This window comes from Nicotiana tabacum, chromosome 5 (assembly GCF_000715075.1).
Source record: "Nicotiana tabacum cultivar K326 chromosome 5, ASM71507v2, whole genome shotgun sequence".
Taxonomy (NCBI): domain Eukaryota; kingdom Viridiplantae; phylum Streptophyta; class Magnoliopsida; order Solanales; family Solanaceae; genus Nicotiana; species Nicotiana tabacum.
This window is the reverse complement of record NC_134084.1, coordinates 143,952,972-144,097,150: the sequence shown is the minus strand read 5'-3', so window position 1 is coordinate 144,097,150 and position 144,179 is coordinate 143,952,972. Positions and strand designations below refer to the sequence as shown.

Below are 144,179 nucleotides of genomic sequence, written 5' to 3'. Positions count from 1 at the left end.
CTGGTGAGGCTAAGTTATACGGTATAGATTTGGTACAGGATGCCTTGGACACGGTGAAGTTGATCCAGAAGAGGCTTCGCACAGCTCAGTCAAATAAAAGAGTTACAAGGATCAAAAGACGCGTGATGTATCATTCATGGTTGGTGAGAAGGTTCTCTTGAAAGTCTCGCCAATGAAAGGCATTATGAGGTTCGGGAAGAAGGGCAAGTTGAGCCCAAGGTTTATTGGTCCCTTTGAGGTGCTAAGGTGAGTTGGGTAGGTTGCCTATGAGCTTGCTTTACCCCCCAGCCTATCGGGGGTTTACCCAATTTTTCATGTATCGATGCTTCGGAAGTATCATGCCGACTTGTCCCATGTGTCATACTTCAGTACTATTTAGCTGGATGAGAGTTTGGGTAATGAGGAGGAGCCAGTTGCCATTATTGATAGACAGGATCACCAGTTGAGGTCCAAGAGGATTTTTGCGGTGAGGGTCTAGTGGAGGGGCCAACCAGTCGAGAAAGCAACCTGGGAGTACGAGGAGGACATGCGGAGCAGATATCCACATTTATTCAGCAGCTCAAGTACTATTCTATGTCTATTCAAGGACGAACGTTTGTTTAAGAGGTGGAGAATGTAACGACCCGCCCGGTCGTTTTGCCTTTTAGAACCTCGTTCCCTTAAATAAAACTTCCCGTGCTTGCTTTAGCTAATTTTCAACTTACGGGGACGGTTGGTTCGGGATTTGGAAGAGTATGGAGTAAAATATGCCCATTTGATTCCTTAGAATTTTCTTAAAAGACCAAGTTTGACTTTGGTCAACATTTTGAGAAAACTGACCCGAATTCATGATTTGACAGCACCGGAGGGTCCGAGGGAAAATATGGGACCTGGGCATATGTCCGGAATCAAATTACGAGGTCCCTAGCCTGAGTAATGAATTTTTATTAGAAATTGTTAATCTGAAGAGGTAAGAATTTAAAGTAGCTAATTAATGATTGATTACATAGGTATCAGGCTCGTATGTTACTTCCGAAGCCCGGTACATGTCCGAAATATCATTTAAGACTTGGCTGTAAAATTTGGAGTCAATCTGAGTAGTTTAAGGGCGTTTTGGCCCGTTAGAGGAAAATTAAGAACTTGAAGTTCATAAGTTTGATTCATTTGGTTTTAGGGGGTGATTCCTAGATTTAGCGTTGTTTCGGGTGTTTCGAAGGTTCGAGTAGGTCCATCTCATGATTTCAAACTTGTCGGTATGTTCGGGCGGGGCACGGGAGCCCCGAACGTCAATCAGACGAGGCTCGAGTGAAGTGAATTTTTTTGAGAAGAGCTGAAGCTGCTGCTTCTATCATAACCGCACTTGCGGTTGGTGGACTGCAGGTGCGAGATCGTAGAAGCGGTCCTTTCATCGCAGATGCGGCCCACGGCAGGCCAGGCCAGGAAACGTAGATGCGGCCTCAAGACCGCAGAAGCGGTCTCAGCTATTTTAGCCCCTTTCGCAGATGCGGTCCCCAGACCGCAGATACGGAAATCGCTGAGGCAGTGAGGTTCATTTAATACGGGTTCTAAGTCATTTTTATCACTTTTTCACTCTTCCATTGGCGATTTTAGAGCTTTTGAGAGAAGATTTTCACCTAGCATCTTGAGGTAAGTTTTTTTTTACCTATTTCTAGTTTAATGATTTTGTCTTGGGTAGATTAAACACTAGTATTAAGGTGAAATCATAGGGTTAGAGCAAAAACCTAGGGTTTTAGTAAATATTAGATTTAACTACGACATTTGCTATGGAATAAATTAGAAATCATATATTATCGATCCTTAGGTTATAGAGAACAACTTCCTTCAAAAAATTTCGGAATCCAGGCACGTGGGCCCGAGGTCGGATTTTAGGAAATTTATGTTAAAGGTTGGGAAATTGCTTAAATAGCTAGAATTCAATCTTGTGAACCTATATTTACTAGTTCTTACCTCATTTAACTAGTTTGGGATCATTCGGCTCCGAATTGAGGGCTTGGACTCGTTCTTGGCATTGAAAGTGCCTTTTGGGGCGAGGTAAGTCTCCTTTCTAACCTTGTAAGAGGGAATTATCCCCATAGGTGCAATAATTGAGTAATTTGCTACTAAATGCGAGGGCTACATACGCACTAGGTGACGAGAGTTCGTGCGTAGCTACTATTATGTTAATTGTCCGGGTAGTGTAGGACCCATATCATGCTATATAATGAATATCTCTGTGTTTTGTGCTAATGTGCTAGAGACTTGGAAAGGAAAAATGGCGAGCATATATACTTGCTGAACCCTTGCATGATTGTATTTGAATATAAATGCACCTTCGTGTTTTTTTATATTAATTAATATTTGTGGATCGGGCCGATCGCCTCGGTATGAATAGATGCATCTATGATTCGCGCCATTCGACCCTCTGGCAGTACACAGTTTATTTTTCTGTTGGATCAGGCCGTCGACCTCGGCATAATGTGTGCATGATATCTATGTGAAATCTTATCCATGACTTGACCGGCTAAATATTTGAAATGTAAACGGCTAATTGTAAAATTGTTAAGAACATGACATATTGCCTCTTGCTATAAACTGTTGATTATTTGTGACTTCCATGCTTAGTGTAACTCTATATTTATTATTGACCTTAGTAAGTATCAAGTCGACCTCTCATCTCTATATCTTCGAGATTAGACAAGATACTTATGGAGTACATATTGTTTATGTACTCATACTACACTTCTGTACTTAATTGCACAGGATTTGAAGTAGGTATATCTGGCTACCACACTGGTGCGCGCCCCGATTCATAGACCAAGACTTCCACGGTGAGCTTCTCCCTTCCTGCGCCGTTCATTAGCTTGATGGGGTATTTCTTTACTTTTGCTGTCTGTTATATCCCGGACAGTAGGATAGTATTATTCTTTTGTATATTCTACTAGTTGCCCACTACTTGTGACACCAGGTCTTGGCACACACATTAGTAGACAGTTCTTTTGGGTTGTATAATTATTATTATAATATTGCTTATCATCCCCTGTTTTAATTGCAAATTAAGAAATGTTGTAACCGAATTGGATACGTAAAATAAGAATTTACTAATACTTCTGCGTTGGCTTGCCTGACAATGGTGTTGGGTGTCATCACGACCCTTAGTGGATTTTGGGTCGTGATAGATTGTGTATTTTGTATATTTTTTAGTATAATAAGGTCTTCAAAGCCCTACTATTTAAACAAACCTACACTACAATGTTATGTATATATAGCTACAAATTCTTAGCTACATGTATGAAAATCGTGGCTAATAAATAACAATAGCCACAAAATTAAAATTCCGTAGCTATTTACAATTTTATAAAAATATTTAGCTACAAAATAAAATTGGCAAAGCTAATTTATCATTTTTGGTATATTTGCTAACTGTCGTGACAATAATTACATAAATAGCTACAAATTTATTGCTATAATAAAATTTCATAGCTAATCATATTTTTTTGCCACGCATTTGAAGTTACTATAGCAATAGCAGTTATATAGCCACAAAAACTTACTTCTGACAAAGTGTTATAGCTAAATAGATATTTTTGCCTCAAGCAATAAAAGCATGTGGCAATAACTAGATTAATAGTTATAAATTTATTGTTACAACGATATTTTATAGCTAATTGTGAGTTTTTGTCACACGTCTGAAATTACTATAGCAATATTTATCTTTTAGCCACAAAATATTACTAGAGACAGTGTTGTACCTGAATAGGTATTTTTGCTTCAATTATGAAAATTTATGGCAAAAACTAACTTAATAGCTACAAAGTTATTGTGATATAATAAAATGTTGTAGCTAAATATAAACTTTTGTCACGTGTTTGAAGTTACTGCAACTATAACATGTTAGCCACAATAATGATTTGAAATAAATATTGAATATAAAAACTATTTTAAAATTCAAGTTATAAGAAACCGAGAACATCGTTGGCCTAATAGCTACAATTATTTGTTATGATAGATTGATATAACCGCGACAACCAAGATAGCCAATGAAATTCCGTAGTTAGTTAGAGTGTTTATCATGCGCTTGAAGTTACCATATCAATATTATTTACCATAATAAATTAGTTGTTAAAAAAGTTCATAGCTAAAAATCATTTGCTTTGATTATAAAATCGATATAAGAGTTTGTCCAAAAATCAGAGAAGTTTTATGAAAATAAATTTCAAATATAAAAAGTTCGATTTTTACAATGTAGAAAAGTTAGTAAGTGAATATAATTAAATTTTTTATTAATTCTCGAATAACAAAGATTAAAATAAAAAAGAAATAATAGATTATGTGTACACTTACTTATTACATCAATGCGTAACTTCTTGACTTGTTAAGCTCATACTTTATTCAATGTATATTAGGTCCTTTATGTCACGACCCTAACCCCGAACCCGGTCGTGATGACGCCTCTCGTGAAGACAAGACCATCCAACTAAACCCAATTCACTTGTTAAAGCAGTTAAACAATATAAAAGTAGTCTAAAACATGATTTCATGATAATAAGTAGCGAAAATACAACCCGACACAGCCCTAACCGGGGTGTCACAAGTCACGAGCATCTAATAATGAAGAATCCTCAAATGTAACTACAGAGTTTTAAATACTGAACTAAGAACATAAAGGAAATAGATAGGGAGGAGTTCAAGGCTGCGAACGCCAACAGCTACCTAAAGACTCCTCGAAGATCCGCCTGAAGCTGGGATGAATCAGCACTCGGGAGCGGAACCAGCTACGCCTGAATCTGCACACAGGGTATAGGGAGTAAAGTGAGTACTCCAACTCAGTGAGTAACAAATGCAAATAACTACTGAAAGTATGAAAAACATGTAAGGCACAAGGCATTCCATAATAAAGCAGTAAAACCATTTAAAAACAGTAAAACAGTGGAAAGTCAAGTAAAATCCTCTTTCAACGAGTAAAAAAGTAATTGACAGGTAATTAAGGTAAAGTAAACAAATAGAAGTTCGCCCCTCGGGCACAGTATCACCACATCCGCCCGCAACATCTCAAAATAATAACAGCCCCTCGGGCTCAATCTCACATCATAATGGGTACCCGCGCTCACTAGGGGTGTGCAGACTCCTGGAGGGGTCCCTTACGGCCCAAGCGCAATAACAAGCCATCTCGTGGCATCAAACTAGGCCCTCGACCTCATATCAATTAAGCCACCTCGTGGCGTACATATCTTAGTCCCTCGGCCTCAAATCAGTATCAGTGTTTCCTCACAATGTAAGCCCTCGGCCTTACTCAGTCAAAAATCATCACAAGCCTCTCGGGCAATAGTAAAATAGTATTTCTCAGTCCAACATCATTTAAAATATCATTTAAGTCTTAAAACTGAGTAAACATAGCTGAGTAGTAAACCAGTGGAAATTAACATGATTGGGTTCAAATAATAAGTCAAAACAACGAGGAAATAGTAATAAAATTTTCGAAGGATTCAAATAGTTGGCACGAAGCCCAAATATGGCATTCAGCCCAAATCATGATGATAGCAAATATTTTCAGTCAAATACACGGTAAAATCATCAACCGAGATGGACCAAGTCACAATCCCCAATAGTGCACGACCCCATGCCCGTCATCAAGCGTGTGTCTCACCTCAATTATAGCACTACGAAGTCCAATCCGGGGTTTCAAACCCTCAGAACATCATTTACAATCATTACTCACCTCGAATCGGCTAAATCTCTAGCTTGTGATGCCTTTGCCCCTCGAATCGGCCTCCACACACGTCGAATCTATCCAAAATCAGAACGAGGACGTCAAAATATGCTAAGGGAACAAAGCCCAAGCGAAAACAATCAATAAATGGCACAAATCCCGAAATTACCAAAATCCGACCCTCGGGCCCACGTCTCGGAATTTAGAAATTTTCACACCAATAGATTCCTTATCTCCCCACGAGTTCATACATACCAAGAACATCAAAATCCATCCACAAATGACCCTATAAATCCCAAATGTTGGTCTCCAATTTCAAGCCCTAGCTCTTAAAATTTAGGCTTAGATTTCATGATTTTTAGGTGGAATTCACATAATAATCGAGTTTTAAGTCCAAGAATCTTACCTCCCAGCGATTCCCCTTGAATCCCTCTTCAATCTCCTCCAAATATCTCCCAAAAATGACCAACTATGGAGAAAATAAACCCAATCCTCGTGGACAAGACGAGTTTAAAAACATTCTGCCAGGCCTTATTTCCTTCTTCACGAACGCGGTCAAAGCCTCGCATTCACGAAGCACAAAATTTACTTTGACCAATTTTTCTCCTACGCGTTCGCGACCAAGACCTCGCGAATGTGATGCTTTACCCAGACGAAGCTTCGCGAACGCGACCCATCAATCGCGAACGTGATGGGTTAATTTCACTAAAGCTCCGCCTTTAAATTCCTTCTATGCGAACACGACACACGCCCGTGAATGCAATGCACAATCTCACAGCCCTTCGCGAACACATCATTTGCCTCGCGAACACGAAGGCTAAATTTCCACCTCCCTCAGCTGACTCTTCGCGAACACAAGGGTTCTCTCGCGAACACGAATGCCAAAATGTCTGCAACTACTAGCACTCAAAATCTGCAATTTTTCCAACTTCAAAATAACCCGATTGACCACCCAAAACTCACCCGAGGCCCCCGGGACTTCAACCAATGGCACCAACATATCCTAAAACCTTATTCAAACTTGTTCCAATCCACAAAACACCTCAAACATGTCATGACCCCAAAGCGGCCCGGTCATGATGGCGCCTCTCATGAAGACAAGGACAACCGACACAACACTCACCTTAACCCTTTAAGCATTAAGAGTCATTTTTAAGTCTTTAAATTAAAAAATGTTTCATAATAAAATCCTGGAATAACAGTGCGGAATAAAATACCAGCCCGACATCGGGGTGTCACTAGTCATGAGCAACTATCAAGGTCTGAATATAACAAAAGTCTAAAAATGTACTAAATACAGTAACAACAATGAGGGGAAGGAAGCGCTGTTGCGAACGTCATACAACCACCTTGCTAACTCTAATGACTCCGCGGCTGAGCTATCAACACTCGCTACCAGGTTTCGATATACCTGAATCTGCACACGAGGTGCAGGGAGTAATGCGAGTACTCCAACCTAGTAAGTAATAAGAGTAAATAAAGGCTGAGTAGTAGGAAACAATGAATCCACATTCACGTTAGGCTCAATAAACACAACAGGCCTTCATATCATAATACAAGTCAATCTTCCCTTTTAAAATCCAGCTTTTAGTAAAAATCATTTTGAAATACTTTCCAACAGTTTTGGTAGGGGTTCAATACCATTTAGGATAATAATAGAGATTAAAGCCATAATCGGCCCCTCGGGCAAAACATAGTTTGTAAAACAGCCCCTCGGGCAAAACAGTAATCATAAACACTTCATAACTTAAATATCTCAGTAGAAATAACCAGTGCCAAATCAGTGATTAATTTCTGAACATCTCATAAACCCCAGTTTAAATAAAAGTTGTTTTAAAACATTTGTTCAACTTTCCGACAGAGGCTCCATATAAAGATGAGTGAAAATAGTCGATAAATCAACATATTCGATAGAAATTCACTTTAAAGAGGAGTGAAATCAATAAGTCCATAAACAGGCCTCTTAGGCAAAAACATTACTCATATGCATGCATATATCTATCGCCCCTCGGGCTAGCCTCTCTGTCACTCGTGACTCAACTCTTACCAATCAGTACTCGCACTCAGCATTCACGCTCAATTGGTACCATATAGTAACCGCTGCATCGTGCAGCCCGATCCATATATCTCTCACAATAACCGAAATCAAAGTAACCGTTGCAGCGTGCAGCCCGATCCATGCATCGTTGTGGCGCACAGCCCGATCCGTATAAATAGTCGACTGCGCTCATTAGGGGTGTGCAGACTCCAGAGGGGCTCCTACAACCCAAGCACTATGTGCGCAGCCTGATCCATATAAGTATCGATGCGGCATGCAACCCGATCCATATATATATATATATATACATTGTTGCGGCGTGTAGCCCGATCCATAGATATATAATCCTCACAACTAGCTCCTCGGCCTCTCTCAGTCATTAACCTCACCATCAGACTCTCAGTCTATCTCAGTCATCAATCTCACAATCAAACCCTCGGTCTATCTCAGTAAAACAGGGAACTCAGCCCAAAATAATTTCCACATTTTAAGAATATAGTGATAAATCCAGATTTAAGCAGTAAACAGGTAAAACATGACTGAGAATATGCTTTCAAACAAATAGAGTAAGGAAAGATAGTAAAAATGCCCCTAAAGGTCTCAACAAGTCGGCACAAGGCCCCAAACATGGCATACATCCCAAAAATATAATAATGTCAAACAATTAACTATCAAATACACATTAAAATATTCGTTCGGGATGGACTAGGTCACAATCCCCAGCGGTGCTCTACCCCACGCTCGTCATCCAGCGTGCAAGTCACCTCAAAGTAACACAATAACGTATAATCCGGGGTTTCAAACCCTCGGGACAGTATTTACAATCATTACTTACCTCGAACCGACTAATACTCTAGATCGCGATGCCTTTGTCTCTCAAATCGACCTCCGAATGCCTCGAATCTAGCCACAATAATTCGATTCAGTTAATAAAAATTATAGGAATTAATTCTATATGAAATTCTACATTTTTCATTAAAAATTCGAAATTGCACTCAAAATTTGCCCGTGGGGCCCACGTCTCGGAACCCGACAAAAATTACGGAATATGAAACCTTATCCAACCACGAGTCCAAACATACCAATTTTACTAAAATTCGACATCAACTCGACCCTCAAATCTTCAAATTAAACCAAGAGGGTTTTCAAGATTTTCCCAACTAAAATCACCAATTAAATGTCAAAACTAGTAATAGATTCGGGTAATATAACCAAAATTAAGTTAAGAACACTTACCCCGTTGTTTTCTCTGAAAATCTCCCAAAAATAGCCTCTCCCCGAGCTCCAATTTGATAAAAATGGTCCCATTTTCAGAACTTAAGAATCTGCCCAGAAAATGTCGGGGACACTGTTCACGCGTTTGGGTACTGTTCACTACACTATTCATGGGATACTGTACACTGGTACTGTACACGGATGTTGTTCATGGTAATGTACATGGATACTGTTCACGCAGGTGCGGTTACTGTTCATACGTGCGAAAAATGCAGAAACTGCCCAGAAAATTGCAGCAACTTTTCTTTTCATTAAAAAGGCTCTAACTCCATCATACAAACTCGGAATTCGATGATTCTTGTTCTTATGAGTCACAAATAATAATACGAACATAACCCTTCAGTCGAAACTCAATTCGGAGCTCATTTGCTCAGTTCAATACCCATTTCGCTCGTTAAACAATTAACTCATGTTTCGTGTAAAAAACTCAATCGCGACTTGATAAAATTAGACCAAACTTTCCAGATCAGTCCTATAATTCATTATCAAAATTTCGGAAGTTTCAAAATCAAATTTCAATCTCTAGAACTAAAAATGGACCTTTGGATCATTACATGCTTATGCTCAAAACGGCAAAATCTTCCAAAAACTCTTCCAAAACATATCCGAGCCTCATGAGACCCCGACCAAATATGCCAACACACCCCATAACATAATTCAAACTTGTTCCAACCTTCAGAACGCTCAAAATAACATCAAAACATCAAATCACCTTCGGATTCAAGCCTAAGAATTCCATAACTTCCAAAATCCGAATTCGATCAAAAAGCCGACCAAACGACGTCCAAATGACCTGAAATTTTGTACACACATCACAAATGACATAACGAAGCTACATCAACTCTCGGAATTCCATTCCGACCCTCGGATCAAAATCTCACCTTTCAACAGGAATTCGCCAAGATATTAACTTTACCAATTCAAGCCAAATCCTTCCACGGACTTTCAAAATGCATTCTGATCGCGCTCCTAAGTCATAAATCACCCAACGAAGCTATCCAAATCATAAAATTTCCGATCCGAGCTCATATAAAAATAAGTCAACTCTTAGTCAAACCTTTCAAATTTAAAGCTTTCAATTGAGACTGTTCTGTCAAATTCATTCTGATTTTTCCTGAAAACCAAAACCAACAATCTACATTAGTCATAATACGTTACACGCGGCAAGTCATGCCCAGGAACTGGCGATCAAAGTGCAAAAGTTCAAAACGATTGGTCGGGTCGTTACATCCTCCCCTACTTAAACACACATTCATCCTCGAACGTACCCAGTGCTATTCTAAAAGCCCACCAATCGCGAAGTAACCTTACCATACATATAGCCGGGGGTGATCCCACGTCACCCTATCTCATATAGGTCCAATAACACCGTTTAACTAAAATTACACAATCCAATCTAGCCCATAAACCATAGAACCACATTTTCACTTCTGAAACCATCAATACGATCAAAACCTCACACCTATACTTTGAATAGACCCGAACTAGCTGTAATAACCCATGCCTACAACCTCGAGAGCAATCCCATGATATACCATATAACTCTAATGCTTGCAGCAATAACTTCTATTCACAACAGCTGCCCATAACAACCAAATACCGATAGAAAATCTCTTATCAGCTAAAGTCTCATTCCAACACTTTCATATACTGCTAACGATAAATGAAACACGCAATAAACCATAACCATTTCTCAGATCAACCATTCATGAAGCCATTTCTCCTCTGGTAATTACCATAGCAAATTTTTTTTAAACTGAACCTCGATGTTTACCCATCAAACATGCTGAAATCGAATCTGTTTATTTTCATTAATGATCCCAACGATCTCCTCTGACCCAACACACTACCTTGGTGACATGTCACACCAATAGAGGCCTAAGCCACATCTAGCATAATACGCGCACCAATAAGCAACGGTCCGAACATACTCAAATCATGAACATGACTCAAATGAAAGGGTTGTACCTCAAACTCACCCGTACCACCACAACGCAGGGCTAAGAACGCGTCTCACATCATAGAATAGGACACACGAATCTAACCCGCAAAGTCATATCTCCACATAGCTTCGCTATAATGCGCGATCCTATCCAAACACTGCTCCACATGGGACACCTCAAGTCACTATGCTCGAAATTGACAACCACGCACAATTTGACGTCTGGAACCAAAACAAATCATTACACCAACGGTGAAACAAGTAACATATACCACGCAAACCCGATAGGACGTAACCGATACACCATTCACCGAGCAACACCCGATTACTCTTCCCGCTCGACTTACACTATGAACCCCATTAGAACCGCACCATATGTGCCCATAACCAATAAATCATAATGTCACGCAACACAAAAAGGCAACTCATAGATCTTCCCAGATCACTAATAAGCTCAATAACGGTCAAATCAACCTATCCCTCAACAATACAATTCGGGGCCAACCAAGCCGATTCGATCTAGAACACGCATCCACATAGGTCTATCAATGGACCATACATCAAGTTTAGTCACACACAACAGATAAATAATCCTTCAAAGGTTCACAACGACTGAATCATAGCACATACTATCCTCTGACCAACCTTAGATATTTTCTCACAGTCCACAATCGCAATACCTATGATGTATTATTAACTCAACCACATTTCCCTCTTTCTGAAGTGCATACCGTTATCAAGACACACCATTTAGTAATATCATTTACCTAGTCATCTAAAACTGCCTGTGTTGTCTAAGAATTTATGACCTTCCTTTCAAAACTGAATTGCAACCTTACATATGCCAATCCCCGACCTACACAACATACCACATATAACATGCCATCCTATGATAAATATGAGAACTTTAAAATCCCTTTCCGAGCCATAATCAACTACATATTCACTAGTCACGAACCTTCCATTGGTCCCATCTAGAAGGAAAATCACTATACATCCCATGTCCATAGAAAATATACATTCCCAAACCGCGGTAAAACCATCAAGAACTCTCCGAGTTCCCATTGCACAAATCAGACATGTCAGGACTGAATCCTTCTAACTCGATCAAGCTAAGCAAGTCATCAAAACCTAAGAGCATCGCCGCAAAATACCTGAAATAACTTATTACCTCGAACTCACGCACGGAATTAATCATATCCTTACCATACCAATTCGGTCTACTATCAAACTATTCCATCTATCTAAATTTCCTTCTGATTCATTTTCAACTTGATATTCTCTCTTGCTGTAGCACCACAATTTCTCAACCCAGGATTACCACATGAGACCCAAGTATAAAACCACACTGTCTAAGACTCATAAGCCGTTGAATACTCTCATAAATATTCCCAAAAGCACCACATTCGAAATAATTCGCTCCGAAGAACTTCCTGCGGATCTAAATCCGTTACCTCCTAATACTAATACATAGAGTCCCACAATTAATACAGAAAACACCACAAGTCTTGACGTCTTCCAAGGAAAACTTAGTTTCTATCCATAAGTATAACTTGAAAGCCTCCAATTATTGCATGTAAAATTTGGAACACAATAGGACCATTCTCTAGAGGCATCCACTCTACTCAAACTGCAGTTAGATTGACCTCATTTCAATATAACCAAGCAACTTCCTGCCCTATGCATCGAGCATTCCTTACCAACCACAACTCAAGTCATTTCCCGATTCTCGTACACCCATAAAGCATAACATAACCTTTATTGAAATTTCCTTTACTCGAGCCATAACTGATTCACAAATACGCCTCAAACTGGAACCATTAGAGCACATAACCGTGCAATCAACTATTCAATAGCGGACTCCCCCACTTGGCTCGAAGCCATAGATCAACACACGCTCAATAACTCATAACGATTATACTCTATTGATGCCATGATACCATAATGAGATTAAACTCAAATCTTTTATAAGCTTGTGAAAACACAGATCATCTAGAATTTTAACTCTTCTGCAAATCTCGCATTCCACTCTCGCAACAGTTACACTCACTCACTAAGCGACCCAATTTAAGTTGCAACACATATCCTTCACTCGCAAATCTAATAGACACATAAGGATCGTACAACCTCAGAACACTTCGCATGAGATAACCCACCTTCTTCGCCTTAAACTAACATTTATGTATACCTTTCACCGTCATAACCATTACGCAGTCACTTAGTCTTCCTGAGTCTGAACTCATACCGCAACATGCAATTTACTTCACTCCCAACTAGGACACATAAAAAGACTCTTTGTGCACCCATAACTCGGGGCTATACCTCAAATCAAGATGGATACATCTCATAGTACTAACATAATCATCACATAGTTATCCGACCATCACTCCCACTAATAGGGACACTACCGAACATATAAGTTCAAAAATACTTGCTCACACAATCAGCACCTCGGTGCTCAAGCGATAGGTAAATATTCGGCCTCAAGTCCTCCAGACTGGCCCAACATCAAACTCACAAAGATCACATCTCACCCCTCGACTGGGGAATCATAAGTCATCAAGGCACATCTGATACTGAGTGCTCATGCACACATACGAACGCGTGGAAGGAATTCAAAGAGTTACATTTCAAGCTGAATCAAAGGACGCATGATAAGAATTCAAGAATGTGAAGTTTTTCTAAAGGTTCTGCAGCCTCTCGAGGATAAATACAGACGTCTCTGTACCGATCCGCAAGACTCTACTAAACCTGCTCATGACTCGTGAGACCTGTGTAACCTAAGCTCTGATACCAACTTGTCACGACCCCAAACCGGCCCGGTCGTGATGGCGCCTCTCGTGAAGACAAGGCCAGCCGACACAACACTCACCTTAACCCTTTAAGCATTAAGAGTCATTTTTAAGTCTTTAAATTAAACAATGTTTCATAATAAAATCCTGGAATAATAGTGCGGAATAAAATACCAGCCCAACATCAGGGTGTCAATAGTCATGAGCAACTATCAAGGTCTGAATACAACAAAAGTCTAAAAATGTACTAAATACAGTAACAACAATAAGGGAAAGGAAGCGATGCTGCGAACGTCATACAACCACCTTGCTAACTCTAATGACTCCGTGGCTGAGCTATCAACACCCGTTACCGGGTTTCGATATACTTGAATCTGCACACGAGGTGCAGGGAGTAATGTGAGTACTCCAACCCAGTAAGAAATAAGAGTAAATAAAGGCTGAGCAGTAGGAAACAATGAATCCACATTCACGTTAGGCTCAATAAACACAACAGGCCTTTATATCATAATACGAGTCAATCTTCCCTTTTAAAATCCAACTTTTAGTAAAAATCATTTTGAAATACTTTCCAGCAGTTTCGGTAGGGGTTCAATACCATTTAAGATAATAATAGAGATTAAAGCCATAATCGGCCCCTCGGGCAAAACATAGTTTGTAAAACAGCCCCTCGGGCAAAACAGTAATCATTAACACTTCATAACTTAAAAATCTCAGTGGAAATAACCAGTGCCAAATCAGTGATTAATTTCTGAACATCTCATATACCCCAGTTTAAATAAAAGTTGTTTTAAAATATTTGTTCAACTTTCCGACAGAGGCTTAATATAAAGATGAGTGAAAATAATCGATACATCAAAATATTCGATAGAAATTCACTTTAAAGAGGAGTGAAATCAATAAGTCCATAAACAGGCCTCTCAGGAAAAAACATTACTCATATGCATATATATATATATCTATCGCCCCTCGGGCTAGCCTCTCTGTCACTCGTAACTCAACTCTTACCAATCAGTACTCGCACTCAACATTCACGCTCAATTGGTACCATATTGTAACCGCTGCGGCGTGCAGCCCGATCCGTATATCTCTCACAATAACTGAAATCAAATTAACCGCTGCGGCGTGCAGCCCGATTCATGCATCGCTGTGGCGCACAACCCGATCCATATAAATAGTCGACTGTGCTGACTAGGGGTGTGCAGACTCCGGAGGGGCTCCTACAGCCCAAGCGCTATATTGCTGCGGCGCGCAACCCGATCCATATAAGTATCGCTGTGGCATGCAGCCCGATCCAAATACATATATATATATACATTGCTGCGGCATGCAGCCCGATCCATAGATATATAATCCTCACAACTAGGCCCTCAGCCTCTCTCAGTCATTAACCTCACCATCAGACTCTCAGTCTATCTCTGTCATCAATCTCACAATCAGACCCTCGGTCTATCTCAGTAAAACAGGGAACTCAGCCCAAAATAATTTCCACATTTTAAGAATATAGTGATAAAGCTAGATTTGAGCAGTAAACAAGTAAAATATGACTGAGAATATGCTTTCAAACAAATAGAGTGAGGAAAGATAGTAAAAATGCCCCTAAGGGTCTCAACAAGTCAGCACAAGGTCCCAAACATGACATACAACCCAAAAATATAATAATGTCAAACAATTAACTATCAAATACACATTAAAATATTCGTTCGGGATGGACTAGGTCACAATCCCCAGCGGTGCTCTACCCCACGCTCGTCATCCAGCGTACAAGTCACCTCAAAGTAACACAACGACGTATAATCCGGGGTTTCAAACCCCCAGGACAGTATTTACAATCATTACTTACCTCGAACCGGCTAATCCTCTAGCTCGCGATGCCTTTGTCTCTCAAATCGACCTCCGAATGCCTCGAATCTAGCCACAATAATTCGTTTCAGTTAGTAAAAATTATAGGAATTAATTCCATATGAAATTTTACATTTTCCATTAAAAAACCGAAATTGCACTCAAAATTCGCCCTTGGGGCCCACATCTCGGAATCCGACAAAAATTACGGAATATGAAACCTCATCCAACCACGAGTCCAACCATACCAATTTTACTAAAATCCGACATCAACTCGACCCTTAAATCTTTAAATTAAACCAAAGGGGTTTTCAAGATTTTCCCAACTAAAATCACCAATTAAATGCCAAAACTAGTAATAGATTCAGGTAATCTAACCAAAATTAAGTTAATAACATTTACCCCGTTGTTTTCTCTGAAAATCTCCCGAAAATCGCCTCTCCCCGAGCTCCAATTTAATAAAAATGGAAAATGGGACGAGTCCCATTTTCAGAACTTAAGAATCTGCCCAAAAAATGTCGGGGGTACTGTTCACGCGGTACTGTTCACTACACTATTCACGGGGGTACTGTTCATATGTACTGTACACGGATAATGTTCATGTTTACTGTACATGGTACTGTACACGGAACTGTTCACGCAGGTGCGGTTACTGTTCACACGTGCGAAAAATGCAGAAACTGCCTTCAGAAAATTGCAGCAACTTTTTTTTTTCCACTAAAAAGGCTCTAACTCCATCATATGAACTCGGAATTCGATGATTCTTGTTCCTATGAGTCACAAATAATAATACGAACATAGCCCTTCAGTCGAAACTCAATTCGGAGCTCATTTGCTCAGTTCAATACCCATTTCGCTCGTTAAACTATTAACTCATGTTTCGTATCAAAAACCTAATCGCGACATGATGAAATTAGACCAAACTTTCCAGATCAGTCCTATAATTCATTATCAAAATTTCGGAAGTTTCAAAATAAAATTTCAATCTCTAGAAATAATAATGGACATTTGGATCATTACATGCTTATGCGCAAAACGACAAAATCTTCCAAAAACTCTTCCAAAACATATCTGAGCCTAATGGGACCCCGACCAAACATGCCAACACACCCCATAACATAATTCAAACTTGTTCCAACCTTCGGAATGCTTAAAACAACATCAAAACATCAAATCACCCTCGGATTCAAGCCTAAGAATTCCAAAACTTCCGAAATCCGAATTCGATCAAAAAGCCAACCAAACGACATCCAAATGACCTGAAATTTTGCGCACACATCAAAAATGACATAACGAAGCTACATCAACTCTCAAAATTCCATTCCGACCCTCAGATCAAAATCTCACTTATCAACCGGAATTCGCCAAAATATTAACTTTGCCAATTCAAGCCAAATCTTTTCACGGGCTTCCAAAATTCATTCCAATCGTGCTCCTAAGTCATAAATCATTGCTCCTTCAAATTCATTCTGATTTTTCCTGAAAACCAAAACCAATGATCTACATTAGTCATAATACGTTACACGGGGCAAGTCATGCCCGGGAACTGGCGATCAAAGTGCAAAAGTTCAAAATGATCGGTCGGGTCGTTACATCCTCCCCCACTTAAACACACGTTCGTCCTCGAACGTACCCAGAGCTATTCTAAAATCCCACCAATCGCTAAATAACCTTACCATGCATATAGCCGGGGGTGATCCCACATCACCCTATCTTATATAGGTCCAATAACACCGTTTAACTAAAATTACACAATCCAATCTAGCCTATAAACCATAGAACCACATTTTCATTTCTGAAACCATCAATACGATCAAAACCTCACACCTATACTTTGAATAGACCCGAACTAGCTGTAATAACCCATGCCTGCAACCTCGGGAGCAATCCCATGATATACCATATAACCCTAACGCTTGCAGCAATAACTTCTATTCACATCAGCTGCCCATAACAACCAAATACCGATAGAAAACCTCTTATCAGCTAAAGTCTCATTCCAACACTTTCATATACTGCCAACGATAAATGAAACACGCAATAAACCATAATCATTTCTCAGATCAACCATTCATGAAGCCATTTCTTCTCTGGCAATTACCATAGCAATTTTTTTTTAACCGAACCTTGATGTTTACTGATAACGCCAAACTTTGCCTTATACAAAGACACACACGGACGTAGCAAATATAATCTGAGTAATTCTGCCCAGAATCGAACCACAAAGAATTAACCTATCAATTACTTTTGACTGATTTACTAAATTCACAGAATCAATTTTTCCCAAACTTTGTAATTCACAATTGATGATATTTCTAACAACTAAAAGTTTGAAAATAATTAACAGCTGAAAATTAACTATGCTTGATGTGTAAACAGTTGGAATAAGGTCTAAGGTAATGGTTTCCCCCGTTGGTGATTTCCTTGGTTGTACGTTTCTTATAGCGATGTCTTAGTTGTCTCTATCAATCAAGAACTCTCCGGCTATCATAAATCTCTCTCAAGCAATTATGATAATTTATTAGACGCACTCTCTCAAGCTACGCTAGCTAGATTCACATTACCATTCTTTTAGATTGCACCCGAGGTATTGTTATCTCTAATCCAATCTCTAAATCCTCGGTTATGACTCTCGTCTGTACTCCGGAAGTGATGTTGTTCAAACAACTACCTAAATATGCACACTCTCTCAAGAAGATACATAATAAATAGGAACGGATAATTGAGGGCCCTTTCAACTAACCACAATCAAAACGTAGATGAACAAATAGAGATTAACAACCAATTCAAACTATATTAATATAACAACCAAGTCATCCCCAACGGGTTTCACCAAAACCTTAGATTAAAGTATTTAGCTACTCATGACAACGTAAGAATAAACTACGAAAATATTCATAATGGAAAATCGCAAGAAAAATAGAAGAGAATAAGAACTATGATGTTTTGGGTGATCTCTCACACATGTTCTTCTTGCCAAAATAATCTCAAAATAAGCTCTCCCTTCTCTTGGGCGAGTTTCCTACATCTTATAAGGGTTTTACAAAAGTTTTCCCGAATTAACACTTTGGCCCCTTAACTTTCTGGACTGTGAACCTACCGCCGCGGCGTCGACTGCGGCGCTGACCGCGGAGGACACTGACTCCAACCGCGGTGCGGACCGCGGTGGCAACCGTGGTGAGTATGCTAGGCCTTTTTGTCTCCGAGTTCCTTCTCTTTTTGCTCTTTTGTGTTTGGGTACTTCTTGAGTGGGTGTTTTCTTCACGTTATTGCCTCTAAACACTTCATGTTGCTTCCTCGCATCTTATATTCCCTGCGAAACCAAATAGCATTAATTAAAGCATTTTATTGGCAACTTACATTATAAAACAACAACAAAGCATGAGCAATTATGGTGTAAATAACAACTATATAGCCTATTATCAACACCCCACACTTAAATTATTTCTAGTCCTCGAGCAATTTACCAAACTCCATAAAAATCCATTCCCTATGCTTTTCCCTCAACGACTCACGCAATGAACATTTCACAAGAGTTACACCTAGTAGTGAACAACTTTTACCTCAAGAATCAAGTTTTTCGTACCCTTTAACATTTGCACTTACTCAAACCACTCTACACAATAGTCAAGATGCACCTTTCCTTTGTGAATCACATGCCCTTGCATCACACAAGAGAGTAGTTCCATATATATAATGATAGTGACAACAATTAGGAACTCAAATAGACAGAATTCGCTCACTCTCCAAAAAGAATATTCACATGCCACAAAGATGCACCATAGGCTTGCCCCTAGTGTAGTACTCGACTAATCGAGCCCCACTCAGTCTAAGATCAATAAGACTTTATTTGGTTGTAATGTAGGCTAAGGTATGGGTAGGATACATTTGGATATAGTGACTAACCTCCCTAAGCACTTTTAATACAATTACGTTGAATTTAAAAAGCATCATTTTGTAAGCCAACACTCCACCACATTTATTTAACCTCCCTATGCTTTTCTTTTTACGCTTCACATTCTGCACCTTTTCTCTATTTCTATGGTTCCACTTCAAAAACCAAACCACCACCCCACACTTTTGTTTTCACATAATCTCAATACCACTCTAGTGCTTAGTGAGAGGGAGGAAAATTGGTTCAAACAACAGGCTATTCAAACAAGTGGTTAAGGTTCACATTGTGGTTACCAAAGAAACATGCTTATAGGCTCAACGGGGTTAACTAAGATGTAATGCATTCAGGTGGGTTCACTTTATATGTCTGGATCAACAAAGAAATGCATATATCACTTCTGAAACCAAATAAAGCTACTATTTCGCTTTGCAAACACACAGGGCAAGTTCTAGGCATCAAATGTACAACATGGAATACAATGATACTCACACTCACATGGCACATGACTCACTCCAGATTAGTTTATCAAAAAATTCTCTTTTGAGTGTTCACGTTAGGTACAAACATACAATTTTTAAGGCACTTAAACAAGATTCAACCCTTGAAGCTAAGCGCTACACTCTAGCGTCTATCATGTTTGGGTGTAAGAACGCTAAGTGTTTTTTTTCTTCAATTTTAAGCCCGTCACCCATTAATCCTAACCTAGAACAAAAAAAAAATCTACCTATACCCGGTTCAAGCTAAACCCTTGGAAAAGAACCGTGGCCCAAAGAAAAACCAAGGGGGAGTTACTACACTACCTACGAAATAAAAAAAATCTTTTTGGTATTTTCTATAGACTAGCTTCCCTCAAGAAAATTTGTCTAAAGAATCCGTCATTAGGAAGAGTCTTTATATTTCAATTTTTTTTCTCGACTTAGTCCCTCAAGAACCCCGCCGAAAGAGATCCATCGTCGGGACAAGTCGCTTCTATTTTAACTTCCTAAAAAAACTGTTACTCTATTTCTAAAGCAACTAACACAAAACAAAAACAAACAGATAATATTCACAAGTACAACATACAACGAAATTTCCCCCACCTCACACTTAAAATTAAGACATGTCCCCATGGCTTGACAATATAAAAAACAGTGAGGTAAAGAAACTTCCCTGAAGGGTCACTCTTGATCTGAAACTGTGTCTGGGTTCACGTTGCAGGTGCGACCCAGTGCTCTCAACCAACCCATGAATTTCTTTTCCGACTTCACCTGTCGGTCAGCCACAACATCCATTTGGGACCCCAAGTCAGTGACGGAGGTCCGCAAGTCCAGTCATTTCCTGCTCCAGAGCATCCATTTGAGTGCTCCGGCATGGCTGTGATGATCCTGCCTCGTCCCCTCTAGGAGGGGCTGTGATCTCAGTAGCTTCAGCAGCATCAGAATCATCCTCAGACTCAGACTCATCAGACGAGTCATCATTGCGTCGTACTGGCTCTCGTCCCTCTTGCCCAATTTTTCTCGCCTGGAAAGGGGGTTTTATAGGTAATTTCCCATCAACTCGGGAGTTCTCAGGAACATTAGCAAGGCGGCATATATGGGTGACAAGCAAAGGGAAGTAGTGGCCTTTGCTTAGTTCGGGCGATCGGATGAACATTTCTTCAGAGAGGACCCGGGCGACATCAAACCCTTGGTGCGTCATGAAGCAGTAGATTATAGCGGCTCGTGGCCCATTTACATCGGTGGTATTGTTGGATGGTAGCAACCGAGTGGTGATGACAGTGAGCCAACATTTGACCTCCCAAGTAAGAGACTTGGAATGCAAAGTGTTGTGCTACCCATTTGGGCTGTCTACCAGGTATACAGATAACCTCTAGAATTCTGTCCCAGTCAACCATCGGACGACTAGCCAAGATGTAATGATCATCACCCGTGAATGCGGGGAGGCGATACACTCTGCGGATGACCTCTATAGCAGCATTAACAGGGGTGTTGCGCACAGTCACAACCTTGTCCTCGTGTTTTGGCAGGTTTGCATAGAATCCCTCACTAGCTGAATATTTTCTTCCTCGGGAGCCTCAAAGAAGATGTCCAGCTGACACCTTCGTAGCTTATCAAACATATTGGGGCATTCCCTCACCAAAGCCTTCCTGTCGATATGGACCTCATGGAGTAACTTCCTGGAAAGTTTCTGATTGTACCTTGCCTCTGCTTCTGCAGAGACGAACCGAGTGCTATCAAACCGTGGTGCACTGGTTTGGCCCCTAGCTCATGAAGAGCCTCCTGGGCCACTAGCAGAGGACCCGGTGTTTCGTCTCTTACGGGCTGAACTCATAATACCTATCAAAACAGAGAAACGCGTATTAGGATGAGCCTAAAATGTGTGACTATGGGTGGTTACTCAAACTTCACCACAACCATGTCACAACATCTCCTTATATCACCATTGAGGTAATTTCTCAAACACATTATGGGCAAGGCATTTTCTTCATATTCATGGCCCCAAGGGAATCAAGAAAACTTTCCCAATTCAACTATCTACTACACCCACACATTCCACACTTTTTGTTAACCATCACCCACCAACAACACCACTCCAAACATTCAAAACACAACCCCTTCACCAGACATATGCTAAAAATGAAATTACACTAAAAAGAAGAAGAAGAACTAAACAAAATAAAATCCTATTACTAATACTACATTAGAACAACATGAACTAGCATAATGCAACAAAAACAATAGAAGAAAAGGAGAAGGGGGTCGGAAACATACCTTGGGGGGAAGAAGATGAGGGGTGTTGTGAAGGAGGAAGAAGAAGAAGAGAGTATAGAGGGGAGGGTTATGGTTTAGAGAGAGAGAGAGAAGTGGGGATTGTTTATTTTGATATAGGAAAGGGTTTTAAAATTAAAAAGAAGAGTGGGAAAAAAATAAAAAAATTAAAATTCAGCGGACGTCGTCGCGGTCGTTGCCACGGTCGCAGTGAAAAACAGAACGTTCAATGATTTCCGCGGTCGACGCTGCGGTCCGCAGTCCACTCGCGGTCCTGACTGCGGTCGCGGCTGGCAATTTTTTTTTACACGAAGTTACATACTACACTTACAACACATTCGTGGGTTGCCTCCCACGCAGCGCCTGATTTAACGTCGCGGTACGACGCAAGTGGTTGAGCCTTCACTCCTCATTCGCATACTGGGGTTCTTTCAAATTGATTACCATTGTATTCCCTTTTTCTTCAGCTATTCCAAGGTAATGTTTCAACCTTTTCCCATTTAATGAGAACTTGTTTGTCCCATCTTCTGACTCAATCTCGACAGCTCCACTTGCGAACATTTGCACCACTCTAAATGGTCCTGACCATCGGGACTTTAACTTACCCGAAAACAATCTCAGCCTTGAATTATACAATAATACCTTGTTACCGGGTTTGAAATTTCGGTCCACAATGTGCTTATCATGCATCTTCTTTATTCTTTCCTTGTAGAGCCTCATGCTTTCAAAGGCTTGATATCTAAATTCTTCTAGCTCATGCAACTCTGTTAGTTGATTTTGTCCAGCTGCTTCGGGATCCATGTTCAATTGTTTCAGTGCCCACCAAGCTCGATGTTCTAGCTCCACATGCAGGTGACATGCCTTCCCAAATACCAACTTGTATGGTGACATACCTATTGGTGTTTTGAACGCAGTTCTATAGGCCTAGAGTGCGTCATCAAGCTTCTTTGCCCAATCAGTTCGTGTGGCATTCACCGCCTTGGTTAGTACACTTTTTATCTCCCTGTTGGACACTTCAACCTGCCCACTGGTTTGTGGATAGTAAGGGGTAGCCACCTTGTGGCGTACATCATACTTTGCAAGCAATTTCTCAAAGGCTCTGTTACAGAAGTGAGTGCCTCCATCACTGATGATCGCTCTTGGTATCCCAAATCAGGTGAATATATTCTTTTTCACAAAACCTATCACCACTCTTGCATCATTAGTGGGAAACGCTGCAGCTTCCACCCATTTAGACACGTAATCCACAACAACAAGTATGTATTTATTGCCAAATGAGCTAGCGAAGGGGCCCATGATGTCAATCCCTCAAACATCAAACACCTTTACCTCTTGAATCGGGTTCATGGGCATCTCATGGCGACGAGAAATGTTCCCGGTTAGCTGACATTCATCGCAACCCTTCACCCATAGGTGTGCATCTCTAAACACTGTTGGCCAAAAGAACCCGACCTCTAGCACTTTCCCAGCTGTCCTGGCTCCTCCAAAATGTCCTCCATATGCTGATGCGTGACAAGCCTGCAAAACAGAAGATTGTTCTATTTCGGGGACACACCTCCGGATCATATTATCAACACAGATTCTAAACAAATAAGGCTCGTCCCAATAATACATGCGGGAATCACGATAAAACTTTTTCTTTTGGACAGATGAAAGGTCATAGGGAACAATACCGCAGGCCAGGTAGTTTGCAAAATCTGCATACCATGGCGCTTCCTCAAGACTAACTGCAAGCAGCTGCTCCTCTGGAAAGGTTTCTAGGATCTCTTCGACCTCGACTGATTTTTCAGCTCCTTCAAGTCGTGATAGATGATCAACGACTTGATTTTCTGTACCCTTACGATCACGAATTTTGAGGTCAAATTCTTGAAACAGTAGCACCCAACGAATCAGGTGCGGCTTAGACTCCTTTTTCTCAATTAGGTACTTGAGCACTACATGGTCAGTGTATACAATTACCTTAGAACCAATCAGATATGATCGGAACTTGTCAAACGCAAACACCACCGCCAACATCTCCTTCTCCGTTACTGTCTAATTGAGTTATGCACCGCTTAGCATTCTGTTTGCGTAGTAAATCGGGTGCATCAGCTTGTCTTTTCACTGCCCCAAGACTGCTCCTATAGCGTATTCACTGGCATCACACATGAGCTCAAATGGTTGCTCCTAGTTGGGTGCAACAATGATGGGTGCAGTGATCAATCTCTTCTTCAGCTCCTCAAATGCCAACTCACAATCATTAGAAAACATAAAGGGCTAATCCTTTTCAAGGAGTTTACATAATGGGTTAGCAATTTTGGAAAAATCTTTTATGAAACGCCGGTAGAATCCAGCGTGTCCAAGAAAACTTCTCACCGCCTTGACTGAAGTGGGCGTTGGTAACTTCTCAATCATGTCAACCTTAGCATGGTCGACCTCAATTCCTTTACTGGACACTCGATGCCCCAGGACTATACCTTCTTGTACCAAAATGGCACTTCTCCCAGTTTAGCACTAAGTTTGTCTCCACACATCTTTTAAGAACTCTCCTTAAGTTGTGAAGACAGTCTTCGAATGAATCTCCCACCACGGAGAAATCATCCATAAAGACCTCCATAATATCCTCTACCATGTCTGTGAAGATGGCTAATATGCACCGTTGAAAAGTCGCGGGTGCATTGCAAAGCCCAAAAGGCATTCTCCGAAAGGCAATGATGTCATACGGACAAGTGAAGGACGTTTTCTCTCTATCTTCGGGGGCTATTGATATCTGATTGTACCCCAAATATCCATCTAAGAAACAGAAGTGCGACCGCCCAGCCAGCCTGTCCAATATTTGGTCAATGAAAGGTAGGGGAAATGGTCTTTCCGGGTGGATGTGTTCAATTTCCTGTAATCCATGCAGATACGCCACCCTGTGACTGTACGAGTTGAGATCAACACATTGTTCTCATTTTTTACAACAGTCATTCCCCCCTTTTTCGGCACACATTGGACAGGGCTGACCCAATTACTATCAGAGATAGGGAAGATGATTCCCGCATCTAACCATTTGATTATTTCTTTCTTTACAACCTATTTCATGTTTGGGTTCAGCCTTCGCTGGTGTTCCCTGGAAGGTCTGTGCCCCTCTTCCAGGAGAATCTTATGCATACAGAAGGTTGGGCTGATACCCTTTATGTCTGCCATGATCCAGCCAATGTCAGTCTTGTTTTCCTGCAGTACCTGTACGAGCCGTTCTACCTGTACATCTAACAAACCGGATGATATGATAACATGCAAGGTTGAATCAGGGCCTAAGAACACATACCTGAGGTGATCTGGGAGTGGCTTCAGTTCCAACTTGGGTGGTTCCTCTATTGATGGCTTTGCTGGAGGAGTGGCCCTTTTTTCTAGCTCAAGGGACTCGAACTGAGGTTCCCTTGACCAAAATTCTCGGCCTTCTAGTGCCATGACCTATTCAGTTAACCCTTCACCATCTATTTCTTCTAAATTCGTCAGACATGCCTCCAATGGATCTTTTACATTTAGGGTCATATCATCTTCTTGCAGGATTACATCCACTGCTTCCACTAGAGAGCAATTAGCATATTCACTGGGTTTCCTTATAGATTGCTGAACATTGAATATGACTTCTTCATCGTTCAATCTCATTTTTAATTCCCCAGTTTCACAGTCGATCAATGCTCTCCCCATGGCTAAAAATGGTCTCCCTAAAATAAGGGGTGTCTCCTCATCCACCTGACAATCCAAGATAACAAAGTCTGCAGGGAACACGAATTTTTCCACTTGTACCAACACATCATCAAGAATACCAGTGGGCCTCTTCACTGTGCGGTCAGCCAGCTGTAGCAACATCGAAGTTGGCCTAGCTCTACCAATGCCCAGTTTGGTGTACACAGCCAGCGGCATCAGATTTATGCTGGCTCCCAAATCACACAACGCCTTTGCAAAGGCATATCTTCCAATTGTGCATGGAATAGTGAAGCTACCTGGGTCCGACATCTTTTGAGCCATCGGTTTTGCCACCACTGTGCTGCAGGTCTGTGTCAAAGTTACAGTGGATAGATCCTGAAAATCAAACTTCCGTGACATTAGATCTTTCATCATCTTAGCATAACTGGGCATCTCCCTCAAGGCATCCATCAAAGGAATATTCAACTGAATTTGACGTAGCATCTCCATGAACTTCTTATATTGGTCTGCCTTCTTTTGTTTGACCAGTCTCTGAGGGAAGGGTGCATGTATCACCCTTTGTGCATTGCTTGCTGGCTTCTCTCTGTTAGAATTTTAGGCACAAGAGGTTCCACCTGTTCTGCAACTTTCTCATTCATCTTTTCTTTGCCTTTTTCCTCCTGACTCTGCTCAACCACCACTTCAGTAAGTTCTGTTGTTTCCTCTACCTCTAATTGAACTGGAGTGGCTGGTGTAGTGTCATTGCTGGCTTGTACAATTTCCTGCTCTCTGTCTAAATCTCTCCCATTCCGGAGACTTACTGCCATCAGCTGATTCGGGTTTTGGTCCTTGGGGTTTATGTTTGTGTCTGCAGGCAAAGTTCCATGAGGACGGTTGTTCAAAGCCATGGACAGCTGACCCAGCTGTGTTTCAATATTCTTTATGGCTGAATCATGCACTGCCAATTTTTCCTGCACTTTATTATTTGTCCCAATGAGTTGCTGAAGCATACCCCTGATTTCCACCATGTTGTTATCTTGCTGCTGAGGGGGTGGTTGGTATGTCAATTGTTGCTGATTTTGCTGTGGATAGCCCTGTGGTTTCTGATATGGTACTGACACCAATTGGTTTTGAGGGTGCATACCCCCAGGCTGCTGCATATTAGGCCTGTACTACTGATTTTACTGCGGTCTCCACTGCTGTGCTCCTTGCCTCTGACCCCCATAGTTGTTGACATAATTCATATCTTCCCTTGCCCCTTGATTTTCACCTTCTCCGCTCCATGAACACATATAAGACTGATTAATACAAGGTGTACACAGTCCCCCATTTGTTGTATCAATAATGTGCACCTGTTTTGTACCCATCTTATCAATCTTCTTTGTCAATATGCTCATCTGGGTCATGAGTGTGGCCATGTTCTCTGCATGCGAATTATTTGGGTCAAGAGGAATTGAATGCACTATGGGTGCCATTGTTGTACCTCTAGTCATCCACCCCAAATTTTGTGACATCTTATCGAGAAGGATTTTGCACTCAGTGAATGTTTTACTTAAAGATGCACCTCCAGCTGACGCATCAACATTTGCTTTCAAATTGTCAGCTATCCCCATGTAGAATCTCTGGTCGAGCATCTGGTCTGGAATGCCATGGTGAGGACACTTCACTAACATCCCTTTAAATCTTTCCCAAGTTTCTTGAAAGGACTCAGAGGGTTGCTGCCTATACTGCAATATGTCATCAATCTGTTTTGCAGTCTTGTTAGGCAGATAGAACTTGTTCAGGAACTGCTTGACTAATTCCTCCCAGGTGGTAATAGAGTTGATAGGGAGCGAATTTAGCCAAGTCTGAGCTTCCTCGGTTACCGAGAATGGAAACAGTAGCATCTTGATAGCTTCCGAAGTTGCATTTGGCTGCCTTTGGGTCATACAAATTGACAGAAAATTCTTCAAGTGTTGTTGTGGGTCTTCAATGTGTGACCCGGAGAACAGTCCTTTATTCTGCGGCAGACGTAGCATATTGTTTGTAATCTGGAATGTCTTCGCTTGAATTGCGGCACAGTTATGGCAGTGGCCAGATTATCACCTGTGGGCTGTGCCCAGTCATAAAGTGCAGCTTCGAGCACAAGATGTGTCACCCTTCTGACATTTAAGTCCGCTGGCTCATTCCTGACGTTTCCGTTGACGTTATCTACGTCACCCATGTCCAATTCGGGTTGGTGTGATTGTTCAGATTGTTGAAGTATTTTGTTGGCATGATTCAATGCCCTGAATGTTTTCTCGGGGTATGAGAGTCCTTTTAGAAGTTCTCCAGTCCTCGAAGAACTTCTAGGCATACACTTGTTTTCCACAAGAGTTCAAACGTTAGAATTTCAATGAAAAGATTAGGTATAGAGAAAACTGACTACACTTAGAATTTTTGTACTTCTCTCAATTGTAATTGATAATACCGTTAATTCCCCGGCAACGACGCCAAAATTTGATAGCGCCAAATTATGCCTTATACATAGACAAACACGGACGTAGCAAATATAATCTGAGTAATTCTGCCCAGAGTCGAACCACAGAGAATTAACCTATCAATTACTTTTGACTGATTTACTAAATTTACAGAATCAATTTTTCCCAAACTTTGTAGTTCACAATTGATGATATTTCTAACAACTAAAGTCTGAAAATAATTAACAACTGAAAATTATCTATGCTTGATGTGTAAACAGTTGGAATAAGGTCTAAGGTAATGGTTTCCCCCGTTGGTGATTTCCTTGGTTGTACGTTTCTTATAGTGATGCCTTAGTTGTCTCTATCAATCAAGAACTCTCCGGCTATCATAAATCTCTCTCAAGCAATTATGATAATTTACTAGACGCACTCTCTCAAGCTACGCTAGCTAGATTCACATTACTGTTCTTTTAGATTGCACCCGAGGTATCGTTATCTCTAATCCAATCTCTAAACCCTCGGTTATGACTCTCGTCTATACTCCGGGAGTGATGTTGTTCAAACAACTACCTAAATATGCACTCTCTCTCAAGAAGATACATAATAAATAGGAACGAATAATTGAGGGCCTTTCAACTAACCACAATCAAAACGTAGATGAACAAATAAAGATTAACAATCAATTCAATCTATATTAATATAACAACCAAGTCATCCCCAATGGGTTTCACCAAAACCTTAGATTAAAGTATTTAGCTACTAATCCTACGAAAATATTCATAATGGAAAATTGCAAGAAAAATGGAAGAGAATAAGAACTATGATGTTTTGGGTGATCTCTCACACTTGTTCTACTTGACAAAATAAGCTCTCCCTTCTCTTGGGCGAGTTTCCTACATCTTATAAGAGTTTTACAAAAGTTTTCCCGAATTGACACTTTGGCCCCTTAACTTTCTAGACTGTGAACCTGCCGCCGCGGCCGCGGCGCTGACCGCGGAGGACACTGACTTCAACTGCAGCGCGGACCGTGGTGGCAACCGCGGTGAGTATGCTGGGCCTTTTTGTCTCCGCGTTCCTTCTCTTTTTGCTCTTTTATGTTTGGGTACTTCTTGAGTGGGTGTTTTTTTCATGTTATTGCCTCTAAACACTTCATGTTGTTTCCTCGCATCTTATATTCCCTGCGAAACCAAATAGCATTAATTAAAGCATTTTATTGGCAACTTACATTATAAAACAACAACAAAGCATGTGCAATTATGGTGTAAATAACAACTATATAGCCTATTATCATTTACCCATCAAACATGATGAAATCGAATCCGTTTATTTTCATTAATGATCTCAACGAACTCCTCTGACCCAACACACTACCCTGGTGACATGTCATACCAATAGAGGCCTAAGCCACATCTAGCATAATACGCGCACCAATAAGCAACGGTCCAAACATACTCAAATCATGAAAATGACTCAAATAAAAGGGTTGTACCTCAAGCTCACAAGTACCACCGCAATGCAGGGCTGAGAACCCGTCTCACATCATAGAATAGGACACACGAATCTAACCCGCAATGTCATATCTCCACATATCTTCGCTACAATGCGCGATCCTATCCAAACACTGCTCCACATGGGACACCTCAAGTCACTATGCTCGAAATTGACAACCACGCACAATTTGACGTCTGGAACCGAAGCAAATCATTACACCAACGATGAAACAAGTAACATATACCACGCAAACCTGATAGGACGTAACCGATACACCATTCACCGAGCAACACCCGATTACTCTTCCCGCTCGACTTCTACTATGAACCCCATTAGAACCGCACCATATGTGCCTATAACCAATAAATCATAATGTCTCGCAATACAGAAAGGCAACTCATAGATCTCCCCAGATCACTAATAAGCTCAATAACGGTCGAATCAACCTATCCCTCAACAATACAATTCGGGGCCAACCAAGCCGACTCGAGCTAGAGCATGCATCCACATAGGTCTACCAATGGACCATACATCAAGTCTAGTCACACACAACAGATAAATAATCCTCCGAAGGTTCACAACGACTGAATCATAGCACATACTATCCTCTGACCAACCTTAGCTATTTTCTCATAGTCCACAACCGCAATACCTATGATGAATTATTAACTCAACCACATTTCCCTCTTTCTGAAGTGCATACTGTTATCAAGACACACCATTTAGTAATATCATTTACCTAGTCATTTAAAACTGCCTGTGTTGTATAAGAATTTATGACCTACCTTTCAAAACTGAATTGCGACCATACATATGCCAATCCCCGCCCTACACAACATACCACATATAACATGCCATCCTATGATAAATATGAGAACATTAAAATCCCTTTCCGAGCCACAATCAACTACATATTCACTAGTAACGAACCTTCCATTGGTCCCATCTAGAAGGAAAATCACTATACATCCCATGTCCATAGAAAATATACATTCCCAAACTGCGGTAAAACCATCAAGAAATTTCCGAGTTCCCTTTGCACAAATCAGACATGTCAGGACTGAATCCTTCTAACTCGATCAAGCTAAGCAAGTCATCAAAATCTAAGAGCATCGCCGCAAAATACCTGAAAGAACTTATTACCTCGAACACACGCACAAAATTAATCATATCCTTACCAGACCGATTCGGTCTACTATCAAACTATTCCATCTATCTAAATTTCCTTCTGACTCATTTTCAACTTGATATTCTCTCTTGCTATAGCACCACAATTTCTCAAACCAAGATTACCACACAAGACCCAAGCATAAAACCATACTGTCTAAGACTCATAAGCCGTTGAATACTCTCTTAAATATTCCCAAAAGCACCACATTCGAAATACTTCGCTCTAAAGAACTTCCTGCGGATCTAAATCCATTACCTCATAATACTAATACATAGAATCCCACAATTAATATAGAAAGCACCACAAGTCTTGACGTCTTCCAAGGAAAACTCAGTTTCTATCCATAAGTATAACTTGAAAGCCTCCAATTATTTCATGTAAAATTTGGAACACAATAGGACCATTCTCTAGAGGCATCCACTCTACTCAAACCGCAGTTAGATTGATTAAACGAACCGAACAACCTATGCTTCATTTGCACTCCGACACTGCAGAACGTGACCTCATTTCAATATAACCAAGTTACTTCCTGCCTTATGCACCGAGCATTCCTTACCAACCACAACTCAAGTCATTCCCCGATTCTCGTACACCCATAAAGCATAACATAACCTTTATTGAAATTTCCTTTACTCGAGCCATAACCGATTCACAAATACGCCTCAAACTGGAACCATTAGAGCACATAACCGTGCAATCAACTATTCAATAGCGGACTCCCCCACTTGGCTCGAAGCCATAGATCAACACACACTCAATAACTCATAACGATTATACTTTATTGATGCCATGATACCATAATGAGATTAAACTCAAATCTTGTATAAGCTTGTGAAAACACAGGTCATCTAGAATTTTAACTCTTCTGCAAATCTCGCATTCCACTCTCGCAATAGTTACACCCACTCACTAAGTGACCCAATTTAAGTTTCAACACATATCCTTCACTCGCAAATCTAACAGACACATAAGGATCGTACAACATCAGAACACTTTGCATGAGATAACCCACCTTCTTCGCCTTAAACTAACATTTATGTATACCTTTTACCGTCATAACCATTACACAGTCACTTAGTCTTCCTGAGTCTGAACTCATACCGTAACATGAAATTTACTTCATTCCCAACTAGGACACATGAAAAGACTCTTTGCACACCCACAACTTGAGGCTATACCTCAAATCAAGGTGGATACATCTCGCAGTACTAACATACTCATCACATAGTTATCCGGCCATCACTCCCACTAATAGGGACACTACCGAACATATAAGTTCAAAAATACTTGCTCACACAATCAGCACCTCGGTGCTCAAGCCATAGGTAAATATTCGGCGTCAAGTCCTCCAAACTAGCCCAACATCAAACTTACAGAGATCACATCTCGCCCCTTGATCGGGGAATCACAAGCCAAGGCACATCTGATACTGAGCGCTCATGCGTGCATACGAACGCGTGGAAGGAATTAAAAGAGTTACATTTCAAGCTGAATCAAAGGATGCATGATAAGAATTCAAGAATGTGAAGTTTTCCTAAAGGTTCGCAGCCTCTCGAGGATAAATACAGACATCTCCGTATCGATCCGCGAGACTCTACTAAACCTGCTCATGACTTGTGAGACCTATGTAACCTAGGCTCTGATACCAACTTGTCACGACCCCAAACCGGCCCGGTCGTGATGGAGCCTCTCGTGAAGACAAGGCCAACCGACACAACACTCACCTTAACCCTTTAAGCATTAAGAGTCATTTTTAAGTCTTTAAATTAAACAATGTTTCATAATAAAATCCTGGAATAATAGTGCGGAATAAAATACCAGCCCGACATCGAGGTGTCACTAGTCATGAGCAACTATCAAGGTCTGAATACAACAAAAGTCTAAAAATGTACTAAATACAGTAACAACAATGAGGGGAAGGAAGCGGTGCTGCGAACGTCATGCAGCCACCTTGCTAACTCTGATGACTCCGCGGCTGAGCTATTAACACCCGCTACCGGGTTCCGATATACCTGAATCTGCACACGAGGTGCAAGGAGTAATGTGAGTACTCCAACCCAGTAAGTAATAAGAGTAAATAAAGGCTGAGCAGTAGGAAACAATGAATCCACATTCACGTTAGGCTCAATAAACACAACATGCCTTCAAATCATAATACGAGTCAATCTTCCTTTTTAAAATCCAGCTTTTAGTAAAAAATTATTTTGAAATACTTTCCAGCAGTTTCGGTAGGGGTTCAATACCATTTAAGATAATAATAGAGATTAAAGCCATAATCGGCCCCTCGGGCAAAACATAGTTTGTAAATCAGCCCCTTGGGCAAAACAGTAATCATAAACACTTCATAACTTAAAAATCTCAGTGGAAATAACCAATGCCAAATCAGTGATTAATTTCTGAACATATCATAAACCCCAGTTTAAATAAAAGTTGTTTTAAAACATTTGTTCAACTTTCTGACAGAGGCTCAATATAAAGAGTGAAAACAGTCGATAAATCAACATATTCGATAGAAATTCACTTTAAAGAGGAGTGAAATCAATAAGTCCATAAACATGCCTCTCAGGTAAAAACATTACTCATATGCATGTATATATCTATTGGCCCTCGGGCTAGCCTCTCTGTCACTCATAACTCAACTCTTACCAATCAGTACTCGCACTCAGTATTCCCGCTCAATTGGTACCATATCGTAACCGTTGCGGTGTGCAGCCTGATTCGTATATCTCTCACACTAACTGAAATCAAAGTAACCGCTGCGGCGTGTAGCCCGATCCATGCATCGCTGTGGCGCACAGCCCGAACCATATAAATAGTCGACTGCGCTCACTGGGGGTGTGCCGACTCCGGGGGGGCTTCTATTGCCCAAACGCTATATTCCTGCGGCGCGCAGCCCGATCCATATAAGTATTGTTGCGGCGTGCAGCCTGATCCATATACATATATATATATATATATATATATATATATATATATATATATATATATATATATATATATATATATATATATATATATACACACACACACACACAGCGTGCAACCCGATCCATATATATATAATCCTCACAACTAGGCCCTCGGCCTCTCTCAATCATTAACCTTGCCATCAGACTCTCAGTCTATCTCTGTTATCAATCTCACAATTAGACCCTCGGTCTATCTCAGTAAAACAGGGAACTCAGCCCAAAATAATTTCCACATTTTAAGAATATAGTGATAAAGCTAGATTTGAGCAATAAACAGGTAAAACATGACTGAGAATATACTTTCAAACAAATAGAGTGAGGAAAGATAGTAAAAATGCCCCTAAGGGTCTCAACAAGTCGGCACAAGGCCCCAAACATGGCATACATCCCAAAAATATAATAATGTCAAACAATTAACTATCAAATACACATTAAAATATTCGTTCGGGATGGACTAGGTCACAATCCCCCGCGGTGCTCTACCGTACGCTCGTCATCCAGCGTACAAGTCACCTCAAAGTAACACAACGACGTATAATCCGGGGTTTCAAACCCTCAGGGCAGTATTTACAATCATTACTTACCTCGAACCGACTAATCCTCTAGCTCGCGATGCCTTTGTCTCTCAAATCGACCTCCGAATGCCTCGAATCTAGCCACAATAATTCGATTCAGTTAGTAAAAATTATAGGAATTAATTCCATATGAAATTTTACATTTTCCATAAAAAATCCGAAATTGCACTCAAAATTCGTCCGTGGGGCCCACATCTCGGAACCCGACAAAAATTACGGAATATGAAACCTCATCCAACCACGAGTCCAACCATACCAATTTTACTAAAATCCGACATCAACTCGACCCTCAAATCTTTAAATTAAACCAAGAGGGTTTTCAAGATTTTCCCAACTAAAATCACCAATTAAATGTCAAAACTAGTAATAGATTCAGGTAATCTAACCAAAATTAAGTTAATAACACTTACCCCATTGTTTTCTCTGAAAATCTCCCGAAAATCGCCTCTCCCCGAGCTCCAATTTGATAAAAATGGAAAATGGGACGAGTCCCATTTTCAGAACTTAAGAATCTGCACAGAAAATGTCGGGGGCACTGTTCACGGATACTGTTCACGTAGATGCGGTTACTGTTCACACGTGCAAAAAATGCAGAAACTGCCCAGAAAATTGCAACAACTTTTCTTTTCACTAAAAAGGCTCTAACTCCATCATACGAACTTGGAATTCGATGATTCTTATTCCTATAAGTCACAAATAATAATACGAACATAGCCCTTCAGTTGAAACTCAATTCGGAGCTCATTTGCTCAATTCAATACTCATTTCGCTCGTTAAATAATTAACTCATGTTTCGTGTCAAAAACCCAATCGCGACATGATGAAATTAGACCAAAATTTCCAGATCTGTCCTATAATTCGTTATCAAAATTTCGGGAGTTTATAAATCAAATTTGAATCTCTAGAACTAAAAATGGACCTTTGGATCATTACATGCTTATGCTCAAAACGACAAAATCTTCCAAAAACTCTTCCAAAACATATCTGAGCCTCATGAGACCCCGACCAAACATGCCAACACACCCCATAACATAATTTAAACCTGTTCCAACCTTCGGAACGCTCAAAACAACATCAAAACATCAAATCACCCTCGGATTCAAGCCTAAGAATTCCAAAACTTCCGAAATCCGAATTCGATCAAAAAGCCGACCAAACGACGTCCAAATGACCTGAAATTTTGCACACACATCACAAATGACATAAAGAAGCTACAACAACTCTCAAAATTCCATTCCGACCCTCTGATCAAAATCTCACCTAACAACCGGAATTCGCCAAAATATTAACTTTGCCAATTTAAGCCAAATCCTTCCACGGACTTCCAAAATGCATTCCGATCGCGCTCCTAAGTCATAAATCACCCAACGAAGCTATCTAAATCATAAAATATTCGATCCGAGCTCATATACAAATAAGTCAACTCTTAGTCAAACCTTTCAAATTCAAAGGTTTCAACTGAGGCTATTCCTTCAAATTCATTCTGATTTTTCCAGAAAACCAAAACCAACGATCTATATCAGTCATAATACGTTACACGGGGCAAGTCATGTCCGGGAACTGGCGATCAAAGTGCAAAAGTTCAAAATGACCGGTCGGGTCATTACAAAACAACATCAAATCACTCAAAACACATCGGATTCAAGCCAAACTTTCTAAAATCTTCCGAATTACGCTTTTGATAAAAAACCCAACCAAACCACGTCCGAATGACCTAAAATTTTGCACATACATCCCAAATGACACAATGCAACTATTGCAACTCTCGAAATTCCATACCGACCCCTATATCAAAATCCGCCTATCAACCGGAAATCGCTAAAATATCAACTTCGCCAATTCAAGCCTAAATCTACTACGAACCTCCAAAACTCATTCCGATAACACTCCTAAGTCACAAATCACCTCCCGAAGCTAACCTGTGAGCACGTGATTTTTTCCCTATATGAATTACTCCAACAAATTCAAAACAAAATAATTTCTTTCAGTGTTTGCAATTTTGTTAGATTTTGTGGCATTTTCTGTTAATTATTTGCATTTGTATGTGCACGTTTATTTTATTTAATTCATGAAAAATACAAAAAAATATGTTGTGTCTGCATTTAAGATTTAATTTTATATTTTTAGATTAATTAGTAAATTAGTTTGTTTATAAAAAATGAAAATCACAAAAAAATAATTCATTTTGCATTTTTACTTTTTAATTTTGAATTGTATAATTTTTCTTTAAATTTACGATTTAATTAATTATTGTAAATACCATGATGAGTAATTAACCTAATTGGGTAGGTTAATTTAGTTTAAAAATAATTAATTAATTTAGGTTTTATTTTAATTTTAATTTTGAAATTGAAAAAGGAAAAAGAAAGAAATGAAAGAAGACCTAAATCTGGGCCAAAACCAATCCAAATTTCCCTAGCCCAAACGAAAACTACCCAATACCCGGCCCAAACTACCCTAACCCGGTCCGGTTCCCCCCCCCCCACCCAAAACCAAACGACGTCGTTTCATGGGCAATAGATCAGGACCATCGAGGTTTCTTGATCGGACGGTCCTGAAGTCCAGGTCATGTGATATTTAAGTGTCCAAACGTGCCCTACCCCCCATCTCATCTCTTTCACCACTCTCACCATCCTCGTCGGAACCGCCGGCCGGAAATCGTCTCCGCCGGCGGCGGTGCTCCGATCGACCCCAAATTTACACCAAATACCCTCCTCCATCTCCACATCCCATATCAGTACCCTTTTTCCCTCAAATCGAACCCCAACTGTTCGAATCTCAATTCGAAACTTCAAACTCTAACCGCCGCCCTAGAATTCCCAACCCCTGCCCGGCGGCGGAGCTCGAACATCGCCCAAAATCTAGACATGCAACCATCACCATTCCCTTAACCCCAATCTACCACCATTTCTCCCCAAATCCTCACCAAACCAGGTCTAAATCAAATCTGAGAACGAAGAAGGAGACAATCTGGCAAGCTGTCAAGTTTTCTATGAACGATGCGGCTTGAGACTAGTATTATTCATCTGTGCTCAAAGAGAACACGTGGGTAATACCAGTTTTGGGTCAACTCGAAGTCGCCTGAGGTTGCCCAAGTTCTGTCCATGTGATTTCCTAGGTATTTCTATTTTTTCCCTTTCATCTCCATCTTCTGTTTATTCGTATACTCGCACCCTTCTGCTTCTTCTCTTTTCTGTCCGTTTTCTGTTCACCTGTCCCTCTCATTTTCTTCTAGTTTCATTACTTTAATTTTTGAGTTTGAATGGGGTGAATTATTAAATCACTAAATATTGGTTCCTTTGGTAAGCTTTACAATTTTTCTTGCAGAAGTTCTCATGAATTCTGTTACAACTTGTGCATATTGCTTGTTTCAGTTCTGGTTTGTGTTCCTAATCATATATTTGGCTCTGGTTAATTCTAATTATAGCTCGTTGTTTTAATCTAAAAGGAGAGCTTAGTTTATTCAGGTAATTTTGTTCTCCTAATTTCAAAATGAGCTTTTGATATTGTTTGGGCTTTAGGGTCGTTTTTGAATCCTTCATAGGGGCCTGTTAAGTGTTGGGTCAAACTTGATCCATCAACACTTCAAATTGGGTTAATCTAACCCATATAATTTGCTGAAGGTAATTTTAGGGGTTGTGGGGGGTAGTTTAGGAAATTGTCTTAGGGAATCTTTGGTGTAACAGAATAGGAAGCTTCTTAAGAAGCTGGGTTGGGGACTGTTTCGAAATTCTGAGAGTTAACTAAGGTTCCCTAAGCAAAAACAAAAATTAGAAAAGACTAAGGTGCAAAAACTGATTCCTAGGGGCTGTCCTAATGCCTTGCCTATAAAGGCATCTTTACTTGGCATTGAAAAAAAGAAGAGAAAAGAGATAAAAATCTGAAAAACTGAAACGGCTGGGGATTTTACTAAAAATTCTCAAAAACCGAAAATTTCTGATCCTTTTTCATTAGGGAGAACTCCTTAAAAACCTCTGAAAGAGCACAAACTCGGATTCTGGGATTGAAATGGTTATTGTTGCATTGTTTTTTATGAGTTAATTTCACTAGTCAATTGGTTGAATCTGGGGTTGTCCTCTGCTGTTGTTTATTGCTGATTGTTCACCTTTTTTCCTTCTCAATTTCCAGGTACATGCTCGAAAACTTGTATAATGTGAATGCTTGACTTAAAGGGTGAAATGAAAATGGAATTGTGGGGCTTAGCATTAGTTTGTTAATCATAATTTAGTTCCTCTTTTTCCTTTTCTCTAAATCTTCAGTCTCTGAATCTGAAGAAATGTTCTTGTATTTAGTGGAGAGTTTTGTATCACATTTATTTTGATAACCATGTAATATGAAACTTGAAGTTGGATTTTCTAACAATATGCTAGATTTGGACTTTTAGGAGTACATTTGAGTCTAGAGTACTAATCAATTATGTATGTATTAATTATGGACTGGGACTACTAGTTTAACTAATTAAATTTGTTTGGTTTGGATGTATGTTTCATGGTTTTGGCAAATATAAGGATTTGATATTGAATGTGAGAAAACAGAGTGTGCTCTCAGTTTCTTCTATGCTTTTGATCGAGCCCTTTGTGAACTCAACAAGAGTTTTGAATTGGTTTGTTTGTTTATGAGATATTCATTCTTTAAGTATAAAAGCATGGACGCCTCATGAATATGAGTTTAAGTTGTTAACGTTGAAGAAGAGCTAAAATAGGTGGTGAATTAATCTCATTATGCTTTGTCGTGAAAATTTGCAGCATGTTTCCATTAGATATATAGGCTATATTCCCACGAATTGATTAATGTTGTAGTTTTAGATTCTGAATACTATCGTAGTAGGACATGGACACAAGACTAAGGAGAATCAGTGCTTGATAGTGTAATGCAGAATTGGTATTAACCCCGTCTTTTCGCAGTGGTGGCTTCTGCTTAATTTGGTCTAGTTGTTTTCGCTTGTTATGGGCTTGTTCTTGAGCCCAAAGTTTATTGTTGTTGACGTTAACTAATAGAGGTTGTCCAACTTCTGAAAGTCTAACTCCTCTTCCCCCCTTTCTCTAATAGTTGCGTACCTCGGCCATAAACCATGTTGGTTCGATTATCTTTGGTAATTAATTTGAGGTGTGTCGTGCCGAACGAAAATCTTCAAATTCATGGCGCTCGCTTAGTTAATATTTTAATCCTTAGAATTCGAGGCGTGTCATTTAGCGAACTTTCCCTGGCCCTCGTAAAGTTAAGAACGCGTAGTTTCTTTAGGGCGCGTTATTTAATAATTTTACTTTCTTAAACTCGGGTGCGCATTTCATGTGACCTAAATCAAATCTTAAAACGTTGAATAAAATATGTTTAGGATTGCGGGTGCACTTCATGTGGCGCGATCCAAAGACGTGTTTTAAACGACGTTTAATCTTCTTTAAAAATTAATTAAAAGCGGTTAAAAAGTTAATATCGGCACATAGGTTCATAATTGATTAAAATCAGATAATTAAGCCGATTATAATAGTTGAGCGACCGTGCTAGAACCACGGAACTCGGGAATGCCTCACACCTTCTCCTGGGTTAACAGAATTCCTTACTCGAATTTCTGGTTCGCGGACTGTTAAACAGAGTCATACTTTCCCCGATTCGGGATTTTAAACCGGTGACTTGGGACATCCTAAATTATCCCAAGTGGCGACTCTGAATCTTTTAACTATAAATCCCGTTTCGATTGTCCTTTAATTGGAAAAACTCCCTTATATACATTCCTTACGGGGTGTAGGTAAAAGGAGGTGTGACATAACCGAACCATCGAAACTCACATCCGAGCCCTCTAACACATAAGTCAATATCTGGTTGATTTTTCCAACTTAAGCTCCCTCAAAAGAGACTAAGTGTCTCAAACCTTACCAAATTCCTTCCGGATTCGATCCGACCAATCCGATATCACATAACACGGATAAACAAAGCATAAAGAAGCAGAAATGGGAAAAATGGAGCGGTAACTCATGAGAAACACTTATTATATTTAAACACTTATTTTAAAATAAGTACTCATATAGAAGACTTTAATATGGTACTTAATTATTTTAAATAAATACTTAAAGCAATCTCATATATCTAAGCATTTATTTTTGAAATAAGTACTAATATTTATTTTAGAGTTTCAAAAACTAAGTTTTCGATTATATAAATTTAATATTATAACATGGTTAATATTTAAGTCCATAACAAAAATAATTATATTGCAATTCTTACAAAATAAGTATTACTCATAGGTTTGAATTATACTTATAAAGAACGAATTTAATATATCTAATTCATGTGTAAGTAACTAATTATATAGAATTTATACAACTATAAGCTCATATCCATTACATTGTATATAGAATCAAGATGACAAAAAAGTAATATAAATTTGGTCCTACACTAATCTAATAATTTATTAATTATCATAAAACTCATTATCTATCGAAACAAATAAGAGCTTAATATGGTTCTCATACTATATCATGTTTCATCTCTTTTATGACTATAAAGTTTTATTTTAAAAATAAGAATTTAATCTGTTTGATATTAAAGTATATGACTCAACTAACTATTATATTATATTTTATATTAAGTAAATTATTACTTTTAAATTTTAATTTAATTTAACTAACTATGTGATCTACTTAGTTAATTTTAAGTATTTAATTATCTCACATTTAAACAAATATGTTCTTGTATGTAATTATATTGATAACTAATTATATTCAATATAAATAACCATAAAAGCTATTGATGTTGTAATCCATTACAATTTTAATGACTATATATATATATATATATATATATATATATATATATATATATATATATATAGCTATTAAAAATTAACAATTTAATACAATTTAAATAAGAGCATATGACAAAAATAACAATATCATAATGCAATATCAAAAAAGTATTACTACATGTGAGTTATAGTTTAATTATGAAATATAAATAATAAGTAGATATTAATACTAGTTAATTATAATGTTATAGTTTAATTATGATCCGGCCAGTCATCTCATGAGTTACCGCTCTATTTCCCCCATTTCTGCTTCTTTATGCTTCGTTATCCCTGTTTTGTGGTATCAGATTGGTTGGATCGAATCCGAAAAGGATTTGTAAGGGTTTGAGACACTTAGTCTCTTTAGAGTGAGTTTAAGTTGGAAAAGTTAACCAGATGTTGACTTATGTGTTAGAGGGCTCGGATGTGAGTTCTGATGGTTCAGCTAGCTTCGGGAGGTGATTTATGACTTAGGAGCGTGATCGGAATGAGTTTTGGAGGTCCGGAGCAGATTTAGGCTTGAATTGGCAAAGTTGATATTTTGGCAATTTACGGTTGGTAGGCGAGATTTTGATATAGGGGTCGAAATGGAATTATGAGAGTTGCAGTAGTTCAGTTGTATCATTTGGGATGTGTGTACAAAATTTCAGGTCATTAGGACGTGGTTTGGTTGGGTTTTTGATCAAAAGCGAAATTTGGAAGATTTTTCAAAGTTTGGCTTGAATCCGATGTGTTTTGGGTGATTTGATATTGTTTGAGGTGTTTTGATGATTGGAACAAGTTTGAATAAGGTATTAGGATATATTTATGCTTTTGGTTGAGGTCTCGGGGGCCTCGGGGTGATTTAGGATGGTTAACGAAGAAGTTGGATTTTTGTTGCAGCTGCTGAATTTGTTGCTTCTGATATTTTTGCACCTGCAGATTTGGGGACCGCAGGTGCAACGCCGCATGTGCGAGAGAGTGGACGCAGAAGCGGATTATGGGGATTTGTCAGGGACCATAGAAGCGGCTAAGAGGACCGCATCTGCTGAGTCGCAGATGCAGAAAGGATGATCGTAGATACGGATTTGGACCATTAAGTGATTTACACAGAAGCAGAGGAAAGACCGCATATGCGGTACTGCATATGCGGCTATTGTGCCGCAGATGCGGAACAACTCGACAGAACATATAAGTTATTTCGTTTCGTGAATTTGAGCTATTTCACCATTTTTGACTTCGGCCTTGGAGATTTTGGGGCGATTTGAGAGAGGGATTTCAAGAGAACTTCATTGAGGTAAGGAATTTGTACCTAAAACCCATTCCTATGCTATTATTTCATGAATTAGAGCTAGAAATTATGGATATCAAAGGTTGAAATTGGGGAAACTAGGGCTTGGAAATTTAGACCTTTAATTATGGATTTGAAGGACTATTTGGGGCCGGATGTGAGAACTTTTGATATATATAAACTCATGGGGAGATAAGGAATCAATTGATGTAAAAATTATTGAATTTTGAGAAGTGGTCCTGGGGGCCGGGTTTTGGTAATTTCGCGATTTGTGCCCTTTATTGATTGTTTTCGCTTGGGCTTCGTTCCCTTAGCATATTTTGACGTTCTCGTTCTGATTTTGGATAGATTCGATGTGCGTGGAGGCCGATTCGAGGGGCAAAGGCGTCGCGAGTTAAAGAGTTGATCGATTTGAGGTGAGTAATGATTGTAAATGATGTTTTGAGGGTTTGAAACCCCGGATTTGCACATCGTAGTGCTATATTGAGGTGAGACACATGCTTGATGATAAGCGTGGGGTCGTGCATTATTGGGGATTGTGACTTGGTCCATCCCGATTGATGATTTTACCGCGTATTTGATTGAAAACTATTTGTTATCATCATTATTTGGGTTGAATGCCAACTATTTGAACCCTTCGGTGCTTTTATTGATATTTCCTTACTGTTTTGACTTTATCCTTGAACTCAGTCATGTTATTTTCCATTGTTTTCATACTCAGCCATGTTTACTCAATTTTAATACTTAAATGATATTTTAAATGATGTTTGGGGCTGAGAAACACTGTTTTACCATTGCCCGAGTGGCTTGTGAGGATTTTTGACTGAGTAAGGCCGAGAGTCTATGTTTTAGGAAACACTGATCCCAATTTGAGGCCGAGGGCCTGAGATATGTACGCCACAAGGTGGCTTGATTGATATGAGGCCGAGGGCCTAGTGTTGATGCCACGAGATGACTTGTTATTGCGTTTGGGCCATAAGGGGCCCCTCTAGGAGTTTGCACACCCCCAGTGAGCGCGTGTACCCATTGTGATGTGAGATTGAGCCCTAGGGGCTGGTATTGTTCTGAGATTGAGCCCGAGGGGCGGTTTTGTTGATACAGTGCCCGAGGGGCGAACATTTATGTATTTATTTTCCTTAATTGCCTGTCAATTACTTGCCTACTTGTTGAAAAAGGATTTTACGTATCTTTTCACTGGTTCACTGTTTTCAAATGGTTTTATGGCTTCATTATAGAATGCCTTGTGCCTTATGTGTTTTCTTGCTTTCAATCTTTATTTACATTTGTTACTCACTAAGTTGGAGTACTCACTTTACTCCCTGCACCCTGTGTGCAGATTCAGGCATAGCTGGTTCCACTCCGAGTGCTGATCCCTCCATCTTCAGGTGGACATTTGGAGTTCACGAGGTAGTTGTTGGCATCCTCAACCCCGTGTCTCTACTCCTTTATCACTCCTATCACTTTTCAGACAGTTGTACTAGCTTATTGACTTAGCAGATTTGTATTATGACTTATAGATGCTCATGACTAGTGACACCCCGGTTAGGGCTTTGTATGGGTATTCTTCTGCGTATTTATGTTATTATCCGTTGTTTTGGATTTATTTTATCATGTTTAGACTGTTCTTAAATGCTTAATTTTTAAAAATTGGAAAATGGGAAGTGTCGGTTGGCCTTGTCTTCACGAGAGGCGCCATTACGACCGGGTCCGGGTTTGGGTCATGACAAGTTGGTATCAGAGCCTAGGTTACATAGGTCTCATGAGTTATGAGCAGGTCTAGTAGAGTCTCGTGGATCGGTACGGAGACGTCTGTATTTATCCTCGAGAGGCTGCAGAACCTTTAGGAAAAACTTCATATTCTTGAAATTCTTGTCGTGCGAACTTGTTGATCCGAGTACTAAACTTCTTTTGTCCTATTCTCTCACAGATGGTGAGGACACACGCTACAGGTCGGGGTGGACGACCGCTAGTACTACCAGTTGTGGCCACCAAAGGCCGAGGACGCGGTCGTGGTCGTGGTAGGGGGCAGAGCAGCTAGAGCAGCACCTGCAGATCCACCAGCTGCCCCAGTTCAGGATCAGGTCCCAGTTATGGACGCTCCTGCAGAACTAGCTCAGGTACCAGCTATGCCCATTGTGATTCTGAGTCTTCAGGAGGCCTTGGCTCAGATCTTATCAGTTTGCACTAGCCTAGCTCAGGCGGTTTCAGCCACTACAGCCGTAGCTACTTCTCAGGCGGGGGGAGGCAATCAGACTCCCGCTGCTCGCACACCTGAGCAGGTCATGCAATGACTTCAGATGCTGGGGGAACATCCAGCCTAGCCGGTTGCAGCTGCTCAAGACTATGTAGTTCCTGCTATGCCGGAGGATGAGCAGCATAGGTTGGAGATGTTTGGTAGGCTGCAGCCTCCGACCTTCAGTGGTGCAAAGGGCGAGGATGCCCAGGGTTTCTTAAATAAGTGCCAGAGGATGCTTCGTATAGTGGGATTTCTGGAGACCATCGGGGTCGCTTTCACTACTTATCAGTTTTCGGGAGCTGCCTTTACTTGGTGGGAGGATTTTGAGAGGCGTAGGCCTATTGGTGCAGCACCCCTTACCTGGCAGCAATTCTCCGTTCTCTTTCTGGAGAAGTATGTACCGCAGTCCCGCAGAGAGGAGCTGCGTAAAGCGTTTGAGTGGTTACGTCAGGGAGAGATGATTGTGACGTAGTATGAGACGAGGTTCTCCGAGTTAGCTCGTCATTCTATTTGGATGGTTTTGACAGATAGAGAGAGATTAGGAGGTTTGTTGATGGCCTCACTTATCAGCTTCGTATTCTCATGACTAGGGAGAGGGTGATTGGTGCTACTTTCGAGAAGGTTATGGATATTGCCCGTGAGATTGAGTCTGTTCGTTGCCAGAATCGATAGGAGAGGGAGGCCAAGAGGCCTCGAGGATTTGGTAGTTATAGTGGTACTCCTTTGAGAGGACAGTTTTAGCACGGCAGAGGCCGTCCATTCAGGCATGCTCAACCAGCTCGCCCAGGTTATCGTGGGGCATTATCGGGTCATGGTTCTCACAGTTCTCATCAGGGCCTGTCATCACTTAGTGCCCTTCCAGTTTAGAGCTCGTCACGTGCTCCATCGGTTTAGGGCTCTTCTATGCCGAGTGCATCTGCTAGTCACTCTGGTGCGAGAGGTTCCCTTCAGTCCCTTTCTCCAACACTTGGGAGTTGTTATGAGTGTGGTGAGATGGGTCATATATTGAGGCAGTGCCCTCGTTGTCTTGCGAGTTCATCTCAACAAAGGGGTCAGTCATCGGCTTCAGCGCCAGTTACTTCACCACCACCCGCCCAGCCAACTAGGGGTAGAGGTCAGTCAGCTAGGGGTCGCCCCAGAGGGGGAGGTCAATCAAGTGGCGGTCAGGCCCATTTCTATGCACTTCCAGCTAGACCCGATGTTATTGCTTCAGATGTTGTTATTATAGGTATTGTTTCAGTGTGCCACATAGTTGCCTCTATATTATTTGATCCTGGTTCCACCTTTTCTTATGTGTCATCATACTTTGCTCGTTATTTGGGTATGCCCCATGAGTTTTTTGCTTCACCTGTTCATATATCTACCTCGGTGGGTGATATTGTTATTGTAGACCGTGTGTACCGGTCGTGTGTGGTCACTATTGGGGGCTTGGAGACCCGAATGGATCTTTTATTATTGTGTATGGTGAATTTCAATGTCATTTTGGGCATGGATTGGTTATCTCTGTGTCGTGCTATTCTGGACTGTCATGCTAAGACAGTTACATTGGCTATACCGGGTGTGCCACGGATTGAGTGGCGAGGCATGACTGATTATGTTCCCAGTAGAGTGATCTCATTCTTGAAAGCCTAGTGTATGGTTGGGAAGGGTTGTCTTTCATATCTATCCTTCGTGAGGGATGTCGGTGTGGAGACTCCTAGTATTGATTCTGTTCCAATTGTGAGGGATTTTCCCGATGTGTTTCCTACAAACCTGTCGGGCATGCTACCTGACAGGGATATTGATTTTTGTATTGACCTGGTGCCGAGCACTCAGCCCATTTCTATTTCTCCATATCGTATGGCACTAGCAGAGTTGAAGGAATTAAAAGAACAACTTCAAGAACTCCTTGATAAAGGGTTCATTCGGCCTAGTGTGTCACCTTGGGGTGCGCCGGTTCTATTTGTGAAGAAGAAGGATGGCACCATGAGAATGTGCATTGATTATAGGCAATTGAACAAAGTAACAATTAAGAACAAGTATCATTTGCCTCGCATTGATGATTTATTTGACCAACTTCAGGGAGCGAGAGTGTTCTCCAAGATTGATCTTCGTTCAGGGTATCACCAGTTGAAGATCAGGGACTCAGATATTCTTAAGACGGCTTTCAGGACCCGATATGGTCATTATGAGTTCTTGGTGATGTCTTTTGGGCTGACCAATGCCCCAGCAGCGTTCATGCATTTGATGAACAGCGTGTTCCGACCTTATCTCAACTCATTTGTCATAGTCTTCATTAATGATATTCTGGTGTATTCGCGTAGTCAGGAGGAGCACGCGGAGCATTTGAGAGTTGTGTTGCAGAGATTGAAGGAGGAGAAGTTTTATGCAAAATTCTCCAAATGTGAGTTTTGGCTCAGTTCAGTGGCTTTCTTGGGGCACGTGGTATCCAGCGAGGATATTCAGGTTGATCTGAAGAAGATAGAGGCGGTTTAGAGTTGGCCCAGACCGTCCTTAGCCACCGAGATTTGTAGTTTTCTTGGTTTGGTAGGTTATTATCGCCGTTTTGTTCAGGGATTTTCATCTATCGCATCACCCTTGACCAAGTCAACTCAGAAGGGTGCTTCATTTGTATAGTCGGACGAGTGTGAAGAGAGCTTTCAGAAGCTCAAGACAACTTTGACCACAGCTCCAGTGTTGGTTCTGCCATCAGCTTCAGGTTCATATACCGTGTATTGTGATGCTTCGAGAGTTGGGATTGGTTGTGTGTTGATGCAGGAGGGTAGGGTTATTGCTTATGCTTTTCGTCAGTTAAATCCCCATGAGAAGAACTACCCCGTTCATGATTTGGAGTTGGTTGCCATAGTTCACACGTTGAAGATTTGGAGATATTACTTGTATGGTGTGTCTTGTGAGGTGTTTACTGATCATCGTAGCCTCCAACACTTGTTCAAACAAAAGGATCTCAATTTGAGGCAGCAGAGATGGTTGGAGTTGCTTAAAGATTATGATATCACTATATTGTATCATCCGGGAAAGTCCAATATGGTGGCCGATGCTTTGAGCTAAAAAATAGTGAGTATGGGGAGTTTGGAACATATTCCAGTTGGGGAGAGACCTTTTGTAGTTGATGTTCAGGCCTTTGCCAATCGGTTCGTGAGGTTAGACATTTCGGAGCCCAGTTGGGTATTAGCTTGTGTGGTTTCTCGGTCTTTCTTATATGATCGCATCAGAGAGAGCCAGTATGATGATCCACATTTGCTTGTCCTTAAGGACAGAGTTCAGCATGATGATGCCAGAGATGTGACCATTGGTGATGATGGGGTGTTGAGGATGCAGGGCCAGATTTGTATGCCCAATGTAGATGGGCTTCGGGAGTTGATTCTGGAGGAGGCCCATAGCTCGCAGTATTCCATTCATCCGGGTGCTGCAAAAATGTATCAGGATTTGAGGCAGCACCATTGGTAGAGGAGAATAAAGAAAGATATTGTGGGATTTGTGGCTCGGTGTCTCAATTGTCAGCAGGTGAAATATGAGCATCAGAGACTAGGTGGCTTGCTTCAACAGATGGATATTCCAGAGTGGAGGTGGGAGAGGATCACTATGGATTTTGTTGTTGGACTTCCATGGACTTTGAGGAAGTTCGATGCTATTTGGGTGATTGAGGATCGGCTGACCAAGTCCTCGCACTTCATTCTTGTGTGTACTACCTATTATTCAGAGCGGTTGGTAGAGATCTATATCTGGGAGATTGTTCAGTTGCATGGTGTCCCAATTTCCATCATCTCAGATAGGGACACTTAGTTTACATTGTAGTTTTGGAGGTCTGTGCAGCGAGAGTTGGGTACTTAGGTTGAGTTGAGCACAGCTTTTCATCCTCAGACGGACGGGCAGTCCGAGCGTATGATTCAGATATTGGAGGACATGTTACGTGCTTGTGTCATTAATTTTCGAGGGTCATGGGATCAGTTTCTACCGCTTGCAGAGTTTGCTTATAACAACAACTACCAGTCGAGTATTCAGATGGCTCCATATGAGGTTTTGTATGGGAGGCGGTGTAGATCTCCAGCTGGTTGGTTCGATCCCGGTGAGGCTAGGCTATTGGGGATTGACTTGGTACAGGATGCTTTGGAGAAGGTGAAGGTGAAGGTGATTCAGGAGGGGCTTCGTACAGCGCAGTCGAGGCAAAAGAGTTATGCTGATAGGATGGTTCGAGATGTGTCTTGCATGGTTGGCGAGAAGGTTCTGTTGAAGGTTTCACCCATGAAGGGTGTTATGAGATTCGGGAAGAAAGGGAAATTGAGTCGTCGGTTCATTGGACCTTTTAAGGTGCTTCAGAGGATTGGGGAGGTGGCTTACGAGCTTTCCTTGCCACCCAACTTGTCGATCGTGCATCCGTTATTTCATGTTTCTATGCTCCGAAAGTATATTAGGGATCCGTCTCATGTTCTAGATTCAGCACGGTTCAGTTGGAGGATGATTTGACCTATGATGTGGATCCAGTAGATATTTTGGGCCGTCAAGTTCAAAAGTTGAGGTCAAAGGATATAGCTTCAGTGAAAGTGCAGTGGAGAGGTCGGACCGTGGAGGAGGCTACCTGGGAGATCCTAGCAGGAGATGCGAAGCATATATCCTCACATATTTGAGGCTTCGGGTACGTTTCTTGATTCGTTCGTGGATGAATGTTTGTTTAAGTTGGGTAGGATGTGATGACTCGGTCAGTTGTCTCATAAGTTACCACTCTGTTCCCCCCATTTCTACTTCTTTATGCTTCGTTATCCGTGTTTTGTGGTATCGGGTTGGTCGGATCGAATCCGGAAAGGATTTGGCAAGGTTTGAGACACTTAGTCTCTTTAGAGTGAGTTTAAGTTGGAAAAGTCAACTGGATGTTGACTTATGTGTTAGAGGGCTCGGATGTGAGTTCTAATGGTTCGGCTAGCTTCGGGAGGTGATTTATGACTAGGAGAATGATCGGAATGAGATTTGAAGGTCTGGAGTATATTTAGGCTTGAATTGGCGAAGTTGATATTTTGGCCATTTCCGGTTGGTAGGCGAGATTTTGATATATGGGTTGGAATGGAATTCCGAGAGTTGTAGTTGTTCAGTTGTGTCATTTCGGATGTGTGTGCAAAATTTCAGGTCATTCCGACGTGGTTTGGTTGGGTTTTTGTTCAAAAGCGAAATTTGGAAATTTTTTGAAAGTTTGGCTTGAATCCGATGTGTTTTGGGTGATTTGATGTTGTTTGGGGTGTTTTGATGATTGGAACAAGTTTGAATAAGGTATTAGGATATATTTATGCTTTTGGTTGAGGTCCCGAGGGCCTCGGGGTGATTTAGGATGGTTAACGAAGAAGTTGGATTTTTGTTGCAGCTGCTAAATTTGCTGCTTCTGATATTTTTGCACCTGCAGATTTGGGGACCGCAGGTGCGGCGCCGCATGTGCGAGAGAGTGGACACAGAAGCGGATTATGGGGATTTGTCAGGGACCATAGAAGCGGCTAAGAGGACCACATTTGCTGAGTCGCAGATGCAGAAAGGATGATCGCATATACGGATTTGGCCCATTAAGTGATTTACACAGAAGCAGAGGAAAGACCGCATATGCGGTACCGCAGAAGCGGCTATTGTGATGCAGATGCGGAACAACTGGGCAGAACATATAAGTTATTTCATTTCGCGAATTTGAGCTATTTCACCATATTTGACTTTGGCCTTGGAGCTTTTGGGGCGATTTGAGAGAGGGACTTCAAGAGAACTTCATTGAGGCAAGGAATTTGGACCTAAAACCCGTTCCTATGCTATTATTTCATGAATTAGAGCTAGATATTATGGAAATCAAAGGTTGAAATTGGGGAAACTAGGGCTTGGAATCTTAGATCTTTAATTGTGGATTTGAAGGACCATTTGGGGTCGGATTTGAGAACTTTTGATATGTATAAACTCGTGGGGAGATAAGGAATCTATTGATATAAAAGTTATTGAATTCCGAGATGTGGGCCTGGGGGGCGGGTTTTGGTAATTTTGGAATTTGTGCCCTTTATTGATTGTTTTCGCTTGGGCTTCGTTCCCTTAGCATATTTTGACGTTCTTGTTCTGATTTTGGATAATTTGACGCGCGTAGAGGCCGATTCTAGGGGCAAAGGCGTCGCGATTAGAGAGTTGACCGGTTCGAGGTGAGTAATGATTGTAAATGATGTTCTGAGGGTTTGAAACCCCAGATTTGCACATCGTAGTGCTATATTGAGGTGAGACACACGCTTGATGACGAGTGTGAGGTCGTGCACTATTGTGGATTGTGACTTGGTCCATCCGGATTGATGATTTTATCGCTTACTTGATTGAAAACTATTTGTTATCATCATTATTTGGGTTGAATGCCATATTTGGGCTTCGTGCCAACTATTTGAACCCTTCGGGGCTTTTTGATATTTCCTCACTGTTTAGACTTTATATTTGAACTCAGTCATGTTATTTTCCACTGTTTTCATACTCAAAAATATTTACTCAATTTTAATACTTAAATGATATTTTAAGTGATGTTTGGGGCTGAGAAACACTGTTTTACTATTGCCCGAGTGGCTTGTGAGGATTATTGACTGAGTAAGGCCGATTACCTATGATCTGAGGAAACACTGATACCGATTTGAGGCCGAGGGACTGAGATATGTACGCCACGAGGTGGCTTGATTGATATGAGACCAAGGGCTTAGTGTTGATTCCACAAGATGGCTTGTTATTGCGCTTGGGCCGTAAGGGGCCCCTCCAGGAGTTTGCATACCCCCAGTGAGCGCGGAGACCCATTGTGATGTGAGATTGAGCCCGAGGGGCTGGTATTGTTTTGAGATGTTGCCTGAGGGGCAGTTTTGTTGATACAGTGCCCGATGGGCGAACCTTTATGTGTTTATTTTCCTTAATTTCCTATCAATTACCTGCTTACTTGTTGAAAAACGATTTTATGTATCTTTGCACCGGTTCACTGTTTTCAAATGGTTTTATGGCTTCATTATAGAATGTTTTGTGCCTTGCGTGTTTTCTTGCTTTCAGTCTTTATTTACATTTGTTACTCACTGAGTTGGAGTACTCACTTTACTCCCTGCACCCTGTGTACAGATTCAGGCGTAGCTGGTTCCGCTCTCGAGTGCTGATCCCTCCATCTTCAAGCGGACATTCGGAGTTCACGAGGTAGCTATTGGCATCCGCAACCCCGTGTCTCTACTCCTTTATCACTCCTATCTCTTTTCAGACAGTTGTACTAGCTTATTGACTTAGCGGATTTGTATTATGACTTATAGATGCTCATGACTAGTGACAACCCGGTTAGGGCTGTGTATGGGTGTTCTTCCGCATATTTATGTTATTATCCGTTGTTTCGAATTTATTTTATCATGTTTAGACTGTTCTTAAATGCTTAACTGTTAAAAATTGGAAAAATAGAAAGTGTTGGCTGGCCTTGTCTTCATGAGAGGTGCCATCCCGACCGGGTCCGGGTTTGGGTCGTGACAATTGTTGTGTTTTATATATAGTTACATTGAACGTCTATATATATAATAAGTAGATATTGATAGCGACCATAAATTACGTTTACCGTGGTTCCACTAGTCAATTGATATCAATCGTTATATTTGGGATATAATTAGAAATTTAATTATGAATATAAATAATAAGTAGATATTGATACTAGTTAATAACATTGTTGCGCTTTATATATAGCTACATTGAACGTCTATATATATGTGTATAAGGTCATGTGTATATTGCTAGCGGCCATGTAATTACATTTACTATGGTTCCACTAGTCAATTGACACCAATCGTTATATTTTGAGATATAATTAGCAATTTAATTATGAAATATAAATAATAAGTAGATATTGATGCTAGTTAATTACATTGTTGCGCTTTTTATATAGTTACATTTAACGTTTATATATATGTGTATAGTAGCCAATATATAATTTCATTCATTAAGGTCATGTGTATATTGATAGCGATCATATAATTACGTTTACTGTGGTTCCACTAGTCAATTGACACCAATTATTTTGGATATAATTAGCAATCTAATTATGAAATATAAATAATAAGTAGATATTGATGCTAGTCAATTACATTGTTGCGCTTTATATATAGTTACATTGGACGTTTATATATATAATAAGTAGATATTGATAGCGACCATAAATTACGTTTACTATGGTTCCACTAGTCAATTGACACCAATCGTTATATTTTAGGATTTAATTAATAATTTAATTATGAAATATAAATAATAACTAGATATTGACACTAGTTAATTATATTGCTGCGCTTTATATATAGTTACATTGAACGTTTATATATATGTGTATAGTAGCCAACATATAATTTCATTCATTAAGGTCATGCGTATATTGATAGCGACCATATAATTACGTTTACTATGGTTCCACTAGTCAATTGACAACAATCGTTATATTTTGGAATATAATTAGCAATTAATTTTGAAATATAAATAATAAGTAGATATGGATTCATACACCGAATTTTGTTGGTTTGAATCCATTTTTTAGATAGGGTAAAGTGTCCACTTGACTTGGTTTGATATGAAGGAAGTATAATAAATCGTATACCGTACTTGTTTTTAAGAAAGAAAGAAAATACAATAATTTGTATACACACTAAATCGTATAATTTATATAAACATAAAATACACATAAATACAATGGAAATACAAATATAATATACAAGACTCTTCAGTTCCCACCATTTAATTTTTGCATATTTCAAGGCTTGGAATTTAATTTTGTGTTTTGGAGGGAAAAATGTAGGCTAATTAGTTAGGGGGTCATGGATGTCTTTTCACTGATATGGCCAAAGTTGGGTCACACCAGTTGGGTCGTTTAGCATCACCCTAAAACAAATACTGAGAGTTATCATTGTCGGATTAAAAGTAACGTTTCAGCAAAAGTAGTAAATGATAATAGTCAGTTAGTCAATCCTCTAACTCAGGTTTGATGAAGACGTTTGGCTTTTGTGGTGTAGTAATAAACAGGGGCGGATGCACGCTTGTTGAAGTGGTGTGCGACACCGCTTCGTCGGAAAATTTTACTAAATAGATATATTAATACTGTACGGAAATGGATAAATAGAAAAAAAATAATAAGTGTAATGCCTTCTTGGCTACTTAAACTTGTAAGGTTTTTGAAAGCCGATACATAAACTTTGGATTTTCCCATTTGAACACTTCTACTTGATAAAATATCTACTAATAAACACGTTTGACCATTGACTATGCTTATGTGGCAATATTATAACTGATGTGGCCATTTACATGTTAATCACGGGTATTAAGCGCGTGAATATGATACATAATTTTTTTTTAAAAAAAAGATAAATAATTAATTTAAAAAATAGAAAAACAAATTCAGCTTTATTTAACCATCCCCGTATACTTACCCCTACACCTTTCTTTTCTTCACTCATTTTTCGATGTGTTCCGAACATAGCCTAAAAGGGTTCATTGCAGGAGACACAAGTTGTAGAACGGACAAGGACACCCTTATGGATCGAGTTGGAAACAAGCGTCTCCAGTTATGGGAAGCCAGCTCGAAATAGTGAGAACACCGGCCACCGAGATTATCGCCCGGCCGAGAGGAGATTAATCTGTCTCTGTCGGTGTGTTTTACTACATCAAAATACATACTCTCTCCCGTATCTCAGATTGTTGGAAAGTTTAACTCCATGTCAAATTGTTGAAAAGTTTGACTCGAAATACACACTCTCTCAAATTGTTGTAATAAGAAATTGAAAAGCAACAGTGTTCGCAGCTTCTTAATTTGTTGAATTTTTTTGCTGATTTGTTAGAAAAAATCGGGTTAGATTTCAATCATGGTAAAAGGTATTCGCCGCTCACTAACTATTCTATCTGATTTTTAGAGGTGGTGATTTATGTCTCTGAGTTTGTGATTTTTTCTCTATGATTTTTGGTGGTAAAAGGTTGGGCTTGAAGGTTTTACATATGCTTCTTATTTTGTAGGCGAGAAGATGATAAAACAGTAAAAGTGAAAAGTATTAGGTGGGAGAGAAAAAAACAATCGCCGGAGATATTTGACCGGTAACATCCGGAGTTTTTCAGGTCGTTTTCTGGTGGGTTCTGAGGGAGTGGAAGGGTTATTTACAGAAAAAGTTAATTTGACAAAGAAAAAATAAAAAAAATAAAAAAATAAATAAAAGAAGTGGGACCTTGAACATACGTGTCCACAAATGTGAATGAATGGAAGATGTGGCTATACAAAATATTAAATTAATTCCATGTCAGCAGCAATTGAACAACACACACCATAACAAGTGTTTATTAGTAGACATTTTCTCAAGTATAAGTGTTCAAATGGGAAAATCCAAAGTTAATGTATCGGCTTTCAAAAGTCCTACAAGTTTAAGTGGCCAGTAAGTCATTACGCCAAAAATAATATCACTAGACATAAATTATATCTTGGTGTGTTGGTTAGGTGCTTGATTTGCATTTTTCTTTTGCAAATATTTGATAGAGGCTTTGCGGTTAAAAATAGTAATGAAGTAGAATTGAACTCAAGACCTTTTCTAACTTAAGACTCAACAAAGCCAATTGACTAAGGCTATTTTTTGTCTAAAAATATGATAATCAAAGATATATTTTAATTCTTCTATAAATTTCGATAGTGCTTACAAAATTTTCTGCTTACGCCCCTGGTAATAAGGTGAAAAATTAAAATATGAGGTAAAAAAGTAAGGAGAAAAATTCAAAAAAAAAAGGAGAAAAAAACACATGTAATTCTTAGTTTTTGAGTGGTGCCAAGTCATTCTCTCAAAATGTTTAAACTCGAATCTATTTGGATTTGAAAATTACAGAAGATTTAAATACATTTCAATTTTCGAGCATTTAAGAAAAAATATTTTATAAATTCAATAAAAAAAATACCAGCGCGAAGTGCGAATCAATTCACTGGTTACTTAATCAAGACGTACTTCTAATGATTTGAGTTGTACCTATGATGCATAGCTATCGGCCTTCAATACTAAGTCAATTTACAAATTGGCCGAATTAGCTGAAGTAGTCATAGTTATTCTGAGTGTAAAAGCGGCCTATGAGTCTATGACAAATAATGTATAATAATAATACTGTTATTGTTATTAATTCCTCATGCAGTGGCGGCTCAACACATGTGTGGCCTAAAGTCAAATTTAATGTGAGGCCTAAATTTTGAAAATAAAATTATGATGTGTGACTTAAAGCCAAAATTTAATGTGAGGCCTAAATTTCTTTTTTTAAAATTATTAATAATTTTTTATAATCGATTTCCTCTAATAATTCATTTTCAATTGATAATATAGCCAACAAATTAATCTATCTTGAGACATTATTAATCTTAGATAACATTTTATCAATTATAATCTTGAAAACTTCTTTTCTTGGAGACAACTGTTATAAAAAAAACTCTACTTTTTATACGAAAAAAAAAATAAAAAATTAATACCTATAAACCTATAATTTTTTTAAAAAATGGGGCCCCCAAATTTTGGGGGTTTAAGGCAAACATCTTACTTGAAACAACGTTAGAGCCGGCCCTGTGTTCAAGTACCACTAGCTTTACATAAATAATTTTATGTCATTATTGCCAAAATTATGTTTCAATGAGTTCTTGTACTTCTTTTATCTTAAATTTCAAATTGTACTAGCTAGCTTCTACACATCTTTCTTCATGAAGACTTGTTCACTACTAGAAATCCGGAAAAAAATGACCAATACCATCTGAGTTGTGCATGACTAGTTCATATATATTCTTAAATTGTATTATCCCCGGTCCACGTAATTCGAAAAGTTTGATAGATCTATATTTGCAACCTTTGATTGATGAGCTGAAACAATTGTGGTACGATGGTGTTGAAACATATGACATACCAACCAAGCAGAATTTTAATTTGCGTGCTAATTTAATGTGGACAATTAACGATTTTCCTGCGTATGGAATGTTGTCTGGGTGGATGAATGCTGGGAAGCTAGCTTGTCCTTACTGCATGGAAAATAGTAAAGCGTTCACTTTGAAACATGGCCGAAAATAATCATGGTTTGATTGTCATCGTTAATTCTTGCCTCCTGATCATGAGTTTAGAAGGATGAAAAATGCATTCAAAAAGAATAAAATGGAATATGATTCTCCACCTCCGATACTTTCAGGTGAGAAAATTTGGGAGACGGTCCAGAACTTTAGTAAAGTTACTGAAACTCCACCTTATAGATTCTCCGGACACGGTGTTACTCATAATTGGACGAAACAGAGTATATTTTGGGAGTTGCCTAATTGGAAGGATAATCTTCTCCGTCACAACCTTGATGTCATGCATATTGAGAAGAATTATTTTGACAATTTATTCAACACAGTGATGGATGTTAAAGGTAAGACAAAGGATAACCCGAAGGCTAGAATGGACTTACAAGAATATTGCAGGCGGCCTGAATTATACTTGCGGACATCAAACAATGGTAAGATATTCAAGCCAAAAGCAAGTTATACATTCCACTTTGAAGGGAAGACGGCAAATTTGTGATTGGGTAACAAAATTGAAGATGCCTGAGGGTTATGCGTCGAATCTTGGGAAAAAAGTTGATATGGAGGTAGGGAAGTTGAGCCATTTGAGAAGTCATGACTGTCATGTTTTCATGGAGACCTTAGTGTCGATTGCATTTTGTGGTTTGCCTGAAAGAATCTGGAAACCCATCACACTATGTAGGTAAACAATATTTGGAAGTTGTGCTAACTTATGAATTTTTTTAACAATATATAGGTAAATGATCCAAATAATGGTGTAAATCAATTTTTGAAAGATATATCTTGGGGACCTGGGTTTGAGGTCACAACAATGTCTAAGTACGTTGTGAATGGTTATAAGTTTCATACAGAGGATTGCTCTAAAAATAAAAATAGCAACAACAGTGGGTGTGGGTTCAAGGTGGTGATGACAACAAAGATGGAAATATTGATTATTATGGTGTGCTCAAAGAAATAATAGAACTAGAATATACAGATTGGCCATTTAAGAAATTGATACTCTTTACATGCAAGTGGTTTGACCCAAATCCAATAAGAGGTACAAGAGTACACAATCAATACAACATAATTGAGGTTAATCATACGAGGGAGTATGATCGCTATGATCCTTTCATAATTGCACATAATGTTAAGCAAGTGTATTATGCTCCTTATCCATTGCGGTGAAATAAGTCCGATTGGTGGGTTGTAATCAAAACCAAGCCTGTAAGTAGGGTGGAAGTCGAGAATGTGTTAGATGTTGCATATCAAAATGATATCTCCAGTATTCACCAAATAGTGGATGAACTTTTAGAAAATGATTTGGAACATCCTGAACACATATTGGAAGAAGTTGATATAAATGAAGTAAGAATTATAGAAAACGAGGAAGCAGAATCAACTGATGAAGCTCAAACTAGTGAGGAAGAAGAATTCTCTGACGAGGATCAATATGTCGATGAGCTTTAAAAAGTTGGTTTCTTTAATAACTCTCTTTTATATCTAGTTTCTTTATATGCTTCAATCTAAATATGTATTATATTATGCAGATGACAGGCAAGGGTCGATGTAACAATGACCGTACTGGTTCTCGGGGTCGAGAAAAGGCTAGGAAACCAAAGAGGAGGGTAGGAGATAATACTCAATCTTTTCCACCCTCTTCAGAGATGTCTATGCCTATGCCTATGTCTTTGCCTCCACCCCAGGGCTATTCTGAGCTGCCACAGCATCACGAGCCCTACACCTTCATGTAGACACCAGGTCTTTCGTCACAGGGCCATACGACTATACGTCCGACATACAGTCCACCTGCCTCACGACCATGTGGATCGCGGCCATATGCATCGCATGGATCGCATCGATTCATGTCACATCCACATGGATCACAGTCATCAGTGTCACAGCCACTCGGGTCATAACAATCAGTATCACATCCACTTGCGGTCTATCCAGCTATGTCGCAGTCATAGGGATCGCAACCATCTTCATCAGGGATCCATCTATTTCAGGTCTTCGCCTGCGAGATACTAGCTCTGACCCCCCCCCCCCCACACACACACACCCTACACCTTCCACACATGACTCTGATATACATGCTTCGGACGGTGATGCTGATGATAACGAGGAGGTGCATTATGATCAATATGGCAGGATCATCATAGTCCCTGAGGGTGATGGGTAAGAGTTATTTGTTATTTTTACGTTTATTGTTTTGTACAGTTTTTACTAAGATATTAATGTGTTTTTTTATTAAATTGAAGGTTCATCCCGAGTAATATTACTACGAGGATAATCACCAAAGCAACCAGAAAGCTTTATGATGGCCCTTATGCGACTTGGAGTGGATTCCCATTCTCGCTGAAGGAGCAAATTTTCAATCAATTTAAGGTATAAATGTTCTTTTAAGCAGTATAATTATTTATATTTATGATATTTTCATATAATATTTAACTTTTGAAATACATAGCAAGTGTGTATAGGAGAACCGCTATAGCACGAAAGTGGCTGCAAATTTTTATCTCAAAGCTCGCAAGCGGTTGTCGCATAGTTTCTCCAAAGCTAGAAAGTTGAACCAGAAGCCTGACTGGTTGCTTCAGAATTTATGGGAGGATTTGCAAAGGCAATGGCTTACCGCAAAGTTCTTAGAGAAGAGCGAAAAAGGAAAGAAAGCTCGCACATCTGAGAAGGGAGGATCCTTGCACACTGGAGGTGCGATCAGCCTAGGGACAATAAAAAGAAGAATGGTACGTAATTGCTTAATTTATTTTAATTTTCAAAGTATATCTATTCTGTTTATTAACTAAAATTTATGAGTTTTCAAGAAAAGAAGTTGGGGCGTTCGATGAACCAAGATGAGCTATTCAAGGAGACTCATATTGTAAAGAAGAAGAAAGAGACGGATCAAGAAAGGTGGGTCGAGGGCCGAGCCTCGACTGTACATGTAAGTTTTCACTTTTCATTAAGTATTTTGATTTACTTTTATATAAATTTTGAAATACTAATTCAATGTAATTTTTCTTATAGGGTCTCTTCACAACTGAAGTGGAGGAATTCATATGCAATCAGCCACTTAATGAGTCGGGCGAGCCAATCCAATCTTCGGACGAGGATGCTGAAAGAATGTGGACGGAGGCTACTGGTGGTCCAAAATGGGGGAAGGTATACGGGCTTCCTACTAAGAAATTTCATCGCTTTAAGTGTGGAATGCAAGGAATAGGGACTTCCTCGCAAGCCGAGCAACTTGATGGGGAGAGCCTCTCCCCTATGCGGGAGACTATGACAAAGCTCACATCTGAGCTAGAAGCGGCCAAGGAAAGAGAAAAGCTTAGAGATGCTCAGTACATTGGCATGCAAGCTCAGTGCCAGGGCATGCAAGAGCAACTCAAATCTCTCCTAGCTTCTGGAGGTTTTCCGATTCCCCGGTCTCGTGAGTCATCGCCAGAGGCTCGACTTCCCCGTGCTCGTTCATCCCGTCCTCCCCATGCTCGTTCCTCCCGTCCTCCCTGTGATCATTCTTCCTGTCCTTGACAAGTAGACCCTTCTGGATACTGTCTTGGTGATGAAAGTTCATCAGCCGGTGATGATAATGATGTACAAAACACTCCTAGACTTTTATACACTTTGAACTAGACAAATAGAACCAATTTTCGAATGGGCTTGTAATAAGAGTTAACTTAGTTTGGTTAGCTTAATATGTTAGTTCTATTGAACTTTATACTTTGTTGGTTTTAATGTTGTTGTTAATGTTGTTGTTGTGTTGTTGTTGAGTTGTTGTTGGTTTTGTTGTTGGTATTGTTGTTGTTGTTGGTATTGTTGTTGTTGTTGATATTGTTGTTGTTGTTGCTTGTAATAGGGAATTAGGTATGCTGGCAGGTGGTGTAGCTGCCAAAACAGGTAGTTTTTCCCAAAATTATACCCAGAAAAGCGACCAACATTGCTCGCTTTTCTATTTAAAAAATATATTTTATGAGCAATAGCGACCAAGGTTGGTCGCTAATTAACCCAAATTTCTTAAAAAGCGACCAACCTTGGTTGCTATTCTATTAAAACAAAATCTGGAAAATAGCGACCAATTTTGGTCGCTTATATTTAAAAAATAATTAAATTCTTGAAATTAGCGATCAATTTTGGTCGCTTATGTTTAAAAAAATTTAAAAAAAAAGCGACCAACTTTGGTCGCTATTTTCCAGATTTTAAAATATAATATTTGGTTTACAGACCAAAGTTGGTCGCTATATTTTGATTAATAATAAATTTAAAAAACGTAATTTAAATATAGAGACCAATTTGGTCGCTAAATTTATATTATTAAAATATTAAAGTGATCAAAGTTGGTCGGTATATTATTTACCCGGAATATTTGGTCCTCTTACCTTAGAGACTAAAGTTGGTCGAACTTTGGTCCCTAATGTAAAAGGACCACCAAAATAGCGACCAATCTTGTTTGGACGCTTTTTGGTCGCTTTTTGACCTGTAAGCCATCCGCACATAGACCTAACTGAATGTTCCTTGGTTCACTAGCAAAATCTGGATATGTCCTATCAAAGTGCTTCCAAGCTTCTCCATCTGAAGGATGACACATAATACCAGGTGGTCTTTTATTTTCAAAGTGTCATCTCATATGAGGAGCAGGACTCATCGATGCATATAACCTCTTTAACCTAGGTATAAGAGGTAAATAATGCATCGCATTTATAGCGACTATATTCCCGTTGGAAAGCCTCTTGAAACGAGGTTTTTCGCAAAATTTACAATTGCTTAAATTTGCATCATCTTTATAATATAACATGCAACCATCTGCACAACAATCAATTCTAATTGACGAAAGTCCTAACTTAGAAACTAATCTATTTGCCTTACAGAAATCACCAGGTAATTTGATATTAGAGTCAACTAGTTCACTCATAAGGTCAATGAAAGAGTCCATGGCTGTTTGAGAAATATTCCAATCAGATTTGATACTTAGTAATATAACTGCAACTGACAACTCAGAGTGTGGTCTTCTATTTCGTAGTGGACGACTAGTTTCCTCTAATTGTTCATTAAAACGTTTTGCGTCATCATTAGGAGTTTGTTCAACATTTTCATTGGCTCACCCCCTAAGTGCATCCCAGAAGCATTCGCAATCATATCATGAATTCTAGAATCACGATTTGTATTCTCCACCGACCTACTACTTTCACCCACAACCTTGTTATGAAATATCCCATGGCTACCATGGATCTCTCCATGATTAGTCCACACAAAGTAATTTGCTATAAACCTCTTCCTATAAAGATGATACTTAACTTCCGGTTTTCCAAACTTCATACAGTCGCACCTAATACAAGGGCACCTAATTACTCCTTCACTTAGGTATGGTGGAAGTGATATTGCATGTCTAATAAAGTCATCCACCCCTTCTACAAATCCTCCCGCAATCCCTGCCGATTAGGATAATTCTTATTGTACATCCAAGTACGTGGTTCCATCTATACAAATAAAACAAGAACAAATTTATTTAGTTAATTCATATCCTAATCGTTTTTTAGTTAACTAAAAGTCAATTTATATCCTAAAAGTCCAATTCATATCCTAAAAGTTCAATTCATATCCAAAAGTTCAATTCATATCCTAAAAATCCAATTCATATCCTAAAAGTTCAATTCATATCCTAAAAGTCCAATTCATATCCTAAAAGTTCAATTCATATCCTAAAAATTCAATTTATAAACTAAAAGTTCAATTCATATCCTAAAAGTTCAATTCATATCTTAAAAGTTCAATTCATATCCAAAAAGTTCAATTCATAATATATACCTTAAATCAATTTATAAGAACCATAAGATCATAATTTAAGGTAGTTCATAATTTCTACCTTAAGTTCATAATTTATACATTAAATAATTTAAATGCATTAATTTGAGTTCTATACCTTAATTCTAAATCTAATGTAGTTCAAACCAAAACCCTAATACTAAATAGACAAAAACTCTAAAAAATTAAATAAAATTATATAGAAAAAATTAAAAATTAAAAAGCTAATAAGGTAGATTACTAACCTTGAACAACAATGGCAGTGGTGGTGCTGCAAAGGAGGAGAATGATAGCAGCGGCTCCGACGGACAGTGATAGTGGCGGGGAATGTGATAGCAGCGGCTCCGGCGGTGGTGGCGCGGTCACAGTGGTGGCGCGGGAAGAGGGATTGATTTGTGTGAGGGAAATAGAGAAGGGGAGGGGAATATGTTGAGAGGGAGTTTGGGAAGAAAATAAGAGAATGGGAGGGGGAACCCCGTTTTTGACTCTGGATTTACAAAAAGCGACCAATATTGGTCGCTATTTTGGTAGTTAATTAAGTTTTGACTGTTTGACCAAAATAGCGACCAACGTTGATCGCTATTTTTTGATTGTTTGACCAAAATAGCGACCAAAGTTGGTCGCTATTTCTAAAAAAAATAAATAACTTTTTTTTCTATTTTGATTTTTTAAAATATATATAAATATTCGATATTAAATATTGAATGCGAGAATGCCAGACACACACACACACACACACACACACACACACACACACACACACACACATATATATATATATATATATATATATATATATATATATATATATATATATATATATATATATATATATACCTAATACACTTATACTTAGTGCAATGTCAATCTATAAATTAATTACAACTAATACACTTACTAATTACTATAAGCGAAAGTCTTTCGGTATATATAGTGTATTATATATATGTCGATGAATCAATTATAACAGATTAATTGATGAATTAATTATAACAGATTAATTGAGTGCTTCATGTTCTTATATATATATATACATACACACACATACACTTCACTGTAATACTATAACGTATATATAACTTGTTATAGTATATGTTAGTGTGTGTATATATATAACACACACACTTCGTGCTACTTTAACTACATATATAGCATGTTATAGTACATGATACTGTATTCATTATTTGTATTATAACAGAGTTAATGAATTACATTCATTCATCACTAGGTTATAAGTCGATGAATCAATTATAATAGATTAATTGATATAAGTCGAGACGTTTTGTTTTTAATATTCAACGATGCATCTGAGTAGGTTATAAGTCGATGAATCAATTTACACACAGATATATTTGATGAAAAATTATATATATATATATATATAACAAGCTTCGTTGTACTACTTTACCTACATATATAGCATGTTAGAGTATATTTTAGTGTATTCATCCCTTGTATTACAAAAGTGTTAACGGATTACATTTATATTATTTAGATAGTAAATACAAAAGTGATTTTTAATTTTGACCAATGTTGACCTGAAAAGAGACCAACTTTGGTCGCTAATTATCCAGAAATTATAAAAGTGATTTTTAATTTTGACCAATGTTGACCTGAAAAGAGACCAACTTTGGTCGCTAATTATCCAGAAATTAAAATTAGCGACCAAAGTTGGTCGCTAAATTTAAATCAGATTTATTTATATTTTATATAATATTTAAAATAATAATATAATTGTTAAACGTTAGAACTAGGTCCCAGATTAGCGACCAAAGTTGGTCTTTATCTGCTTCCCCTTTTGTAAGCGACCAACTTTGGTCGCTAACTTTGAATTATATTTATTTATATTTTATAATTTTTTTAAATAATAATATAATTATTAAAATTTTATAAGTGGGTCCCACTTTAGCGACCAAAGTTGGTATTTCTTTAACCAAGCAAGTCTAACTAGTCCGATTAATATTTTGACCAAATTATCGACCAAAAAGCGACCAACCTTGGTCGCTAATGTATTTAGAATAATTATTTAATTATTTTCTCCAGTTTAGCGACCAACTTTGGTCGCTTTTCTTGACAGACCAATTTTGATCGCTTTTTTTCGAATTTCTAGTAATTGGTCCCTTAACTTTTGATAAGTCCTCTTTGTTGATATATCGTAAATCAAAAGTTGAGAGCGTTGACCCAACTTGTGTGCATTAAATCGAACCAATAGAAAAAGATAGTCAAAATGTCACATTAAATTTGGGTTTTTGGAAAAAGTCATCCTTAGCTATTTATAGGCACTACATTAGATATATATAATTGATAAAGTCCATTCTTTAGATGTAAACTTTCTAAAAGTAGCTTTATTTATGATGTTGAATAGCTTTATTTTTTATTTTTAGAAAGATGCATAACTTAAATTTCTTACGATTTTGTTAAATTCCACTAAAAGAGGAGATAAGGTCTATTTTTGTCTCCTGGATACATATACAATCAAACATCTCTATAATAGCATCATTGTATAATAACCATTTACTATAAAAATAAGTTTTTCTGGAACTACTTTCCATGTTATGTTATAATATATGTCCTATATAACAAGACTTCGCTATAACAATCAATTTTTTTTGAAACAAATGAGGTTGTTATAGAGAGGTTTGATGTACATACCAGCTTTACTTTTATGTATTGATTTCATAAATTCATTTTTAAATGTCCACTTTTGACTTTGCACTTTCTTTAAGAAAAAATAAATAAAATATATACCTTATAATTTTATCCATAATAGTAACAAATTTCAAAAAGTTTTGGAAAATGAGTAATTATTAATAAGGGTAAAACACATGATTTACTGAAATGGACAACTAAAAGTAAAAATATATTTTTAGCACATTTTCACAAATGAAAATTAGTTGTTAAATTTGTTTTTATACTATTTTCTTACAACCTAAACATGGGAAGAGAGTTGAAAAGTTGGGGAAGCTAATTACAGTGAGTCACGGATACATTGAATGCCCCATATGTCTTTTTGTGTAACAAATTTACTTCCAACAGTCTTCTAATTCTTACTTTCCCATATTTAGTGTCCAATCTCTCAACCCACTTGCCGCTTCTCTTTCTTTAAATTTTGATTTTGATGATGATATATATATATAGAGGTTTTTGGCTTTTCAGTTCACAATACAAGTTAGAGTTCATCTCTTTTCTGTTTTATATATAAACAGAAAAGTTTCTTCTTATTAAATAAGGGAAGATATGTTGAGGCTGGTAACAGGACTAGCAGGGCCAAGTGGATTTGGATCAGCTTCCACCGCTGAGCAGGTTACCGACGGCATCGATGCTAGTCCTCTCACTGCCATTGTTACAGGTTTCTCTCTCTAGACTAGTATTTTCATTCACACCTTGCGGGATGATCATTCCTCTGCTGCCATGCATATATTAGAATTTCTACACAGATATATTACACGTGGTGGAGCTATGGTTTTCACTACAACATGTCTTATATTATATAGCCAAACTTCTCTATGATAGCTTCGTTTGTTTCGATATTTTTTTGGATACTATAGTGAAGTGCTTTTATAATGGACATATATTATAACATAACATAAAATTCGATTCTGAGAAAAACTTGGCTTTTATAGTGAATGTCTGTTATATAAGTATGCTATTATAAAGAAGTGCGATTTTCCGACATCCCTCTGATCAAAAGGTGGGCGGAACTTCTTTCGCCGAAAATTACACTGTGTGTATATAAGGTTAAAAAAAATTCATGTATATATATTAGATGTTAAATCTCCTTAGCTTTTTCACGTGTTTTCTTTCTATTCATTCTTTGAGTCCCCTTGGTGAAAATTGTGCTTCTGCCACTGCGACTCTAGCTCCGCCCCTAATTGATTTTCAGTGATGGTTTATATTTTGAGATTTATTTCTTTGCTTCTGTGAGCGTTTCTGTAACTTTAACTAACTTCTGTGTAAAAGAGAAAACAAGGAGCGTAGGTTTTAATATACTACCATAATATATATGCTTCAAGATTGTCTTAAATTTTTTATATAAGAAAGTATTTTTCCCATTTTCTGTACAAACTGTTCTCTAAAGACCTTTGGTTTTTCTTCAGTTTTGTAAATATAAATTAAAAGTTCTTGATGTTTGGTTGTAAAACAATTTCTGCTTTTTTTCTAAGAACTCTTTTCAAAATTTTCAAGCTAAGAACTGTTTCCTGAGTCAATTACTCAAATGATCACTCAACTATCCCAAATTATTTCTTAAAGTCACTTTTTTTTCGTTTCTAACAACAAAGTCACTAAAACTATGCCTATTGCACTCAGAAGGTCACTCAACTAGATTTTCCAAATTTTGGATCACCAAATACCTATTTTACCTTCTAAATTATAAAAATTTATCTTCTTTTTATTTTTTAAATTTTTTTAATATTATGATTTTTCCCTTTTTAATTTATATTATGGACTTACCTATAGAATAAATAAATATGATTTATAAATAAAAAAAATAAAAAAAGTATTTAAGCATCTATAATGCTGGAACAACAAAATAATGAGCATAGTAAAAAAATTAATTATAATAATTTGTTCGTAATAACAATTTTCGTATTAACATAAAAAATGAAAAAGTTTATTTACACAATTCAGAATAAAAGAAAATAAAGGTTGTAAAATATATATTTCATGCACGTAATATAAAAATAATTATTTAAATAAAGGTATTTTTATAATATACATTATATATTCTTAAAAATTATGCTCAATTATATTATTATATTTCTACCAACTTTCCGACAACACAAAGTTATATCACTGGAAAGCATAAAATTATTATTACGAACAAATTATTCTAACTAATTTTACTATGCTCATTATTTTGTTATTCCAACATTATAGATTATAGATGCTTAAATACTTTTTATTTTTTTAATTTATAAATAATATTTATTTATTCTATAGGTAAGTCCATAATATAAATTAAAAGGAGAAAAATCATAATATTAAAAAAATTTAAAAAAATAAAAAGAAGATAAATTTTAATAATTTAGAGGGTAAAATAAGTATTTGGCAATCCAAACTTGGGAAAATCTAGTTGAGTGACCTTCTAAATGCAATAGGCATAGTTAAGTCACTTTGTTGTTACAAACAAAAGAAAAGTGACTTTATGAGATAATTTGAGATAGTTGAGTGACCATTTGAGTAATTGACTCACTATTTCCTTCATGTTTTTGGGTGTCTGCAATGGCGAAAACAAGTGTTATGTGGTGTTTGAGGAGTTCCAGTTAGGACCAGAGGCGGAACAAAGATTTTAATCTTATGGGTTCTAAATTTTAGAACGACGACTTCAAATACTAATAACTGGGTTCTAAAATTAATATTTATATATATTTAACGAATTCTTTAATACAAATACACTGTTGATGGTTGTTACCAGTTGTATCGTATCGTATTGTTACTTTAAATACAATGTTTGTTTTGATTGTTACTTAAATTTTATTGTATCGTATCGTTAAATCCGTCGTTACGTAACGATGAAATGTGTCACTTTATGTAACGACCGATTTGGTGTGGTCGCGTCGTTTCCTTGTGTTTTTCTCTCAATCTCACCCTTTATTATTATTAAATAATTTTATTTTATCATATAGCCTACCTTTTTATATATCATCTCATAATTTTTCTTTATAATATTGCAAGTTTATTCATCATATTACTGGTGCATGATACCATGAAACGACGGCAAAACGACAGCAATCCATCCAAACATTGTATTCATCAAACGATATAGTACAATACAATACAATACAATACGATACGATATGTAACAACCATCCAAACAAGATGTTAAGCAAAAGCTAGTGACTTCGGTCGAACCCGTATCCGGGCTTCTAGCTCCGTCGTTTGTTAGGACTACGGACTGATAACGTTCTAACTAAACATGTTCAACTAGCCGTAACATAACAGTTTGTGTGAGAATTTAAACCAAACGTACATAGACATATCGGTGGAATAGAACAGAAGGATATATATAAATTAACATTGATAATGTATGCTTATATGCTAATTCATCTCAAATCGACAGGAGGTGCAAGTGGCATTGGTCTGGAGACTGCAAGAGTTTTAGCACTGAGGAAAGCTCATATCATTATTGCAGCAAGAAATATGGAGGCTGCAAATGAAGCAAAGCAAAGCATTTTGAAGGAAAATAAATCTGCTCGCATTGAAATTCTGAAACTCGACCTCAGCTCAATGAAATCGATCAAGGCATTTGCAGATAATTTCCTCGCACTTAACCTTCCTCTCAACATCTTAATGTAAAGAAACTTCTTCTTTCTTCATTGGATTCAGTGATATATCTTTAAAAGAATATTTTTACCATGTTTCTAAAAGAACGTTGCGAAAACCAGAAATAATGCAGGTATCATGTTCTGTCCATTTCAGCTTTCTGAGGATGGAATAGAGATGCAATTTGCCACAAATCATCTTGGTATAACGCGTACCATAATATCCAGATTTTGGACAAATCATATTTCTCAATATATGACTGATTTAGTTCTGACATTTTTTTTCAGGTCATTTCTATTTGACTAATCTTCTTCTAGACAAAATGAAGGAAACAACAAAAGCAACTGGTATTGAGGGTAGGATTGTGAACTTGTCATCAGTAGCTCACATTTGTCCTTACTGGGAAGGAATACAATTTCACAATGTCAATGACAAAAACAGGTAATATTAATTTGCAGTGTTCTATACTGATGGTAATGGAATCAATTACTAGATATTTGTTTTACTTATTGGTAGATTTCTATTACTACATGGTGCTCCTTTCGCTTCGTTTTCTTATTATCTTGCTGTTGTTACTTCTTGTTACTACTGCTTTCTTTTCATCTTTTCTTGAGTCGAGGGTCTATAGGATACAGTATGTCTGTTTTCTAGGTAGGGGTAAAGTCTGCGTACACACTACCCTCTCCAGACCCCACTTTTGAGATTATACTGAGTTTGTTGTTGTTGTTGACTATTCGTTTTACTGTTCAGTTATCAAGACAAACTGGCGTATGGACAATCAAAATTAGCCAACATATTACATGCCAATGAGCTATCCCGCCGCTTGCAGGTAATTAGTTGGCTAAGTTTGTTTAATACTGCAAGCTGTTACCTGGAGGAACAAAAGCTATTCTCCAAATATATCCCTCTGTTAGTCTCATATAGTTCTTTTAGTCAAACAAATAGCTAAGGATTTAATATGCTTTTCGATATGTTGGGAGAGTGGCGGAGCCAGGATTTTCATTAATGGGTATCAAAATATATAAAAGTAAACATACGAAAAAATCAAAGGGAGTCAAGATATAGTATATGGGCAGCTCGGTGCACTAAGCTCCCGCTATTCACGGGGTCCGCGAAGGGCCGGACCACAAGGGTTCTTGTATATATAGTATATATGCATATAATTTTTTTTGCCTACATACATAGTGTATTTTTCCCAAGAAGGTTGGGGGTTAAAACCTTAAAGCCAATGTGTTGCCTATTTCATTAACTCCATTTGACACACAAATTTAGAGTATGACATCTTTTCACCTCGATATGTGACTAAAATGCAGGAAGAGGGAGTAAATATTACTGTTAATTCAGTTCATCCCGGTTTGATAATGACAAATCTGATGAGACATTCAGCACTTCTTATGAGTATGTACACATAACCCTCAAGCAAAAAATTAACTCGAGGAATTAACTACTAGTTATTTAAGAGCTTTAATCGGATTGTTTTTCCTTCTTGGCAGGAATCTTAAGGGTATTCACTTGTTTCCTGTGGAAGAATGTCCCTCAGGTAAACAGAACATCCTTTTCCAATGGTTACCAAAACTTTTCCTGCAATAATCTTTTACTGCGTTGTTGTTGTTTTGCTATAATGTAGAGGTTTAAGTCTTTCCAATTCTAACATTAGTGGTATATAGTTGTCAAGCCTATAGAGAACGTACTAAACCATTGTTCCTCGCATCATCCTAGCAAGAATTTCAGCACTAATCAGCATCTGCATATCAGAGAACATTTTGAAACTATAAGCATTGCACCTCCCACCACCCCAACTAGCCTTTCCTTAGGTGCTGCAAAAGAAACATTCAAGTTACTAGTACACAACGATCACCAAGATCGGGCTGTTGACAGTTTCTCTTAAAATACTGATGGATTTCGAAAACTGATATTTTCCAGGGGGCAGCTACAACTTGTTATGTCGCCCTCCATCCAAGTTTGAAGGGAGTGACTGGAAAGTACTTTGTTGATTGCAATGAGTTCAAGCCAAGCAAGCTTGCACAAGATGAAGTCTTAGCTCGGAATCTTTGGGATTTCAGCAACAATCTGGTCAATGCATCTCAAAAGATTGACAAACAGAACACAGTCCTTGGAAATGCTACAAGTTATTAGCAAATTTCATGTATTGTGACACTGTTGGTGAAGGTAGCTAGGAGGCTTAATTCTGCTTCCAATCTATAGACTCTCTTTGCAGTTTCTTTAAGGCTTGTGTTTAAAAATTTAGGCTTTAGCTCTCTTTCTTTTTGGTTCTCAGTCAATGTAATTAGTCAATGTAATTTTTCTGAAAATGTCTTATTAAATTTTCAATCTGTTTAGTTGTTATGGATTTGCTAGTTTAATCATTTAACTATTGCAGTCAAGCCTATATAAGTGAGGCATCATGACTATGGCTTTGAACGAGAAGCACATACATATTTCTTTATTAATTTGTTATTCCCGGTATTCTTAAAAATAATTTGGCTTTCTTTTTCTTTTCAAAGATGTACAAGAATGAAACATTTAGGATTTTAGTATGAAAGAAAATGTTTTCTTGAATAATAAATGATTTTCTTGCTTATTTTCTTTCGTTAGGTAGCAGAAAATATTTTTTAAAATATATAATTTAGTTAAACACTATATGAATCGAAATGAGTAAAGGCGAGGGAGGATGGTATTGGTAGGCCGAGGTCTTAATATAACTTGTTCGAACTAACATGAAACATGTTAAACCAAAAAAGAGTTCACACGAAAAAACAGTTAAACATGAAAGTAGAAATTATAGTCTCAACCGACATGACAATTGACAAAGGTTGAAAAGTTTAGCATGAACATGATATGACCAACTACGACTCTTATTTCACAACTTTCACCGCTCAACAAAGACCTCAAACTTATTTATTTACAAAAACTCAGGTGACATAATCAAGAAAGCACACTAAGATCAAAAAGGGAGCTCAGCTGGCCTCCGCAACTGGGAAGTGCAATTTCGTGATGGATTTCCTAAGAAAACTACTCCCACAAAATGGATCTGGCCTGCCAATATCAAAATCCACAACGCTAGATTGTACCTCGCCAGACGAATCTGTGATGTTGCCATCATCTAGAGGATGGTAACTTATCTGAGAATTCCCTCCATGTTTCCGAGCTTGCTTCTTGTCTTTACCCTTGCTCCCACGTGAAGATTTGCCATTGTTTTTCTGCTTATTCTTCCCATTCTTCTTTTTCCCACTCTTGTGGCATTGTCCTTTGTTTGGTACATGTGACACTGCTGTTGGGACAGGGTCATACACATCCGGAGCCCATGTTACAGTCAGCTTCCTTGGTAGACTGCCTTGTTTCTCACGGCCACCCTTTATGGCAGATACAAGCTTCAAAGGAGTCTGCAAAAGAACAAAACACAGAAAAAGGAAAAAAACAGGACTGTTAACATCTGCAGTTACAAAATTGCTCAACTGTGAAACAATCGCCATTCAGAGAAAGTCACTCTCTATATCTGAAACAGCAGTTCTATGCTCCAGTGCTGTTTCCACTACAGTGTAACTTCACCTTGTAATTTGTAGACAATTAGGAGCCATGATATAAAAGCGACCAGTCACATGGTTTACAACTCACAAAATATATGTTGGAAAATGAAAGATCCACAAATTAAATCCAAGAAAGCCAAGAAATAATGCTTGCGGTAATCACAAGCAACATACCAGGGAGAGGTTGTCAAAATATAACCAAAAAAGCAAGCAAATATATGTGTCTGAACGAGGGAAGACTGAGCTTCATATGGCTAACTTTCAAACATCCTCCTGTAAGCATTCTGATATGATATAATATGTACACGCACACACACTATTCCTTTCGTGATAACAGACCCAACCCCGCACTGAATCTAACACCACCAACACATACCTTAGAAAAAACTAAAACATTATAAACAAACCATTAAAACTTCCCACAGGTAGTACTCATAATGACTACTAACTCAATGCCAGAGTGTATATGAAAGAGCAGCCAAAAGCGAAAAGCAATTAGCGGCCACAAAGAACTCCAAGCAAAAATAAAATCCAGGAAAGCCAAGAAATTGTGGCTTGCGGCAATAGCATCAACGATGACCCCAAGGAGAACAGCTAAAACCAAAACAAGATACCAAGGATAGGTGGACAAACTGTATCCAAAGAAGGAACATATACAAGGGTATAGTGAGCGAGCTTACGCCAACAATTCAAACAATCCACCTATACAATATTCAGATATAATACATATCGGTTCATGAAAAAGTAAAGGAAAAACCAATCACACTGAAACAAAAACAAAACATAACTTACCATTAACATTTTTTTTGTTTTTGATATATCATACCTTACTATTACCACTTTCTTTTTTAATAAATACATACCTCTCACCATTAACAACTCACAAGCAATATTCGTAATTACCACTAACTCAAGGTCAGAGTATGTCCTGCTAATCAATAAGTAACGTTAAAGAAAAAGATAGATGTAAGCATGTGACTATATTTCTCGGATAACAAATAGAAAACAAGGTCAAGAAGTCCTCCATAATATCAATAGACCAAGAAAAAAAACCTGATGGAGAACATTGTGAGACACAGAAAACTCACTGGCAGGGATACGGAACGTGAGTAAGACAAATCAGGAGATTTAGCATCAGCACCATGTGTCATTACTTCAGCAGTCACGTTTTCCTTTCGCTCCTCCCCACCAATTTCTGCAGGAGGTACGCTCATACCAGAGCATGGAAATGTTGCACATTTGATCGAGTATTTCACAGAAGCAACTTTACCAGAGTCACTTCCATAGGAATCTTTAGTTACATCTTCCTTCACTGTCTCAGAATTGCACTTATTGTTTGAGTCTTCACCACCCTGAATATTGAGATAATCAGTGAAATGGCAGCAAAGATCATTTATGGAAAGACCTTCTATATATCCAAAAGCACAAACTGGCGTCTCCTTTGATGACTCGCAAAAGCCGCCAACATTTTCAGACACTGACTTGTAGTAAGGAGGACAATCGCCCATCAAATACAAAGAGAGCAGCAAAGATCTGCCAAAGTGTGCACAGAAAGTCTGAGCAAAATAATAACAAGAATATCTATTCGTAGAAATAGAATAGAAAGATAAAGCAACTAGATCAGAAACAAGCTTTCACTTCCTTTCCAATCTAATCATTTGACCTCTGAACAATTTAATATTCGAGCCATCTAGCACGAGTTGAAACAGATCTAGACAGAAATGAACCATCAAACCAATTTAAATGCAGTAGTTGCTTCTGTCCAAACCGGACTATTCAATCAAACAAAATATGTGTATTGCAAGCCATTCAGATGCATCCAAAACCCAAAAATCCACCCACAAGGTTTTAAAAAAATGATTAAAGCAAATGCCAGATGCATAGGCAAAAAAATCAGATACAATATGCAACCACCACCATAACAACAGTTGAAGTGCCTAGAAAGTTATTCCAAACTACTTTCTTTTATGACAGTGTGCACTTCAACTTGATACCTGCTACCTACCTGCAGGCAGCAGGTAGGGTTAATTCTGCCCACCACTTAGACAGATAGGAATAAATCACCTAGTATTTTTGGCTCGGCTGGGATTTGAACCTAAGACCTGATGGTTCTCCTCCCAGGTCACTGGCCACTAGGCTACAACCTTGGGTGCAAACTACTGTAGCCAATATTCATGCTTTAGTAATTGTTAAAGAAGAATCAAGTAAGACGTATTTTAGAAGATTAATCAAGTCAAACAGAATCAAGTACTAAGACATATTTTAGAACATTAATCAAGTCAAACAGAGTCAAGTAAGACATATTTTAGATTATTACCTTTGAGTTTGTTGATCGAAATGAACCTTATCAGATCCTCCAAATAAGACGTGCGAAATCCAATCTATTATCAGCACAAACAAATCCGCTAAAAACTGACCAACTATACTAAAAGACTACAGCAAGTATTAAAAGTAAACGTTAACTAAGACTATTATTAGGCCAATCAACTTTTTTCAGACGATGAAAACACAATAAACCATAGAAAAATACAGCGAAGCTGAGATCAAATACAGAAGGCACCGAATGCATTGTTCGATGCTCTTCAATATTAATTTTCCACACAAAACAAAACCCTAATTCCAAAACCCTAGCTCAGGGATCAGCTCTACAGTCAAAACAATGAATCGATATGGACAAAAATTGGTGCGATTTGGAAGGAGAAATTGAATAACTATAGCGTGAAGATTGGCATCGGAATAGAAGTTGGACTGAAGAGACTGAAGAAGTAGAGCTCCTAAATCGGACAGAAACGCCTTATCCGGAAAATATAAAGATAATAGCACCGTACATATATAGTATACGGCGTATAGATACATTTGAAGGTACTATTTTGGAATAAAAAATACAGTAATATCCGAGATTTTGAGGAAAAAAACAATAACCCTTCTCAAATTATAATATGATATTTCCTTTAATAGAATAACAAAAGAATAATATTTAAATTTTATTTTATTTTTTTGATAAAATAATTTTTAGTCACATAAATATCTCTAACTTATTTAGACCATAAAATTTTTAACAAAATTATAGTTTTATTAAAATTTATTTTCGCTCAAATATTGTCATATAAATTATTACTCCTTTCGTTCACTTTTACTTGTCCACTATGAACTTTGAACACCCCTTATGTAATGATAAATGAAGTACTTAATTTATCATGATACTCATATTAAGGATTTGAGAAAATTATTTGAAATAAGTAATTAATATTGCGGGTATAACAAAAAAATTATCTTATCTTAATATACTAAAAGTGATAAATAAAAAAAATATTTTTAAAGTACTAGTCAAGTAAAAGAAATAGAGTGATTACGTACTAACTTGGAAAAGAAATAAAGTAATATGGACTATTTTGGGGAACTAATGTAATGTGTACTGTGGATAAGATCGACAAAATTGTTGGGTAACGAATATGGACTGGGAGGGAATCTGATTAAATAAAGGAAATGAATAAGGAATCCTTCTCCGGAAAAGTTAAAAATGAATATGGATTTATGGACTGAAATTCCGCCAGATTTCTGACTTGGCTAATAAAATAATCACACGTGTGAGATTCTTTTTCCCTGACAATTTTATGACTTCGTGGCATTTGTTTTTTAGAGTTTATTTATAAATTTGAATTTACAAACTTAGTTTTTGAATTTTCTTAAAAAGAAATTGTTTAAATTGTTGTTGCAAACTAAAGTAATTATTTTTGGTTAATGAGGTGTACTCGCACCTCTTTTCCATTTGACTCGCCAAATCTTCTTCCTCCAAGGTACAAAGTCCATGTTAGTTTATTGTGTCTCTCGTAGAAGGAATGATTTTCTTAATTTCGTTGTATAGAGTCCACTCGAGACATTTGATCCCTTTATCAAGATGGTATCAATAAGTATTAGGCGTGACATGATTAGTGTCATTTATTCTGGATCGTCATATTTTATTTATCAATCCTGCCAAAAATATTTTCTTGACAAGTCTTTGATAGCTAGGCCATTTGACTAAATCAGCAAGTCACGGTCTGTCAAAATGGCATTTCTTATCTGTGAGCTATGGGTTCCCGTAATTACATCGCACCGCTTGTCATCCCTATCTATAACATCATGATGACTATGACCTTATGTATCGAGCCTAGGAACCCATAGCTCGGGAATACAATCTGTTCCATGGCGGAATCAATCTTTTTATTTTTTGAAAGTTTCAGCCCAGTAGACTCAGAATTTTCACAAACATAAGGAAAAGCAAATAGAGAAAGGCAAAGTAGAGAAGAAAAGAGGAAAGCTCATATATATTCTACTCTGTCCAACCTGTACCAGCTACAGCAATAGATTAAAGTCATTGGAAAGATCTCATTTTCTTTTGTCAATAAAGTATATGATAAAGAGGAAAAGCTAAGTCACTCTCATGAAGGATTACTACATCAATTTTATAGAGCAAGTAAAAAGTTACTCCACGTATCACAAAAGCAAAGTTATTTCAACACTTTGGAAAGAGTTGTAACAACACAGAAAAAAGGGGAAATCAGGACTTCAAAAGGCATTCGGGCCTATTTGTTTTTTTTTTTCCCACCCGATGTCCGATATTCATATTGGGATCCGACTAAATTCAGATTCACGCCGAAAAGTCTCATATTGGAGGGTAAATCACTCCCTTAACAAAGGCGATTCAATACTCAGGGCTCGAACCCGAGACCTTCGGTTAATGATAAAGAATATTTACCACTCACCACAAACCTTGTTGGTATTCATGCCTATTTGTTGGCCATGGCAAAATTAATTTTTAAGTTGATTAGTTATACAAGGAGATCTATTATTCTTATAAGGATTGATCTGAATTTCATCTGGGCAAAATACCTTACCACCCCCTAAACTTGACACGAATTATTAGTTACAGCCTTAAACTATTCGTAATATTAATTATTGTCACGATCCAAAACTCGTAATCTTAATTACTGTCACGACCCAAAACCATGTGACCGGCACTCGGCACACTACCCGACCCGAACGAACCAAACCATGTGATGCACCCAAATCATATGCATGAAAACCAATTTAACTGCGGAAGCTCCTTGAAAATCTTATACATTTTCAATTTAAATGATAAAATATTTTCCCATTTCAAAATCACACATGACGCCCTTTATAATAATAACAATGAGACTAAGTAAAATATACTTTCATGAATGTCGTGTACAATCCCGCTACTACAACCTTTCATAACTATCTATGGAGTCTCTATACCAAAGAATAGAACCAACGGTTGGAGTAATTCCAACAAAATAAAATAAGAAAGAACATGATAGCTACCACGAAATAAAAGTGGTGCTTCATAATACCTCGGAAAGAGAGTCATCCTGGCCTGACCGCATGCCACGTATCGTTACATCATCCTGAAACATGTAAAGTAAGAAGGGCCCTAGAGGGGGCCCCTTAGGGCTGAGTACACCACAGCGGTACTCAATAAGTGTCATAGACTCTCTCTACTTAAGTTCTTGGGACAAACTTTATAAAAATAATGCACCAATATTTGATATAAAAAGATAAGAAATTTTATCAACTCATGACTCTTGTTATTTTAAATAACAACCAAGTGAATATAACTCACAATATAAACTTTTAAATCATTTACATCAATCCAAGATTTTGGATATATCGTACAAAATCATTTCATATACTTTAAGTCATCGAAATCGCTTTCGGCTCCTTAGGCCTAATCATAAGAAAATCATCCTTACCTTTCACTGGAAGTACCATACCATCACCGACATAAGAAGGTCAACTAGGTTATGTACCTAGCGGCAAGTATCATATACCTTACTTGCTCAGGTCGTCTCATCGTAGTGCCGTACGAATCTACTCAGCCATGCTAATTATAACACAAAATAGTACTCTCTCGAGGGAGAGCACTCTGCCGTAGTCTATACCACAAAGTGGTCATCTACGCCTACACCGATATGTGTAGTTTCATGACAACGAACACCCTATATTCAAAGTCAATCTCGGTGAACACAAGTAACTCCTAAAATATTTGATACTTCAAAAATAGATTCAAAGCATAGTAGCTTCAAAGGATCTATTTTTATCAAATCATAACATTTATATAAAATCTAAATCATTTGAACAAAAATTAAATAAACAACCTTTTACATGCTAAAGCCTTTACCAATTTAACATCAATCTTTAAAACATACCACAAGGGTTGTTCTGCACATCAGTTTCCAAAAGAAGTACTTTCCATGAAAACTTTTCTTTAGCACTCAAACATGTATACTCTTGTCAATACATAAGTTTTGATAAAAACTTATAACATTTACCTTGAGTGTCATTTAGCCAACAAGATTTAAAATAAAATTTTACAAAATGGCATGACACTACATATGCAACATAATATTTTAATACATGGAGATATTTGTACTTGTTTGTCTCCAAAAGTACGAAAGCACATTTGCAAACAACTTAAGTATTAACTTGAAACATGCTTTTAGAGAAAGTCCTTCAAGAAGAGTAAGTTTTAATCAACTTACCTCGTTTTCGCTTTATTAACATTCACAAGCTTTCAATCCTCTTCCTTCATTCCAATATTGATTAAGAAGCTCAACATCACCAACAAGTCGATATTTACAATTAAATATCCTAATTATATTAAAATATGGCCTGGATATTAACCAATATCCATATATGGCTCATAAATTGGCTACAAGCCTCCAACAACTCAAATCGCCAAATACATTTACAAGCTAGACCATTCAACTCCATCCTTATATTTTAATACTCATTCGAAGTCATTAATAATACTACATCAATTGTCCAATGCCACCAAATTACTATTCATCATCTTCCATAATCAAAACTTGCACAATATACAATTCAGATGATTACTTAGTTGATTACTTTCATCTTTTGCTAACAATAATTCCATAGGTTCATTGTATTCAATCAATTTCATCACCAAGATTAATCATTCATCTTCTCTATTATTTTATCAAAAATACTATTCATGCCATGAACTAGAGTTTTATAATCCAATCTTTCAACCAATAAAACTTGTAACAAATACTTCAAATACTTCTAACTACTCATAATAAACGAGTTTGAAGCATTGAAATTACCTTTAGTATATCAATCTTGAAAAATCACAACTTTGGTAATTTTTGTGTTCTTCAGGATTTGATGATGAAATCTAGAATTTGGATGTTAGAATGATGTTAGAACTCATGTATATTGAGTAGGAATCAACCCAAAATATCATTAACAACTTACCTTAGTTGATTGGACTTGATTTGAGCTAAAAATCCCCCATTCACCTCAAGAACCCTAACCCCCAAATACTCAAAATACTCTCCTCCCCCGACCTTGTATTTATAGGCCCAGATTTCTGGGTTTCGGACGTGGACTCAGATGCTTCGCATCCGCAGCTCACTCCTCTTCAAAGGTCAGATGCTGACCTGGACGCTATGGCAGCACTTCACTGTCAACCCCTCTTTTCGGACGCGGCCTCGGATGCTTCGCCTTCGCACACTCCGCCAGCCTTTGGTAATTTGGTCATAACTTCTTGTAGGAAAGTCCAAATGACGAACGGTTTGAAGTTTTAGAAACTATACTCAAATACCTTTCATTTTATAGGTTATACATCATATAAATCCTTATACATATATCGATATGCTTGTCTAAAGTTAGGTCTTGTGCGTACTCATTTGGAACTTTAGTCTACCATATAATTTCCATCTTAATTTGCCCCAAGGGCTCTCCTTATGACCTATATCACTTAAAATACACATCGTGCACTTATTATCATATTCAATTAATATCCATCATATTAATAGTCCTCGTCTGCATATAAATTTGTACAATTAGCACACGTCAACTTTCTTAATAGCGCTTAAGTACTTCGAAATATTTTGGGGTGCTACAATTACCCCCTCAACTTGGCCTTTTGAGAGACAGTACCCCCTTGGACGCTGATGTGGCAAAAAGTGTGGGTGCATTCGCCTGCCACGTGGACTTTTCTGCATATTTGGCATTTTTTTGAAAATAAAATATATTTTTACCTTTTTAAGTATGTTACTTTTTTAAATAATTTTTTTCGAATACAATTTATAATAAACTTTGATAGAACTACATTATTTAGGCTAAATTTTTTTATTTGGCTAAATATAATAAAGTTTTAGTTAATCTTTTTTTGAATTTGACCTGAAAATAAAGATTTATTATACAATTGAAAAGTCAAGGCATCTAAAAAGTTATAAAAATACAAAATTTGAAATTAATTATTTTGGCTATAATTTTTTATATAGCTCTAAATTATGGTACTCTAAAAATATACTTTTTACACATTTTACCTGAAAAAGTAAAAATACACAGTTGAAATAAATAGTCATTGCATCAAAAGAAGAAATAAAAAGATAATTGAAATAAATAGTTATTGCATTAGAAGAAAAAATAAAAAGAGGGTACAATTGCAAGAAATAACTTACTCTATGGATATGCTCTTTTTATTTGGTTCCTATCCAAATTAAGCACGTTCAAAAAAGAAAGAACAAATAAAAAATAACAAATTTAGCTTTCGGAACACAGACGAGAGAAGAAATATAGTGTTGTGTAATCCATTTCATTACCAAGGGAGCAAGCATTTTGAGTAAATTTCAAATCTCACAAACTTGAAGTCACTTAGATCTTCAACTGCAATTCATGATCTTGTACTGTATGGAACTTGCCCTCCCCCTCCCCCTCCCCCCCAACTCCCCCTCCCCCTCCCCCCCCCCAACTCCCCCCAACAGTAAGCAATACAAGTATGTAGTAGAAAGTTATATGTACATGAAACAAGTCCATTTCTCTGTGCAGTACTAGGAAATATTAATAGAACTGTATAGTGGTACTACTATATAGTGAATTAATATGAGCGTCGTGAATCAATCAGTACCAATGACTAGCTCTCCGCTACGTAGGCTGCTTGTATAGAGATTCCTGAAATGAAAAATGAGCACCTGATCTCACTAAATATATGAGTATGGAATGGATGATAATCAAATGACATAACCATCTCTTAATCATGTAACAGAACTCTTCAATATTGCTCATTACTATATGCCTCGACAGATAAAGAACCCGTGCTTAGAGGAAATGTGTTGTAACTTACATGGACTGCTCTACTGCTTTCGCGGCTTCAGAGGCTGGTAGAAAGTCATCAACTTTAACTTCTTTTTTCTCATTTTTCTTGTCTGATCTTTTGTCGAGAACTACAGTCAAACATTACATTACATTCATCATAGTGTATGCATAAACTTCTGAAATTGAAAATCCATGGTTTTTGAGCTTGGAAAAGGATACAGTCCTCAAAGAAGCTGCGGATCTCAGCTAAACGATGGGGTGGAAGATCCTTGATATCAGTGATTAGGCTATATTCAGGATCATCAGCACGGACTGCAATTATCTTGTCATCTTTTGCTCCCTGAATTCAGACTCAAGTTAATATTCCATTTAACTATTGAGATCAAAGTAATTTAGTGTATATATAATATATATTTATAAAATACCTGATCAATCATAGGCATAAGACCAATTGTTCTAGCTCTGAGAAAGCAACCTGGAAGAACAGGTTCCTGTACATTTGCACCATAAAATCAACTGAAGAATAGGCTATTGTTGGCATTTCCATGAACTTAATGGACCAATCATAGAACTAATAGCCACAGCAATATTAAACTTTCCTGTATTAGCAAATTTTATGCATTAAAAAGGCCACAAATAGTAAATTCGTCAAGCTCACGAGATGCATGGACTGTGTCACACCTCCTTTTTGCACGCCCGCCCCGAAGGGTAAAATGCGCGAGGGAGTTTTTCCAATTTAAGTGACAATATTCGAAATGAGATTATTTATTTAATTCAGAGTCGTCACTTGGGAAATGTTTGGCTTTTGGTGTCCCAAGTCACCGGTTTATCTCGAATCCCGAAACGAGGAAAATATTCGACTTTTCCAAATGAAGTCTGCGAACCAGAAATTCTAAGTAAGGAATTCTGTTGACCCGAGGGAAGGTGTTAGGCACCCTCGAATCCCGTGGTTCTATCACGGTCGCTTAAATTGTTATAATGGCTAAATATCTGATTTAAATACATGTTGTGACTTATGTGCTTTTATTAAGTTTAAAACCGCTTTTATTATTATCATTTATTTTTATAGAATTGCAACGTCGCGAAAATGCATCTCGAACCACGTCACAATCAATGCACCCGTAGTTGTTAACACATTTCGACTCCGTTGAGATTTGGATTTTGGGTCACATCAATGTGCACCCGAATTTAAGAATGTAATTTTAATTGAGTTGCGCCTAAAGAGTCTAACACGTTATTATCTTTGGTGAAGGCAGTGAAATTCACTAAACAGTCCATCCCAAATTCTAAGTATTTATTATGATCAATTATTGAGGGCCCCGTAATTTGCATTTTTTATTTGACGAGGCTCGTATCATTATTTTAGAAGGGATATCCTAAAGTGACTACATTTCTACTATGTTCGTCTCTAAAAAAAAAAATGTGTGCTAATTGAATTACATGCTTAGCTAATCCCGGCCTCTTATTAGTTATCTGATTGATTATTGCGAGGAGGAAAAATTTTGTGCTTTATTGGACATGCTTTCAGTTTGATAAAAGAAATTGCATACAAGACAAATATCATGCTAAACTCACCCTAAGCGTCTGTCTCATTTTAATTCAAACCGATCTTTTGAACAGATTAACATCGTTGACTACTATAAGCTACTACCAATGGGATTCAGACGTGATCCTATAAACTGCCTAACGCAACCCAATTTGATAGAGTTAGTTTAAACGATTCAGAATTATGATGAGTCTTTTTGTCGAATTAAAAGCATCCTGCCTTACATGTTAGGGAACAAGAATAGAAGCTGAGATTTAACTGCCAATATACTAAACACACACGCACTCCTCGTCATACAGACAACTTAACAACTATAACCACATAGTGTTAAATAGACTAAACTTCTATTAAGTACATATTGCACAAATGTATATTTAATGAGCTATAAACTGATCTAACAAGTACATCATCTCCCGATACATCTAACCTAACAATAATACTATCTAGTAGTTCACCTCGGTTAGGATGTGTGTTAATTCATACAGAGTAATTGTAGATGGAATGAACTTAAACAAATACAGGCTAACTACCATTCAACCTATTGCTATGTTTTGAGTACAAGTATTGTAAAGTAAACAACATTCATTTCTTTATTTCTACTTCAAACTTCAAGCTTTCAACAACACATGGTTTCAGAAGTGTGTACCTGGAAATGCTTACAATTGAAGAAGAAGAGAAGTCAGTAGAGTAGCAATGGCAACAAAAGCAGCAGCAGTAACAGCGGATAACAACAGGACAAATCCCAGTGCAAGATGCAACTATAGCCGATGGAACAAGCAGTAACAAAATAACAGCAGCAAACAGTGCAGTAGAAACAAAGCTCCAAGACAGACCAAGTCCAGGAGAACAACCAATGCAAACCAACCAATAAACTTAGTTGAGACTTGGAAGAAATTAGAATTGATTGAACAAGTTGAACAAATGAAACCCAAACAACAGTAGGAAGAAACAGTCTGTATGTTTTCTATCTCTTAACCCCTCTATCTATCTGTATATATGCTCTCTCAAAATCAGTCTGAATCCCCCTCTGTCTATATGCCTTTATCTCTCTTTTCTGAATCTATCTCTCTCTGTATCTATGTTTTTCTAAAATCCAGTCCCCCAATAATGGAAGTTCTGCCTCTTTTTATAGCCTAATATCAGGCTATTCACAGCCTGTTAAAACACATCAGAACCCCCCGTGTGGTCTCTTTTCTTTCCACTCAACTACTTAAAATAAAACCCTTCCCATGACATTCCCTAACAGTCCCCTTTATCATTTTATTAAACTAAAAGCAAACATGGGCAGCAAGAATATAATCTGACAACATATGCTGTCAAACTATTTTAATCTTAAAAAAAGGGACTTTATGCACATGTTGTGCACAAGTGCACATGTCACCAATTCAGACCAAAGTTTGAACTGCAACTATAAACAACATCCTCAAAGGTTTCTGAATTGAACAACTGACAAACAACTACACTCAGTTCCTAATTGGATTCAAACACACTTCAACAGGAAATCCACAATATGAATCAGAGTGATATCCTTCAAAGCCAAACTAATTGGCGACGTATATCGACTCGACTATACTAATTGTAGCATATATAATTGAAACCAATGATTGGAATCGAGCAGTATCGAACAAGGGGTTCAGATTGTACTGTCAATACAGAAATGACCCTGGGAACTAATTAAACGAACCATTTCAAATTCGTTTGATTGTACATCTTACACATACACACATTATCAGTAAATGAAAGAAAGACTCGATCAAACAGAGGGGTCCAGGCAAGGTGGACAACAACAGTTGATAAAAATTCAAAGACACAAATTAAACAAAACATTTGGCCATACGAACAGACCTTTAACAACACATGTATTGAATAAAGAAAAAGAAAAACACACTTACCTTAAAGCCCCTGAAAAATCAGAAAGCCTTAGCTCGGATTTGAATAGACCTTTCTTGGGGTTAAACGGACTTTAATCGAAGTGTTCTCAATTGAGAACACTTCGATTAAGGTCCATTAGACCCTAATCACTTGGCTCAAACGGACACAGACCGGGCATGAGGATTCCTAGGGTTCCTAGAGGGCAGATTTGGAATTTGGGTTTCTTTGGTTAGATTCGGACCAAACCAAGCATGGTTTGGTCACAAGGGAGGTCTGGGGACTGTCTGGTGTGAAACTGGGGTAGATCGGTGTAGATGGGAGTTCTGCTCGAATCTTCAAATGAAGATTCGAGAGCCTAGGGACTGATTCGAAGCAAGCGGTTGGTGGATTTGGGTTCAGGATGGTGAGGTGCATCTATGGTCTTAAGGTGGGGGTCACCGGCGTCCATGCCGTCGGGATTAATGGTGAAGGGAAAGGGGGCGGCTAAGGTTCTGAAGGGTTTAGGTCTGTGGAGGGGATGACCTAAAGGCAAGGGTGTTTGGATAGGGGGTGGGGTATGAGAGGGAAGCTTATATATGGGGTGGATGGCTTGATCTCGGCCGTTGGATCAAACAAGATCAACGGCTTGGATCTGAAGGTTTAAATGAAACGATGCCGTTTAGCTTAGTAAGGGTCACGGTTGGTTCGGGTAGAACGGGTCGGATCTGTACGTGGGTACGGGGTATGTGATCTTGGCCGTTGATCATTCTGAGATCAACGACCCAAATCAAGCAAGATCAAGACGACGTCGTTTGGGATACTCCTAGGGCCGAACTGAACTGGACCGGACAATTTGGTTTGGGCTTGTTTTATTTGATATGGACTGGCCCAATCCGAAAATCCCTTTTCCTCTTTAATCTCTTAATTAAATTAAACAACACTAATAAAATATTAAACAACAATTAATCACACAATTAAAAAAAATATCATCACTTTATATTTTTACACACGACACATATTTTTATATTTTGTTTTGATAAAAATACAAAAGGGGAAGATCACAAATAAATACCGAAAATGCCACGTAAAATCTGAAAAATTGTGCAGCAAGACCAAACTACTATTATTTTGTTTCTATTGGAGTGATTGTCGCGAAAACAAAAATCACGTGCTCACAGACTGCACTGACAAGTAGCCTTCAAGCCCGGTTGCTAATTAACAAGCTTGGCTTCTTTGGAAATACCAACCAGTTCGACAAAAAGTTTTGTGAAAATAGCAGAAGGTAGATACAGGTGATTCAGCATCAGAGGAGCTCCAACATTTTGCATTATTTAACTACTTAAAGTGCTGGATGTATTGGGAAAAAACTGAATTTACATTGAAGGTGACGTGGCATGACACGAGGACTGGTCAAATGGTCAAAACATGATGATCAGTTAAGAGGCACGAGTGACAACAGATACGGGGAAAGGAAAGCTAAATAGGCACGAGAGGCAATTCGAATAATACAAGCTTCGTACCTATTTAGGTCATTTAAAGCCAAGAGATCAGAAGGCATTGAAGACATGGATATGATGACGAAAAGGAGTTCAAATTCAATATTAAATACCCAATACGTTAGAGAATTGGTATTAAATAGGAATGATGGTGTAACGTCTTATTTAATATCATTTATTGCTCATAATTGTCTCATTAAGACTAAGGTATTACTCCTTTACTTAGAATCAACTATAAAAGGAGGAGGTCTCGTCATTTGTAAGGGGAGAGGATATCATAAACATTACATTGGAATACAAACTTATTTACTGCTTATTTGTCATTCTCAAAAAGTCTATTATTTCTTTTTCGTCTCCTGATTATCAGTAGCCCGAATTTCTATTTGTCTTTAGCTTTGACCAAAGAATCACATTTTTGGTTAAACAAATTGGTTCCGTTACCGGGAAACTGATAATCTTTTCTTTGAAGCTACGTTTTATTCGTCTTTATCAACATGTCAAACAACAACAACAACAATAACAGTGATAACACATTGGGAAACCATGAAAATCAAATCCATCAAAATCAAGGAGACCTACCGAACATTGACGTGGTTCCCTCCCATCCAGATTCACCACGTCAATCTCGTGAAGGCACTCCTGCTCCTGAATCCCGTGCTAATTAACAAGAACAATCTGAACATTTTGAAGGAGGTGCAAATGAAGCTTTACAAAAGCTAATTGATGCACTGGTCGGCAAAGCTCTTCAGGCTCTAGTTAGTCAATTGCCTGCTGCACCACCCACACCAACTCCTAATAATAATACATTAGAGAATCCTCGTTCTGGTCTTGTTAATTCTGGAAATGGAGGAACCACCAGTGAACCACAGGAAGGGGGACCAGGTAATTCAAATAATTCCTATTTTCAAAATTTAGCACTAACCTTGCAGAAACAGATTAAGGAACAAAATGAGCGTATTGAGCAAATCCCTAGAGTTCCGCCTGTAATAAAAGGAGTAGACATGAACAAATACTCACAACAACCTTGGAAGCCAAGTGCTGCTCCCCTTCCAATTCCGAAAAAGTTCAAAATGCTTGACATCCCGAAATATGATGGTACTACAGACCCACGTGACCACGTGACTGCATTTACAACAGGCGTGAAAGGCAACAACTTGATCAAACAAGAAATTGAATCAGTACTGGTCAAGAAATTTGGAGAAACACCCACCAAGGGTGCATTAACCTGGTATTCTCTTTTATCTGAAAATTCTATAAATTCTTTTGCTGAGCTTGCAGATTCTTTTATTAAAGCACACTCGGGAGCTCAAAAGGTTGAGAAAAGAATGGAAGATATTTTCAAAATCAAACAAGGGGATTCAGAGTTGCTCAGAGACTTTGTTGATAGATTCCAGCGTGAAAGAATGACTCTACCCCGTGTACCTGACAACTGGGCCGCAATAGCTTTTGCAAGTAATTTAAATGACAAAAGTTCTGAAGCCACGAGAAAACTCAAAGAAAGCCTTCGAGAATTCCCTGCAACCACGTGGAATGATGTTTACAACAGGTACAGTACGAAGCTGCGAATTGAAGAAGATACCGTACCTAAGTTTCATCATGAAGAAAGGGGCGGTTCCAGAAGATCAAAAACTGAAAAAGATCAGGTAAAAATAGGTACGATCCATATATGGGACCTGCAGGAAAAGACTCACGGTCAAAACAAGATAGCCAACAATATGATCAAAAATCGAGGAACAGGGAATCTGGTTCTTCATCAAGATTCAGAAATGATCGGAACAGACAAAAGTCACGAGATGATGACAGAAGTTTAAAGGCAAGGTTCGGCGGATATAATTTTAATGTCACTACCTCCGAGCTCGTGGCTATTTTGAGAAGCATGGGAGATAAGGTACGATGGCCAAAAGAGATGCAGTCAAATCCAAATAGACGCAATCCAGATCATTGGTGCGAATTCCACAATGATCACGGGCACAAAACTTCATAATGTAGATTCTTGCAGAGTGAAGTGGATCATCTATTGAAGCAAGGGTACCTCACTGAGTTATTTAGTGAAAAAGGTAAACAAGCCTATATGAAAAATAGGCAAGAGCCTCCAAAGCCTCCTTCATCCAAGAGAACAGTGAATGTGATAAGTGGGGGAGAAGATATTCACGGTATAACCTACACAGCTTCCAACAAGGTTTCTAAAGTAACAATTACACACGGGAAACGGGTACGGCAGGTTTTAGAAAATGAAAGTATTTCATTCGATGATGCAGATACCGAAGGAGTGATAACCCCACATAATGACGCACTGGTAATATCTTTATTTGTACATGATACTAATGTAAAACGAGTTTTGATTGATCCAGGGAGTTCCGTAAATATTATACTACTAAGGGTATTACGTGAAATGCAAGCTGAAGACAAAATGATACCCAAGGCGCATACCTTGTCAGGCTTCGACAATTCAAGTGTGGTAACAAAAGGAGAGGTAATTCTAACAACTTTTGTTGCAGGTGTTGTTAAAGAAACTAAATTTCAGGTAGTTGATATGGAAATGGCCTACAATATGATCATGGGGAGGCCTTGGATCCATGATATGGATGTTGTTCCGTCAACTCTACATCAAGTTATTAAATTTCCATCACCGTGGGGGATTTGTCAAATTCGAGGGGATCAACAAACAGCGAGGAGTATCAACACTATAACAGATACGAGCACCGTAAACAAAGAAAAATAGCAATTACAGGAAACAGTTGAAGGTGTCAGCAATCAAACCTCAACTGAGCGAGAGAAAATAGATTTAGACTCGAGACCTGATACAATTCAAGAACCTGAGGAGAATGAAAATATCAAAACAACCATCGAAGAACTCGAGGCTGTGATATTATTTGAGCAATGGCCTGGACGGAAAGTTTATGTTGGAGCTAATTAAAACTCAAACATGCGAGGTATGTTAATTGAATTTCTAAAATCTAACGTGGACTGTTTTGCTTGGTCCCATGCTGACATGACAGGGATACCACCGGATGTGATGACTCACAAATTAAACGAAGACCCATCCTTTACACCAATAAAGCAAAAGAAAAGAAAGCAAGGGGCTTTCAAAAATCAGGTGATTCAAGATGAGGTCCAAAAGCTATTAAAAATTGGGTCAATCCGCGAGGTAAAGTACCCTAATTGGTTAGCCAACACAGTTGTTGTACCTAAGAAAAATGGTAAGTGGCGAGTCTGTCATACAGATCTTAATAAAGCTTGTCCAAAAAATTCTTTTTCTTTACCACATATAGATCAATTAATTGATGCAACTGCATGACATGAACTTTTAAGTTTTTTAGATGCATATTCAGGGTACAACCAAATTAAAATGGACCCTAGTGATGAAGAAAAAACTTCTTTCATCACAGACAGGGGGACTTACTGTTATAATGTAATGCCCTTTGGTCTCAAAAATGCTGGGGCAACCTATCAAAGGTTGGTCACCAAAATGTTCCACGAACATTTAGGAAAGACAATGGAGGTATATATAGACGATATGCTCGTCAAAACCCAGCAGTATCATGATCATATTTCTCATCTATCTGTTACATTTGAAATTTTGCGAAAATTTAATATGAAACTCAACCCAGAAAAATGTGCATTTGGAGTTGCGTCAGGTAAGTTTTTGGGTTTTCTTGTTTCTAACCGTGGTATTGAGGTAAATCCTTCTCAGATCAAAGCAATAGAAGAAATCCCTGATATCTTTACTAATAAAAAGGAAGTTCAAAGATTAACGGGAAGATTGCAGCTTTGGGGAGATTTATTTCCAAATCTTCATAAAAGTGTTTTAAGTTTTTCTCTGCACTCAAAAAGCAAGATCATTTTGAATGGAATGAAGATTGTCAACAAGCCCTTAGAAATTTGAAAGCTTATTTGTCAAAATCACCGTTATTGGCAAAACCAAAGGTGGGAGAAAAGCTTTTCATCTATCTGGCTGTGTCTGAAGTTGCGGTAAGTGCTGTGTTAGTCCGTGAGGACCAATGTAAACAATCTCCTATTTATTATGTAAGTAAGTCCTTACTAGATGCTGAAACACGATACCCACAGCTAGAAAAGTTAGCATTAGCTTTGATCATGGAATCTAGAAAATTAAGACCTTATTTTTAATGCCATCCCATTGTTGTAGTTACTGCTTTTCCGCTTCGAAACATTTTGCATAAACATGAATTGTCAGGGAGGTTAGCAAAATGGGCTATAGAATTAAGTGAATACGAAATCATTTATCAACCTAGGACTGCTATAAAATCTCAAGTATTAGCCGATTTCGTAGCTGATTTTAGCCAGGGGATGCATTTAGAAGCAGAAAAAGAATTACAAGTTTTTAATGGTGCAAACCCGGGGACTTGGATTTTATTCACTGATGGTTCATCTAATGTAAAAGGAGCAGGTCTGGGTATAGTTCTCATACCACCTACGGGTGAAACTATTAGGCAAGCTATAAAATGTCATTCTATAACTAACAATGAAGCATAGTACGAGGCTGTAATTGCAGGTTTAGAATTGGCAAGAGAACTCGACATAACACAAATTATAATCAAGTGTGATTCTCAACTCGTGGTCAATCAAATCATGGGGACTTATACAGCCAGGGAAACTCGAATGCAAGAATATCTCGAAAAGGTACGGGAACTAATAAAGCAATTCCAAACTTGGAAGGTAATGCAGATCCCAAGAGATGAGAATGTGGAGGCAGATGCTTTAGCTAATCTCCATATGCAGCTGACGTAGCAAATGACGCAAATGCTTCAGTCATACATTTATTTCATTCCGTTCTCGAACCTGATAAGAATGAGGTAAATTTTAATCCTTTAACTTGGGATTGGAGAAACAAAATTATTGCTTTTTTACAGCACGGAACCGTGCCTAATGACAAAGGGAAAGGCTCACGCGCTTCGCAAAAAAGCCGCTCGATATTGTTTATATCAAGGAAATCTTTATCGAAAGATGTTCGGTAGACCACTAGCAAGGTGTCTCGGACCCTCTCAAACAGAATATGTGATGAGGGAAGTGCACAAAGGACATTGTGGAAATCACGCAAGGGGAAGGTCACTGGTAAGAACATTGATTCGAGCAGGATATTATTGGCCTAAGATGGAAGAAGAGGCAAACAATTTCGTGTCCAAATGTGATAAATGTCAAAGATACGGCAATAATATGCACAGACCAGCTGAGTTACTACACCCTGTTATAGCCCCGTGGCCCTTTATGAAATGGGGAATGGATATCGTAGGTCCACTACCACAAGCAAAGGGTCAGGTAAAGTTTCTACTTGTACTCATAGATTATTTCACTAAATGGGTAGAAGCAGGAGCATTTAAACAGGTACGAGAGAAGGAAGTTAAAGACTTTATATGGCGAAATATAATATGCCGCTTTGGAGCACCAAAAGAGATCGTGTGTGACAATGGACCACAATTCATAGGAGCTCAAATCATAGAATTTCTTCAAAGTTGGTAGATTAAAAGGATAACATCTACGTCATACCATCCAGTGGGTAATGGACAAGCGGAATCCACAAACAAAGTCATTATCAACAACTTGAAGAAGAGGTTACATGATTCAAAAGGTAATTGGCCTGAGATATTACCTGGAGTACTATGGGCTTATCGTACAACGACAAAAACAAGCACTGGAGAAACACCATTTTTAATGGTTTATGGTGCGGAAGCCTTAATTCCAGTTGAAATAGGTGAACCGAGCACACGATATGTTCAAGCAATGGAGGAATCTAATGATGAAGAGATGCGGGTCAACCTTGATTTTGCTTGAAGGAAGAAGAGAAGCTGCATTGATAAGAATGGCAGCACAAAAGTAAGTAATTAAACGATATTACAATAGGAAAGCGCGCCTCAGATTTTTCAATATTGGGGACTTCATGCTTAAAAAGGTGTTCCAATCTGCAAAGGCTGCTAATTCAGGAAAGCTAAGTCCAATGTGGGAAAGACCATATAAAGTTCGTGACATTGCGGGAAAAGGAGCATACGAGTTGGAGACAATGGACGGCAAAGTTTTACCCTCACATTGGAATGCCGTCCATTTAAAGAGATATTACTTCTGAGAAAGTACCCACAGTCAGGTATCGCCATTTTAAAATTTTTCTTTTGAATTATTAAAGTTTTACTAACGATTTTAGATGTTAGGCAAAAACCCTAACTCATGCCAAATGATGAGTCACGGCCTGCAAGGCAAAATGGAGTATTCTAAAATTCCCAGCCCAGGGTTACAATTAATCTGATGGAAATACACACGAGTTAGGCAGTCTTCATCTATAATCGCACCTCCGAGTCCCGTATATTTTTCTGTTTCAGGAAAAGGACCAAATTGAAAGAAATAAACAAATGCTCGAGGCTTCATACTTCACCGCTCAAACACTTGGGGGACTACATATTATACACAGATATGTGTAGAAAAACATATACGAATATTGAACAAAAGTCGACCACAAAGAGACAAGTGTTGAGAAAACGTTACGAAGTCTTCAGCATTCATCATCGTGTTCAACAAACACAAGACATTCATCATAATGTTTTTCCCATGAGAACAACAGAGTCATCTCTCAAACTCATAAACGAAGTCACCTCTCAAACCCTTCCTAATATATAAAGATAGGGTCATGACTATGTACTGAAACAGGTTATGAAGAAAAACCTTGTTTATTTTATATTATGTAAAAATCTGTTACAAGAAAAACAGTTACGAGAAAGTTATAGATGTATTTTAATACATGTAATAGTCAAAAAACTTGTTAAAGTTCATGAATAAAAACTTGTCAAAGTTGTTTCATACAAAACATGTGTATTCCTATTTCTTTCATCGTATTATAACACCATTATGAAGTTGAGACGTCTTCTTCATTAAGTGTCGATAAAATAAAAGGGCCCTCTTTTATAAGCCTCATGTTGATAATCCATGAGAAGAATCATAAAGCATTTTCAAAGGATAAAAATGCTAAGCTATTCTATAAGTCCTAGATAAATAGGCAAGAATAGAATATACAGAAGTACCGATAAAACTTCTTAATATAAAAGACTAAGTACAAGCTTAGTCAGCAAAATATTTGTTTTTTACAAATGCCCCATTATGATAACTGGGGACTTCATCAAAAGATCCCTTAAAGTTGCCAAGGGATAACACCACCAATTAATAAAAAAAACAGTAAAGTTTGAAATACATTCAACTAGTCACTGAAGGGGTTTGAACATCAGAAGTTGCAATCTCATTTTCAGGGGCAGTCACAGGCACGGTAACAACTTCTGAGGGAGCAACAATAGGAGCGGTTTCAACTGGGCCTGGAGTGTTAAAATCACCGAGGGAAGCAAGAGTCACGGGAGCTTCAGCTTCCATGGACTATGTCATAGAAGTTTCACCCTCGGGAGCCGGAATTGCAACTCCAATTGCCGTAGTAGCCACTTCTTCATTTAAAAGCTCTTCTGCCCCAGGAGTTCCAAGTGCAGGAGAAGGAGTATCAACTGGTTGTTGGCTTTTTTCAATAGTGTCTAAGACTTTGGCTAATTCAGATTGCAATTCAAAGTTTTCTTGAGTAGCTTCCATCAAAGCATCACGGCGAGATTTTAGAAAAGCCCAACTTACCTCTATGTTGAAGTTCTCCTCAAGAAGTCCATACTCCCTTTCCCACATAGCAAGATCGTTCTTCAATATCTGGTGTTCAGCTAAGTGGGAGTCAAGGGAAGCTTCAAGGGAGGCATGAGAACTCTTCAAAGCACGTATCTCGTCAGAGGAGATCCTTAAGTCAGCCTGAGCTTGAGTCAAGCTTTGCACTAACTCCCCTGCATATTCTTCTTTCTTCTCCACAAGTGCCTTAAGCTCTCTGATTTCTTCACTGGCCTTTGATAATTGTTCTGAAAATGAGCACTCCAAAAGCTCCTTAACTTTTTCAAATTGGCTTGAAGAAGCCTTGGCAATTGCTAGCTCAGAAGTCAAACCACGCTTTTGCTGCTCCAGGTGATTTCTACTTTCTTGCAACTCCTCTATGGTCCCCTGAGCATTCTCAAACTGCTCCTTCCAGTTTGCTGCCTCAAGCTGGGTTTCCTTGGCTATTCTCCTAGCCTCAGAGATAGCCTTCGCAGACTCTCGATCCTTCTTCTCTAGAGTGGAGATTCTTCCCATTAACTCAGTACCAATAAGATTAGCCTACAAGGGAAAGACATCAAATGTGAGAATATAGAGAAATAAAAAAAACTTGTAAGTTAAAAGAGAAGTACCTTCAAGGTAGAATGAACTATGTCATTCATCAAAGTCAAGCAACTGTGGCTCTCCATCTTCTTCTTCTCAATATCTCCGATTAGAGGCTCGAGCCAAACATCAGCTCCACCAGTCTTTCTTAAAAGGCTATGATTGGCAGGAACTTCAAGAGTAACACTTCTCATAGTCATGCCTCTGCTGCTAGAACCCGCCTCTGTATGCTGAACAGAGGGAGGGGGAAAAATGGTAGGAGGAGTAGTAGAAGAGGTAAAAACAATGGGAGCTGTGGGAGTCCAAGCAGGGACAGTAGGAGCATATATGGGAACCAAAACAGGTAAGGAAACAGGAGTCGATAAAATAGGCAAAGAAATACTCGTGGTTGTCAAAGGAATAGAAGGAATAGAAGAAATGAGAATAGAAGAAGAGAGGGGAGTTTCATCAAGAACTGGTCCAAACTCTCCACTCTCAAAACCACTAACAAAGAGACGTTGAATTGATTCATTAGAGCCTCTTGGAGTGGTATCCTCATCAGAAAGGATTTGAACAGGCTCGGAGATAGAGGCTCGAGCAGGAGTATCTTCAACTTCATCCCCATCAATGACGCGTCTCCTGGCTCTTGGCCTAGCTATCAAAGAGGTATTCATTCTCTTCTTCCTCATTCTCAAAACTTTCTTCTACAACTTTTCTTTTTGGTAGCGTGGCCCGAGTCTTTTCCAAATCAAGTGAAGCGGTTGAAGACGCTCGAATGGCAACGGCTACCTCAGCTGTCATACCCCTGATACCAAATCCTGATAAAAAGAGGGATAAAGAATTAAAATAAGAAAGAATTCAATATACGGCAAAGCATAAGGAAATACATACCATGGGTCTTCACTTTCCAACCATTCAAAAGAGAAATTGATTTCCAAGTTCTCGCCTCCATAGGCGCAATTTTCAAAATTGAATCTACCCAACCACGAAAGTTAGGAACGTGTTCCACATCTCTCATGGTTGCTACAAAAAGCCAAAAAGAGACGAGATTAGAAAAGAAATCAAAATTCTTAAAAAATAGATACGGTAAGAAAAAGAAAAACTTACGTGCAAAATTCCACTTCTCAGGGAAGGGAATGTTTGTTTCACCCAACAAATCCACCGTACGTACAGCAACGTAACGACAATACCACCCTCGATCCTTGTCATCTTCGGGGTTTACCAAAACCTTCTTGCTTCTTGCAGTCAAGGTAAAAACTCCATGGCGGAATAATTTGGGGTGGTATAGGTGAATAAGATGGGAAAAGGTAAAATTAACATTGGTTTTGGTAGACAAATACCTTAAACAAGCCACAGCTCTCCAAACAAGAGGACTTACTTGTGCTAAGCAAATTTTGAAAAAGCGGCAAAATTCAAATATAACTGGGTCAATGGCAGGATTAAATCCCAAAGTAAAGGGATAAGTATAAACGAAAGAGAATCCAATTCTGAAAGAAAAAATTCTCTGGTTTGGGGCAGGAATCATCATACGAAGATCCAATTACAATCTTTCCTAACAGTGGGAATCACAAGTTCAGTTATTAAAGAAGGATAGGTGTCAGCTTTTTCTAAATTTTTAACTTGTTCTTGGAGAGATCTTCTATCATTCCCAAAAGATAAATTATTGGGTACGATTTCTTCAACTAAAGATTCTCGAGTAGATTCAGAAAGTTCTTTACCTTTAGAAGAGGGGGTCTTTGGGATAGAACTCCTAATACTAGAAGAAGAAGAAGCAGAACCAGATGAACCACCACGAGTGGATCCTAGGCTCAAGCTCTGAAGCCTACCTCCTCTGCCTCTCCTATGTCTTACGGGGGCATTGGGGAAGTGATCTAGAATTGGAACTTTTCTAGGGTTAGGGTTTGGAGATGACATTGTTGAAGAAGGATGAACTAAAGGGGAGAAAAAGCAAAAGTGAATAATAAATTGCTTGTTGAAGATCTATGAAGAAGAAGACAAAAGAAAGAGGGTTAAATATGTTTATAATGACAACCGTCAAACTTAGAAGTGTAATGATGGAAAGCCTATAATAAAGGCAACTATCACTTCGTGAATAGTGGGAATGAAGAAGCCTTGAAAAAAGGGCGCAGAATTGCAGAACCAATCAAAAAGTAACACGTGTGTAGAGCATTAAATAAAAGGTGACACGTATGCAAAGCATTAATTAGAAGGGACAATTGAAGCGTTAGTACTGTCATAGTATTAATTACGGCAAAAATTCCCTTTTTATGAAGATCCACTTCCCAGATATTTAATTGATAAATAAATAGAAAGTGGGGGACTATCTGTATTGGGAAAAAACTGAATTTACATTGAAGGTGACGTGACATGACACGAGGACTGGTCAAATGGTCAAAACATGATGATCAGTTAAGAGGCACGAGTGATAACAGATACGGGGAAAGGAAAGCTAAATAGGCACGAGAGGCAATTCGAATAATACAAGCTTCGTACCTATTTAGGTCATTTAAAGCCAAGAGATCAGAAGGCATTGAAGACATGGATATGATGACGAAAAGGAGTCCAAATTCAATATTAAATACCCAATACGTTAGAGAATTGGTATTAAATAGGAATGATTGTGTAACGTCTTATTTAATGTCATTTATTGCTCATAATTGTCTCATTAAGACTAAGGTATTACTCCTTTACTTAGAATCAACTATAAAAGGAGGGGGTCTCGTCATTTGTAAGGAGGGAGGATATCAAAAACATTACATTGGAATACAAACCTATTTACTGCTTATTTGTCATTCTCAAAAAGTCTATTATTTCTTTTTCGTCTCCTGATTATCAGTAGCCCGAATTTCTATTTGTCTTTAGTTTTGACCAAAGAATCACATTTTTTGTTAAACACTGGATTTGTTCAAAGTCAAAATCTGATCTAAAGAGTATCTGAAGGGAAAACAAAACACTGATCATATGACGATACTGGGACTATTACTAGACAAGATCAGCTTGTCCGTCTCCATGTGTTTTATAAGTCATAAAGAAATTTCACAACCCCTTAGTGTCAAGTCTAAGACTAGCTGTAATATATCAAAGAATGATGCAATCAAGAAGCAGCTTCTTCTAGAAAATAATAAGGAGGAGGTTACTGTGATATATGCTGTTACTTCTCGGGATGAGGGATGCTTACCTGCATGATGACCAATACATCCATAGGGTCCTGGTCCTCACAAATTGTACGAGGGATAAAGCCATAGTTATGAGGGTATACTACTGATGAGTAAAGAACACGATCAACCTACAGACGACAGAATTGTTTCATGTAACTCAGCAAAAAAATTCCATAATTTTACTTTTTCAAAATGATAAACTGACCCCTTAATACCTTGATTAATCCAGTTTTCTTATCAAGTTCATACTTCACCTTGCTCCCCTTGCTGATCTCAATCACCTGCAAAGATCAAACAATTGATCAGCTTAACCATATCGCTTGCCTCGCCAAAATATTTAGGGGAAAAGTAAATAAAACCCCATCTTTGTTGAGCAGCCAAGTTTTAGAAGTTTCAAATAGAGAAGTCTATTACATTCTAAATTGACATTATTGAATTTGATGCATAAGCTTCAGAGAGATGAAAATAACAGTTATTAGTTGATTCAGACGGAGTTAGTTGGTCTAAACAATGTAAAAGCAGAGTATTGGCTGATAAAATGATCATCTTGTTTGTTACATATCTACTTTAAAGGTAAACAGTCTATTTGTACTCCCTTAGTTCCATTTTATATATGATGGTATTTGACTAAACATGAAGTTTAAGATGTTAAATTGACTTATATATATCATATCAATGATAGTTGGAGAAAGTACTATTAAGGTAATGGTTGAAAAGTTTATTCGAAATAGAAGACATCACGTCAAAGTTTAAAATTCATAGAGCTTAACGAATGTGAATTCGTGAAGTATGTGAGTTGTAAAGAAATGGATGGTGGAAAACGTTTGGGACATCTCAAAATTGAAAGAGTGACATAAATTGAAAAGGAGGGAGCAATTAAAATGCATATAAACGAAATATTATTCAACTCCTATCAAGGCATGAATTCCATACTTGCATAACAGACATATTTAGGTGAAAGAACATAAGATTTGAATTTTGACAGTTTGACCCAATATAAAGCATCCTTACCACATTAAAAACCTTAGCACTGCACTATCCTCGTATGGAATTTTATTAGGAACAAATTAAATAAGATAAAGATGCATGGCATAATATGATCTTTCATACAGAACTTAAAATTTGCAAAATGGGACTTGTTTAGTATTGAATTGGAACTTTCGCCATGATTTCAAGAAAAAGACATATATGGTTCAAGACACAGATTTAGCGCTCTCTCTCTCTCTATATATATATATATCTGCATATATATATGCAATTCTGAATTCATTATTGACATTTTTTCTCAGCGCGCAGACAATCAAGCCGAAGTTACAAGTACAGGCTTCTGAAGAAGTCAGTTACCAGTTTCCAAGGGAAATATACAGAGCAATAATCACCAAGTTTATTCCAGTCAATTACACACAGCAAAATTTACTGAATTTTCCGTTAGCATTAAATTTAAACATCGACTTTTAGAAAAGACTTGAAAATACTTATGTTCATGAAATCAAATACGTAAAGAACCATATAATAAGAATATGAAGCCGATAGAAGAAAAACTCCAATATAGCACGAAATTAAACTCCGAATACAACACGATACAAAAGAATTCGTGTGTATTTTTACAAAAGAAAATTCTAATACTATTAGGCTTACACGAGGAAACAGATGCCTGAACTAAGAAAAGGAAAAAATGGCTTCAACAAATAGTGGTGCCGCAAAACACAAAATCACGAACAGAGACACTAATATAAAATCGAAAAACACAAAGAAATTGAAATGAAACTAAAGAAAATGCAGCGAAGAAGATGATCGTTACCTGAAGGAATTAAGAGAGAGAAAATCCTAGAAAGAGAAAGAGAATGAGCAGTTGAGTAAAGGAGCTTTCTCTCTCCACTTGCCTGCTTGTACTCTCGTTCCCGCTAATATATTCAGCTGACTGCAGGAGAAAAAGAAACAGAAAGTTCACCCGCGGGGAAAACAGAATTCAGTTGGGAGTTCCAACACGTGTCAATCTGATATTGGATTATTGTGGGGAACGGGTTCGGGCCAAACGGGAAAAGTTTTAACTTGTACTCACTTTTTAAACAACTTCAGCCCCCTTTTCTCCTCCTCCTTCTCCTCCGTCATTTTCTTCTTCTTGTTCTTCTTTCTTCTGCTGCTGTTGGTGCTGCTATGAAACTTAAGTTCATGGTATGATTGTCAAAAGTATGTTTATCAGATTATTTAAAAATAAATTATAAATAATTACGTAAGTTAGTAGACAATAATTTGTGAATATTTCTACGTATGAAAAGTTTAAGGTCGCACTTAGTGATTCTTTTTATGATAATTCTGTTCTTTTCACGTTTATTGTTTCCAAAATTTATGATTTAGATACTGTTGGCAATTTGATTATTTATCTAGTATGTTAGAAAGCTTTTTCAAAAACTTCAGCTTATATAGTGCTGAAGTTTTTACAAATGAACTAAATGACTTCAACATCTTCTGCTGAAGTTTTTGAAAAAGCTTTATGACAAAACTAATGAATCAAGGACAAAAAACTTCAGCTTATTTAGTGCTGAAGTTTTTACAAATGAACTAAATAACTTCAACATCTTCTGCTGAAGTTTTTGAAAAAAGTTTATCCACGACAAAAAAAACTTCAGCTTATTTAGTGCTGAAATTTTTATAAATGAACTAAATAACTTCAGTATCTTCTGCTGAAGTTTTTGAAAAAGCTTAATGACAAAATTAATGAATCCAAGACAAAAAAACTTCAGCTTACTTAGTGCAATTACAAACAAAAACTTCAGCAAATAGAGAACAAAACTTCAGCTACTATGCGCTTAAGTTCAACAATTACAAACAAAAACTTCAACAAATAGAGAATAAAACTTCAGCTACCATGCTTAAGTTCAGCAATTACAAACAAAAACTTTAGCAAATAGAGAATAAAACTTCAGTTACTATGCTTAAGTTCAGCAATTACAAACAAAAACTTCAGCACACTTGCTACTTCAGGCCCGTCTACTAGAATGCTGAAGTTTTGCATGATTGACTTTGCTACTTCAGCCATGTATGCTGAAGTTACGCGAAAAAGTGGATACACTTGCAATTTTTTTTTTTGCAAAATGAGCACAAGTTAAAACGTGACCCAAAAAGTGGGTATAAATGCAAATGCCCCGTGACTCGTATGGTTCGTTCAAGGCCCATTAGTGGAAGCCTAAGCCAAGCCAATTGAGAGCGCACCAACATTTGGGAGCAAATTGAAGGTGAATTGATAGAGGTTTGGTCGTGCTTTTAAAATTAGTTTGTTTTGTAAAAAAAATAATTTGATGAGAAACCATTTGTGTGGGCGAAATTCAAAAATAGCCAGATTTATAAGTGGTAATTGAAAATAGCCGCAGTTTTAAAAGTAATTAAAATTTAGTCACTTTTCATGTAAAGATAAATCTGAACAAAAACACTGTTTAAAATCCGGAAAGTACCCAGCATAATATATTGGAATTCGAATTTTTTACATGTGAACTTTCAGCATAATATACTGGAGTGCTCCAATCTCCAGTATATTATGCTGGAACTTTCCTTGTTGCAGCAAAACAGTGGCTATTTTTTAATGACTTTGTAAATGCTGGCTATTTTTCAATTACCAGTCCAAAAACTGGGTAGCCCGTACTATTTTCACTATTTGTGTTCGATTAATCAATTTGAAATATACAACAATTAATATTTGACCAAATTTTTAAAAAGTATTTCTAAGTGTATTATTTTCAAAAGTATTTTTGGGAAGAAACTATTTTTTTCTACTTCTTAAAAACTGTTTCTGCTTCTACTCAAAAATAATTTTTTTCCTTTTAAAATTTTGGCCAGGAAAAAAAACTTTTGGAATGAATTTTTTTTTTTTTATCAAAAAGAAGCACAACCAAACAAGCTATAAGCTAAAGTGAATTTTACCAAGCGGTGGCCAAGCTTGTTTGGATGGTTGTTACATATTGTATTATATCGTATTATTACTTTAAATACGATGTTTGTTTTGGTTATTATTTAAATTTTATTGTATCGTATCGTTAAGTGCGTCGTTACGTAACGACGGATATGCCACTTTATGTAACGACTGATTTGGTGTGGTTGCATCATTATCTTGTCTTTTTCTCATCTCACTCTTTATTATTATTAAATAATTTTATTTTTTCATTTACCCGACCTTTTTATATAATAAATTTACCCCATATCATAATTTTTCTTTATAATATTGCCAGTTTATTTTTCATATTGCTTGTACGTGATATAATGAAACAACAACAAACGATACGATGTATCCAAACATTGTATTTATCAAATAATAAAGTACAAATATAATATAATACGATACATTATGAAACGATGTGTAACCATTCAAACAAGAAGATTCTATTGTGATTTAAATTATGATTTTTTGCTAAGTACTTTTTTTCTATTTTTTTTGTGATATTGGTTTTTTTAGTTGATGCACAAAAAAAATGTGCCTTATTTTTTATTTTATTTTAGGAATATATTTTTATAATCACAAAATATCATAATTCATAACTTATTTCATACAATATTTAATAACTTTCTTTCTTTTTTAAATTTGGTGCCAAATAAAATCAGTCCTTAAAAGTCAATAAGGAAAACGAAATTCCAGTGGCCGACGGGTGCTAAATTTTATATTTTATTTCCCCCATTTTAACTGTCTCCCTTTATTAGATCTCCCACGTATTCCCAACCTCTCTCTTCACTTTTTCTCCGATCCGGTACGTATTTGTATGTATATGCATATATCTATCTCTGTACATACGCATGAATCAAATTAATTACTCATATAAATTTATTTTTGTTCAAATGTTCAAACTTTGATTTATCTAGGGTTTTTAATTCCTCTTCATCAGTTCCTGCCTTCCTGGATTCGTGAGGAAATCAAATGGCTGCTCCACCTGCTAGAGCTCGTGCCGACTACGATTACCTCATCAAACTTCTATTGATCGGCGACAGCGGTAACGTTTTGTTTTCTATGTTTATTTTCCTTTCTAATTCTTTTTTTAGTATATCCTTCTTTACATTCCATTATTTTGTATTTGTTTCGTTGATTAATTCAAATATTCAGGTGGTCTTGCAATTGAAATGGAGTTAAGTAGTTGTGTAGCTTGTTGTTTCGTTAGTTCACTTGATTCTATTATCAATGAGCATTTACAGTCATTTACTTGCTGCATCATGGTCTAAATACTAAGTCAGAGCAGCTAGGACAACTTAACAACTCTGTGTATTATCCTAGAATTTACAGGAGCTATGGAGCGACAAATACCGTGATATTCCATTACTGTATAGCACATAACTGCTCATACATTGTACGTACAGCATATTATGCTATGCATGTGTTGTTTGTATAAGAGGCACAGAAGGTGTGAACTTACCAAATGACTACTTCTTGATCCTTCATGTGTTAATGCTCCACTTCATAAAACAACAACCTTTTCCTCAAGAGTTGAGTGATGAAAACCTTGTCGGTGAATTATGGAAGTTCTCCAGGTTCTTCGCCTTCCCTTTATTCTCTAAGAAAGGTGAGATTCACATTCGGTTGTGAATTCCAATGTGGCAGGCATATATCTACACAAAACCAATCTCTTTTATCCTAGTCAGAGGAGAAGTTACCAAACTTTTAGCATTGCTTACACTTTGCACGAATGGAGTTTTTATTTGGGTAATTGGAACGCGTAAAATGTGCTTTTATGACTCACTGGGCTGCCAACATCCTATTGTGGTTTTGTAGTGGAAAAGATAAGAAGCCTGCAACACTCATTGGAATCCTTCCAAGCCTCAAGTGGTTTGCATCATACTACCATTGGTTACTCTGATTGATTGAGGTGCGACCTAGAAATTTTGCAGACAATATGATGGACGAGTTTTAGATAATAAATAGAGAATATTCTTGATTAGATATTATAAATAGATGGAAACTGCATTTTAGGAGAAACTTCCAATTCTAGAAGAATGCACCTAAACGTGGACCATCAGCAGTTGTTTAATCTGAAGGTAGAGAAAGATGGTTCCTTTTCTGTTAAATCCAGATCCAGCCTTTTGGGTAAGAAGTGGCAGGAAATGACACTGGCCATGGAAAGGTTTGCGGAACAACAAAGCTCCCCTAGAAGTGATGTGTCATACTTGGCTAGCAGTGTGCAAAGCTTGTCTCAGACAGAAGCAAACTTCAGAGGAGATGATATACTCCCTGCTGGAGATGCTATTTGTGTTTAATGGCAGAGGAAGATTCAGTTGTGCAAAGCTTGTCTCAGACAAAAGCTTGTTTCAGACACCTTTTTATGCACTGCCCATATTCCTGGAAAATCTGAAACATTTTTCTAAGGCTAATGGGAATCAGTTGGGTGATGCCAGGAAGCATGAAGGAGATAATGAGTTTCTAAGAGTACCAAAACAACTGAAGAATTTGTGACATAGGAGTACTATTTTCTTATCAGTAGGATATGTGGAATACTGTACCGCTGTGCATCATATGGCAAATTTGGAAAGAAAGGAATGCTAGATGTATTGAAGGAAAGGCTACCGCACTACATTATATAAATTTCATTTGCTTACGACTTTTTTTTTCTTTTTGGGTGTTGTATGGAAGATTTAAATCATTTTGATGCACTGTTGGACTTTATAGACTCCTTGTATCTTGGATAGGAGTTAACACACCTCTTGTACTGTTTCACCACTTGCTTATTCTTGACTTTTTGTAAATAAAATTCTCCTTATCAAAAAAGAATGTTGAGGACTGGCTTATGCTGTTGAGAGTAGGGTGATGAGTGTTTTAATACATACTGGAGTTAAAAGTGCACTGGTTCGTGATGAATCTGAACTTGAATTTTGATACCAAATTGATGGAGCATTGGACGGAAGAAGAGAGAAAGGGGAGAAAATTGAGAGAAATGGAAGAAATAAAGAACAATCAATTCTTAAAGTCATATTCCTTAAGTCAAGTATTTAACAAAATAGAAAAAGGCACTTATGTTGTAGAATGCGGAACCCTTGACAAGTCAAAACTCTTAGAACAATTAGGACTCGATCCCAAACTAAAAGATAAAGACTACCACAAATTGATAGATTTAAGATAATCATAGTATCTTTTTTTCTTTCCTTGATCCATCATTTGCATTGGAGAATTTTCAAAGTTCTTGGTTGAGGATAAAGGTCGACAAATTGTGAGCATGTCAAGATGAGCTTCCTCTGTAGTCCCCTCCCCCCTACAGTTCTTTTGTTGTTTCTTTGAGCAAATGACTCAGTCGACGAGAATGTTAAAAAATCTCCTTAAGAAAAAGCATAATTGTACTCATTTGGAACAAGTTAAGGAACCACATTGCCACCGAGGTCAATCTTCAAACTCTGTTAGCACATTGTCTTCTATTCAATTTTTTCTGTGTCAGCATTTCTACAATTTTCCATTTGAAGATTGACTGCTGAGTAGAAACTGGGAATAGATCAACTGCTATTCTCAATCTTGGTCGATCAACTGTTTTTTTTGAGATGATGAACACTTTGTGATTATTACTTATTTGGTTTTTCTGAATTTAATCAAGTACAACTTATATTTGAATTTTCAGGTGTGGGTAAGAGTTGCCTCCTTTTACGTTTCTCAGATGGCTCCTTCACCACCAGTTTTATCACCACTATTGGGTAGTCATCCTCTCATTTCTTTCTTGACATTCTATGGTTTTTAATTTCATATCTTGGTATTTTTCTTAAACTGCTTGTGTTTCAAACATAAAGAAACATATAGAGATGTAATTGATTAGAAGTGAAACTTCACAATGAGATAGGATTTCTCATTGAATAGCAGCAGAGAACCTCTTAAACTTAAATGTAAACCATGAAAATATTTAGTAACATGGTATTCAGCAAGATTAAGAGTATTAATGGCCTCTACTAAGTATATATGAGTGTTGGTATTTAAATGTTTTCTCTTTCTTTTTCTTTTTCTGCCAATTGATTCCAATGCAAAAACTTTCTTTCACAGTATTGATTTCAAGATAAGGACCATAGAACTTGATGGCAAACGAATCAAACTGCAAATTTGGGATACTGCTGGCCAGGAGCGGTTCCGAACAATTACAACAGGTATACATGTAGGTTATTGTAGTTAATGATTTGCCTGAAACATAGACCATGCCAGTCCTCTATATGCTGCCTTTAACTTGAGCATGCATTCTTCATGAATACTCAGCTTTCTCTTCTGTAATATAGGTTTCTGCAGTTAATTGAGAGAAACATATACCTTTGAATGACTAATGTTAATGCTATGTAAAAGAGAACTATCACTTGTCCTGAACTCAACTGAAGTTTACATCAAGAAGAGACCATTCCTAACTTTTATTTATGAATTATTGTCTGATAAATATGTGGAAATTCCATAAAAGAATGTTTTATTTTTCTAAGACTTCGGTTTTATCCATCATGTAGAATATAAGCTAGAGAGAACACCAAAGGGTTGATAATGCATGATTGCACACCTGTATACCTTGTGTAATTATATTGTATTTCACCTATTAGATGGTATTGCTAATTAAGCAGTTGCCTAATTTATGTTGCAGCTAATAAGTTGTCTTCCACTAATTAAGTAGTTATCTAATTATAAATCTCTTGATTACAGAGGTCTCCTAGTCCTAGTCATATTCATGTTTTATCCACACTAAATAATGTATACAATATGCTAAAGCTCCTACCCTATTTGCCCCGTTAGATGATCTGCTTTAGGCAATGTCTTGTCCTTGGACGTCAGAGTGCCTTGATGAACGTATCAGTCAACTGGTTGCGCTTAAAATAAAGTCAAGATGAATCAACTCCCTTAGCCACACTTTTAGCCCCATGAGCAAGGATGATAGCATGGACAACAGGATGTGGTTCCTCTTGGTTGCCAGGAACTCATTATAATCAGTATCTACAATAAGGATGGACTGCACCTTCTGGCTCGCACAATCTTCACACCCATAAACTGAAGCTATGTGAAATTTTCCCATGATGAATAATAGCAGGGTCTCAACAGTTCCTTTGGTGTAATTGTTGCGTATTAGGTAGCACTGGAATAAACATCATATCAGGTGTTCGTCCTATCACATCATCTCGGTAATATCACAAACCTAGATTTACAAGCTGGCTTTGAAATCAAGCAGTTTGAACTTGGGAGTATTTGCTCCATGGATGGTAACACAACTTCGACTATGCACTTGCTCAAACCCCACAAGATAGCTTGCTTATGGTACTTTGGCAATTTCCTTTGTTCGAATATTAAGAATCTAGGAACATAAGATGAGTGTTAGCCTGTCAATAATTGGGAGCAGCAAACCAGATTAAATTGCAACATTAGTAAGAATTGTGATGTAGTAAACTGCAATGAATGTCAGTCTCATTGAGATTTGTAGAAGGGCATACTGGAATAAATGTTGAACTGATGAGAAACTTTCTGTTTTTTAATATCACGTTTAAGTAGGGTTAATCTCCCGTAACTCTGGGAAGGTTATGGAGCTACTTATGCTCTTAATAGATACATACGAGTTAGCAATGTTTGCAGGGCAGCTATGCTGTCTGTTCCTTGATAATTGCCTTTCCTTTTGGTGACCTGTCAATTTGCTAATAAACCTGCTTATATTTTTAGTACTTTACTTCTCATGCAGCTTACTACCGTGGAGCCATGGGTATCTTGCTGGTATATGATGTGACTGACGAGTCATCGTTTAACAGTAAGTTCCACTAGTTTTACAAATAAAGTGCTTGGAGTAGGATTTTTAATTTGGAGTTGGATTTGTTCCCTTTTTTTGTAGATGAATTTATTGTCTTGAAAACCCAGGGTTGGGTTAATGGTGAGGGTTTAGCCATACACTTTGATCTTGGGCTAGGAATACCTCCAACCTCTTGCCAAGCTTCCATTCTCTGAAAATATATTTGTTTGCCTTGTATGATTTGCAGTCTGTCTCTCCTCCTCCCTCTTCTTCTTGTTAGGTGAACTTCCTTAAGATAAATTTGATTAACATTTTCGTTGGTTCATTTAGACATCAGGAATTGGATACGAAACATTGAACAACACGCTTCTGACAATGTCAATAAAATACTCGTGGGAAACAAGGCAGATATGGATGAAAGCAAACGGGTATTCTGTCTATCTCCTCTATCCATCCATTCACTATTTATTTGTTGATATGTGTGTATATTGCCTTCCTTTTCTTTTGTTCTCTCACTTGATATGATCCTTCTCTAGGCTGTTCCTACATCCAAGGGTCAAGCGCTAGCTGATGAATATGGCATTAAATTCTTTGAGACAGTAAGTGGAACTGGTTTTCAGCATTGGAATTATTTTCCGGCAGCACTCATACTCAGATCCTAGCTATATTTCATGCAGAGTGCCAAGACAAATATGAATGTTGAGGAGGTTTTCTTTTCAATAGCTCGGGATATAAAGCAAAGACTTGCTGAATCTGACAATAGAGCTGAGGTATGAGTTCCAAACTTCAGATTCAACCCCCTTCCCTTTTTGGTTTATTGATTAGGAAGAAAATGTATTGTAATTCGTCTTCTGGAATGCTGACTATGGATGTCTTTTTGTGATTCAACAAAGGGCAAAATCTTTGACTGAAAATTGAAAACTCTTCCATTATTTCCTTTCCATTTTTCTCCGTCTTAGTGAATCTTCAAATTCTTGTTTTGGCTGACTATAGTAGAACTAGTGCGTGCTTGGACTGAAATATTTTTATGGAAATGAAAGCAAAATGAGAGAATGCATGCCTTTGTTTGATCACATTGACAAGGAAAGTAGAAATAGGAAAATGGAATGTTCTTAACTCAAAAGATTCTTAAATAAGTGGCAAGTAAAGAGACTGCTAATCAATATCTGGCCTTCAGTTTCCGCCAAGATGCACTTTTTAACATCTTGGTCCACACTTGTTGAGTGTATTTATTCATGCTTTCCTGGACGTTGCAGCCTCAGACCATCAGGATTAATCAAGCCGACCAGGGAGCAGGAGGTGCTCAAACTGCCCAAAAATCAGCTTGCTGTGGTTCATAAGAAATTGGCAGTAACGAAGATAGGATGATGAGGGAGGAGGAATTAATCTTTTCCATGACGTTAATGTTTCTTCACAATCTATTTACTTTCTCGAAGCTCCTACTATGTCTAAAAGTATAATCTAAGTCTTGCTTATTATTTCTGGCTTATAAGAGATCTGGAGGAGCTGTGTACTCCTTTTTGTTCTACCTTTTTTTTGGGTGGTGTTTGTAGCCATTTTACTCTTTATCATTTTTTGGTGCTCGAGCGTTTGTGGACTGGACAAAAACGAAAACAGAATAAAAAAGGAAAAATAGAGAGAATAGGTAACGAAGATGGAAGAAAGGGGTCGAAAATTGAAATTAGGTGAATATCTGACACAGTAAACTTGAAGAAGGGTAAATATATTTCTTTTTCCATATTTTTTCCTGAATCTTTCTCTTGCTTCATAGAGCTTCTCTCTTTTCTTCCATGATTTTAAAACGGCAAGGGCGAATTATTTGTTGGACGGCCCTGTGGAGCTTTTAGAAAAAGGCAGTCTTCGACGCAATAGTTAGTTCAGTTCTCATTACTATCCTTTTTCAATTTCCCTATCCCTTCCTTTATCTAATTTATTAAAAAAAAAAAACATGGCTCATATGATTCAATATTTTGCATACGGGTCGAAACCGGTGCAGGGGTATAATAGAGCAGAACCTAAAAGTTGATAAATATTCTTGAAAGAAAAGAGGAAAAGGATGATGCAACAACAGCATCACACAACTTACAAAATCCGACTTTGGCTATACTCATCAGTAGATGAGTGCAAGTAATTAATTCCTCGAGGTGGCAATTCTCTAATCTACTGCCAAATCAATTGACATCTGCAAATGGAGTTCTATTTGGAGATGCTCCTGTACATTGTTGCAATTGCCGCTGATTCTTTCCCTCAGCACCACTCCACTTTGGTTCATTTTCCAGACTAACTTTAGATATCACTGTTCTCATATCTTCAATGGATGCTAGGCTGGGAATTTGTATCGGTCGCTTCATCGGTGTCTGATCAGTGTACATGTCAACCTGTTTATAAGATTATTGTTCAATAAATTAGAATGCTACAACAGCAAGATTACTTTATATCATATAACTAAAATTTAGCTTAGATCCTTGACAGTTCGTTGCGGCCGTGGATCAAAGGAAGCTTAGAAAGTATCCTGTGAAAATATAAGCAAATGAAACATAGTAAGCCAGTATATACCATGTAGTCTTTTTGGAGGCATTGTTCTTTTGTACATTGGATATCTGATATACATTCACCATGGTTCTGTTGCATAGAGTTCAGCTGATTCAGACAGATGCTACTTATTGACTCAATTCTATTCTTGTGTTCCATGTCCAACGTCAAAGAATCTGCAAACACATGACAACTTTGTTTAATAAAAGCATCTCAGTTTGAGGGGGAGAGGGTCATAATCTGTATCCAGAAGATTTCAGATACCATTAAAAGAAGTCAGCAAATCGTGACAATGGGCTTCAACTTTCTCGTCCACAGATGAGGAAGTGGAGAGAAATTCATCATATGCACCACCAATTCTGATAGAGCATTCCCTGTCAATGGGGAGATAAAAAGAATTAGAATTGAAATTAACAAATAACAGAAACCTGAAAATGGTTGCAAGTGAGAACTTACCGTGAAATGTGTTCTAACTCTTCAAGATTGTTTGTAAGGATTTGATGGACTCCTGATTGAGTTTCTCCCAACTGTTCATTCAAGTTATCCACCTTGTTTGTGCTAAACAAGAAGAAGAAAAATAATGAATGAAAGATCCAAAAACTTCTTCTGAGAGCACCGAGTCTTTCCAACCAAACCCAGCTAATAGTCTCTTCTTTTCTTTCATAGTAGGGAATTTGTATATGCATTCAAATGCTTCGGTAAGATATTCATGCTTTTGGAACAGTTATTTTGCAAATTTCAAGTGTGTTTCTGTTGTTTTGTTCATATATAGCAGTATTATAGCATCACCAGGATGTCGACACCTATCTATCTTCTAAATATCCTTATCGCAAATCCTACGCCACCTTGTGTTCCTTCAATGCCATAAAAAAAACGGATATCTTACCACTCTTGCAGGCGATTTTCCAAAGTCATTCTGCTTGCTGTGTACGTGAATGTGTCTTCCAAGAAATTTTGCTTCACCTCATTAATGTATCCATTCAATTTTTGCTTTGCACTAGTTGAAACCTGCTGGACACCTGATATTTCTTGCAACAGCTGCTTATTTTCTGTTGCACTAGAATCCTGGAAGTTTCTTGACGCTTCTGACACCTGACATTAAATATTTTGCGATGAATAAATCTCTTATTGAATGTCATGCATGATAAGAGATGTAGTATCAACAGACTCACCATAGCTGCTTTCTTAGTTGTCAGAGTTGCCAATATTGCAGCAATTTTGTCAAGAGCCAAATTTTCTTCTCTAAGTGCCTCTTCCTGCCATGAAGAGAAAAAGAGAGATTTTAGCTTCCTGATAGGCACTTAGATATAGATTGATTAAAGATAGTTGGGTCACTCTCTGCTTCTTAACCTTGAATGTCTTCTCAAATTTTTGTAGTTGGTCAACTTTATTGATGTTGCTTTTATCAAGAAGTTTCATCACTTCAGAAGCGCGTTGATGGAGATCATCAAAGAAGTTTACAGTCGCCTGAGAAATTAATTGTGCTGAAACAAGACTTCGACGAAGTGCCTGTGGCATCCAAGGTTTGTTCAGTTCTATGTTTCAGTAGCTAGAATACATAAAAAATCTGTATAGAGTTTACAGTCGCCTGAGAAATTAGTTGTGCTGAAACAAGACTTCGACGAAGTGCCTGTGGCATCCAAGGTTTGTTCAGTTCTATGTTTCAGTAGCTAGAATACATAAAAAATCTGTATAGAGAGTAGAAGATAAAGCTAGCACTAATAAATACCTGCATAGGCTGTAAAAATGATTCTTGTGAAAATATATAAGGGCAAAAATTGACTGACCTCTTCTTGTTGTTTAGCAGAGAAATCTAGTATTTCTCTTTGTTCGTCCAGAGAATTCTTGATATCACAAACGAAATCTTTGGCCTCCAAAGATGCAGCTCTAAGAAACTGTATTGAAAAGATCCCCGCTTAATTTAATATAACCTAATCAGCACTGCACATCAGAAACACAGAGACTTCTTACTTTTTCAACTGTGGTAGCTTGAGATGATATTTTAGAATTGATCTGGTCCAGATCAGTAGAAGCTTCCAACTGCAATACATCAACAAGCTCCTTCAAGCATGCCATGCCAGAAGTGTATGTCTGAGTCATTTTGTTGATCTTTGATTCCATGACCTTAGTAACCTAGTGGTGGTTATTAAAATGGTATTGAGTTCCTCAACCAATAAACTTAGCATACTAAAGGTCAGTAGAAAGCTCAGAATTTAATATCTTACATAACATTTGCTGGCAAGAAATGAGCTGACATGCTCCTCCATGCCTCTTAATTGATGCTGTTGCTGGGAATTCAACCCGTGAATGATTTTGTGCAGGTCATTTAAACTTTTATCAAGCCGTGAACCAAATGTATGCAGCAGATTTTGATTATCTGCTTCCAGCTTGTCTTTGTGATCTGCGTAAATTGGAACCTTTACGAGTGTATACCTTGCTTATATATATTAAAGAAATGGCATGTTCAGTTTGCTTCAAAACATGAGAAAAAGGTTGCAGCTTGGAGTCCTAGTCAAAGAATAGAGAGATCATTTTACTTCTTTAGCACTGCCTTAGACATAAGAGTGTAATTCATGCTAATATATAGAACCAAAAGGCTGCTGAAAATTTTATTCCTGAAGAGTCGACAGCTTATCATCAGGAGAATACAGATGCAAAATATAATGCCAGCAAGATGAACCAATAAAGCAAACAAAATTCAAGAGTTACCTATTCTTGAAAAAAGTGAAGTTATATCCTCTGATGCATTCTGCAAATTTTTCCGCAAGTCCTTCGCACAATCGATCAGACAATTTTCTGTTTGCAAGTTACAGAATCACATAATCATGGAAGAGTTAAGCTCATACAGAGAAAAATTTACTTGGGAGAGATTCAAATACCTGAATGTATTTGTTTTGAAATAATGAACTCTTTTTCCTTCAGTGTTGAAATAGCAATCCTGTGATTCTCTTGAAGCTCATGTAATGCCTTTTTACTATTTTCTAGATTTGCCTAGGCAATAGTTGGAAGATGTGAATTATTTACAGAAGAAGAAGCACTATGCATGATTTATAAACAACTTTGTTAACATTACCTGGCACTCTTTGAGTTCAGCTTTCAGGTTCAGTTTTTCTTCCTGCTCCCTAAGATAGAGCTCACGGAATTTATTAATTTGCTGTCACAAGTCAAGGGGGAAATATCCAGTAAGTGCATACATTTAATGATTTAGGATCTTAATAAACATTAACAATAAAGTAAAGAAAGGGAAACAATGCCAAAATTACCTTTTCACTAATGTTTAGATCAATCTCCAACTGCTCCATTTTCTCATTCTTTGCCTATAAGATACGACAACGACATTTCAAAATTAATTAAAACACAAAGTGCCAGGAAAGTCCTACACGGTGAATGTCTCATCATGCACAATGTTGTTCTAAATAACATATAACCAATATATTGGGGTCAGAACTTATTGACTATTTAAAGTGGTTTAAAGCTAGATTGTAGTCACTGGGTTAAAGGCCAAATTGCGTTTTTGGAATAATCAGGTTAAACTTCACCAACTCGAAAGAAATCTTTTAAGATCTACTCAAGAGGGAAGTCATACAGTTGTTAGATAATTTCATTCATAGACGAACCATCTCTGCAAATTATTAGAAGTTGCTAGCCAAATCTAAGAACATATACCTTTTTTTCTGCTTCATCCTGCAAAAATCTTTCATGAGGAATGTAAACTCCATTCTTTTCTCTTGCTGCTCGGATATCTGGTAAGATCATGAAAGCAAATGACGTAATTGGTAAAGAAGTATCCTAGCATGGAAACAAAGAGATCACACACCACAAAAAAAAGGTGTTAATATACCTTGTTTCATCCTTTCAAATTCTAAGTACAGATCCTTGAGCAGCACTGCCTTGGACATTCTCTGGTTAGCCTGAAATCCATTAACTTTATCCAGCTCAAACTACAGACAACACCTAAAGAATAATATAAGCAAGAGAATCACAGTGTCAACCTCTGGTTTGTTTTTGATGTTTTTAGCACGGTGTGCATAATCCAGTGTGCTTAAAGTTTCTTCAAGACAATGTGCAGAGGGAGATATTGTTGCAATAATACAAGTTTTTGTCTTTCCTCCTAATGAATCTCGGAGGAGTCTTGTTAACTTACTATCCCTGTGTAATAATAAGAAGAGTTTAAAAGGAGAAGCATAGGAAGAACTCCAGAGAAGTGCTTTTTTGACACAAACCTGTAAGGTATGTGAATAGAGTGTTCAACCAAAGCTGTTATAACACGACCAAGAGTAAGCAAACTCTTATTGATTTCCCCCGCTTCTCTTGCACGAGCCTGAATTCAAACAGATATAGTTGTTGTAAGTTGGATTCGCTTTATCAGGGTTAATCCATACAAGACTTGTTTCCACCATTCCAGAAGATGCATATAACCGACCGCAGCTTTTTGGGATTGAAGCATAGTTGTTATCATGTTCTTTTTTGTTTTTTTCCAGTGCTAATTTGTCATAGTTAACATTTATTTGAATAACCGAGTATAAGAGAAACGTAAAAGCTTTCCAATTTTGCTTTAAAGCACAAATCTGTGATGCTAATATCATACCTCTCGTGCACCTGATCGAGAAATATTTTCTGATCCTGCTAAATCAACAAGATTGAGCTTGCCACACTTAATGAGCTCCTCATCTCCAACAGTCATTTCTTTGACATGAATAGTTATGCTAAAAACAGAGTGAGAACGGCTGCAGAAGAAGAGTATCATTAACTTGTCGCTTAACATTTACTTTTTAAATCGATTAAAGCTAACAGGTCCTACCTGCTGCGTTTGTTCAATAGAGTGTCTGCTGTGCGCCTCCTGGCTGCTCCTCGCTCCAGGAGGTTATAAATGTCGTTTGCACTGTACACAGCTTCTTCCTCAAGACCCCTCACTACAACACAACCTTTTCCATCCTCCATGAGAGATACAGGCTTCTTTTGTCTCTCTTCTGAAGACTTTGAGGGCTCTTCTGAAGCTAGCAAGTCAGTGATTTCTTCGTTGTATAGTTCCCAAAAAGTCACTTTCATGCTATAATCTGCATTTTGACCTTCAAGCGTATCGAAAATTTGGCGAACTGCCCTTGGAATAATACCTGCTTCAGCTGGTAATTCACCAGCCTATAACATAAGGAAAGAACAAGTCTTATGGACAAGAGTAGATCAATGTGAAAGATGATATGGTGTATAGTGTGAACCAGTTAATACCTTATTCCTCATTCCTCCTTCCATTGTGTATGTTTTACCTGTACCAGTTTGCCCATATGCAAATACAGTGCAATTAAATCCGTCAAGAACTTCCTTAACAATGGGCGAAATGGCTTGATCATATATCGATCTCTGTTGTGCTTTTGGGCCAAAAACCTGGTAAATAGCATATCTTTAAGACAGCTCCTAATGCTAACATTCTTAACATGCCATCCATCCATTTAATGAACAAAATGCTACTATAAAACAAAGAATTATACCTTGTCAAAAGTGAATACTTTGTCTACTTGCTTGTTAGCTACATTTTGTAAAACAGAAACTTCTCTTTTACTTTCATTACATGTTATGGCCTTTGGAACATTTATCCTTTGCTCATCATCATTCAATGGCCTGAAACAACAACAACAACACTAAGATTTGTAAGATTTGTCAAATGAAATTTGTAGCATTTGTTTTTCTTGAAGCCAATGTGTAAGAACATCAATCAGCAATAATGCATCCAATCCTAAGCCATTGATGTCCATATTGAGGTGTGTTTTTCCACATTCAATTTTATAAGCACATAACGATAATAAAAAAAGGCAGGTTTACAGCATATAAATCATGTCCTGAAATATGATTTCAACCAAAAGAATAGAGTAAAGGCAAAAGTTGACGCCGTGGAAACAACCTCCTGTAGAAATGCAAGGTAAAGCTTCGTACATAAGGCGCAATGTGGTCTGGCCCTTTCCCAGGCCTCGCACATAACAAGAGCTTAATGCACCAAGCTGCTTTTTTTTAACAAAGTTTAGGCAACGAGGAAATGTTCATCTTGGTTAAATTTCAGGTACTGGAGGATATAGTAATCATATACTAACTGATACTGTGAATCAAAGCTTACACTTTTTGTAGCAACCCGAGGATCGTAAAGCAAAGAAAAACAGAAGCATCAAATTTGTTAGCAGAAGTTCATAAAAGCCAAAATAAACTACACAAATTACATTTAGGCACATAGGTATGGAATCTTACACTAAACAACATAAATTAACACAGTATCAGTTCATAAAAACTTTTTAGAAATGATGTACACACAAATACAGACAAACAAACACAACACACACACACACAAAAACACAAACACATACTAAAAAGAGTGAGTAGAAGCACTCAGAAAATCTAGAGGAAAGGCGCACCTGCATCTAACCAGAACTTGAACATTGACCTCTTTATCCTTGTCCAGCCGATTGGAATTGTAGTCAATCCCCCTCGGTTCCGTTGCCCTCCGCCGTTCCGGTCTAGGTGTAAAAAACGGTGACGGAGACGGTGCCATTCCCACCCCTACTTTCCTACTTAAATCCGGTGTCAACGACATGATATCTGTAATCCCCCCAAAATCTGCTGCTAAATCAAATCAAACAACACAAATCAGTTATCTAATTCAAAAAATAGCTGGAGTCAATTTAATTAATAAGTGTATGTATTATTCTGAACCAAAAATTACTATCTGAGCACAATCATAGATGCAAAAAAAAAAAAAAAAAAAAAAATCTTACCAGGCTGCTAATCAAAAGAAGAAGAAAAATCTGGAGTAAGCAAAGTTGAGAATTGAAATCGAAGGATTGTTTCAGTCTTTGGCTTTGCTTGTTTCAGCTCCACTTGAATTAACCTAGAATTTGATTTGTGTCGGATTTTGGAAAATGTAGACTTTTTAACGGCTACTTTTTGAATAAAATGGTAGGGATGGAGCCCACTTAAGAGAAATTCAAAATGAGGCGCCTTGATTTTCTTTCCATATTACCTTTACGGATCGCTGGGAAGAAAGGAAACATTTAGAAGTGGACAGAAAAAGGAAAATAGTAAGAGCATTTTTTAAATTCATAAATGCTTTTAGATTTTATTTTTGCCTTTTAAGTAAATAAAATGAATTCAAAAATCTAATTAGACACCTCACAGTGAAACAGTTTTGAGCTCACGATGTTGTTTAAATACTGAAAATCTTTAAAAGGATTATTTTTACGATAAAGAATATGTGGAGTAACGTGAGAATGCTATATCGAAATATGAAAATACACTTATAGTTATAAATGAAATTTAATAAATGGATGTGAAATAAAAATTGTTATTTTTGTTTGTGTTGTCCGCAAAATGGGTGTGATTCACTTTATTTTGCTTGAATTATTGATAGAATAACTTTATATATATATATATATCTTGATAGAGAAAACTTATATATATATATATATATATATATATATATATATATATATATATATATATGTATGTATGTATGTATGTATGTATGTATGTATGTATGTATGTATAGCTGTTGTTAGAGAGTATAAATTGACTTATCTATTTTGACTACCAAACCAAGGATATTGATCTAACTTATTCCAAAATTCACTGAAAATTGAACTGATTACTCACAAGGCCGATCGAATCATTGAATACGCACCTCCGCTTTGGCTTCATGTTCAGTATTAAGAAAATGGTGCACCAGCCGCCTTTAAATCTTAAATTTGCCTATGTATATGGTCATACTAAAAATGGATGAGGAAAGAAACAATCAATCGGCGTTACACTAAAGAGTCTCTCTCTTCTTGCTTTCTTTTGATCATGTAGTATGTCTGAAAAGTTTCAGAATTTAATACCAAGTGTAATCCCACGAGTGAATTCTAAGAAAAAAGTTTCAGAAGTTCTCATAAAATGCTAAGCAAGATTAGCTACAACGAATCAGACAGAGTAAAAGAAGAAGCCATATTTTGTGATTGACTGTGAGTATATATGTGCCGATGGCTGCAATTCTCTTCAATGACAGGCAGGAATTTAAAAGGCATAAAATAGCCGTTTCCAATTTATAAGGCGTAAATAATGCAGTTAAGCTCATATCCTGTGGTATCTTGACTGAAGGCTAAAAATCTGCTTTGAAGGGATTAATTAATTAATTAATTATGATGTTTCGAAAGCTTCTCAAGAAATTGTGATATGAAGATTTCAAGTAACATCTATAGTACTAATAATTAGAGTGAGACGAGAAAAAAAAATCTAATCATCTTCTAATTCTTTCACTTCAAAGCTAAGGGACTTTTCCATAGTATATAGATAACAAAAAATGTAATAAATGGAGGATGACATAATGTTTGCTTTCATATCCTATGCGAGAAATGAGATGCCAATTACTTTACCGAAAGAAATTACAGTAGATAGAACGCAAATATGATGAAAATTCAACGCAAGGAGTCATCTCGCCCCATGTACAAGAATCTACTATGCACAAAAAAATTGTGTAAAGCTTGGAGGGAACTTAAGTAAAAATCCTAAGGTCTAAGCATTTTAAAATCGTACCTCTTTATTTGGTTTGCATGAAAATTTCATTGTTTAAACACAGAATGGTGAAGTGATACCTATTAGGGGATTAAGACAAGGTGATCCTTTGTCACCATATTTGTTCTTGATATGTGCCGAAGGTTTTTCTAGACTATTAAATCATGCGGAATGCCAAGGGGATATTCATGGTCTAAGTTTAGTTAGAGGGGAACCTACTGTAAATCATCTTTTCTTCGCGGATGATTTTTTTTATCTTTTGTTCTACTAATATCCAAAATGCAACTAATATCTCTAAAATTTTAAAAATTTATGAAGAATATTCTGGACCGAAGGTGAACTTGGATAAATCATCGATAATTTTTAGTAAAAATACTCTTGAAATTGATAAGATGGTATTTTTGTAGAGCTAGGCCAGCTACACAGGAATAACTTAGGCTTTTATCTGGATTTACCTGCAGTAGTCGGAAGATCTAAGAAGAAAATGTTGGAATTTATTAAGGATAGAATGAGAACAAAAATTAAGGGTTGGAAAAATAATTTTTTAAGTCCAGCCGGAAAAGTGGTGATGCTTAAATCTGTCCTATCCGCGATTCTGGCTTATGCTTTATCTTGCATTCAATTTTCAGATAGCCTATGCAAAAAGATTACTACTATTTTTTCTTATTTCTGGTGGAGGCGAAATGAGGATAGGAGGAAAATGCATTTTGAAAAATGGGAGAATCTTTGTTTAGCAAAATCAAAAGGTGGTATTGGCTTTAGAGATTTAAAATCTTTTAACCAAGCTTTGTTAGCTAAACTTGCTTGAAGAATTTTAACTCAACAAGATTCATTACTCTGTAAAATTCCCAAAGTAAGTACTTTCAAAATAGTTCTTTCCTTAAAGCTACAATTTCATTATCTAGTTCTTGGATTAAGAAAAGTATTATTGAGGGAAGAGAACTATTGCAAAAAGGGATTCGATGGAGCGTAGGAACATGTGAAATATTAAGGTATGGATTGATCCTTGGATTCCTAATTCTAGTGGATTTAGACCACAATATTATCAAACACAAGTGAATACAGAGTTGCAAGTTAATGCCCTTATTGATCAACAGACGCATACTTGAAAGTTGCACGATCTTCAAAATTTGTTTTGTATTGATGATATTCGTGCGATTTTATCTGTCCCCATCTCTACTACGGGCTCTTTGGATAGAATTATTTGGCATCACTCTAATCAAGTAATTATGAGGTTAAATCGGGTTATCATTTAGCTAAAGAAATTGCAAGATGTAGGGAGGTTAACAATGCTAGACCACAATCTAGTCATCACTCTTTTTCAAAAGCTTTTTGGGAGTTCTTATGGTCTTTGAACATTAAGAACAAATATAAACATTTTATTAGGAAATATATTTTGAATGTGCTACCTGTTAATTGTACTATTTCTAAACGTTTAAGTCATGTATGTAAGGTTTGTGGATTAGAAAATGAAACTATTGATCATATGCTCTTTAGATGTTATAAAGCTCGGATAGTTTGGAAATTAAGTCCTATTAATTGGCCTAACTTAGAAAATACTTTAGATTTTGTTGCGTGGTGGTATGATGTCTTCATTAATGCTTATAAATATCCTGAATCTATTGAAATTGTTACACTAAGTATTTCAATTATGCGGCAAATTTGGAAGGCTAGAAATTTGTTGAATTTTAATGAGGATATATGTGAACCTAGTGAAATTGTAAACAAAGCACTTTTTGATTTTCATGAATATGAAAATTCTATGTTTACTATCTCTTCTCCTTCCCACATATCTGACTGTTCTGATAATAAAAATATTACAGTGGCACAAAATGGTGTTGTTATATTTGCGGATGCTGGTTACAACTGGAAAAGAAAATGGCAAGCATTGGAGTGGTGGTTATGGATAGTTGTGGTCATTTGCTTCAAGCCTTTGGCACCCCAATTCAATTTGTTGGAAAAGCCATTACTGCTGAAGCACTAGCAATTCATGAATCTTTGGAAAAAGTTAGAGAAAATGGATGGTCAAAGGTGCATATACTATGTGGTGGATGCGAAAAATGTGGTGGATATGATAAGAAAAAGGAAAGTGGTCTCATGGGAGATAGAGACTACTTGTGAAGATATCTGAAAGATAATGAATTCCTTTGAAGATATAAATATTGCATCTATTCCTAGATCTTGGAATATCTTAGCACATAATTTAGCCAAGTTCTCTATCTCGCTATTACATAGAATTAATTGGGTTTTTACTTTTCCTAGTTTAATTGTAAACGATGATGTTGTATCCTTTGACTCTTTGAAAGCTATTATTATCTAATATATTAAAGCTGTTTGTTGAAAAAAAACAGAATGGTGTAACTCAATGGTCGATAAAGTGGGAAAAGATCATGTTAAATCATATTTAAATCCTAGTAAAATAAACAAATTTGGTCTCTTTTTTTTCCATTAGTCGAAACTAGGAGTGGCAAACGGTCGGGTTGGATATGGTTCGAGTCGAAAATGGGTAATGAAAAAACAAACAAATTATCCAACCCAACTTATATTTAATATGGATAAAAAATGGGTTAACTGACGGATAATATGGGTAATTATATTATCCATTACTTCTTCAATATGATCACTTCTGAGAAAATTCCTAGTCTCCCAAATTTGAAGAACCCCCAATTTGAGGCTTTAGCTTTACAAATGTAAAAACTAACCTCATTGGTTATCCATTGATTACCCATTAGTTATCAATTTTCTAAATGGATAATATGGTTCTTATCCATATTTGACCCGTTTTTAAAAAATTCATTATCCAACACATATTTAGTGGATAATATGGGTGGTTAAGTATTTTTTTTAACCATTTTGCCACCGCTAATCGAAACGCATATAAGTTGACAAAACGTTAATGATAAGGTTCACTGTTATGAAGCGATGAGAGGATGCTTTCTTGCATAACTTGTGTGATTTCACTTGTTTTACTTTGAGAATTTCTGAGGGAGCAGAAAATTCAAAGAAAAGAAAACGAAGATACGTGTGCTCATTATGCAATAATTCAGTGCAGAACTAAGCGAGCCAGATGTTGATTGTGAACTATCTCCACTCTTAGGAGTTTAAAAGCTTCTAAAACTAAGCTTAAAATAAACTTAACAGAAACACAAGCTTGCCTGACTTGTGGAAAAAATAAACACCTCCGAAACTCAAATATTCAATATGAATCACCCAAGGCACTTCCTGTTCAAAGTTTCTAAAGAACTCATATCCAAAATTTCAGGTTTGACATAAAAATTCAAAACTAGGTAATCAACTTAGATGATTCCAATTTTGTTAGCCACATCCAAAGCATCATAGTCAGGTGTCAGCCTCACATAAGCCTTCTTTGTTCCATCGGGCCTGGACAAGGTAGAGAAAGTAGCTTAGCAAAGGCAGGGTGCTATTTGTACATCATGCCCCTTTACAATTTTGAATTTAAAAATGACCTTTTTAGAAGTGTAAAAGAGAGATCTCTTACATCTCATGTGTAAAAAAAGAGGTAGGGTCATAAAACTAAAAACAAGTTTACAAAAAGCCAAAAAACCAATTGACCAAAAGTTACTAAGCATGAAAATTTGTACCGAAAATAGTAAAAGAAACAGTCAAGCTTAAGCTTCATAAGCATTCTAAAAAATGACTTAACTCATTGTGCTAGGAATGTGAATAACTAAACTATTTGTATTCTTGTTACTTTTCACAAGTCGTTTACTTTATTTTTAAAACAAGGAAGAAATCATTCACTTTCTCGTCGTTGAGCAGATTTGATGGAGGGGGATAAAGGTCTAACTGGTCCTTGGACAAAAACATCTCGCCATTCTAGTTAAATACAGGGAACTGTCAGCATGCAAATGTAATCCTGTATGCCAGGTAAATGAACCACAACTAACTGACATGTCATGGTCAATCATGCCAGGTAGTTATAACGAGCAACCATACAAATTTATCAGGAAGAAAAATGCAAGATATTACCTGATCAAGGTATTGACTTTCTTTGTCTGGATGTCATACATTTTCTTCACTGCATCCTTTATCTTTTTCTTGTCAGCTTTGATATCAACGATGAAGACAAGGGTATTGTTGTCCTCAATCTTCTTCATTGCAGACTCAGTGGTAAGAGGATATTTTAGGATCCCGTATTGATCGAGTTTGTTCCTTCCGGGTGCACTAATGCGGGGGTACTTAGGATTCCTATCCTTCTTCAATGTCTTAGGTCGATGGAAAGTAACTTTTGTCCTTATCTTTGTTGACTTCTTCTTAAATGTGGATCCTGACTTAACAGCCTTAGCAGCCTTGACAGCTTGGGCTTTGGGGTCTTTCTTTTTGGCCAAATCAACTGCATATGGAATTTCACAATTACATTAACAGAATCTATGCTAGTTCACCAAGAGCTGCAACAAAACCAACTCCAATTTTCGAACTAAAAGTCTTAAACTAACAAGTCGTAACACAGTTTTAGCTCGTGGGTATTACTAATTAGAAGCATGTCCAAGATACAATGAAGTCTTTCTTCTGGTCTATGTTGCGCGGACTCATCAAAATGTTGTCGCACCTGTGTCGGATCTTCCAAAAAAAACACTACTTTGGAGGATCCAACACGCACCCGGCAACATGTTCGGAGAGTCCGAGCAACGTAGCTTCTGGTAACCTATTCATCATGCATCTTAAGACAATTAAATCTCCTGTTCCGATAGACATTAGACACAATTATCAGAACGGCTAATCTGTTGAGATAAACACCAAAAACTAGTTTACAAGAGCCTCTATTCCCAAAAACCACTACCGTCTATGCCCCATCCCCTCAGTATATAAAGATTCTCAAAGTTCTAAAGTCCAGGTTATACATTCTTTGTCAACAAAAAGAAAGGCGATAACTATTGGTAGTCTACTGGATCAGGAAATGCAGCAAAAACTCAATAATACCAGCCACTATTCAACAAAATCAACCTTCATATAATCATACCCTAACCTTAACCAAGACATTATACCCTCCCTTCCCCCATCCCATTCCCACCTTTCTACCAGCTTCAATCTAGCAACCGAATGACCGATTAATGTACCTTACCAATAACAACAGATTCAGCTATGCATCAATTACAAACTAGTTGCAATCATTTATATAAGAAAATCAATATCTACTATGCTCTAATTAGTTCTGTTTCATTTCTTTTAAGACAAAATAGGACTACAAATTCTCTAAATCTCACACTTATCCCTACTTATTAAGCAATAAAGTCATAACCAATAGATCAGATTAGAAGAAAGTACAAAGAGTTAGATATCTTCTATAATTAGTAAAACGCTAAGAGAAACGTCAAATGCTAGACAATATTTGTCACATTTCAGATAACACAAGCAGATTCATAACAGAAAATAAGATATGAAGATGTAACGGTAGAGCCAAAGAAAGTATACCTTTAGCTGGAGCCATAGCTGAGGACAGTGCTAAAAACCCAATACGATGGCTTACCTGAGAGAAGCTGCTTAGCTCTGTGGTTTAGGGTTTTGGCTGAGTTGATGAAGATGCTATATTTGTATTTGGGGCTGACCTTCCCGCAATTGTTACTTAGGCCCGTTACTATTAGGCCCAATGTTAACTTAACTCCATCAATTCGTAGAAATGGGGGTTTTTGCATCTATACCCGATTTTAGGGTCACAATTGAACATATACCTACTTTATAAAAAAGTTTGCAAGCCTACCCATTTTACGATCAATTTCAGACTTATCGGGTCTGAAGTTAAAAAAAATTAGTCTGAATTAAAAAAATTGCACTTTAGATGCACTTAAGGCCAAATAGGTCTAAAAGGCAACCAATGGTTTCATGCACTTAAAGACAATAAGTCTGAAGTGAAAAATTGTACTTCAGATGCACTTAAGGCCAAAAGGTCTGAAGTGCAATAAATATTTTCCTACACTTAAGGCCAATAAGTCTGAAGTGAAAAATTGCACTTCAGATGCACTTAAGGCCAAATAGGCCTGAAGTGTAACCAATGGCTTCATGCACTTAAGGCAATAAGTCTGAAGTGAAAAATTGCACTTTAAATACACTTAAGACCAAAAGGTCTGAAGTGCAACAAACGTTTTCCTACACTTAAGGCCAATAAATCTGAAGTGAAAAATTGCAATTTAGATGCACTTAAGGCCAAAAGGTCTAAAGTGCAACCAAAGTTTTCACGCACTTAAGGCCATATAGGCCTGAAGTGCAAATTGCCCAAAAACAGAAATTTATTCTTCGAATTTTAACAACTCAATATATAATTTAATACCTAAATCTATTCCGAATTAGCTCAAATTTGAAACATAACCTCCAAATTTCATCAAGAACAAACCCAATCATCAATTTGTCAAAATAACAATAAATCTAAGGACCCCCTTTTGTAATTAAGAAAAAGAAGAAGAAGAAAAAGAAAAAACCCTAAGCAATAGTAAAAAATAAAGCGCCACAACGGCTCACCACTTTAAAACATCATAAACTACCTAAAAATATGTTCACAAACACCATATAAAATCATTGTCACCAGAAGAAGAAAAGAAGAAAAAGAATAAGAAGGAGAAGGAGGAGGAGGAGGAGACGAAAAGGGCTTGAAGTTGTTTAAAAAGTGGGTACAAGTTAAAAATAAATAAAAAGTGGGTATATGTTAAATGGGGGCGACCAATTAGGGCTCCAATGCAATTTTTACGTAAGAAATGACACCAGATAGCTACTCTAAAGGGTTATTATTTAGAAATTAGTCAATATGTCCTTAATTTCAATTTTTCAGTTTAATTTTTCAAGACAAAAATTTTATGAATTATCCTGAAGTTAAAATTTTAAGTTTAAAATTTCAGGATAAAATAAATAATGCCAATCTCAAAATAACATCCCTAAGAATGACTATTTGTGCATTTGCCATTAATTATGTGGAAGTCCATTACAGTTAAAAAGTTAAAATTTAGTGAATAGTTTATACTGAAATTATAATGTGGGGAATATAATATGAAAATTGGTCACAAATGACGACATGAACTTGTATGCGTCGTCAAATTGTAATTTCGACCTCGTTTGTCCGGTTTTGATTGTCGAAACCCTTCTTAATCACCTAAGTGACCAGTTTTGCATAAACTCATTCGGAACCTTTGGAAACTAATCTGACCAGCCCCAATAAGTCATAAATGACGGCTCGAACCTACGGGTTTGGTCATATTACCATTTTTCGATATATTTTTATTGATAAATAATAATTAATTAGATTAAAATAAGATATATAAAGTGTCATATAAAATATATCTTTGATATTACACAACTAGACAATCATTATTTTGTTATTTTTTATCCTGAGATTATCCATTTGTGTTTGTTACTCCACATAAAATGTGATATAAAAATAATATCACAATCATGGAACAAACATTTTCGAGATTATTTATATTGAAATTAAAAGAAATCAACGAAATGCAAAAATAAAATATAGAATATTCATTCCACAATAAAAAAAAACTTTAATCAAATGCAAGATAAAATTATATTTTATCCCAAAATTATTATTTCTTATTCTTAAAACCAAACGCTCCCTATGATTTGACTCCTTTTTTTTAAACATAGTTAATATGAAGTAAAAAAAGGCTCATGTATCGATAGTAGATGACCCATAACTATTGAGATTCAAATTCGTGCCTTGTTTTTTAGAGTTCCATCCAAAGACCTCTCTTTATTATTGATCTAAACCTCAAGATTATGGACCTTAGACAGACGAATGGTTGGGATTTTTCCAAGTTAAGCTTTGATCTCCCTAATTTATATTGCTCATAATATCATAACTAGTAAGTTCGCTAAGCGACGCAGCATAGACTATTGGTGATAGACGTTGGTATTAGGTTAAAGAGGAGGAAATGGACTGCTCGGAGAACACCGAGAATCAGGTGGGGAGCCTTGACTAAGGATAAAGCCCAAGAGTTGGAGTGGCGGCTGTCGGCTATAGGTGCTTGGAGGAGCAGTGGGAACGTAAACACTATGTGGTCAGCAACAGTAGACTGTATAAGGGCGTCTGCGAGAGAGGTATTAGGGGTCTCGACCGGTGTCTCTGGTGGGCATAAAGGAGACTGGTGGTGGAATGAAGTGGTCCAAGGTAAAGTGGAAGCGAAGAAGGCAATATACATGAAGCTTGTGGGGAGCATAGGTGAGGAGGAGAGGCGAGCGTGCATGGAGAGATATAAGGTAGCTAGGAAGGAAGCTAAACTGTCAGTCACAGAGGCTAAGACTGTGGCTTATGGTCGTATGTACGAGGAACTAGGGGAAAAGGGCGGGGAGAAGAAGTTATTCTGGCTGGCCAAGTTGAGAGAGAGGAAAGCTCGGGATTTGGACCAAGTGAGATACATCAAGGACGAAGATGGTAGGATACTGATGGAAGATGCCCAGATTAAGAGGAGATGACAGACTTACTTCCATAAACTTCTGAATGAAAAAGGGGATCAGGATATTGTGCTAGGCGAATTGGAGCATTTCGAGAGTCACCGTGACTTCGGTCATTGCAGGTGTATCGAGTTTGAGGAGGTTGTGAGGGCTATGCGTAAGATGAGTATGGGCAGAGCAACGGGGCCAGACGAGATTCCGATGGAATTTCGGAAGTGTGTAGGGAGAACATGTTTGGAGTGGTTGATTAATGTTATTTTTAAGGCGAAGAGGATGCTGGATGAGTGGATGTAGAGTACGGTTGTTCCATTGTATAAGAACAAAGGTGATATCCAAAGTTGTAACAATTATAGGGGTTTAAATTACTGAGTCATACCATGAAAGTATGGGAGAGAGTCATTAAAGCGAGGGCGAGGAGGACAGTGTCTATATCCGACAACCAGTTCTGGTTTATGCCGGGTCGTTCTACCACAAAAGCTATACACCTTGTTAGGAGGTTGGTGGAACTGTACAGAGAGAGAAAGAAGGATCTGCACATGGTGTTTATTGACCTAGAGAAAGCGTATGACAAAGTTCCTAGAGAAGTTCTCTAGAGATGCTTGGAAACAAAAGGTGTGTCGATTCCCTATATTATGGCGATTAGGGACATGTATGATGGGGACAAGACTCGGGTTAGGATAGTAGGAGGTGACTCTGAGCATTTTTCGGTTGAAATGGAGTTACACCAAGGCTCTGCGCTCAGTCCGTTCTTATTCGCCCTGGTGATGGATGCATTAACAAATCATATTCAAGGGGAGGTGCCATGGTGCATGCTATTTGCCAATGACATAGTTCTGATTGATGAGTCACGAGCTGGGGTTAACGGGACACTAGAAGTTTGGAGACAGACTCTTGAGTCTAAAGGTTTCAAGCTGAGCAGAACGAAGATGGAATACCTGGAGTGTAAGTTCAGTACTGAGCCAGGGGAAGTAGGTGTGGATGTGAGGCTTGAATCACAGGTTATCCCAAGTAGAGGCAGCTTCAAGTACCTTGGTTCAGTTATCCACGGGGGAGGGGAGATCGATGAGGATGTCGCACACCATATTGGGGTAGGATGGATGAAATGGAGGTTAGCATCCGGAGTTTTGTGTGACAAGAGAGTGCCAACGATACTCAAAGGTAAGTTCTATAAAGCGGTGGTTAGACCGGCGATGATGTATGGGGCTGAGTGTTAGCCTATTAAAAACTCACATATCCAAAAGATGAAAGTAAATGAGGATGTTGAGTTAGATGTGCAGGCACACTAGGATGGACAAGATTAGAAATGATGATATTCGGGAGAAGGTGCACGTGGCTCCCATTGATGACAAGATGCGGGAAGTGAGGCTCAGATGGTTCAGACATGTACAGAGGAGAAGCCCAGATGCTCCAGTAAGAAGGTGTAAGCGACTGGTTGTGGAGGGAACGAGAAGAGGTAAAGGGCGGCCTAAGAAGTATTGGGGAGAAGTGATCAGGCAGGATATGGCGAGACTTCAAATTTCCGAGGACATGACACTTGATAGGAAGTTATGGAGGTCGAGTATTACGGTTGTAGGCTAGGAGGTAGTTGAGTCTTGCATTACCTTATACTGTTGTGAGCCTAGTCTGGTAGGTTTTTTGTCTGAAATAGCTAGGGGCGTTGCAGTGTCTTACTATTTTCTCTTTTTGGTGCAGGACCTATTTACTAGCCATCATTTTTGTTTTGCATTTTTCCTTCTGCATTTGATGTTCCTATTTTTCCTATGATCTCTGTGGTGAAACTAACATTTTCTCCTTTTTGTTTTTCTTATTATCCTGAGCCGAGGGTCTTCCAGAAACAGCCTCTCTACTCCTTTGGGGTAGGGGTAAGGTTTGCGTACATACTACCTTCCCCAGACCCCACTTGTGGGATTTTACTGGGTCGTTGTTGTTGTAAGTTCACTAAGCATACCATAAGCTCTGATATCCCCATATGGGTCCTTAGTAGCAGTGAAAAGTTAAGCATAAGTTCTTGTTACCCCTTTATTGACGAAGTTGACATCAATGATAAAGATTTCACTTGGATGCGGCAGCTCAACTATCCTACCACAATAATATTCTTCTTATGAAAATATTTCGTTAATAGACTTTCATGCAGATCTTATTTGAGTCACATTGGCTTTAATGTGGATGCACCCCGCCTTGTGTGTAAAAATAAAGATGAAACTATTACTCAAATCTTCATCACCTGCCCTGATGCTGATGCATTCTGGAAAAAACTGGGCTCAATAAATCTCCTTCTTATTGACCCCAATTAATTGCTTCTCACCATTAAAAAAATTGATATTATTCTTGACAATAATCACTTAATTTAGGAGGATATGTTTTTTCCTCTATGGGGAATCTGGTTGAAACGAAATAGTAATAATCAAAACAATTTTAACTATTTTCTATCTCCGAATTTTGTTTTACAGATGGCAATGAAATTTAAATCGCTGCAACTAGGAGCCTAACTGTAACATTAAAAATCCCATCAAAGTAAAATGACTTAAATCACCTAGTGGGTGGTATAAGCTTAACACAGATGGAACATCTAGAGCCAATAATTTGTATTGTGAAATAGGCAGTGTCATCCGAAACAACCTTACGAGATTAGGTGGTTGGATTCAATAACTATATGCATGACATTACTCATATCCAGGCAGAACTACTAGCTCTCCAACACATCCTTCAACTTGCACATGCTCTTCAATTAAGTCCATTGGAGATTAAAACAGACTCAATGTATGTACTTCTATGCCTCGAACATGGTTATCCTACGTATACCAATATTTGTGAATGCAGGGGGTTGATGCACTAATTGGAACAAGTGGTGGTCAGTATAACTTTAGGGAAACAAATCAAGTATCTCATGTTTTGGCAAAAGAAGCTTCTAAGCGGCTCAAACTAAATCAAATCAGAAATTTTGCAATCCCGCCACATTTTGTTGAAAACCAGTTCCTAGCGGACAAAGGTGGAACACATTTTATTAGGTTTATTTCGGATAATATATGTACTAAGTTGGTTGAACTTGGTAAACAAAATACCCTAAGTGGCATTTCTGTGACATGTTATATGATTGGTTCTTAGTAGTACTAATATTAGTATTCCGGTTTCTCAAAAAAAAAAAGAGATTCCAATTCATGCATTGCATAATTTATAGGGATAATTCTATATTTTTTTCTACAGAAAACATGAGAACTAAAATAAAAATAATGGTGAGTGAAAGTTCATATAGCCGAGTTAATTTTTTTTTTTGGAACAAAATATTATACTTAATTTGTTTGACAATTTATTAGGCCGGTGTATGTTTGAGGATATAAGCAAATTATTTTCTAGACTTTGAGAAATTTCTTCAATTTCCCCTAATGTTTATTAGATGGTCTTTGCCTCAAGTAGATTAACTTCTTAACGCACTAGATTGGAGTAATGTCACGATCCGGATTTTTCACCCTCGGGAGTCGTGATGGCGCCTACTAGTGAAAGCTAGGCAAGCCAATCATTACAATTATTTACCTTTTTTCTATTTTTAATCCTTTAGCAGTTGTGAATTAACATTATATAAATAGCGAAAATAATAAAGCGGAAGAATGAAGTATAACAATTTAATAATAATACCGATACCAATCCTTAAACATAAGCTACCCAGAACTGGTGTCACAATTTCACAGACTGTCTAAGAATACTACAAATAGGGGTCCGAAAGATAAATACAAGTTGTTCTAGAAATACATAGAAGAAATAATATGGAAGGATAGAAGGAGACGCCAAGGCCTGCGGATGCCTACAGGACTACCTTGGGTCGTCTGATGGACTGAAGCAGCAATCTCACTGTAGTCCAAAAGCTGCAGCACCGGGATCTGCACACAATGCAGAGTGTAGTATCAGCATAACCGACCCCATATGCTAGTAAGTGCCTAGCCTAACCTCGGCGAAGTAGTGACGAGGCTAGGATCAGACTACCAAATAAACCTGTGTAGTTAAATCATATACAACGGAAAAGTAAAGGCAGAAATTTACAATTAAGGATATGAAGGGAATCATGCTGCGGGGAACAACAAGTGACAACAGAAAACCAACAGATAAATGTAAAGAACACCATAACTCAATTATCAGCACGAATCAGGAAATCAAAGACAAGTGCACGACATCACCCTTCATGTTTTTACTCTCGTCCTCACCATAAGAATCAATATAATCGGCACGGCATCATCCTTCGTGCTTTAACCTCACATAATCATGACATGGAATTATCCTTCGTGCATTATCACTTATATCATGGCAGGGCATTGTACATCGTGCGGCACGACATCACCCTTCGTGCTTTACCTCACAATATTGACATGACATAACCCTTTGTGCATTAACACTCTCAAAATTATACAAGGCATCACCCTTCATACTTTACACTCTTCCTCACCCAAGCAACAATCACAAAGCAATTTGGGCAAGGGAATCAATAATATTTCAATAAAATCCCGGCAAGGGAACAGTAGCATAACAACAATATTCCAGCAAGGGAAACAGTATCATGAATAATAACATCCCGGCAAGGGAGATAATATAAAAAACAACAATATCTCAGCAAGGAAGACAATATCATAAACCTCTTCTCTATTTCACAATTACTTCACAATTCAATTCTCAACTTGAGCCAACGCTCTACAATGTTCAATTGTCAATAATACTTCCACAAGCCTTGTTCCACAATAGAAATCACCATATAAAGCATGAACAATACGAAACGGAATCACATTAATCATAGTATAAGACTCACGGGCATGGTTGACACCAATGTGTAGATACTCATCACCATGCCTATACGTCGTACTCAACAATTAACACATAGCAAATAGGACACAACTCCTAATCCCTCAAACTAAGGTTAGACCAAATACTTACCTCGATGCCACGAACACAATTCAAGCCTCAACTATCGCTTTACCTCTTGTTTTTACCGCCAATTCACTTGTATCTAGTCACAATTTACTTAACGATATCAATAAATGCTAAATGAATCAATTCTAATGCATGAAAATAGGTTTTCCAATGATTTCCCTAAGAAGTCAAAAATTGACCCAGGGCCCACATGATCAAAACCCGAGGTACACACCAAAACTCGATTACCCATTCACCCACGAACCCAGATATATAATTTGTTTTGAAATCAAACCTCAAATCGAGGTCCAAATTCCCAAAATTTGAAAATCTTAAGTTCTACCCAAAACGCACAATTTCCCCCATGAAAACTCTTGATTTTGGATTGAAATCATGTGAAAAGATGATGTAGATTAAAGAAAATGGGTTAGAAATGACTTACAATCGATTTGGAGAAGAACTTTCTTTGGAAAAATCGTCCAAGAGAGCTTAGGGTTTGAGGGAGTTTGAAAAATAAAAAATTTCGGCTAAGTTATGATTTAGCAGGTCGCAGATGTCGCAATTGCAACCATTGCGAACCCCTTTGGAACCTTCTATCTTCGCAATTGCGAAGAATATGTCGCATTTGCGACCAAGGAAAAAATCCGGTCACCTTCGCATTTGCAAAGGTAACATCGCATTTGCGAAAAGGAGGGCTTCGCAATTCCCACCTTGGGTTTGCATTTGCGAAAAGGGCCTGCCTAGGCTTGGTTCGCATTTGCGACCCTAGGGTCGCATTTACGAAGCCTGAAAACTTCGCAATTGCGAAGCCTGATGTTGCAATTGCGAGATCAGAGGCCTGGGCAAAATATCAGATACCAGCAACTTTTTCCTAAGTCCAAATTCACTCCGTGGGCTATCCAAAACTCACCTGAGCCCTCGGGGATCCAAACCAAACATGCAACCTAACCTAAAAACAACATATGAACTTGCTCGTGCTATCAAATCATCAAAATAACATCAACAACTATGAATTAAGCCTCAAATTCATGAAATCACTCAAGAACATCAAAATTTTTAATTTTCTCAAATAAAGGTCTGATTTATACTAAACGGACTCCGATTCTTATCGAACTTCACAGATTTAACTTAATTATTATTTAAAACTTGTACCGGGCTCCAAAATCAAAATACGAGCCCGATACCATCAATTTCCAACATCTTTTCATTTCCAAAAACTCTTATATTTTCCAGAAAATAATTTCTTTAAAAATTTAATTTCTCTGGCTTGGGACCTCGGAATTCAATTCTGGGCATATGCCCAAGTCCAAAATTTTACTATGTACCCTACGAGATCGACGTATTACGGGTCTGGGTCCGTTTACAAAGAATGTTGGCCAAAGTCAACTTTATTCAATTTTAAAATCCAATTTCTTTATTTCACTTAGTTTTCACATAAAAGCTTTCCTGAAACTCGCCCGGACTGCGCACGCAAATTGAGGTGAGATAAAAAGAGGTTTTAAAGGCTTCGGAACACATAATCGACTTGTAAAACAAGTGATGTTCATCACATTCTCCACCTCTAAAACAACCGTTCGTACTCGAACGGATATAGAAATGAAGTACCTGAGTCGGAGAAAAGATGGGGATATCGGCTCCGCATATCGGACTCGAACTCCCAGGTCGCTGCCTCAACAGACTGAGCTCTCCACTAAACATGAACAGAAGGGAAACTCTTTGATCGCAACTGACGAACCTGCCTGTCTAGAATAGCTACCAACTCCTCCTCATAGGACAAGTCCTTGTCCAACTAGACAGTGCTGAAATCTAACACGTGGGATGGATCGCCGTGATACTTCTGAAGCATGGACACATGAAACACTGGATGCACGGCTGATAAACTCGGCGGCAATGTAAGTCTGTAAGTCACCTCACCCACTCGATCAAGAATCTCAAACGGGCCAATGAATCTAGGGCTAAGCTTGCCCCTCTTCCCAAATCTCATCACGCCCTTCATAGGCGACACACGGAGCAACACCCGCTCGCCGACTATGAATGCCACATCACGAACCTTATGGTCGGCATAACTCTTTTTCCTGGACTAAGCTGTATGAAGCCTATTCTGAATGATCTTAACCTTGTCCAAGGCATCCTGTACTAGATCCGCATCCAACAACCGAGCCTCTCCCGGCTCAAACCATCCAACCGGTGACCGACACCGCCTACCATATAAAGCCTGATAAGGAGCCATTTGGATGCTCGACTGGTAGCTGTTGTTGTAGGCAAACTCCGCTAAAGGCAAAAACTGATCCCACGAGCCTCCAAAGTCAATGATACAAGCTCGGAGCATATCCTCCAAAATATGAATAGTACGCATGGACTGCCCGTCTGTCTGAGGATGAAATGATGTGCTCAACTCAACCCAAGTGCCCAACTCACACTGAACTGCTCTCCAGAAGTGAGAGGTAAACTACGTACCTCGGTCCAAAATGATAGACATGGGCACACCATGAAGGCGAATAATCTCCCGGATATAGATCTCGGCTAACCTCTCAAAAGAATAGGAAACTGCTATAGGAATGAAATGTGCTGACTTGGTCAGCCTATCAACAATAACCCACACTGCATCAAACTTCCTCTGAGTCCGTGGGAGTCCAACAACAAAGTCCATAGTGATACGCTCCCACTTCCACTCAGGAATCTCAATCTTCTGGAACAAACCACTAGGTCTCTAATGCTCATACTTTACCTATTGACTATTCAAACATCGAGCCACATATGCAATAATATCCTTCTTCATCCTCCTCCACCAATAATGCTTCCGCAAATCCTGATACATCTTAGCGGCACCCAGATGAATGGAATACCGTGAACTATGGGCCTCCTCTAGAATCAACTCTCAAAGTCCATCCACATTAGGTACACAAACTCGACCCTGCAGCCTCAAAACTCCATCATCTCCAACTGTAACTTGTTTGCACCTCCGTGTCGCACTGTCCCTAAGAACACACAAATAAGGATTATCATACTGCCGATCTCGGATACGCTCAAATAATGAAGAACGAGCGACTTTGTAAGCTAACACACGGCTGGGCTCAGAAACATCCAACCTCACGAATTGATTGGCCAAATCCTGAACATCCAAGGTAAGCGGTCTCTCACTAACCGGAATATACGCAAGACTGCCCATACTGGCTGACTTTCTACTCAAAGCATCGGCCACCACATTGTCCTTTCCCAGATAATATAAGATAGTGATATCATAGTCTTTCAATAGCTCCAACCACCTTCTCTGACTCAAATTTAGCTCCTTCTGTTTGAACAAATACTGCAGACTCTTGTGATTCGTGAACTCCTAACATGACACGCCATACAGATAATGCCTCCAAATCTTCAATGCGTGAACAATGGCTGCTAACTCTAAATCATGAACTGGATAATTCTTCTCATGAATCTTCAACTGTCGTGAAGAATAAGCAATGACCTTGCCATCCTGCATCAACACCGCACCAAGTCCAATACGAGATGCATCACAATAAACTGTATATGGCCCTAACCCTGTGGGCAAAACCAACACCGGCGCCGTAGTCAAAGCTGTCTTGAGCTTCTGAAAGCTCGCCTCACACTCGTCCGACCACCTGAACTGGGCACCCTTCTGGGTCAACCTGGTCATTGTCACACATCTTTTTTCACCTATACCCCGGAAAATGGTACGTAAAGGGAGTTTTTCCAATTAAAGGACAATCGAAAAGGGATTTATTAATTAATTCAGAGTCGCCACTTGGGAGATTTATGGTGTTCCAAGCCACCGGTTGAATCCCGAATCGAGGAAAAGATTAACTCTGTTTAAAAGTTTGCGCACCAGAAATCCGGATAAGGAATTCTGTTAACCCGGGAGAAGGTGTTAGGCATTCCCGAGTTTCGTGGTTCTAGCACGGTCGCTCAACTGTCATATTCGGCTTTATTATCCGATTTTATACAATTATGAACCTATGTGCAAATTTTAACTGTTTACGAATCTTGTTATTATTTATTCAAAGAATTGCAACGTCATGAGAATGCATCTCGAATTGCGCCACATAAATGTACCCGCAATTTTTGATACGTTCCAACTTCGTTGAGATTTGGATTTGGGTCACATAAATGTGCACCCGAGTTTAGGAAGATAACATTATTAAATACGCGCCTAAAGATATTAACGCGTTGTTATTTTGAGAAAAGCCGTAAAGTTTGCTATGCGACCTGTCTCGAAATCTAAGCATTTGAAATAACTGTCCGTTGAGGGCCCCGCAGTTTGTGTATTCTTGTTTGTCGAGGCTCATCTTATTCATTATCTTTTAAAGGAATTTGCAACGTCATGGAAATGCATTTCGAACCACGTCACAATCAATGTACCCATGATTAGCGACACATTTCGATTTCGATGAGATTTGGATTTGGGTCACATAAATGTGCACCCGGGTTTAAGAAAGTAAATTATTAAAGGTGCACCTAAAGTGACTAACGCGTTGTTATTTTGGTCGAGGTCGTGAAATTCACTAAACGACCCGTCCCTAATTCTAAATGTTTTATTTTACCCCTTTATTGAGAGCCCCACAATTTATTCGTTTATTCGGCGAGGCTCATCTCTTCTATTATTTGTTTTAAAGGGAAAATCCTAAAGTAACTATGATTTTTATTTTTGTTGATCTCTAGTAAAAAACGTCCTAATCGATTTGTTACGGGGTCGGTGCAGACTAATTGGTTATGATGTACCAAAGCCCAACATCGGGCTTCAAAACTAGCCATCCGTATATCTCAGCCCAGGCCCAAGCGCATACAGTCATAAAACGGGACATGGGCTTCTCGTTTATCTATCTGGAGACTACACCTCTTGGGGAAAAAGAAATGGTTAAGCCCACGTGACTAAGCCGAACATGGTAGTTCAAATTTGAGCAAATGACCAGTTAACAATTGTTCTAATGCATTATTCAGATTTTGTTGATCAGATTTATACCTTAATAGTTAAGGAAAACTTATCAAGTTTAATCGACAAATCTGATAGACGTGCACATTCTGATATTTACCTACATTCTTGTACTAACTTGAAAATACTACTTCAAACCGATATATCAATTGATACTTAAAGTAATTAATCATATGAGGCTACGATTAACTAAGTGGCTGATTGAGATAACTACTACAAGTTTTAGCTTTAGGTGATGGTGCATCAACCTATATTCATATTAGCAACCAGATTACCTATGACCAATTCAAATAATTCGCTCAATTGGTGCATCCCAGTACAACTACCTTAACTACAGGAATCCATATTTCAGTCCATAAAATGTAACTAACATCTACTGCACAATAAACGAATCACAGAAAAACTTTCAGAATGACAGAACTGTCGAACATGCAAATCCCCAGTTAATGAGGAACACAAGTTCTCATACTACCTAACGGTCTGCACCAGATGATAGCTAACACAATCCAATTGCCGTTCAAATTATACAACAACTCTGTTCGAATCTAGTTCATATGATTACAAAACTAATTTTGTTCCACACAATTGAACTAGAGTCTAAGTTCGAATCATAGACAACGAATCAATAAAAAACGACAGAAGACATTTGGTTAATTTCCATTGATTTTTATGTTTCAATCATGTGGAGCTACAAGTCAGAGTCTCAAGCCGTGTACCTGAAAAATGGAATTTTAATGGAGGCAACGATCAGCAGCAGCAGTACAATAGAGATAATCAAACAGTAGCAGATGCACAACCCAGGAACTTGAATTACAACACAGAAAGAGTTTGAAACCAAACAAAGATGAGAATTTAACCACAAATCACTCGAATGCACCCAAATTTACTTGAGATTGAACTTCGAATGCCCTAGGACTTCACTGTTTTTTTTCAATCCCCTTTTCTACAGACCTGATTCTGCCCTCTTATACAGGTCTGCCCTCCCTTTCCAACTTACTGCCCCCCCCCCTTTCCACTAAAAAATCTAAATTTTTCCACTTTAAATCCCACTAAGGAAAACTTTTCCTTATTTTCAGCCGTTCATTCCCTTTTGTTCCCCATTAACATATTAATTTAAAGACACTAATATCCCACTAATCAAAACACTAACATTAAAATATTATCCTAATTGTTCCATTCCCAAATCACCCCTGATACCCCTTAATATTACTGCCCCTAATACAATTATTCATCTGTATTAAAACCCTTTTAACTCTAAAATCTGTTCAAACTAACGATGATTTTAAAACTAAATCTGACTAACAGCTATAACCAATCCTCCTAAGTTCTGAATGCAACCTTATGACTCACTACTATCTAGTTGACATTATCATACCAATACTGAATTCAAATCAGTTGTCAGATTCATTTCAGACCCTAGACAGTAGGATTCGATTCATCAATTGCTTAAACTTGAATCAAATAGCAACAAAATAAAGGCTAAGGCTATTAATGACTCAGAACACCCTTATAGGGCATGATACAGCATGTTTAGGTAACAACCAAAATAACAGTTGTGATGAAGTAGTTCGATTGACCAAGCAATTCAGAACATTTCAAATGATCAAGCAAAAACAATGTGACGAACTGAATATACCCACAGGCTCAGTACTAAGTTCAACTTATACCAACAGGCTCGTTTCAACACAACATTTAGGACAGAAACGAAGCATGAGGGGAAACAGACTAGCATGAACCATGAAATCAAAACCAACATTACACTACTATCATGTTAAACTAACACTCAAACCTACTAGACTAATCGACGACGCTTATGCAAATTATGACATATAACAATCGACAACAAAAAACAACAAATGATGAAATTGGACCAAATAAAAGGTTTGATGAAGAAGGACATAATCAATCGACAAAAACTGAAAAATCAATAAAGCTACATTTAAACAAAGTAAACTGAACAAACAAACACAAAAATGGAAACAAACAGGAAAAGGGAAAATACCTTCATAACTCAGAAACAGGATGATCCTGACTTGGACCTTTAATTGAGGTCGAACGGACCTTAATTGAGTGTTCTCAACTAAGAACACTTCGACTAAGGTCCACTAGACACCCAACTTCCTTTGATTTAGATAGATTTCAGTCTTTGGTTTTCTAGGGTTCTTGGGGGTTCGATTTGGGGTTCGAGTGTTTCTAGCCAGATTCGAACCAAACCCACGGTGGTTTGGTGATGAGGAAGGTCAGGGACATGTCTGGTATGAGTCTGGGATTGGTTGGGGTAGATCTAGTTTTTGCTCGAATCTTCGATTGAAGATTCGAGAAGTTGGAGGCTGAATCGAGGCAAGCAGTCAACAGATCCGTAACGAGGGTGGTCAGGGGTGCCTTGGTATGGATTTGGGACTGGTTGGGGTGGGTTTCATGTTTGCTCGAATCTTCGATTGAAGATTCGAGAAGCTGGAGTCTGATTCGAGCAAAACGGTTAAGGGATTTGTGGAGAGGGTGGTTATGAGGTTCAGGGGTGTTATTTTGGTGGTCACCGGTGTTGTTGCCGCCGGCTTTCAAGCGAAGGGGTTTCAGGGCGACTAGGGTTTGGGAGGGTTGCTTGGGTTCGTCTCTGAAAGAGACGATGAACAAGGTATGGCTTAGAGGGTGTGAGGAGAGGGGTTAGGTTTATATACGGAGGGGATGGTCTAATCCTGGCCGTTGGATCAGGCATGATCAATGGCCTGGATTAGTTCATTTAAGGGAGACGATGTCGTTTTGAGGTAGTGCTGGGGCGGTCCGGGTATTGGAGTGATGGGTCGGGGGTCGGGTTTGGTCAAAGCTTTGGGAACGTTTGATCAGCTGAGATCAACGGTCCAGATGGAAACGCCTGAAACAACGTCGTTTGGTTGAGTCGCGGGCGGACTGGATTTAAGGCGAGTATGGGCTGTTTTTTGGCCTGGTTTGGGTGTAAGGATTTGGGCTTGGCCAAATTGGCCCAACTGAATCTTCCTCTTCTTATTTATTTTAATTATTATTTTTTCAATTTTTCTTTTCAACAATAAAACTAAAAATCCCAATTAAATTATAAAATCGACAATTAACTTAAAATATTGACTCTTAAAAATAACTATCACACGAAATTAAACATCAAATAAAGATAAAATTACACAATTCGGACATTAAATGCTAAAAATGCAAAGCATATATTTTTTTGTGATTTTTCTATTTTTGTACAACAAACTTGCTTAATTAAATCCTAAATTGTAAAATTAAATCCTAATTTGCAAAATTAAATCCTAAATGCACATGCAACACATATTTTTGCATTTTTCTCATTTAAAATAGAAAGTAGACAAAATACACCTAAATTACAAACAACGCAAAAACCATTTTATTTTGAATTTTTTGGGAGTAATTCTCATAGGGCAAAAATCACGTGCTCACAGTCATCGGGGCTGCAATAGATGAAAACCCCTTAATAAACCGACGGTAATAGCCTGCCAAATCTAAGAAACTCCGGATCTCTGTAGCTGACGCGGGTCTAGGTCAGTTCTTGACTACCTCTATCTTCTTCGGATCTACCTGAATACCCTCTGCTGATAAAACATGACCCAAGAATGCAACTGAACTCAACCAGAACTCACACTTCAAAAACTTGGCATGCACCTCACTATATCTCAAAGTCTGAAGAACCACTCTCAAATGCTACTCATGCTCCTCTCGGCTGCGGGAATAGATCAAAATAACATCAATGAAGACTATCATGAGTGAATCCAAGTAAGGCTTGAACACTCGGTTCATCAAATCCATAAAAGTTGCTAGGGCATTTGTCAACCCAAATGACATCACCAAGAACTCATAATGCTCGTACCGAGTGCGGAAGGCTGTCTTAGGGACATCGAATGCCCTAATCCTTAACTGATGGTAGCCAGATCTCAAGTCAATCTTTGAAAATACCTTGGCACCCTGAAGCTGATCAAACAAATCATCAATCCTCGGCAATGGATACTTATTCTTGACTGTAACCTTGTTCAACTGCCGGTAATCTATACACATCCTCATCAATCCATCCTTCTTATTAACAAACAACACTGGTGCACCCCAAGGCGAGACACTAGGCCTAACTTTATCAAGCAAGTCTTGCAACAACACCTTCAATTCTTTCAACTCAGGCGGGGCCATACGATACAGCGGAATAGAAATGGGCTGAGTGCCCAGAGCCAAATCAATGCACAAGTCAATATCCCTGTCGGGTGGCATACCCAGAAGGTCTGAAGGAAATACCTCAGGAAACTCACGAACAACAGGCACAGAATCCATAGAAGGAACCTCGGCACTAGAGTCACGAACATATGCCAAATAGGCCAAACACCCCTTCTCGACCATACGTTGAGCCTTCATATATGAGATAACACTTCCGGTAGAATGACCAGGAGTCCCTCTCCACTCTAAACGAGGTAAACCCGGAAAGGCTAAGGTCATAGTCTTGGCATAACAGTCCAAGATAGCGTGGTAAGGTGATAACCAGTCCATCCCCAATATGACATCAAAATCTACCATGTCCAAAAGTAACAAATCTACTCGAGTCTCAAGACCCCCAATCACAACTATACATGAACGATGGACACGATCTACCACAATAGAATCACCCACTGGTGTAGACACATATACAGGAGCACTCAAAGAATCAGTAGGCATGACCAGATACGGTGCAAAATAAGATGACACATAGGAGTATGTAGATCCTGGATCAAATAGAACTGAAGCATCTCTACTACAGATTAGAACAATACCTATGATAACCGCATCAGAAGCCTCAGCCTCAGGCCTGGCTGGAAGAGCATAATATTAGGGCTGGGCCCTACCACTCTGAACTACATCTTTGGGATGTCCTCCTACTGGCTGGCCTCCACCTCTATCGGCCTGACCGCCACCTCTAATACCTCTACCTCCACCTCTAGCACCTCTACCCCCACCTCTAGCTGGCTGAGCAAGTGGTGGAACACTCGGTGCCTGAACCATGGCATGGGAATCCTGAGGCTGAGAACCGCTCGATGCTCGAGGGCAAAACCTAGCAGTATACCTCGTATCACCACAAGTAAAACAAGCCCTCGGCTGCTGAGACTGCTGACCCTGACGGCCTGAATAACCACTCTGAAAACTCTAGAGCGGAGGTGCACTGATAGGAGCTGGTGGTGCACTGTAGGGAAACTGATTTGAATAATACATATGAGAACCACAACCACCTGGAGCACCGTGAGAAGCCTGAAGTGTTGAATGAAACGGCATAGAAGAATGGCCCCTACCAAAAGAATCCCTGCCTCCAGATGAGGCACCACTGAACCTGCCTGAATGACGAGGCCTCTTGTTAGACCCCTGACCACTCCCTTGTGATAGAACCATATGAACTCTCCTGGCCACATTGGCCGCATCCTGAAAAGAAATCTCACTCCCCGTCTCCTTAGCCATTTGCAATCGAATAGGCTGAACGAGTCCCTCAATGAACCTCATCACTCTCTCTCAATAGGAAGTATAAGAAGATCATGATGGGCCAAGTCAATAAATCTGGTCTCGTACTGAGTAGCAGTTATAGAACCCTACTGGAGACGCTCAAACTGCCTCCAATAGTTCTCCCTCTGAGTGATAGGAAGAAACTTCTCCAGAAATAACTGAGAGAACTGATCCCAAGTCAAAGCTGGTGACCCAGCTGGTCTAGCCAAACAATAATCTCTCCACCAAGTCTTGGCGGATCCAGACAAACGAAAAGCAGCAAAGTCGACCCCATTGGTCTCCACTATCCCCATGTTTCGAAGAACCTCATGACAGCTGTCCAAATAATTCTGGGGGTCCTCAGAAGAAGTACCACCAAAAGTAGTAGTGAAGAGCTTGGTGAACCTGTCCAATCTCCACAAGGCATTAACAGACATAGCTGGCCCCTCTCTGGTCTGTGCCACAATACCCAGATGAACTACCCCAACTGGATGAGCTGCTGGAGTTTGAAACTGGGGAGCCATCTGCTCTGGAGTGCGAGTAGCAAGAGTCTGGGCTCCTCCTCCAGCCTGAGAGACGGCTGGTGCTACAAGGAGTAAATCTGCTTGAGCGACACTCTCCATAAGGCCCACTAGACGGACCAAAGCATCCTAAAGTACCGAGGTGGTGATGAACCCTTTGGGACCTGAGCTGGTCCTACTGGAACTGTCTGGGATGGAACCTCATCGTCAAACTCAACCTGAGGCTCCACCGCTGGTGTTGCTGCTCGAGCTGAGCCCTGCCTCTACCTCGGGCCCTAGCACGACCTAGACCTCTACCCCTCGCAGGAGCTGCTACTAGGGGTGGGTTGCTAGTCAACTGATGAAGCGGTACGTGTTCTCACCATCTGCGAAAGAACAAAGTGGAAGTTCAATTAGCATTGAGAAATCAAGTCGCACAACACGAAAGAATAGATGTGAAGTTTTTCCTAACTCTATAGCCTCTGGGGGATAAGTACAGACGTCTCTGTACCGATCCCTCAAACTCTACTAAGCTTGTCCATGAATTGTGAGACCTAAGCAACCTAGAGCTCTGATACCAACTTGTCACAACCCGGATTTTTCACCCTCGGGAGTTGTGATGGCGCCTACTAGTGAAAGCTAGACAAGCCAATCATTACAATTATTTCCCTTTTTCCATTTTTAATCCTTTAACAGTTGTGAATTAACATTATATAAACAGTGGAAATAATAAAGCAGAAGAATGAAGTATAACAATTTAATAATAATACTGATACCAATCCTTAAACATAAGCTACCCAGAACTGGTGTGTCACAATTTCACGGACTATCTAAGAATACTACAAATAGGGGTCCAAAAGATAAATACAAGTTGTTCCAGAAATACATAGAAGAAATAATATGGAAAGATAAAAGGAGACGCCAAGGCCTGCGGACACCTGCAGGACTACCTCGGGTCGCCTGATGGACTAAAGCAGCAATCTCACTGTGGTCCAAAAGCTACAGCACTGGGATTTGCACACAGTGCAGAGTGTAGTATCAGCACAACTGACCCCATGTGCTAGTAAGTTCCTAGCCTAACCTCGGCGAAGTAGTGACGAGGCTAGGACCAGACTACCAAATAAACTCGTGCAGTTAAATCATATACAACGGAAAAGTAAAGGCAGAAATGTACAGTTAAGGATATGCGGGGAATCATGCTGCGGGGAACAACAAGTAACAACAGAAAACCAACAGATAAATGTAAAGAACATCATAACTCAATTATCAGCAAGAATCGGGAAATCAAAGACAAATGCACGGCATCACCCTTCGTGCTTTTACTCTCGCCCTCACTATAAGAATCAATATAATCGGCACGGTATCACCCTTCATGCTTTTACCTCACATAATCATGGCACATAATGTTCATTTGTGCATTATC

At 37.9% G+C, this 144,179-nt stretch overlaps 7 protein-coding genes and 1 long non-coding RNA gene across 10 annotated transcripts; 3 read left to right on the top strand and 5 right to left on the bottom strand.

Moving 5' to 3' along the window:
- Positions 1-25,652: 25,652 nt before the first annotated feature.
- On the bottom strand, positions 25,653-26,108 carry LOC107784907 (uncharacterized). Its single transcript, XM_016606103.2, has one exon. It carries the CDS (start codon positions 26,106-26,108, stop codon positions 25,653-25,655), a length of 456 nt encoding a protein of 151 aa, XP_016461589.2.
- A 39,645-nt stretch (positions 26,109-65,753) lies between these two features.
- Positions 65,754-71,218, top strand: LOC107809732 (short-chain dehydrogenase TIC 32 B, chloroplastic). Its single transcript, XM_016634404.2, has 8 exons — positions 65,754-65,972; positions 68,685-68,916; positions 69,010-69,089; positions 69,175-69,328; positions 69,638-69,716; positions 70,201-70,285; positions 70,381-70,427; positions 70,811-71,218. Exons 1-8 carry the CDS (start codon positions 65,861-65,863, stop codon positions 71,021-71,023), a joined length of 1,002 nt encoding a protein of 333 aa, XP_016489890.1. The 5' UTR covers positions 65,754-65,860; the 3' UTR covers positions 71,024-71,218.
- A 412-nt stretch (positions 71,219-71,630) lies between these two features.
- On the bottom strand, positions 71,631-75,215 carry LOC107809733 (uncharacterized). Its single transcript, XM_016634405.2, has 3 exons — positions 74,732-75,215; positions 73,503-73,947; positions 71,631-72,270 (listed from the first exon to the last, which is right to left on the bottom strand). Exons 2-3 carry the CDS (start codon positions 73,920-73,922, stop codon positions 71,845-71,847), a joined length of 846 nt encoding a protein of 281 aa, XP_016489891.1. The 5' UTR covers positions 73,923-73,947; positions 74,732-75,215; the 3' UTR covers positions 71,631-71,844.
- Positions 75,216-81,564: 6,349 nt separating this feature from the next.
- LOC142181014 (soluble inorganic pyrophosphatase PPA1-like) lies at positions 81,565-98,951 on the bottom strand. The gene is made up of 7 exons (XM_075253124.1): positions 98,943-98,951; positions 98,796-98,819; positions 98,000-98,065; positions 97,805-97,912; positions 81,966-82,031; positions 81,760-81,880; positions 81,565-81,650 (listed from the first exon to the last, which is right to left on the bottom strand). The coding sequence occupies exons 1-7, from the start codon at positions 98,949-98,951 to the stop codon at positions 81,565-81,567; spliced, it is 480 nt and encodes a 159-aa protein (XP_075109225.1).
- Positions 98,952-102,383: 3,432 nt separating this feature from the next.
- Positions 102,384-109,001, top strand: LOC107759767 (ras-related protein RABE1a). Of its 2 annotated transcripts, none has more exons than XM_075254163.1 (9): positions 102,384-102,520; positions 102,633-102,760; positions 105,362-105,434; positions 105,775-105,875; positions 107,429-107,494; positions 107,804-107,901; positions 108,010-108,072; positions 108,151-108,243; positions 108,730-109,001. In XM_075254163.1, exons 2-9 carry the CDS (start codon positions 102,688-102,690, stop codon positions 108,811-108,813), a joined length of 651 nt encoding a protein of 216 aa, XP_075110264.1. In that variant the 5' UTR covers positions 102,384-102,520; positions 102,633-102,687; the 3' UTR covers positions 108,814-109,001. The 2 variants fall into 2 exon arrangements, with proteins under 2 accessions (XP_075110264.1, XP_075110265.1); XM_075254164.1 differs by having other exon boundaries at positions 102,423-102,520; positions 102,656-102,760.
- A 478-nt stretch (positions 109,002-109,479) lies between these two features.
- On the bottom strand, positions 109,480-116,986 carry LOC107759768 (kinesin-like protein KIN-5B). 2 transcript variants are annotated; one of them, XM_075254162.1, is made up of 24 exons: positions 116,764-116,986; positions 116,404-116,608; positions 115,492-115,621; positions 115,232-115,387; positions 114,807-115,144; positions 114,594-114,732; positions 114,229-114,326; positions 113,998-114,154; positions 113,847-113,916; positions 113,672-113,748; positions 113,269-113,322; positions 113,079-113,159; positions 112,885-112,996; positions 112,715-112,801; positions 112,231-112,406; positions 111,977-112,138; positions 111,793-111,900; positions 111,356-111,514; positions 111,178-111,261; positions 110,892-111,097; positions 110,462-110,563; positions 110,270-110,379; positions 110,030-110,181; positions 109,480-109,851 (listed from the first exon to the last, which is right to left on the bottom strand). In XM_075254162.1, exons 2-24 carry the CDS (start codon positions 116,580-116,582, stop codon positions 109,645-109,647), a joined length of 3,144 nt encoding a protein of 1,047 aa, XP_075110263.1. In that variant the 5' UTR covers positions 116,583-116,608; positions 116,764-116,986; the 3' UTR covers positions 109,480-109,644. The 2 variants fall into 2 exon arrangements, with proteins under 2 accessions (XP_075110263.1, XP_075110262.1); XM_075254161.1 differs by having other exon boundaries at positions 116,404-116,611; positions 116,764-116,911.
- LOC142181259 (uncharacterized) lies at positions 112,063-112,959 on the top strand. Its single transcript, XR_012709887.1, has 2 exons — positions 112,063-112,198; positions 112,327-112,959. It is a non-coding gene; the product is annotated as an uncharacterized LOC142181259 (long non-coding RNA).
- A 4,708-nt stretch (positions 116,987-121,694) lies between the features above and the next one.
- On the bottom strand, positions 121,695-124,122 carry LOC107771404 (large ribosomal subunit protein uL23-like). Its single transcript, XM_016590761.2, has 3 exons — positions 123,968-124,122; positions 122,525-122,888; positions 121,695-121,915 (listed from the first exon to the last, which is right to left on the bottom strand). Exons 1-3 carry the CDS (start codon positions 123,981-123,983, stop codon positions 121,831-121,833), a joined length of 465 nt encoding a protein of 154 aa, XP_016446247.1. The 5' UTR covers positions 123,984-124,122; the 3' UTR covers positions 121,695-121,830.
- Positions 124,123-144,179: the final 20,057 nt, after the last annotated feature.

Bases quoted from the DNA above. Each gene is read 5' to 3' on its own strand.
- LOC107784907 (XM_016606103.2), bottom strand. From the start codon at position 26,108: ATGCCGCTGGCTGTGTACACCAAACTGGGCATTGGTAGAGCTAGGCCA.
- LOC107759768 (XM_075254162.1), bottom strand. From the start codon at position 116,582: ATGTCGTTGACACCGGATTTAAGTAGGAAAGTAGGGGTGGGAATGGCA. The intron at 111,515-111,792 runs GTCAGTCAATTT...TGGATGCCACAG, and splicing joins CTGCTAAACAACAAGAAGAG to GCACTTCGTCGAAGTCTTGT. The intron at 111,098-111,177 runs GTGAGTCTGTTG...ATTTAATGTCAG, and splicing joins CAACTAAGAAAGCAGCTATG to GTGTCAGAAGCGTCAAGAAA.
- LOC107809733 (XM_016634405.2), bottom strand. From the start codon at position 73,922: ATGGGCGATTGTCCTCCTTACTACAAGTCAGTGTCTGAAAATGTTGGC. The intron at 72,271-73,502 runs GTGAGTTTTCTG...GTTCTTTTGCAG, and splicing joins CACGTTCCGTATCCCTGCCA to ACTCCTTTGAAGCTTGTATC.
- LOC107771404 (XM_016590761.2), bottom strand. The intron at 121,916-122,524 runs GTAATATCTTGC...TACCTTGTCCAG, and splicing joins AAAGTCAATACCTTGATCAG to GCCCGATGGAACAAAGAAGG.
- LOC107759767 (XM_075254163.1), top strand. From the start codon at position 102,688: ATGGCTGCTCCACCTGCTAGAGCTCGTGCCGACTACGATTACCTCATC. The intron at 105,435-105,774 runs GTAGTCATCCTC...TTTCTTTCACAG, and splicing joins AGTTTTATCACCACTATTGG to TATTGATTTCAAGATAAGGA. The intron at 107,902-108,009 runs GTATTCTGTCTA...ATCCTTCTCTAG, and splicing joins ATATGGATGAAAGCAAACGG to GCTGTTCCTACATCCAAGGG.
- LOC107809732 (XM_016634404.2), top strand. From the start codon at position 65,861: ATGTTGAGGCTGGTAACAGGACTAGCAGGGCCAAGTGGATTTGGATCA. The intron at 65,973-68,684 runs GTTTCTCTCTCT...TCAAATCGACAG, and splicing joins TCTCACTGCCATTGTTACAG to GAGGTGCAAGTGGCATTGGT. The intron at 69,717-70,200 runs GTAATTAGTTGG...ACTAAAATGCAG, and splicing joins AGCTATCCCGCCGCTTGCAG to GAAGAGGGAGTAAATATTAC.
- LOC142181014 (XM_075253124.1), bottom strand. The intron at 81,881-81,965 runs GTATTTTATAAA...GTCTGAATTCAG, and splicing joins TTATGCCTATGATTGATCAG to GGAGCAAAAGATGACAAGAT. The intron at 81,651-81,759 runs GTATCCTTTTCC...ACAAAAGATCAG, and splicing joins CCGCAGCTTCTTTGAGGACT to ACAAGAAAAATGAGAAAAAA.